The 144,179-nt window shown below is 37.4% G+C and overlaps 1 protein-coding gene across 1 annotated transcript; it reads right to left on the reverse strand.

The window, feature by feature from the left end:
• Positions 1-14,791: 14,791 nt before the first annotated feature.
• Positions 14,792-119,787, reverse strand: LOC140145021 (galactosylceramide sulfotransferase-like). The gene is made up of 2 exons (XM_072166811.1): positions 119,598-119,787; positions 14,792-16,142 (listed from the first exon to the last, which is right to left on the reverse strand). The coding sequence occupies exons 1-2, from the start codon at positions 119,729-119,731 to the stop codon at positions 15,068-15,070; spliced, it is 1,209 nt and encodes a 402-aa protein (XP_072022912.1). The 5' UTR covers positions 119,732-119,787; the 3' UTR covers positions 14,792-15,067.
• Between the last annotated feature and the right edge of the window lie 24,392 nt (positions 119,788-144,179).

Consider the following 144,179-nt stretch of genomic DNA (forward strand, 5'->3'; position numbering starts at 1 on the left):
ATCAACTAAGGGTGAGGACACCCCGTAGGAAATAACGCCGAGGCTGCGGAGGCGCCCGGGGTTATTTCTGAGTGGTATATCAACTGAGTCAGCTGAGGAACCTGAAAGGAAAGGGAGAGGCAATGGATCAAAAGGTACTAGCACGGATCCATAAGAGGAGAAAGTCCAAGGGGCCCATGCAGTAGCGTGGCGCAGCCCAGGGACACATCATCGGGTAATGGTAGCAGAGAGGAGGTCTGGGGGCCTAATTGCTGCGGAGAGTGATATTTGGCGAGTTAAGGGTAGTGGAGAGGAGGAACACGTCGGGTAGGACTGGTGTCCTGGTTCTACGTGGACTGGTGTCCTGGTTCTACGTGGACTGGTGTCCTGGTTCTACGTGGACTGGTGTACTGGTTCTACGTGGACTGGTGTCCTGGTTCTACGTGGACTGGTGTCCTGGTGCGACGTGGACTGGTGTCCTGGTGCAACGTGGGCTGGTGCCCTGGTACTGCGGGTATTTGGAGGAGAGTTGGGCCAGTCCGAGTTGGGTGGTGGAGGAGTTTGACTGGTCCGAGTTTGGGTGATGGAGCAGTTAGTCGGTCCGAGTTTTGAGTGATGGAGGGCTTGAGCTTTGAGTGATGGAAGTAGTTGACCAATCCAAATCCTGAGTGGTGGAGGTAGTGACAAGGCCTAATGGTATAGTAGGGCCTAATGGTTTGTATAGTGCTATTGTTTATAACACATAGTCTGTTGAAAGCTATATTGTTGTTTACCATGTCGTAATTTTAAGAGTGATGATGCATAGAGATATATACGTCATGTATCGTAAAGATACATACGTATGTCATCTTTTATGTATTGTTGAAAATCTGGTCTGCACCTAGAGGGGAGCCTCTATGTGCAAATTTTCAATTGCGTTCAAAAACTTATGTATTTGTCAAAATATTAATATGTGCCAATGCATACTAGTATGTCATTTGCATGTATTATACCTATTGGCATGCGCCGCGTGGGGCCATGCTGCCCAATTTTTCGTATGCCAATAGGTAGTTGTGTTTTATATCATATTTGTCAAACTTTGTGATGATACTTTGCCACTACATGCTTGCATGTCGTACGCAAGTGTCGTCGATATTAGCCTGGCGCTTCGCGGGGCCGCTATGCCCAAATTTTCATTTTGTACTAGATAACTTAGATTTTTGTAGGCCTAGCATGTATATAATTATATTAACACATTTTTCTTATTTGACTCCGGTGATGATCGTTCTAGATTCTGGTGTGGCGTATTCTAGCATGTTAATTTGGCCCGGGTTTACAAATCAGACTGTTGCCGTTGTGTAGCGTGTTATTGGTGGTACGGCAACTTGTGTTTACTGTTACCTGCTGTCCGGTTGTTGTGACGCGTGAGACAGCCTGCTGGCCAGATTAAAAGCTAGTGTTGATTGATATGTGAGATGGTATTACTTTGTGGAGATAAAGTATATTTTGGAAGCCGTAGTTAATACAGATAAGACAAGTGCCACGAATAAATCAGTATACATTGTTGAAGTAGAACAAGATATCACTGTAGTTTTCTTTGAGGTCCATCACAGTCTCCTCCAGTGCATAGCCGGATTCTAGCTCCGGCAAGCCCACTTATAAAACCACTTGCTAAGTACCTAGCCGCTCGGTCCCGTCACAAGTGGTGGCAGCGGTGGGATTTGTGTTGAGATTAGGAGGAGTTGTGAGTTTAGATGGACCCAGAAACTACGGTGGTGTGAGCGGAGGGTAACAAGTCGAAGGAGTTGAGCAAGTAGTAAACCAGAAGTCGTGGAAGACGAATTGAAAGAGGGTCGAAAGAGCAAGGTGAAGTAACAATAGAGGAACAGTGAGAGTATTGAGCAATGTCGGGGAGTGACATAGGAAAAGATGGAGGTAGCCCTGGATGGAAAGAGAAGTGGGAAGGGCCTCGGCCCGGTGATAGTAATGCATTGGAGTTAAAGTCAACAGAGGGAAATGTTGAACCAGAGCAACGGGAGGAGGCAGGCAGTAATGAAAGTGATATTGAGAGTGAGTCCGGAAGTGGTTCAAGCGATGTTAGTGACTCTGATATGTGGGATGAACCTGTTGATAGAGGGCGAAAGGCTGCACGATCTAAGAATATAACTCGGAAACGAAGGGATAGTACTTCTGAGGAAGAGAAACAGACTCAGAAGAAGAGAGAAGTAGAACGGTTGCAAAAGAGAGGCAAAAGGAGGACTCGGGTGTTGTCTGAGGAAGAAGCACCTGGTAGTAATGCAGAGATTGAGGTTGATGGTGCTAAACATGAGCGCAGAGGGAGACGGTACAACCTTAGATCTAGGGGATCTGAGAAGATGGCGTCAAGGTTGGAGGCAAGTGAAGATGGTGACTTTCAAGAGCGAAGTGCCCTGGTGAGAGGACCAGGTGCTACGATGATTGGAGTGAGTAGTAGAGATTTTGATCAAGAAGTTATGGAGAACCATCAACGCCATCAGTCGAGAATGGCAGAGCTGGATAGGGTCCAGCGTGAGCAGGAGAAGGAACTCGCGGGTAGACAGAGGGAGTTGAAAGTGAGTCAAAGGGCTAAAGAGGATGCAGAGTGGAATGCCCAACGCTTGGATAGGGAACGTAGGGAACAGTTAGAGGAAAATGCACGAGCAGAGCGGGTGGTGCAAGAATTAAAGGCTGAAGCCCGAAAGAAGGAACAGGAAGCACAGAAGTTGGAACAGGGAATGCAACAGAGAGTACAGGTATGTCAGATGAGAGATCAAGAAGTGCGGTTGATGGAACAAGAAGTGCAAGGGAGAGAAAACCGAGCCCAGGAGCGTCTTAGAGAGCAGGAAGAGTGTGAGAGGGTGGGACGAGAAATGGCGAGAAAACGTGAAGAAACTGCACGAGCACAACGTGACGAGCGGCAGTGGAAGACTTGCAAGAATGGGGAAGTAACACTAAAAGTCAGGCATTTCAACTGGAAAGATCGCAGAAGGAGAGCGAATTTGAAAGTGCTATGCGTGAAGCCGAACTGCGAGGGGTAGAGTTGCGAGCACTGCAGGACATGGAGCGTGAGCAAAAGTACGGGTCTGGGAATATGATATGGCCATCCAAAGAAGGAGTGGAAGTAGGCTGTCAGACCGATGATTCCAATTCAGGAGAGGAAGTGAGACGGCAGTCTAAGAAACAGGGTCACCGGAATAGAAGAAAAGGATTGCGCCGAGGGCACAAAGACAGTAACACTGCAGAGCAAAGCCAACCGCCCCCCTTAAGGCGTGATAAGAGGCTGAAGGGGAAAAGCCAATTTGAGGCCAAGTTTGGATCCCTTTCGGGAAAGACAAATGAAAAGGACACTCTGTATGGCCGAGAGACTAAGTCAGGTCAAGCGGTAGATAAACAGTCCAAGAAGCAGAAGAATAAGGTGCAAATATGTTCGAAGAAGTCACAATTGGCTAGCGAGACTGAGACTAGCAGCGAAAGTGAATCCGAGTCTGACTTTAAGCCTAAATCATCTTCCAAGAGAGCCTCGGTGTCCAGGAAGAAGAAAGCGATAAAAGTAGAGAGTGAAACAGAGAGTAGCAGTAGCAGTGGGAGTGACTCTGACACAGTGTCCGAAAGTGATGACAATCGTAATAGAGTCAGCAGAAGGGCTAAAAAGAGCACGCCAGCGGCAAAGCTATTGAGAGAGTCTAAGGGGTCCAGTGAAGATGAGACTAAAGCACCCTCAGGAGCAAAGTCGAATAAAAAGAAGCCTTCAAAGGGGAAGAAGTCGCGGGTAAGGAAGAAAAATAAACCTGCATTGACATCCACGGACGAGTCCACGAGTGCAGACGACACAGTTAAGAAACGAGGAAGTATGAAGCCCCCAAGGTTCAATGGGAAAGGCTCGTTTAAGGACTTTGCCGCCCAGTTTGACGCGTGTAGAGACTACAATGGCTGGTCAGATAGGGAAGCAGCATTCCAGATGTTTTCTTGTTGCCAAGATGAGGCACTGGCCACGCTGAATGTGAATGATATTAATCCACGGGAGGCTCGTTATGCCAAAGTAGTGAAGGTACTTAAACGAGAGTTTGGTCCACGTGAGTGTCCCGAGAATTACTTCCTGTCTCTGTCTCGGCGTGAGCAAAAGCAAGGAGAGAGCCTCCGTGAACTGGGGAAGCAAATAAAAAGACTTGTGGAGTTGGCACACCCGAAGTCTGAGAAAGCGGAGAAAGATTATATAGCTAGAGAGCATTTCAAGAGGGCGATAGCTGACACAGAGTTGCGCAAGGAACTCTTCCGGTCGACCCCTAAAACTCTGGTGGATGCTATAGGGCTTGCTGAGAATGTGGAGTCATTCTGCAAGACAGAACAGACCAGAGGACGTGGGAAGCATGTTGGCTATAGTAGAATAGCAACTGAAGAGAGAGACTACTCACCTAGAGATTTAGAAGTGAGTGAGTTGATTGCGCGTGTGAGCGAGATGGAGCGTGACTTGAGGTCAGTAAAGCAAGCCAGACCCGAAGTTGCCTCTGGTAGGGGAGAGAGAAGTGATAGTCTTGGATACCAGAGCCAGGATGAGATGGTGAGGGTCTTGCTAGAGAAGGTGGAAGGAATGGAGAAAACGCTGAGTGCTGGGGCCCAAGGTCCAGTTAATAAGAGTCCTTGGCCATCTCCTGCAGCAAAGTCACAGCAACCACCGCCGAATGGTAGAGCGAGTCCGCGTTCTCCAGCTCGTCAAGACTTCCCACGGAGATGTTTCAAATGTGGAGAGCCAGGACATATGCAGAGGTCCTGTCCACAGCTAGCTGGTGGAAGGGTAGACCAGTGGAGTGAGTGTCGCAATTGTGGAGGCCGTGATCATATTTGGTGGCAATGTGAACGCCCGTTGGCATGTTTCGAGTGTCATCAGGAAGGACACATGTATCGGAATTGTCCTGCAAGATGGCAGGGAAACGAAATGAGGCCAAACCAATGGTCCTGGGGGAGGCCACCTATGAGGAGGGACCAAGGCTGGAGACCGAACCAATTTGCGAGACAGGGGAACAACCAGAGTCAGGCATCTGGGAGACCGAACTTCTCACGGACATAGGAGAATTCGCCTTGGGGATAGGGGAGAATGAGCCCGGGGAAATAAAGGATCTATGGGTTTCAACTGTCATACAGGGAGAGAGAGTAATGCTTTGTGTTGATTCAGGGGCCTCCAAAGTGACATTGACACCAGAGCAGTACCGTCAGATCCCGCAGGCGAGACGACCACCATTGAAAGAAGAGAAGGTATACTTGAGACAGGCTGATGGGTCCAGAGTACAGATAATGGGATCAGCCTATATGGAAGTGCAAGTTGGTAGTCATGTTGAGAGTGTGCCAGTCTACGTTGCACAAGTCAGCGATAACTTGCTGGGAACGAATTTTCTGAGGAAGTGCGGAGCTAAAATAGATTTTGATAGTCTGCAGCTGATAATTCGTGGCGAGAGAGTGGATTGTCGCACAAAGGATGACAAACCATTGTATTCAAAGCTGGTTACGTCATCAGAGATTCGTATACCTGCAGAACATGAAATGGTGGTCCCTGCATGCTTGGCTGGTAACAGGAGAGGTAGCATGATGTGTTTGGTGGAACCCATAGATCAGGGGATAGAAGATGATGACTTGATGGTAGCCCGAGCCGTAGTAGACGCTAGCTCGGAGATCATACCCGTGAGAATCATGAATTTGGGCTCAGAAGAAAAGGTGCTTAAGGCGGGAAAGGTAGTTGCCCGTTTGCTCCAGATTGAGGAGGAAGATGTTGAAGTTGAATGCGAACAGTCGGTTCGCAGATGTGAGGAAGTGGGAGCGGACGTGGAACTTCCAGAGCACCTGAAAGAAGTGTATGAGCGATGTGCCACTGACTTAGAGCCTGATGGGAAGAGACAGATCTTCGAGTTGCTTGTCAAGTATCAGGACATATTCTCGAGGGGCGAGTATGACATAGGGCGTACCAAGCTGGTCCAGCATAGCATTGACACACAGGGTGCCCAGCCTATTAGACAGCCATTGAGATGCTCTTCACCTGAGCAGAGGACAGAAGTTGAGAGACAGGTGGCTGAGTTATTGGACAAGGGTCTGATACAACCTTCTGATAGTCCATGGGCAAGTCCAGTGGTTCTTGTAAAGAAGAAGGACGGGTCAAAGAGGCTGTGTTTGGATTACAGGAAATTGAACGAGGCTTCCGTCAAAAGCGCTTATCCGCTGCCGCGGATTGACGACTCGCTCGATGCGCTAGGAGAAGCGAAGTTCTTTTCTACTTTGGATCTTGCGTCAGGCTACTGGCAAGTAGAGCTGGACGAAGATGCCCGTGACAAGTCTGCATTCAGGACAACCAGTGGCCTGTATTCCTGGAATGTACTCCCCTTTGGGCTGTGTAACGCACCTGCCAGAAACAGAAAGCATGGATTCAAAAGTTTTAAGGACATGTACATGAAATGCTTTGTCTTATACTTTATCTGGAAATACTAGTAATTACAACATTAAAACATCCACTAAACGAATAACCCATTTTTGTAGTTAGTTGACAAAAATGAAAAAATAAAAAAAATAAGATAAAGATTAGGGAAAGCTATTCCAGAGAGAGTATGTAAATTAAATGGAACAGCCATTTCAGAGGAGTAAGTAAATTAAAGGGAACAGCTTTTTTGGGGGCATTTCAGAGGGGGTATGTTAATTAAATAAAACAGCCAATTGGTACGTAATTTCACTGGAACAGTCTAATAAATGTCGGTATCAATATTGACGTCACAGATTCGATTTGTCACATGATCGTCAAACTAGCTGTATTAGAAGGTGTCAGTTCTTCAAGAACTGACATAAAAATACCCAATTTGCCCAAGGGCCACAATGTTATTTTTTAATAAAATTGAATTAAATTGAATTGAATTGAGAACGTATTGTTCCTTTGATGCTGATTTGATTTACCCCCGGGCTTATGATTATTGCACAGCCCCCTCCCCATGTACAAACTTAACTATTTTTGAATTTATTACTTAATTTATGTATTTATTAATTACTTACTTAATTAATTAATTAATTAATTTTTTTATTAATCAATTAATTAATTAATTAATTAATTAATTAATCAATTAATTTATTTATGTATTTATTTATTTATTTATTTATTTATTTATTTATTTATTTATTTATTTATTTATTTATTTATTTATTTATTTATTTATTTATTTAGTATTGTCCAAAAGGCAGATTTGCAATTTACATTCTAGCAACTGACAGTTTCATGCCAGCAGTTTGCTACCAATCATCAGACTGATGTAAAAAAGTCCACACATAATAACAAGAGAGCAAATATTGATTACAAATATTGATTACAGACAATAAAACTACTTGAAGAAAAGTTGCATCAGTTCATGGATTGCCATCCGAAAGTTATGCAGGTGATGCTAAAGTTGGTGAGTTTATATTTGTTTCTGTGCCTACAGTTTGCGATGAGCTCAGAGCGTTTATTCAGAGATGAGTTATTTTGAGAAATCATGATGATGTATTTTTCGGTTAGGCATAAATTGCACCTTTTTGTTGCTGGATTATAAGGCGCTGCCTGCTGAATTATGGACCAATTTATGTTAAAGTCTGTGATGCCTGTATCTTTGAGATGCCAAATATGCTTAGATAGTTCGGTCGAATTTGCTTTAGATTTCATTTTGAAGGAGTGGGTGTGGTTTCCTAGTCTTTCTTTGAATGTAGTGGAGGTGAGGCCGATGTACTGTTTGGTAGGCTCGTTTCCAGCGCTTACAGTTGCCTTGTAGATAATGTTTCTGATAAGGCATCGGCCTTCAAGCGGGCAGTTCGGCTTTGCTTTCTTGGGACAGTTGCACAAATGTTCTATTTCTGTGCCTTTGTTTGGGGCATCGAGGATTTTATTGTTGTGGGAGTTGATTATGCTAGAGATGTTTTCGGTACACGAGTAGCTCAGTTTGACTGTGTTTCTGTTAAAGATTTTTCTCAGTGTGGAGTCCGCAGGAAAGTGAGTGTCTAAAAGTTTGAAAAATTCTTTGCCTACATCCGTGGTGACATTTTTTGAGTAGGGTGGGTTGAACCATAGAATTTTCCGTTTACGTTGGTTTCTTCTAGGTTGGTGGTTTTGGGGTTTCTCTTGGAAGGTGCATTTGTGTGAAAAGCCAGATTTCTTCAGTGCGTTTTGGTAGGGTGGGATGGCATTATTAAAAGACTCCTTGGAGTCAGAGAGGGAGGAAATCCGTTTAGATATGGATTTGGGGACTTCCTTCAGTATGGCTGGGGGGTGGTTGTCTGTAATCAATATTTGTAATCAATATTTGCTCTCTTGTTATTATGTGTGGACTTTTTTACATCAGTCTGATGATTGCTAGCAAACTGCTGGCATGAAACTGTCAGTAGCTAGAATGTAAATTGCAAATCTGCCTTTTGGACAATACTATATTTCGCTCTTCAAATGAATTGAGCACTTTTCCACCGGGCAGTTTGATACTTCTTGCATATTTATTTATTTATTTATTTATTTATTTATTTATTTATTTATTTATTTATTTATTTATTTATTTATTTATTTATTTAAATAATAATTTATTTATTTATTTATATTATAATATAATATATTTCGCTCCTATATTTTATAGTATCTAGTGATGGTTTCATTGTAATGTCTTACTATTTATTGATTTATTTATTGATTTATTTATATACTTATTATTTTATAAATATTATTTGTTCTCCCTTTCGGCAGGAAAAAATCCAACCTCCCCCCTTTTTTGATATTCATTTGTTTATTTTATTTTTGCACAGTACCCCTTCCGTGTAAAATTAAACTTAATAAGCCGTTTGAACCAAACTGACTCAAACTGACGTATGCAAATACAAATATACCATGGCAATACTGTGTATGACGATCTATTCTTGCCACAGTGGCCGAATAAACCATGCATCACAGACGTCAAATTGTCATATAGCGTGTGAGCGTGATGTATCGTATAGAATCTCTCTCAACACATTCTAGCCGGGATGATTAGATGATGTACAGTCATCCACGTGTTTATACTCTAAGTTGCTCGTCCAAGTGTGTACAGATTACCGATTTAGCTTGCGGCGACACAAAAAGGTGCTTAAAAACACATCATTACTTTTGTTTTTTGGCCATCCTATTACTTAATATTATTCTATATCACTCTTTATTCATTAAAAACACAAAGAATGGAAACGTGAAACCCAGGACAGGGTTTGGGAAGACCCAAACCCATGCAGGGTAGACATAAAAAACAGCACAAATAACAATTGAATATATAAAACACATTTCATCAAAAAGGAAAGGTTAATAGAAAACATGAAAGCCAGGGAAAGGGAAGGATGATGCAGAAGCAAGTGAAATTCTCCAGAGGATGAGCTCAGCATTGTATGTAGGAACAATTCTCCCAAACAGCATTATGCCGCGCATTCCAGATGGAGAGGAGGGCGAGCTGGCTGAGCTCCTTCTTCAAGAGGTTTGGCTTTCTTCGTGCTGGCCTGTAAAATTGATTCCAGACGATGTTCGTTTTTGTGAGTTATGATGCCACGACTGCCTACTTCGATGCAAAACAGTTGATATTTATAACCTTTATCATTCAGATCGTGGACGAGATGGGAATATTTGGTTTCTTTCCGGTCGTGGGCTTTTTCAATATTTGTTTCAAAGGGGACAGTGAGCACAATGACTTGTATGGAGATGCCGTCATCATGAAGGACTACAATGTCTGGTTTTAAATTGGTGATCATGATGTTAGGGAGAATATAACCCCACCAGTAGAGAACCCGGCGATATCAGCAAAAATTGTGGCCAAAGGAAACTTAGATTTAAGAATGTTAACAAAATGAAGTAAAATTTTATTGTGACGCCAAGTTAGGCGGCCCTGTTCAAGAGACACGGGGCAGAAATTTAACACATGAAGAAGAGTTTCTTTGTTCACACGGAGTTTGCAATTAGCATTAGTCCTTTAACGTTAACTCGTGGACTGTAAGCATGACTCTCAACGAGGGCGCCGCATATTCAATATATATACGCAGTTTGTATTCATTTCTAATTTAAGAGTTATCAATGTTTTGGATAATAGTAGTTAACTTTTCATTCACCTTATCGAGAGTTTCTTTGTTTTTACCTTTGAAAGTGACCATACTCCCCAGGAATTTTTCGGGAGCATCCTGCAAAGATATTAAAACAGTATTACCAATTTCAAAAGTACGATTGTCAGGGTATCCACTACGGATATACATTGTTTTACATTTAATTGGCTTAAGTGTCAAATTCATGGAACAAGTGATTTCAGAGATCTCCGACATCAGTTTTTGGTGTTTTCTCCTATCAGGTGTAAGAAGGCAGAAGTCATCAGCGAATGGTAATGTGATGTAACGCTTCCCTTGCATATTATACGCGTGAGTCTCTTCTTTCAATTTGAGATGTTGAATAATTGGATCAAACACGGCTAAAAATATCATGGGCGACAAAGCATCACCTTGGAATACACCGCGCCGAAAACTAAACGGGTCTGACCGCCAACCGGGCCTTTTATTTCACCCTGAAGTCTGGAATAGAGATTTCGGGCGTAAAGGCAAATGGGGTCAGGAATTTTGTTCCGTTTCAAAGTATGGTGAATTAAATTATGTCCAACAGATCCGAAGGCGTCATCCAAGTCGAAAAATGTAACGTGGAGTGTCCTTTTCTTGCTACGTGCATTAGTTAGGAGCTCGTTCATAACAAATGTGTGCTCCACACAGCCATTGATTCCTTTTAGGAATGCCTTTTGGGTCTCGGGATCCATTAATTTGTTGCGGAGCATATAGTCAGCAATGCGTTCAGACAAAATCTGATGGAATAATTTTCCAACACACGATGTGTTTGCTGGTCTCTCCCGATTTATGTATAAGAGTCACTACACTCTTCGACCAACTCAAAGGAGGATCTCCAGTGACCAACAGTTTAGTGAACAGCGTTGCAATCTAATGGTGCGTTGATGGTAATTTACGAAGAACACCGTATATTAAGCCCATCAGGACCGGGCGAAGAGGTAGCTTTCTTATTTTTGAGAATTAAGCGGATGTCCCTCGGAAGAACTGGGGTTAAATTAAATTCACGTGCTGAATCAGTGCGTTCTGGCAAATATGGAAACCAGGTGAGGTTGTCAATAATATCTGGGTTTGCAACACCGTATTTATCAGGAAAGTATTGGTTGGCAAAATTGACATCAAAAGACGGTGCGGGGCTCTTCTGGCCTATTGTTCCGTTTACGCATTGTTTAGAAAACTTCCAGAAGTTTTCGTGGTGACGAGATGTTTTGCTTTTACGCTTATTATCGTCCATTCGTTTTAAATAATTATGGGTTTCTGTCGTCATCCGTTATGTGCTTGCCAAAAGCCTGCTTACGGATAGCGTTCTTGATAGTCTTGGCTTTTTTCAAAGAATTGCTTGTATGTTCAATATACCCGGTGTGATTATTTTCTTCTTTTAAGAATTCTTGATTGGAACCCAGAAATTCTTGAACGAGTTCATTAAACTGTTCACCAGCCTGAGCTGGCGTTATACTATCAGTTGCTATATCGTAGTGCAGTGGACCAAGTAATGTGGCAAATATTTAGTAAAGTCTTTAGATATCAAGATACAGGGGAAAGAAAATCCACGCATCGCACACTAGCACATTTTAACATTATAATTATTACAATGAAAAATAATAACAATCATGTTTAGGCAGATAAGCCATTGAAAAAAAAAACACCTCGAGACATACTGCCTGTGCGGGGATATGAATATAATCCAAAACCTTCGGATAGCGAGTCCGACGCTCTAACCATCCCTGAAAATCAGGTCTCAAATTGTACTTAGGGAGTGTTCATAAATCTTTGGTGTGTGTGTTTTTGTGTGTGTGGGGGGGGGGGGGTGAAAATATGGGGGATCAAAAATATTTGATAAATCTTTGGTGGGGAGGGTAGAAAATATGGGGGATCAAAAATATTTGGGTCCTAAAAGGGGGAATCAAAACCATTTGAGGGTAAATGACTGGGATAAATTATACGAGAATGCATTAAGGGATCTAAAATGAGCGTTTATTGCGTTTCGACAGTATTTTTGTGGGACATGAGAGCACCTCAGACCTATCGAATTGCATTCTGAATACGAAGCATGTCTTTCTGATATCAAATAATTTTCATTTTTGAAAATCAAAATATAATACAAATTTTATGACAAATTAATGTGATATTTTTTTATATATAACAGTCCTCGAAGTAAATTATATAAATCTAATGATATATTCTTAAAGTGTATGTAGCAGGGAGGAAAAGCCGACGGTCAATTGAAAATTTTGACCTTTCATATTGAAGATATAGATTTTTTTCCCAAAAAGACCTAATTTTTTTTTTGGTGTTTTGGGAAAAAAATCCATATCTTCAATACGAAAGGTCAAAATTTTCAATTGATCGTCGGCATTTCATCCCACCTACATACACGTTAAGTATAAATTATCAGTATTATGATCCCTAAACATTATTTCAAAGAACTTGATAAGATGTTTTATAAATGTATTTGGAATGGTGGTAATGATAGAGTGAAAAGAGTTTATCTTTGTAATAATTTTGATTATTGTGGTCTTCGTATGATTGACCCATACAATTTCTGTTTGGCACAAAAAATGGCTTGGGTTAAATTACTTCTTGATAATGATTTTAATAATTTTTGGAAAAATATTGAGCTCACAAAAATGGATCAGCAGTATGGTGATATATTATGGAAATCATATGCTCCTGAGAGTCTCCTTAATAAACTTGATCGTACTCAATTAGCTGACTCTCTCAGGACTTGGTATGTTTATCGTGACAGGGCCTGTCAACAAACTTATAATAAGATTTTTTCTGACATGGGTTTTAATCAATGTCTTTGGTACAATAGAAATATTAGGTCCAAGACCAAGAAGTATTTTTGTTATGATGAGTGGTGTGACATGGGTATTGTGTATCTTAACGACTTTTAGATCCTCACTTACCAGGTAGTAAATTGTTTGAAGAATTGGTTTTGGACTTTGGTATTTCAAATCAAGACAGAAGGAAATATAATTTTCTCATGAAATGTATTCCCAGTTCGTGGTTTCGGGGTTCAAATGCTGATGATGTTAACATCTTTGATGATATCATTTCTGGTCTTCTTCAGGCTCAAAAGGTTCCAAGGTTTTATTATTCTATTTTGACAGGCACTATAATGCCACAGAGTCGTATTGATTATTGGGAAACTGTTGTTGAAAAAGATTCTGATGATAATGGCCAAGAAGAAACGGACTGGGAAGAAATTCATTTACGTAACTTTAAATGTTCTATCGATACAAGGCTCCGTTCCTTTTATTTCAAAGTTTTCCATAAGGCAATAATTGCTTTTAATGATTTTTTATTCAAAATTAAGCGGAAAGATTCCCCACTTTGTGATTTTTGTGATAAATTTCCTGAATCAATCATTCACATCTTTTGTGAATGTGAACATGTTAAACCTATTTGGGATAAATTTGTTCAAATTATTCAAGATAAACAAGATATTGATTTTTCCATTTCAAATTTTGATATGATCTTTGGGATTAGTAAAGATAATTTCATTACATACTTAATTTTATGTATAAAATACTATATTTATGTTTGCAAATTTCAAAAAAAGAAGCTGAATTTTTTGAGTTGTAAGGCTTTTATTAAAAACAACAGAGAAACCGAGTGTTTTATTGCCAAAAAAAGGGAAAACTTTCTGCCCATTTTAAAAAATGGAGGTTTGATTTTTAATTTTTCTTTTGGTACCATGCATGTGAGTACATGTGCTGTATCTTATTTGATTTTTAAAGATTGGTTTTCAGATAACATGATTCTTTGAGTATTCTTTTGTATTTTGTTTAAGTTTAAAATGTAGTAACATTTTTTAATTAATGCTGCGTTTGTAATTCTTTGTGATTTTTAATGATTTTTCTTAATTGTTCTTTTGTATATAAAAACAAAACAAAATAAAAGCACTGGCACCGAAGTATGTGCTCAGTGGAAAAGAGAGAGAAAAAAAGAAGTATAAATCATCAGATTTATAAAGTTTACTTCGAGTACTGTTAAATATCAAAAATATAAATTTTTAATGATTTGCCATAAAATGTGTATTAAATTGCGAATTTCAAAAAAACTAAATTATTTGATATCAGAATGACATTCTTCGTATTCAGAATGCAATTCGATATGTCTGATGTGCTCTAATGTCCCAAAATAAATACTGTCCAAACGTTCATACCCCAGCCCTTAATGTTCTTCAAATCAACAAAATGTGCACACTTTAACATTTGGGTGTAACACTATGACTCAATGAGTAATAACTCCAAACGGTAATTTTTAGCCAATGAGTTAATATCCATAGGCGTGGATCCCGGGGGATAGGGGGATGGTCCATACAATCATATCCCAAAGTTGACGCCTGTGTATGGGTTTCTGACCAATATTAACCCCATATTTTACCATTTTAAACTAATAATTGCATTTTTTTTCCGTTTCGTGCAAATTCATTTCAGTTTTGTAACATATTTCACCAGTTTAACTTCAACATGGCATCGGTTTTTATGGTACAAACGTACCATAAACTATTTTTTTCGGCAAAATCCCAAATGTCAAAAAGAAATCTATGCCACTGTTAATGACGTATATTTGTCATTTCTTTTTTAGGATTTGAATTGGATGTGGTCAAAGAAGGGAGATAAAAAAAGCCATCCTTTTAGGGGGGGGGGGGGGGTCAAAAAATGTTGATGTCCGAGTTTCCAATTCCCCCCCCCCCCCATTATTTGTAAACACTCCCTTATGGATGAGCGGTCAGGGTAAAGTCAATTGCAAACAACACACAAGATACCAGTGTACACACTATAAGATTTGCTAGTGTACACTATAAAATGTTTTAGTGTACGATGCGTGGTTCTTCGCCCCTCTCAAAACATTCATTATTAATCATGATAGGCATCGCGAATTCGATCTCAATCATCATCTCGTGCGCTGGTTTGTAATGTTTGAGAGCTTTTGAGTGTTTCTATGTTCCAGTGTCTACGATGCGTAAGCCTCTTCCCTTGTCTCATCGTTATCCAATTGATTTTGTTTGCCTCTCTCTAAACATACGTGTATATTCAACATCTCCTGAAAGAAGATCCTTACAAAATTCGGAAGCATTTTGCCTCAAAACATATCTCATTACCCCATGACCGTCACCTGGTTTCCTCTTTATATCATTTTCTGTACATTGCTTTCTCGTCTCAGTTAATAAGCTGCGAAAATGTTGCAAATCTTTGTCAAATTCTGCTCCGTAGTCCAAAATCTTCTGCCAGAAAGTGCGATTGAAGTGATTGTACAGCTCCATATCAGCCCAATTCCAAATTTCAATTTGTCTTCGAACTTCTTCTGCAATTGGTGTTTTCTTGTCACTTGCTCTGAAATTATCTTTTATATAAACTATATCATTCCAAGCCAAACAAAGATGTTTCCTCAACAGTATCAAAGATTCGTCAAAATAATCAGCAATCATTATTAAGTCGAATTCTTCGTCAAACTTTTGTATTGCCTCAAAAACAGTTGGTCCTGTTTGATCTTCATGATCGACTCCTAAATCGAACATCTGGCCATTCTTCATTTGAAACCAAAAATAGAATTTCTTATTCCAAAAGTATTCTGGATTCTTCATGAAAACAGTGATCGGGTCTTCACCCTTTGTCGAGTTCTTTGCAACTACTTTTTCAACATTAAAGTACGCAAAACCAGATTCGAAGTGCTTCACCGGATGGCGTATGATTGCCATGTAGGTAGCATTCGGTACTACAATGTCCATCTCTTCTCTGTTGTAACGGACGTGGTTTGTTATCATGTTAAATGTGCCATTAGAATCACGCAACATGTGTCGTTTAAATTTCGCACTACTTGATAGAATATGAGGTCCATATAGTCTATCTGGAGGCACGGCCAAAGTCAGGTTGTTCCTCCATCCATAGCGCTCTAAGATCGCGGCCATAGTCGTACTAGCTGCCTTGTGGACTTTGATACAGACCAGGTTTTGTTGTTGTGGATGATTACAATATGGTTGAAAGGGATGTTTTTCTTGTCCATTTTGCTGTTCTGATTGAGTCAAATTTCTTGTGTCTTGATTCAAATGTTGGTCAGAGCATCTGTGTATAAAAACAAACAAACACCATTTTTTATTTATTTATTTTTTATTTAACATCATGGCGGTATGTCGGCACTAAGAACTTTATTGATTTTGATTAGGTATAAAGAGAGCCAAAAGGTCCTAAGTGTATTTTTGGCCAAAATGAGATTTTTGATACCAAAATGAGATTTTTGGTACCAAAATGAGATGTTTGGTACCAAAATGAGATTGTGGGTACCAAATGATAACAACACTGTGCACCTTTATTTGATTGTATAGCCATAATGAGGCTATAGCTACAGAAACTGTTATCAGCGAAAATGTAACTTATACCTGCGTTAATGTGGGAGAGACAGAAGACCCTTAGTACAAAAGTACCTGTATCCTGTATCTCAACGTAGCATGTCTGCACATTGGGCAGGAGCAAAATAATCCTTACAACACTTGGCACCTTATGATTGTAAAGGGGTCTATTGCCATTTGGTCTAATACCATTTGGTCTAATTCCCGTTTAGTCTATATTCAATTTGCCTATTACCAGAAAGGCTAATTGCCACTTAGTCTAATAATCATATAGTCTAATGTCCATTTAGTCTAACATAGTTTGGTCTAATAACCAGTATGTCTACTAACCATATAGTCTAATAACCATTTGGTCTAATATTTCTTCAATAACCGTTTGGTCTAATAACCGTTTGGTCTAATAACCGTTAGGTCTAATACTTGTATGATCTAATAACCATTTAGTCTAATACAATTTCGTCTATTTATTAATAAACTAAATGCTTGTAAGACTAAAATGGTTTGTAGACCAAATGGGTATTAGACCAAATGGCAAATACCCTGATTGTAAACCGCGAACAAACCCTTCGGAATAACGACCCTTGTTTTAAATTCGGAATAACGACCCTTGTTTTAAATTCGGAATAACGAGCCTAGTTGTAAATTCGGAATAACGAGCCCTGTTTTAAATTCGGAGTAATGACCCTTCGGAATAACGACCCTTGTTTTAAATTCGGAATAACGAGCCTAGTTGTAAATTCGGAATAACGGGCCCTGTTTTAAATTCGGAGTAATGACCCTTCGGAATAACGACCCTTTGGAATAACGACCCTTCGGAATACCAAACCTTGTTGTAAATTCGGAGTAATGACCCTTCGGAATAACGGTCCTTCGGAATAACGAACCTTATCGTTAATTCGGAGTAATGAACCTTCGGAATAACGACCCTTCGGAATAACGAAGCGAAACCGGCCACAGAAACTGTTATCAGCCAAAATGCATGCACGTATTATTTTTTGGGGTGGGGGTGGAGCTCGGCTAATGAGTTATTAAAGAAAAAGGGCAGGGCAGAAGGGCGGCAAGAGGAATGAAATAATGAAAAGGTTCTAAAGTATTGGAAAGGTTTAAAATAATCAACACTCAAATAAAAATTGATAAACAGTGGGCAGAATGTTGTGCCCCCCCCCCCACCCCCACCCCTCCACACTACTTTTTGGCTGAGCAGTTTTACGGTTGCTGTCAGATGTGTGTGAAAAAATCTCCCAAGTTAGAATGTGAGTGTGTCAATCTCCCCCAGTTGGAATACACATGAAGACCTGAGCGCAAGAAGGTGTCACATATTGAGTGGAAAAACAAGGGTTTACCTTTTATGACAAATGATTCTTTTTGTCCTTACTCTTTTCGTGCATGATTTTGTATTAATGAAGTACATGATCAAATTTCTGACATGATGCCATGACATCGTCACTCTGCTTTTATCAGTTTATTTTATAATTTAGAGTCCACTCATTTTAAAAGTTCTTCTATATACAAAAACACACTGATGTTGCAAGCCCAATATCAAATAACCATGTGTCAACATTAAAATATACACATATACATGTATATATTTGATACTAGAGAGTTTGCGAAATGAAGTTTGAAAATAGACTGCAACTAGAACGGCAACTTCATCGATTGGATTTCTTGCTCAAACGCGAGCGTCATGGTTTCTGTGCAGCGTCTTGTCCTTTAATTAAACTAGGGACTCGTGTATCAATGGGCGATCATAAAAAAGGCATGTACAAGCGACTGCAACAAAAATCCTCCCTTTTGCTTGGTCAAAAGGTTTGTTGGGAACACTTCAATACAAAAAGCGCTTCATTTGAATAAACATGAATGGCCTCTTTTGGCGATGATCTACCGGTATGCAATGGAAATTATGGTTTGAGCCTATACGCTAATATTACTCTTAAACTTGTTTCAATCAAATATTCTTGTGACGGGCATATATTATTAATATAAAAAAGGGTCAGTTATTCCAGTAAACGTTAGCTTTGTGAAGTTCATATTTCCATTTTTTTGTATTTAGCGCGTTTTTACTTCTTTGCCTTTGAGAAGTCAAAAACAACCCTAGGATCTATGGGTAGGGCCTTTAGATTCCCTGTCTTCCAATATGAAAAGCCTAATAATAAAAAAGTAGTTTAATTCAGAACAAATCAAACGATTTTTAAGGGCTATGCAATAATTATGACCCTCCCCTCCCCGAACGCTTGCCCCCCCCCTCGGCCTGCCAAAATCGCTGCCCCCACCCTCTTTCGGCACCCCCCTTGCACATACCACATTTTTGGGATCCCAATTTGCATTTGCGCGAGCAGAAAAATGTGCATGTTAAAGCTTTTCCGTACTGTTTTCCTAAGCCGTTTTAAGGCGTTTTATATGGATGGCGGAAACCTTCAAAATACGCCTAAGAATACGCCTAACCTTAGACGTCTAAGATGCAATCTTAGGCGTCTAAGAAATTCGCGGTAGACATACATCAACGAATCACAGGACCAGAAATCCCAAACAACCAATCATCTAAGGCGTATTCAATTATTGACCAATGAAATCTTAGACGCCTAAGATTTTACACGCCTAAGAATAAGTCTTACACGTCTAAGCTTGACATTTTAGTGATGAACGGTATCACCAATGTGATAGCTCTTAAAAGCACCTTGGAAGACTACTAGCAGCTCGTATTACAGATACCATGCGCAGTGCGATGAAAGTACCACAGGATATTCAGTTCCGTCATCTCTGGTTCAGGTTATCTATAGGAATAAGTTTCGAATAGAAGTGCCATTATAATCCGGCAGAATGGCAAATCGCCGCCCCATTTTGTACCAGGTTATAGAGCAGGTTGCCAACATAGCCTTCAACATCATCTACAGGGTCTGTGGCGTGGTGGAGGGTTAAATTTGCGTCGGGGACATTTTTTTTATAAAATAGGGTTGGTGCAAACAATTTTGGCAGGTCCAAACGGGACACAAGCAATTTTTTTACACGGCACCTTTTAAATAGCCATAACATGCTCTAAATTCAGTGGCAATGCCGGGGGATCCGGGAGCGTCTTGGGGGTAAAATATAACCCTCCATTGCTATGGACATTGGCGCCAATCCAGCTTGAAATGCGTGGTAGAGAATCCGCAACAACATTTCTTTTCAAAATAGCTCAATTCGGTTAAATGCAGCAGTTGTCATGGTTGTGTTTAAATTACAATTAGATACGTTGAAAGAGTGAGAAGTGCACTATTTACTCTCTAGCAACCGTCAAAGGACGCAATTATTTGTTGTATAAAAGCATAGCAACGAATCCTCGTTTTCAAATCCTCGTTTTATAAACACTTATATATAAGATTATAAAACGAGGATCAAAAACCGAGGATCGGCTTAATATTCCATTTCCGGACGTCGTATGCCATTAAAACGCCCTGAGTAGCGTTCTAATACCGAAACAATTACTATTCCAAGTTTAAGGGGTCACTATGATACCTACTTCATCATTTTTAAGAAATTAATTTCGTGTGTGCATCTTTGACTCTCAATGACATATAGGTTATTCAGATATTGGTGGAGGGGTCCCCGGGGTGCTCCCATGGACGTAGTAGGGGCATGGGGATGTTATTAGAGTGAGAAGCGCACTATTTACACTCTATCAACCGTCAAAGGACGCAATTATTTGTTGTATAAAAGCATAGCAACGAATCCTCGTTTTCCAATCCTCGGTTTATAAACACCTAATATATAAGGTTATAAAACGAGGATCAAAAACCGAGAATCGGCTTAATATTCCATTTCCGGACGTCGTATGCCATTAAAACGCCCTGAGTAGCGTCCTAATACCGAAACGATTACTTTTCCAAGTTTAAGGGGTCACTATGATACCTACATCATCATTTGTAAGAAATTAATTTCGTGTGTGCATCTTTGACTCTCAATGACATATAGGTTATTCAGATATTGGTGGAGGGGTCCCCGGGGTGCTCCCATGGACGTAGTAGGGGCATGGGGATGTTACTAGAGTGAGAAGCGCACTATTTACTCTCTATCAACCGTCAAAGGACGCAACTATTTATTGTATAAAAGCATAGCAACGGATCCTCGTTTTATAAACACATATATATAAGATTATAAAACGAGGATCGAAAACCGAGGATCGGCTTAATATTTAATTTTCGGACGTCGTATGCCATTAAAACTCATTGAGTAGCGTCCTAATACCGAAACGATTACTATTTCAAGTTTAAAGGGTCACTATGATACCTACTTCATCATTTTTAAGAAATTAAATTTGTGTGTGTATCTTTGACTCTCAATGACATATAGGTTATTCAGATATCGGTAGAGGGGTCCCCAGGAATACTCCCATGGACGTATTAGGGGCATGGGGATGTTATTAGAGTAAGAAGCGCACTATTAACTCTCTATCAACCGTCAAAGGACGCAATTATTTGTTGTATAAAAGCATAGCAACGAATCCTCGTTTTCCAATCCTCGGTTTATAAACACCTATATATAGGGTTATAAAACGAGGATCGAAAACCGAGGATCGGCTTAATATTCCATTTCCGGACGTCGTATGCCATTAAAACGCCCTGAGTAGCGTCCTAATACCGAAACAATTACTTTTCCAAGTTTAAGGGGTCACTATGATACCTACATCATCATTTGTAAGAAATTAATTTCGTGTGTGCATCTTTGACTCTCAATGATATATAGGTTATTCAGATATTGGTGGAGGGGTCCCCAGGATGCTCCCATGGACGTAGTAGGGGCATGGGGATGTTATTAGAGTGAGAAGCGCACTATTTACTCTCTATCAACCGTCAAAGGACGCAACTATTTATTGTATAAAAGCATAGCAACGGATCCTCGTTTTATAAACACCTATATATAAGATTATAAAACGAGGATCGAAAACCGAGGATCGGCTTAATATTTAATTTTCGGACGTCGTATGCCATTAAAACTCATTGAGTAGCGTCCTAATACCGAAACGATTACTATTTCAAGTTTAAAGGGTCACTATGATACCTACTTCATCATTTTTAAGAAATTAAATTTGTGTGTGTATCTTTGACTCTCAATGACATATAGGTTATTCAGATATCGGTAGAGGGGTCCCCAGGGATACTCCCATGGACGTATTAGGGGCATGGGGATGTTATTAGAGTAAGAAGCGCACTATTTACTCTCTATCAACCGTCAAAGGACGCAATTATTTGTTGTATAAAAGCATAGCAACGAATCCTCGTTTTCCAATCCTCGGTTTATAAACACCTATATATAGGGTTATAAAACGAGGATCGAAAACCGAGGATCGGCTTAATATTCCATTTCCGGACGTCGTATGCCATTAAAACGCCCTGAGTAGCGTCCTAATACCGAAACAATTACTTTTCCAAGTTTAAGGGGTCACTATGATACCTACATCATCATTTGTAAGAAATTAATTTCGTGTGTGCATCTTTGACTCTCAATGATATATAGGTTATTCAGATATTGGTGGAGGGGTCCCCAGGATGCTCCCATGGACGTAGTAGGGGCATGGGGATGTTATTAGAGTGAGAAGCGCACTATTTACTCTCTATCAACCGTCAAAGGACGCAATTATTTATTGTATAAAAGCATAGCAACGGATCCTCGTTTTATAAACACCTATATATAAGATTATAAAACGACGATCGAAAACCGAGGATCGGCTTAATATTTCATTTTCGGACGTCGTATGCCATTAAAATTCTTTGAGTAGCGTCCTAATACCGAAACGATTACTATTTCAAGTTTAAAGGGTCACTATGATACCTACTTCATCATTTTTAAGAAATTAAATTTGTGTGTGTATCTTTGACTCTCAATGACATATAGGTTATTCAGATATCGGTAGAGGGGTCCCCAGGGATACTCCCATGGACGTATTAGGGGCATGGGGATGTTATTAGAGTAAGAAGCGCACTATTTACTCTCTATCAACCGTCAATGGACGCAATTATTTGTTGTATAAAAGCATAGCAACGAATCCTCGTTTTCAAATCCTCGGTTTATAAACACCTATATATAGGGTTATAAAACGAGGATCAAAAACCGAGGATCGGCTTAATATTCCATTTCCGGACGTCGTATGCCATTAAAACGCCCTGAGTAGCGTCCTAATACCGAAACGATTACTTTTCCAAGTTTAAGGGGTCACTATGATACCTACATCATCATTTGTAAGAAATTAATTTCGTGTGTGCATCTTTGACTCTTAATGATATATAGGTTATTCAGATATTGGTGGAGGGGTCCCCGGGATGCTCCCATGGACGTAGTAGGGGCATGGGGATGTTATTAGAGTGAGAAGCGCACTATTTACTCTCTATCAACCGTCAAAGGACGCAATTATTTATTGTATAAAAGCATAGCAACGGATCCTCGTTTTATAAACACCTATATATAAGATTATAAAACGAGGATCGAAAACCGAGGATCGGCTTAATATTTCATTTTCGGACGTCGTATGCCATTAAAACTCTTTGAGTAGCGTCCTAATACCGAAACGATTACTATTTCAAGTTTAAAGGGTCACTATGATACCTACTTCATCATTTTTAAGAAATTAAATTTGTGTGTGTATCTTTGACTCTCAATGACATATAGGTTATTCAGATATCGGTAGAGGGGTCCCCAGGGATACTCCCATGGACGTATTAGGGGCATGGGGATGTTATTAGAGTAAGAAGCGCACTATTTACTCTCTATCAATTGTCAAAGGACGCAATTATTTGTTGTATAAAAGCATAGCAACGAATCCTCGTTTTCCAATCCTCTGTTTATAAACACCTATATATAGGGTTATAAAACGAGGGTCGAAAACCGAGGATCGGCTTAATATTCCATTTCCGGACGTCGTATGCCATTAAAACTCACTGAGTAGCGTCCTAATACCGAAACGATTACTATTCCAAGTTTAAGGGGTCACTATGATACCTATTTCATCATTTGTAAGAAATTAATTTCGTGTGTGCATCTTTGATTCTCAATGACATATAGGTTATTCAGATATTGGTGGAGGGGTCCCCGGGGTGCTCCCATGGACGTAGTAGGGGCATGGGGATGTTATTAGAGTGAGAAGCGCACTATTTACTCTCTATCAACCGTCAAAGGACGCAATTATTTGTTGTATAAAAGATAGCAACGAATCCTCGTTTTCCAATCCTCGGTTTATAAACACCTATATATAAGGTTATAAAACGAGGATCGAAAACCGAGGATCGGCTTAATATTTCATTTCCAGACGTCGTATGCCATTAAACCTCCAGCTCCCCAACACAGAAGTTTAAGGGTCACTATGGTACCTACTTCATGTTAAAGAAATTAATTTCGTGTGTGCATCTTTGACTCTCAATCACATATATATATATGTTATTCGGATATTGGTGGAGGGGTCCCCGTGGGTGCTCCCATGAACCTAGTAGGGGCATGGGGATGTTATTAGACGTCGTATGTCATTGAAACTCTCTCAGTGAAACTCTCTCTTCCTAATACTGAAAGGATTACTATTCCAACTTTAAATGGTCACTGCGATACCTAGTTCATCATGTTGTTGAAATTAATTTCATGTGTACATCTTTGACTCTCAGTAACATATAGACTCCTCAACAAAAGTTTGGAAAGTTTTTTCAAGCATCTGTATCTCAAATTATTTGTGACATATTCATATCGTGTTGCATATCACTGGATAGCTACAATACTCCCCTTAACAATGACACCCTATTTGAAATAATAACATTTTTCGCGGCTGAGTACACGCCTTGTGAATATAGTGGGCCTCAGAATCTGGGACCTAATGCACAATCTGGGACCTAATGCAAACCTCCAAGATGACACCGCTCGCTCCACATAGCCACGGTAGTCAACGACTACCTACAGAATATGGGAGTAGAGTCAAAATGGCCTGCCATCAGGCCGGACCCGGTTGAACACTTGTGGGACCAGCTTGATCGTGCTGTGCGTGCCAGAGAAGCCCATATGCAACCACATTGAATGACCTGCGACGAATCCTTGTTGAAGAATGGAATTCCATCCCACAGTAACGTGTAACCAGGTCGGTGAGCAGCATGAAGAGAAGGTGCCTGACTATTGTGGCTGCCTGTGTTTTTTCCACCCGCTATTGAGGTTTGTGGCTAGCTTTGTTTGAGCACAGAATAATGGTTAATTTGGCAAATTCTGTTTGAGACCCCACTACATTCACAAGGCGTGTACTCAGCCGTGAAAAATGTTATTGTTTTACATGGGGTGTCATTGTAAAGGGGAGTAGTGTAGCTATCCAGTGATATGCAACACGATATGAATATGTCACAAATAATTGGAGACACATGTGCCTGACAAAACTTTCCAAACTTTTGTTGAGGAGTTTATGTTATTCAGATATTGGTGGAGGGATCCCAGAGGTGCTCCAATGGACGTAATATATTTGTAATAATATTTCAAATGTAGTAGAATTAAGATGGTCCCGTAGCCAGCCATCCGAGTTAGGGGAGGGGTTCGTTTTTGCAGATTTTAGGTAATTATTATTAAATGATGTAAGTAATGGCCTCATAGCGGCCATCGCGCCACGCAAGTGCGGCCCAGGGGGTGTCTGAAATGAAAGAATTTTGAAAAATGAAGTCCCTTGTACCATTTTACCATTATTTTCGGGAATATATGGGTTTAAATATTATAACAAAGAGGCAAATTATAGCGGTTATAACAAGAAAAAGGTGCAATTCTGGCGCAGGGGTTGGATTTCGGTAGGGGGGGGGGCATTTTTTTTACAGAATTTTGAACTATGAAATGTATTCCCAACTGAAGGCATTCGGTGCACCTATGTTTATGTTTTCAATATATTATAGCAAAGAGACCAATGAGCGCGATTAAAATAAGAAAAGGTTGCAAAAAAGGGAGTGTTCATAAATACCTTGGTGGTGGTGTTTGGGGAGGGGCAAATGTCAGTTTCAGCCCTGTGTTACTACAATGTAGAGTAGACCTACAATATGGGTAAGTCAAGGAAACACTGGTACTTTTACCATAGAATTTTATGTCTCTACCCCGAGATCTCTTCAAAGTAGGCTACAAACATGATTATGCACCAATCTAGTTAAAAACTGGGAAAACTGCAACTAAATCAAGAAAATATTGCAAATAAATTGGATTTCTTTGCGCATACATTATTTTGCGCACTTCAGTTTAGGCCTACTATGTCTTATGTTCACTATTATGCCAATGTGTAGAATTACCACAGGGCAGAGGGGCAAAGGCCCAGGTGCCATTGTCTTAGGGGGCCAAAACTCAGTGATGCGTGTTACATACATACATACATTTGAAGCATTTATATAGCGCTACATACATAAAGAGCGCAGCGCATATGACAAAAATTACAAAATAACATGGCAAAAGATGAAACCAGAGTAATCAAATACAAAAGAACATAAAAAGTGTTGTGTGCATGTGTGAGATTTTGACCAAATTAATAAAATATTTGACCATTTTAGCTTTTTGCACAAATTTGTTCCAAATTTTAACAATATTTGACCATTTAAGCTTTAATATGGCCATTTGTACTATCATAATAGCCACGGATCCAAATTATGCTTCTGTGCCTATGAACCTCCAAATCCTCTAGGCATTTATCCCTGTCAAATCGGTTAAGGGATCTAGAATGAGCGTTTTGAGCGTTTCGACAGGATTTTTTGTGGGATATGAGAGCACATCAGACATATCGAATTGCATTCTGAATACGAAGAATGTCTCTCTGATATCAAATAATTTTCATTTTTTGAAATTCACGATATAATACAAATTGTATGACAAATTATTAAAATTTGATATTTTTCACATTTTTGATATAGTCCTCAAAGTAAATTTTTTCTTGTTATAACCGCTATAAATTTTATAAATCTAATGATATATTCTTAAAGTGTATGCAGCTGGTAGGAAAAGCCGACGATCAATTGAAAGATTTGACCTTTCATTATATTGAAGATATGTATTTTTTTCCCAAAAGACCTAATTTTTTTGTGTGTTTTGGGAAAAAAAGTCCATATCTTCAATACGAAAGGTCAACATTTTCAATTGATCGTCGCCTTTTCACCCCACCTACATACACTTTAAAGTATAAATCATCAGATTTATAAAGTTTCCTTCGAGTACTCTCACTTCCGCGATACTCACGCACAATCGCACACGCTGGCGTATATCGCGCAATGTACGCAAAAAAATTGTCACGCTATTGAAAGTTGCGTTCATTCAATTGGAATTCCCTCAGCCGAATTCCTACTGAAGACATAAATCATATACACATGTCAGATGTATATTGTATTGGCAAATATCCACACAAGCGTGCATTATAAATTTATTTTGATATTGTCATATTTTATGCCATCCTTAAAACTAACCGGTGGATTTGCGAACAATTTGTCGACATAAATGACGTTATTTTTGGTAATATGCAGACGAATGGCCAAATTAATAGAAAAATACCTGTTGTGATAAATTTATCTGTACAAATTGTCACACTCCAAGTGACATATAGTAAATTTGCAACCCTGCTGTGGATTTGCGAACAATTTGTCGACCTAAATGACGCTTGCGGAGAAATTATTAGAAAAAAAGGTTTTTTTTGCCTAGGCCTATGCTAGGTATGATCATCAAATTTCCAAGTAGCCTTTATCTGTACAAATTGTCACACTCCGAGTGACATATGGTATATTTGCAACCCTACTGTGGATTTGCGAACAATTTGTCGACATAAATGACGCTTGCGGAGAAATTATTAGAAAAAAATAAGTTTTTTTTGCCTAGGCATGTCTAGGCCTAGGCTCATGATACGTGATTATAGCCTAGTTTCCTTGTGTGTAGCCTTCTTCACTCAGTACGAAGGCTACAGCATCAATGTATTGGAAATGCAGGGTCCATCGATCATGTCAGTAAATGAATATGGGCCTTATTTTGTTTTGGGACTGATTATTCGGACTACCACCCGGCATGCAGGTATTCCTGCATTAAATACAACAGAATTATTACCATTGCAAGACGGCTTAAAGCTAGCATTTCAAGTATCTCGTATAAGCTAATAACAAATGGTGCCCGCTGGAATCTCTTGAGGCATTGTCTTTTTTAAAGACATTTCTTGTTCTTACAGGTTCTTACACAGCCGTGACGTTAGTCACGGCTGTGTCTTTTTTCTTACAGGTTCTTACACAGCCGTGACGTTAGTCACGGCTGTGTCTTTTTTCTTATATGTTGTTTTTTTCTTCTTCTTTCTTTCTTCTTTCTTCTTTCTGTCAACCATTACATTTGCTCTAGCACTCACATGCTTACATCGATTTTGACCTAACTTGGTCACAATGATCATTGACCGTGCCCCTACATGTCACATGAAACTCGTGGGGTCAAAGGTCACACAGGGGTCACAGGGGTCAAAAACGTGATTTCAACTCAAAATGCATCTTCTCCTACAAATTACGTAGGACAGTGACGACGCCATTGCACACATGCATTGTAATTACCCAGTGTCTATGTGGTGTACACAGATTTGGGGTCAAAGGTCATTAAGGGGTCACTTCCGGTGTAAAACGAAAAAGCTTCAAAAATTTTTATTAGCTAAGTAAAACATAGCACAGTAACGGTATGTTCACATATGATCTGCAGTCACACAATGTATATGTGGTATTTTTTTTATTTGGGGTCAAAGTTCATTAAGGGGTCACTTCCGGTATAAAAAGAAATACCTTTAAAATGCATCTTCTTCCACAAATTATGTGGGACAGAGACGCCACTTGCACACATGCATTGTTATTACCCAGTGTATATGGGGTGTACACAGATTTGGGGTCAAATGTCATTAAGGTGTCACTTCCGGTATAAAACGAAATACTTTCAAAAAATTTTATTAGCTAAGTAAAACATGTGACAGTAACGGTATGTTCACACATGATCTGCAGCCACCCAATGTATATGTGGTATTTTTTTTATTTGGGGTCAAATCTCATTAAGGGGTCACTTCCGGTACAAAACGAAATACCTTTAAAATGCATCTTCTTCCACAGATTCTGTAGGACAGTGACGCCACTTGTACACATGCATTGTTATTACCCAGTGTCTATGGGGTGTACACAGATTTGGGGTCAAAGGTCATTAAGGGGTCACTTCCGGTATAAAACGAAAAACTTTCAAAAATTTTATTTGCTAAGAAAAACATAGGACAGTAACGGTATGTTTACACATTAATTGTGGTTACCCAATTCATATGTGTTATTTTTTATTTGGGGTCAAATGTCATTAAGGGGTCACTTCCGGTCTGAGACGAAAAACCTTCAAAATGCCCCCTTCTGCCACAAGTAACATGGCAAAGTGATGCCACGTGCACACATGCGTTGACATTAGCCAACGTCTATGGGCATTTTCATATATTTTGGGGTCAAAGGTCATTAAGGGGTAACAACACGGCTGTGTTCGTGGTCTTAGACCACAGCTAATTTCTTCTTCTTCTTCTTCTTCTTTCTGTCAACCATTACATTTACTCTAGCACTCACAAGCTTACATCGATTTTGACCTAACTTGGTCACAATGATCATTGACCATGCCCCTACATGTCACATGAAACTTGTAGGGTCAAAGGTCACGCAGGGGTCATAGGGGTCAAAAATGTGATTTCTATTAAAAATGCATCTTCTCCCACAACTTACGTAGGACAGCAACCCCACTTGCACACATGTATTGCTATTACCCAGTGTCTATGTGGTGTACACAGATTTGGGGTCAAAGGTCATTAAGGGGTCACTTCCGGTATAAAACGAAAAACCTTCAAAAATTTGTATTAGCTAAATAAAACATAGCACAGTAAAGGTATGTTCACATATGATCTGCAGTCACCCAATGTATATGTGGTATTTTTTTTATTTGGGGTCAAAGCTCATTAAGGGGTCACTTCCGGTATAAAAAGAAATACCTTTAAAATGCATCTTCTTCCACAAATTATGTGGGACAGAGACGCCACTTGCACACATGCATTGTTATTACCCAGTGTCTATGGGGTGTACACAGATTTGGGGTCAAAGGTCATTAAGGGGTCACATCCGGTATAAAACGAAATACCTTCAAAAATTTTTATTAGCTAAGTAAAACATGGGACAGTAACGGTATGTTCACACATGATCTGCAGTCACCCAATGTATATGTGGTATTTTTTTATTTGGGGTCAAATCTCATTAAGTGGTCACTTCCGGTATAAAACGAAATACCTTTAAAATGCATCTTCTTCCACAGATTCTGTAGGACAGAGACGCCACTTGCACACATGCATTGTTATTACCCAGTGTCTATGGGGTTTACACAGATTTGGGGTCAAAGGTCATTAAGGGGTCACTTCCGGTATAAAACGAAAAACCTTCAAAATTTTTTATTTGCTAAGAAAAACATAGGACAGTAACGGTATGTTCACACATGAATTGTGGTTACCCAGTTTATATGTGGTATTATTTTATTTGGGGTCAAAGGTCATTAAGGGGTCACTTCCGGTATAAAACGAAATACCTTTAAAATGCTTCTTCTTCCACAAATTACGTAGGACAGTGACGCCACTTGCACACATGCATTGTTATAACACAGTGTCTATATGGTGTACACACATTTGGGGTAAATGGTCAGTAAGGAGTCACTTCCGGTATAAAACGATATACCTTCAAAATGGCCCTTCTGCCACAAAAAGCATAGCAAAGTGATGCCACGTGGACACGTGCATTGACATTAGCCAATGTCTATGGGGTTTTCATATAATTTGGGGTCAAAGGTGATTAAGGGGTCACCACACGGCTGTGTTCGTGGTCTTAGACCACAGCTAAGTCTAGTTACACAGTGTTTTTTTTTTCTTACAGGATCTTCTTCTTTCTTCTTTCTTTCTTCTTTCTGTCAACCATTACACTTGCTCTAGCACTCACATGCTTATATCGATTTTGACTTAACTTGGTCACAATGATCATTGATCGTGCCCCTACATGTCACATGAAACTTGTGGGGTCAAAGGTCACGCAGGGGTCATAGGGGTCAAAAACGTGATTTCAACTAAAAAGGCATCTTCTCCTACAGATTACGTACGACAGTGACGCCACTTGCACACTTGCGTTGTTATTAACCAGTGTCTATATGGTGTACACAGATTTGGGGTCAAAGGTCATTAAGGGGTCACTTCCGGTATAAAACGAAATACTTTCAAATTTTTTTATTAGCTAAGGAAAACATAGGACAGTAACGGTATATTCACATATGAGTTGCAGTTACCCAATGTATATGTGGTATTTTTTTATTTGGGGTCAAAGGTCATTAAGGGGTCACTTCCGGAATAAAACGAAATACCTTTAAAATGCATCTTCTCCCACAAATTACGTAGGACAGTGACACCACTTGCACACATGCATTGCTATTACCCAGTGTCAATGTGGTGTACACAGATTTGGGGCCAAAGGTCATTAAGGGCCACTTCCGGTATAAATTGAAATATCTTCAAAAAATGTATTAGATAGGAAGAACATAGGAGAGTAATGGTATGTTCACACATGAATTGTGTTTAACCAATGTATATATGATATTTTTTTATTTGGGGTCAAAGGTCATTAAGTGGTCATTTCCGGTATAAAACGAAATACCTTTAAAATGCATCTTCTCCCACAAATTACTCAGGACAGTGATGCCACTTACACACATGCATTGTTATTACCCAGTGTTTATGGGGTGTAAACAGATTTGGGGTCAAAGGTCATTAAGGGGCCACTTCCGGTCTGAGACGAAAAACGTTCAAAATGCCCCTACTGCCACAAATAACATGGCAAAATAATGCCACGTGCACGCATACATTGACATTAGCCAATGCCTATGGGGTTTTCATACATTTTGGGGTCAAAGGTCATTAAGAGGTCACAACACGGCTGTGTTCGTGGTCTTAGACCACAGCTAAGTCTAGTTTCTTCTTCTTCTTCTTCTTCTTTCTGTCAACCATTACATTTGCTCTAGCACTCACATGCTTACATCGATTTTGACCTAACTTAGTCACAATGATCATTGACCATGCCCCTACATGTCACATGAAACTCGTGGGGACAAAGGTCACGCAGGGGTCACAGGGGTCAAAAACGTGATTTCAACTAAAAATGCATCTTCTCCTACAACTTACGTAGGACAGCGACCCCACTTGCACACATGCATTGTTATTACCCAGTGTCTATGGGGTGTACACAGATTTGGGGTCAAAGGTCATTAAGGGGTCACTTCCGGTATAAAACGAAAAACCTTCAAAAATTTTTATTAGCTAAGTAAAACATAGCACAGTAACGGTATGTTCACATATGATCTGCAGTCACCCAATGTATATGTGTTTTTTTTTTTTTTTACTTGGGGTCAAAGCTCATTAAGGGGTCACTTCCGGTATAAAAAGAAATACATTTAAAATGCATCTTCTTCCACAAATTATGTGGGACAGAGACGCCACTTGCACACATGCATTGTTATTACCCAGTGTCTATGGGGTGTACACAGATTCGGGGTCAAAGGTCATTAAGGGGTCACTTCCGGTATAAAACGAAAAACCTTCAAAAATTTTTATTTGCTAAGAAAAACATAGGACAGTAACGGTATGTTCACACATGAATTGTGGTTACCCAGTTTATATGTGGTATTATTTTATTTGGGGTCAAAGGTCATTAAGGGGTCACTTCCGCAATAAAACGAAATACCTTTAAAATGCTTCTTCTTCCACAAATTACGTAGGACAGTGACGCCACTTGCACGCATGCATTGTTATAACACAGTGTCTATATGGTGTACACACATTTCTGGTCAAAGGTCAGTAAGGGTCACTTCCAGTATAAAACGATATACCTTCAAAATACCCCTTCTGCCACAAAAAGCATAGCAAAGTGATGCCACGTGGACACGTGCATTGACATTAGCCAATGTCTATCGGGTTTTCATATATTTTGGGGTCAAAGGTGATTAAGGGGTCACAACACGGCTGTGTTCGTGGTCTTAGACCACAGCTAAGTCTAGTTATTTTCTTATTTTCTTATGTGCACTTCCTTCATCTCAGAACTAAGCTTTCTCGGTCATCGTTTAAAAAAACATTCATATCTAGATGAGACTGTTACTCTGCTATATTAATTTAGGCCGCGGATGGCAGTGGCGTTACTAGTGGGGGGGGGGGGGAGCATGGGGCGGGAGCCGCGTTGAAATCTTGCCCCCTGCTTGCCCCCCCGATGAAAAATGTAAAGTAGGTCTACCTCAGAGAGTTATTAATTAACCTCATAATTATTTTGTACTTTTAACCTTTTAAAAAAACCAATTCAAATTTTGTACCATAATGTTATCAGCTAAACTTCAATATACCAACATTTTTCGCGCAAATTTGTACCAGGAACTTTTTTGTCGGCAAAAGGTGCTAAATTAACTATACTTCAAGACAATTTTTCCAACCCCATCCCTCCCATCATGTCAAACAGAAATCTACGCCTCTGTTCCGGGATTCGGGGCATGCACCTTAGACACCCCCCCTGTGTCGCCCAGACGAGGGTGATAACGCGCTTACAAACCCAAACAGCATGAACGATGCCTGCCCCTTCATTCATTACACAGCCGTGATGTTAGTCACGGCTGTGTCTTTTTTCTTACAGGATCTTTGTCTTTTTTCTTACAGGTTCTTCTTTCTTCTTTCTTTCTGTCAACCATTACATTTGCTCTAGCACTCACATGTTTACATCGATTTTGACCTAACTTGGTCACAATGATCATTGACCATGCCCCTACATGTCACATGAAACTCGCGGGGTCAAATGTCACACAGGGGTCACAGGGGTCAAAAACGTGATTTCAACTAAAAATGCATATTCTCCTACAGCTTACGTAGGACAGCAACCCCACTTGCACACATGCATTGTTATTGCCCAGTGTCTATGTGGTGAACACAGATTTGTGGTCAAAGGTCATTACGGGGTCACTTCCGGTATAAAACGAAAAACCTTCAACAATTTTTATTAGCTAAGTAAAACATAGCACAGTAACGGTATGTTCACATATGATCTGTAGTTAACCGATGTATATGTGGTATTTTTTATTTGGGGTCAAAGCTCATTAAGGGGTCACTTCCGGTATAAAATGAAATACCTTTAAAATGCATCTTCTTCCACAAATTACGTGGGACAGAGACGACACTTGCACACATGCAAAAAATAGCAATGCATGTGTGCAAGTGTCGTCTCTGTCCCACGTAATTTGTGGAAGAAGATGCATTTTAAAGGTATTTCATTTTATACCGGAAGTGACCCCTTAATGAGCTTTGACCCCAAATAAAAAATACCACACAAATTTTTATTAGCTAAGAAAAACGTAGAACAGTAACGGTATATGCACACATAAATTGTGGTTACCCAGTGTATATGTGGTATTTTTTAATTTGGGGTCAAAGGTCATTAAGGGTCACTTCCGGTATAAATAGATATACTTATAAAATGCATCTTCTTCCACAAATTACGTATTACAGTGACGCCACTTGCACATATGCATTGGTGTTACCCAGTGTATATGGGGTGTACACAGATTTGGGGTCAAAGGTCCTTAAGGGGTCACTTCCGGTATAAAACGAAAAACCTTCACAAAAATTATTAGCTAAGAAAAACGATGGACAGTGACGGTATGTTCATATATGAATTGTGGTTACTCAGTGTATATGTGGTATTTTTTTATTTTGGGTCAAACGTCATTAAGGGGTCACTTCCGGTCTGAGACGAAAACCCTTCAAAATGTCCCTTCTGCCACAAATAACATGGCATAGTGATGCCACGTGCAAATGTGCTTTGACATTAGCCAATGTCTATGGGGTTTTCATATATTTTGGGGTCAAAGGTCATTAAGGGGTCACAACACGGCTGTATTCGTGGTCTTAGACCACAGATAAGTCTAGTTATGTTTGTCCCCGCTTAACCCCCCCCCCCTTAAATCTCTAGTTACGCCACTGACGGATAGCGACATTTTCACGTCTGAGAGCACATCAAACATATCATCGAATTGCATTTTGAATACGAGGAATGTCCTTCTGATATTAAATTATTTTGATATTTTGAAATTCGCGATACAAGTAACATTTTATGGCAAATGATAATTCTGAATACAGTCGGCGAAGTGAAATCTAATCTAATCTAATGTTATGTACATAAAGTGTATGTAGCTTGGATGAAAAGCCGTCTATCTTTTGTATTGAAGATATAGATTTTTTCCTCAAAACACCAACAAAAAATAGGTCTTTTGGGGAAAAATGCATATCTTGAATATGAAAGGTCAAATTTTTAATTGATAGCCTGCTTGTTACATTGACCCTACCCGGGGGGGGGGGACACTCACTAAAATGGGTGACGGGGATGTGCGGCCACATTGACCCCCATTTTTCAACTACCTCAAACGCAGTGACCCCCTTTTTTTTCTTTTACTGAACTCCGTCTCACCCAATGATCCCCTTTTTTTGTTTTCCTGTCACCAAACTGAATGACCCCGTTTTTTCCATTATTTTTTTTTAAATTTTTCAAAATTTTCAATTTTTTTTTCAAATTTTGATGAATTTTTGAAAATTTTGTATCAACTTTTATATTTTGAACCAAAATGTTTCCCAGTCTCACTGAATCACCCACCTTTTTTGGTAAGATTTTCCCAGTCTCACGGAAAGACCTCCTTTTGGGGGCCTTCTCACTGAAAGACCCCCTTTTTTCGATGTCTAGGCTCTCACCGAAAGCCCCTAGTTTCGAACTGCTGTCCGCACATCCCCGTCACTTCCAAAGTCGATTGCCCCCCCCACCAGTTCCGGAGCCACTGTTGAACTTTGTTTGTTTAGAATTATTTTTATTGTTTTAAATTAACTTTACCCTGGCCATGGTCTTCAGTGGTGCGTCTTTGGTAAGGCGGGATTTCCTTATACTGATATGAACAGCTATATGCACACTATCGCGTTTTGTGAATCATGTAATTTGTTAATGTATTAAACAATGATAATGATGCATTCTCACGGCTTTGAAACTCGCTAGGTCATCTCTATCTTTTTTTTTTTTTTTTTTTTTTTTTTTTCCAGTGTGTTTTATTCCCTGTACTTGGGACTGGTGGGGGAAAAAAGTACATCAAGATGAACCACCAGACCCCTGCTCTTAGATTGCAATTGGAGAATCACTTTATAACACTTCATACAGTAGAATAAGACTTTAAGGTTTTTTCACAATTAATTGACAACTTATTTTATAAACGTATATGATCATTGCATCTTTCAAATGATTTTAGCTAAGAAAAGTGCAGGGTCTTATGGTCTTTCACCTTCTTCCCTAAAATCAAAAAGGATACCTTGTTACACTGTCATTTTTATAGCGTATGATAATCTATATACATGTTTTACTTGATAGTTTGTATATCCATACAATATATTTTCAATGTTTCACTTTTAATTTATTTATTTTGTTGGTAGATAGATTTTCATTGTACATGTAGTATTTAAAGCTTTTAACATAGAATAGCATGATCATGATAACATTACCATTGTTTTTTTAAATTATTGATACACATCTGTTACCTCTGACTATCATGTCTACGAGTATGATTTTCTTTTTATTTTATTTCAGGGGTATCAGTAACCTTATGAACCTGATTTTTGTATTATATGCAGTTTATTAATTGTTTTAACATGTTTATGTAGCAACCTCTCCGACAGATCTCTACTTCAAGATGACGTTTTAGATCTGCCAGAAAGTACATACATATGTTAACGTTTTTGAACAGATTTTTATCTAATTTATTCTTACACCATGATTTAAATATTGTGTATTTTGCTATGGTCAAGACCATGTTAATAAACTTGAGTAGTGTATCATTATTCGTAATTAATTGGTTTCCAATTATTATAGTTTCAAAATGTATGTCCAAAATCAAATTGAATGTCTTTTGGACAAGGTTGGTTATTTTGGGCCAAAAGTTTTTAACATGCATGCATGTAATAAACATATGCTCATAGTCGTCTACTGATTCACATAGTATACAGAGATCTGAGTTAACTAGATGCCATCTTTTTAACAGCTTCCCGGAAGGTAGAAATTGGTGCAAAATTTTATAATTAAATTCAGCCATTTTGGAATTATCAGTAATATTTTTTGTTTGGCTTAGCCAAATTGTTGACCAATCTTTTTCTTGTTTAAACAATGAATTCCAAAATTGTTCACAATAGCATCTGGTTACTTTGTTTTTAACAAGAAAAGAATATACTATCTTAGAAGATATCTTACTAATGTTTTGACATGAATACCAGTTTGCATTCCAGAATAATGAATTGTTATCAATGACAACATTTCTATTTCCACCTGTCTTAAGAGTCGTCTTCCATCTTCTAGGAAGGCTTTGCAATATTAACTTATATTCACACAGAAAGTTGTTCTTTTTAGTCAACTTCTGCTTTATTGAATTGGGTGTTAAGAGACCTTTTGAATTACAAATATCATTAATGTACACAATTCCACTATCTATCCAATGTTTAATAAATAGACAGAACCTGTCACATATTATGTATTTATTGCCCCAAATAATTTCCTTTTTTTTTCTTCTACAGAAATTGGTTGAGTATATACAGTGTGTGATTTATGCCAACATTCAACTACGTTTTTATAAAATTCTGAGATATGTTTCGATTTCAATATAGGAAACAGACATGAGGTCTCAAAGTTCATTTTAAATATCAACAATTCATTTCCAAAATGATTAAGGTAATAGAGTGGAATAATTTTCCATTTCGCGTAGTCACTGTCGGTAAGTCGTTTAACCCAATTACAATATAATACTTCGTGTTGTGATCTTATATCGGGTATTCTCAAACCTCCTTCAGCATAGTCTCCAATCATACATGTTCTTTTTATCTTATCTTTCTTACCATTCCATAAAAAGTTAAATATTTCTAATTCAACTTTCTTTATTATATACTCAGGTGTTACAATCACATTCATGTTATAGTATAGTTTCGATAAGGCCAGTGATTTTAGTACAACTGATTTACCATATAATGTCAGGTCTCTTTTTCTCCATACTGAGAGCAACCTTCTTAATTTATCTAGCTTTGATTCCCAATTTAGTTTTTGAATTTCCAGTTTGTCATCTCTATCTTGATCTGAGGAATACAGTCTATAATTTATTATAATACTCACAAGTAAACACACCCTACCCTTGGTACAGATACCTTAATTTTATCTTAGTCTGAAATGACACCATGGAATAAATATTGTTTAAGTATCATTTTTTCATATACAATAAGGGGTAGGGGTTGGTTGGTGGAGGCCGTGGGATTTTTGTTATAAAACGAGGATCGTAAAACGAGGCTGTGGCAGGGCTACGACACTCAGCTTATTTGCATGGCAAAATTAACCGTCTCCTCCGCAGCCAATTTGGTTTCGCTCCATCGAAATCAAGCTGGCCACGGAGGAGACTACCCTCCTTTGTGTTTGTTCATTTGTGTATGGAGAGCCATTATTGGAGTCTATAATGACTTAGGCTACGCTCTCAGCTAGAGTCCGACGCTGCATTGTACTAGAAATACCTTTTCTGTGAAATCGCTATAGAGCCAACCGGGAACACGTATTCGTTTTGAAAATATAGCATTAAAATTAGTATCACCCTTGTGGCCCCCGTGCAGTGGAAAACCTTAAACCTTTTCTGTGAAATCGCTATAGAGCCAACCGGGAACACGTATTCGTTTTGAAAATATAGCATTAAAATTAGTATCACCCTTGTGGCCCCCGTGCAGTGGAAAACCTTAATTCTTTCATTAAAAAGAAATGAAAATTAAATACAACACGGATCTACCTGTGCACCTATAAAATGGGCACAGCAATTTATCTCAAATATGAGTGAATTTTATGAAACATACGGGATATGATGAACATTGACCTGACGCCATGATAGCAGGATCTATTAGTCGTTTTATATACAATGTATATACCGTATTGTCATAATACCAATATTTCATTGAATAAGTTCATCAGGTTTGTAGATTAAATAAACAAGACATTTTTGAGTGACAAAACCAAGTGAAAATACCAATATTTGTCATAATATAATGAGTAATATTTAGCAACGTAAACGTGCAGTTCATATGCACAAACGAATACTGATCTTTATGATATTCAGGTTTTTGTACATCACATATAACATGTCACATAGGAGGTCATACGTGTTGACCTCCATCTATTGTATTTGTTCAACTGTGTATGGAGAGGATTAACGCCATTAAAACTCTATCAGTATTAGCAGGCGGCTGACACTGAAAAATTTGCATGGAAAAATGACCCGTCTCCTCCGCAGCCAATTTGGTTCCGCTCCATCGAAATCAAGCCGGTCACGGAGGAGACTACCCTCCTTTGTGTTTGTTCATTTGTGTATGGAGAGCCCTTTTTGGAGTCCGGAATGACTTAGGCTACGCTCTCAGCTAGAGTCCGACGCTGCATTGCACTAGAAATACCTTTTCTGTGAAATCGCTATAGAGCCAACCGGGAGCACGTATTCGTTTTGAAAATATAGCATTAAAATTAGTATCACCCTTGTGGCCACCGTGCAGTGGAAAACCTTAATTCTTTCATTAAAAGGAAATGAAAATATAAAAAACACGGATCTACTTGTGCACCAATAAAATTGGCACAGCAATTTGTCTCAAATATGAATGAATTTTAAGAAACATACGGGGTATGATGAACATTGACCTGACGCCATGATAGTAGGATCTATTAGTCGTTTTATATACAATGTATATAACGTATTGTCATAATACCAATATTTGTCATTATATATAATGAGTAATATCTAGCAACGTAAATGTGCAGTTCATATGCACAAACGAATACTGATCTTTATGATATTCAGGTTTTTGTACATCACATATAACATGTCACATAGGAGGTCATACGTGTTGACCTTCATCTATTGTATTTGTTCATCTGTGTATGGAGAGGATTAGCGCCATTAAACGCCATTAAAACGCCATCAGTATTAGGGCGTAGTTCAGTGAACTCACCGGATTGCTATTCCAAGTACTTTGATAATACAGATAATATGTATTAATGGGTCGAGGCGATTGCATTGAAACACCTAATAAATTATTCATAACAGTTACGTAATCAATCAATAGTGCGGACACTTTTTATTTGCAAACCACCAAAATTCGTGATCTTTTAGCGTTGGAAAAGAAACCACGTGAATAGAGTGCCCTCTCAAGAATATCAACTCTCTGGTATTAGGGCGTAGTTCAGTGAACTCACCGGATTGCTATTCCAAGTTAATTCCAAGATAATACAGATAATATGCATTAATGGGTCGAGGCGATTGCATTGAAAGACCTAATAAATTATTCATAACAGTTACGTAATCAATCGATAGTGCGGACACTTTTCATTTGCAAATCACCAAAATTCGTGATCTATTAGCGTTGGAAAAGAAACCACGTGAGTATAGTGCCCTCTCAAGAATAGGTTCTCTGTGGCTGTGGTGAAATGCATAGAGAGGATTCTGGTCTCTATTAGAGACCAGAATCCTCGTTTTCTTGTCCTCCGTATATAAACACCTATATATATGGTTATAAAACGAGGATCGAAAACCGACGATCGGCTTAAAATACCATTTCCCGACATCGCATATCATGATATCTCTGAGCAGCTCAGTTCCTAACACTTAAGGGATTACTATCCAACGTCAGTGCTTAAAGGGGTCACTATGGTACCTAATTTATCCTGTTTAAGAATTAAAATTGGTGTATACATCTTTGACTCTCGATTTGTATTATGTTATTCAGATATTGACAGTGCTAGTGCCGCCGACAAGGGTGGTTAAGGGGGTGCGTTACCCCCGGGCCAGTGGCGTAACTCCTATGGGCTCGGGGGGGGGGGCGCCTCGGGCACCCGGGCTAAGGGGGCACCCATCGACAAGATAATACTTTGTTATAAGAAAGAAGTGGAAACCATTACCCACCATGCATAGAATTATACTCTTCATTTAGGTGCCCCCTTCAGCAAAAGATCGCTCAAGAAAGATTAACTGCAAAAATCCGAAAAAATTCGGACTTTCGCGATTCGTCTATTAATTTAGAAAATAGGTCATACACCAACGGTGTAGCGACGGCAGGGGGGGGGGGCAGATGGGGCACGTGCCCTGGGCGCCACCCTTAGGGGGGCCGAATTAACCAATTCAGCGTCGATTCTGCGCCCCCTCCAGCGAAGAAAGTCAACATTTTCAAATTAAGACTGATATTCAACTTCATTATGACCAAAATTAATGCGTGATTGGTCCTATTTGTGCAAATTTTCTCTTAGCCCAGGGCGCCACAACCCCTAGCTACGCCACTGTCCTACATGTCGGACTATGCACATCCTTGGTCAGGGGCACCCGATCTACTTTCGCCCCGGGCACCCTGACCCAAAGTTACGCCACTGCCCCGGGCCCGGGTCCTAGGGGCCCCGTAAAAAGTAAAGAAAAGATACTCTACTACGGGTCTGTAAAGCAAAAAAATGGACCTCCGGGGCCCGTAGATAAGTAAAGAAAAGATACTTTGACACATTTTCTTTGCTTTATTATACGGGCCAAATAAGGTATCTTTTCTTATCCATTAGCCCTAAGGTATCTATTCTTTGCTTTTTACGGGCCCTCCTTACATATTAAGCTTTTTTAAACATGCTCACTGAGGTCTCTTTTCTTCCTTTTAATACGGGTCCATGGCATATTTTCTTTGCCTTTTTACGGGCCCACTACGGCCTCTTTTCTTTGCCTTTACTGGTTCATTAGCTTTCATTACAGGATCTATTTTCTTTGCTCTTTTACGGCTCATAAAATGCAAACAAACGTAGCGGACCTGTAAAAACAAGTAAAAGAGACGTGAATTAACAATATAAGATAGCCTTTGACACACACTTTCTAAACATATTTCACTTGAATTATGTTACTGTCTCTGCTTTTGCCACAATGATCTTCCTCGATATAATGGAGACTTCGAGAAATCAGGGGAATGCAGCTTAATCGCAACAAATTGCATTTTGCCCTCCAATATTCATTATTATTTGATCATTCAGCTTAAAATTGGCATTTGTTCCAATAACTTCAATCTGCGAGCAAAAGCCGTTATTTTCGAATTGCAAATTTTCGCGCGCATCTCGCGCATTTGGTCCAATTCAACGGTTCATACTTGATCATTTCAGCTTCAAATTGGTGGAAGTCGTTTAGAGAAACTTAATCTGGGAGCAATATGTCATTTTCAAAGTGCAAATTTTTGCCCGCTGCGCGCGCATTTTAAACTTTTTAAAAACTTTTAAAATAAAATGTGCGCACAATCTTTAGTTATACAATGCAACATTTTTGCGCCTTCTTTACATACACTTACGATCAAAATTTTTAATGCGTTTCGCGCACTCCGCTCTAAAATTTTGGTAGCTCCGCGCCTTACTTCCGGCGATGAATAATTTGTCTTGAGTCTGTATAGGCGGAAGGGGGGGGGGTCATAAAAAATTTGACCCGCGATAGGGGGTGGTCGTAAAAAATTGACTCCGGTCACCGACATATTCATACCACCCACCGAAGAAAATGACATCATCCTTAGCTCTGGAGGTGGACAGGACAATACCAATTGCACCCAAAATTGTGAATTAAGTATGCTTGAGATTTCTTATGTTAAGGGGAGTAATTTGACACCAGTTTCGATAACATCTGACCATTTTTAAATTTTGACCTCCGTGTAGGGGCATATGAAAGTTTTGACATTTGACCTATTCGACCTTATAACTCTTGAACTAAGCACTGTAGAAAAATATGACAAGTTACTTTTTTATTCACTGTAATGTGAGGAACAATTTGAGATACATAACAACATGGTGGGGCTGTTTTTTAAGTTTTGGTCCTAACCTTTAACCCCTCATAGGAACCACAGGGGGCATAGAAAAAAATCAAATTGTTATCTTTTCAGATTTAAAGATGCAAAAAAACGTTGGTTCCACTGATGTAGCAAAAGAAAATCCCAAACCCATGGCGCCCTATACTATTCGTGACTATATATGAATTTCATTGTACATTTCGTTTGGCTTACTTATTGTCATGATTGTAGCGTCCGAAGTTTTCCGTTTTCCGTTAAAAAAATCACGGAATTGGACGTACAACACGGGAAATGACATTTTTATATGATGTGACAAAAATTGTTAAAAGATAGGAGAAATAGATGTTAAAAAACAATCATGAGTTGTGTGTGTCAACTTTTATGATAAAAATACTGTTTAATAATACTGATATATTACTATTCGTACCCAGGCATGAACCTCCCCCCATATCCCTCCAAACATCGTAACAGTCGTTCTATTATCGAGAGAATAGTCCAATCAGAGCATAATAGATCGCGATATTGAACAATTTATTGTGACATTAAACTCATTGTTTATACATTTTAAGCTTTATTCATTTAACACGGTTTTATAAATTTTACAGCACGGATTTTAACACAGAAAATGGATTTTAGAAAACGGTAAACTTCGGACTCTGACTTATTGTTTTGAGGTTAGCATTTGAAATATCAAAATAAAGTCGACGATAACCTTTAAACCAAATATGCGATTTGAATGGAATAAAATACCGATTATCCAAACACTTCAAAAGCAAATTAAGTACAATAAAAATCTCCATAATAACAGGGAATGTTAAAGGTCCGTAACCCGATCGACAGCATCATCCCCCGATTTTTTTCATTGTTGATGAGGTTTTGGTATCACATAATAGATACTATTTTTCTCATTACTATCCTGAAATTTGACGCTCCAAGTCGATGTATTTCCGGAGAAATCATGAATCACAGCGGTTTTTACAGGTTACCAGTTTGTAAACAATAAAAATTTCTTCGGATCATGGGAAGAGAAAAAAGCGAACTACGCTAAGTGTAGTCTCGCGGCCAGACTGTATGTGGCTATCACGATCACGAGGATCGACGAGTGTCAGACCGACGCAAACTGGCTGTGTAGGAGACTACGCTAAGTGCTGAGGAGACGGTCCGCCGTATATAATTAAAACAATTCCTTGATTATTTCAGTTGGTGAAATAGCTCAATTGGCTAGCGCGCCGTTCTTTTACCCTATGAGGTACCCGGTTCAAAACCCGGTATCGGAAGGTGTTTTTCCTCTCCATTTTTAACCCAAACTTTTTATATTCATTTGAAATGTACATATTGCAAGGGAAATATATTTTGTTTCCTTTTTTTCTGAAACGGTACGAAAAACAAAAAAACAAAAAAACCAAATATTTTCCGTTCAATACGGGCCGGGCATTGCAGCATGTCAGCATTCGTCATACGAACGGGAATTGTTGTTGTTGCATGCCTACCCAGAATGCAATTCACGTATACAAGGTATTGGATTGCAAATTTGGCTATTTATTCACATTTACGCTGAAAATGCTCTCGTTTTTTCACAAAGCAGCATAAAGGGGGAGATATTTGATATTATTATGTAATTTTAAAGACAATCCATATCCAAAACCAATAGGGTTACCCCCTTTAAAAGGTATTATAATGCAACAATTCATGTATTATAATTTCTTTAATATGTAGGCCCCCTATTGTGCATTTTCATGCAAAAGTTTTGTATTTCCCAAACGTGTTGTTAGGGGTCGATTATAGAGGGGTAAAAAAGGGTGCGATATTTCAGATTCCTTAGGGCTTCAGCTTTTTTGATGCAGTATGATCTCTTGAGTATTTTGACACCTGTTTTTATTGAAATCGGCCAAAAAATGAGGTGGTGCCGGCCAAAAACTTTATTCGGTCAGGGAGGAGGGTGTTCTGTAAATTGTCATTTTGCGTCAAAAATATTATATGATGCCTTATTCTATTGGTGGTGTTGTTTTATATGTTATTGGTGCCAAATAATCCATTTTAATGTTGCATAAGATTTGGAGCATCCATGTTCTTGGACACGGCCATTTTATGTCAAAATTAGGGTATGCGGGCGCTTTCCATTAAACACGAATTCGCTGTTGGCGTAACTATGAAGATAAGAACCTCCAGAAGAAATTTGTGCGTTTAACTTTTTTCGTTTGACCGTGGCCCTTTTTGTAATTTCAGGAATCCCTTTATTGAAATGTTTCCGGTATGACAGTGTATTTACCCCTGTACATTTCAATGACAGCGTATCATGAAATGTTCAAATGAGTGTTCAAACCGAACCGTATAGGTGCCACCTATGTTTATCTTCATAACACTAAATTTAACAGTTGAAAGAGCATGTGCGTGCTGAGAGCAAAGCGCCCTCATACCCTATAATTTTGACATAAAACGGCAGATTGCCCTATGATCTTATTCAACTTAAAAAAAAAAAGAGAAAAAAGGCCCAGTGATTTATAGTGCGCTAAGCACAGGCACAACGCCTAGACGTTGATCCACGAGTCTCAACACTTTGAGACCATATTTCAACAAAATCGGAGCATTTTTCATTTTCAATTTTGCTACATGTGGAGCCAAAATTAGACCTATGACGTCGCAATGTTACCTTTTTTGCGCATAACCCCATAAATGTAATCGTAAATAGGTCAAACTATACTTTTTCTGGATATACGCACATAAAAAATAATGTAAAATCTTATATTCTATTTCAATTGAGCAGCAGGCGATCAAAGGATGGGTCAAAAAGGATACAGGTGTGTCACACTAACAAATTTAAAAACAGCAAAAAAAGTAAATGGGAAAGCAAATAAATAATGAAATTTTATCTTTGCTCTTATATAACAAATATTAACGTTTTTTAGAGGTTGATAAAAGAGGAATATTACCCTACTCTCTAATAACTTCCACATGCCCCTACTACTTCAGGAGGAGGACCCATTTGACCTCTCCATCAATATCTGAATAACTTCTAGCTCACTCTTGGTGAGCTATTCGTGTAAGCGTCTTTAAAAAGACGCATACACGAATTTAATTTCTTTAAAAAGTTATATATATTGGGTACAATAGTAACCCCTTAAAGCATTAACATGGGATAGTAACTCCTTGTAAGTAACCCTAGCAGGGAGGGTAAATAACATCCCAGCAAACACAAAACGTTTTCGACATCATTCGCAAAAGGTTATAAAAGGTTGTCAGAAAACGTTTAAATGTCGGGTTATATAAAGGGTATATTAAGAGTATAAAACGTTTTCATAGCCTTAAAAAACATTTTTTGATAATCTACTGCTCAGCAAACAAAATTTTTTTTACAGAAAACGTTTAAATGTCGGGTTATATAAATGGTATTAAAACGTTTTAATAACATTCCAAAAACATTCTTGAAAACTTGATACAAAACATTCTAAACAGAATGTTATTTTGGGGTTGAAAAAATATTTTGCGAAAAATGTTTGCCCAACATATTTTCAATAACGTTTTAAAAACATTTTCATGACCTTTATATAACCCGACATTTAAATGTTATTAAAAGGTTTTGAAAAAAACATTTTAAGAACATTTCTGTGTTTGCTGGGTTCAAATATTTCAACATAATGTTATTTAAGTATTGACACAATATTTGGCAAAAATGTTAGCAAAAATAGTTTACAATAACATTTTTTGAAAACATTTCAAAATATTGTTGTAGTGTGTTTTCATACAAAACGTTTTAAGAGGGACCCCACCTAACTATCATACATGGTTGGCCAAGGTCAAAAAATTTTTATGGTGCTGGTCGAAAGGGCTTTGGGTGTAGATTGTAAAAATCCACTTTGCTCCCTCATATGTTACCCGTTGCCATGGTAACGACCCGAAATGTATTTTAGGTGATTTTAGCTCATTTCAGGCTGAAAATGCTGAAATTTGCCTAATAAAGAACGGGCCATAGCTCCATTATTCGAGAAGATAGAAAAAATTTGATTAGATCCTTACAATGGACCATCTTTCTACTTTCCAACAAAAAATAAAAATTATTCATGTGGTGTTCGGTTGTATCTTTTTTTGACCTGACAACACTTATAGTTTTGCCCTTTTGAAAAAGTGACAATTTTGACCTATTTTTGAGGTGCAAAAAACTATTGTCCATGACTCCCAGAATATTGCAATTGTGGTTGTGAACAAAGCAGACCATGCCCCATTCAAAATTGATATAAATTGCTTGGGGGATTATATCAGTAAAGCGGAGTGTTGCCAGAAAATAACACATTTGTTGAAAAGGGCTAAATTTGATTGGGAGTATTTTTCCCCTGTATTTAAGTAATACTGAACATATTTATTATGTTTGTGCATCATGTTATCTCGCAATTGAATGTTTTGGATTTAGATATTAAATATTAAACAAACTCAATTTCTATTTTGATATTTAAAGTGTTGCCAGTATTCAAAAACTGCATTTTAAGGTATTTTAGTCAAATGACTAGTAATTGGCACATATTTAAAAGTCTAAAACCAAATGATAAAAGTATAATCACTTGGATTATACTTCTGAATATTGATGTAGCAGGCCTTTCAACTCATTCAACAATAAGCTATGGCAACTGCAGTGTTGCCATAAAATAAGCAAATTTAGTACTTTCTTTCTACAGACTACATTGTTATACCCTGATTTTTGGGAATTTGAGAATTCAATTCTAAACAAAGTGTATGTTTTAATGTACTATATACACGACCTGTGTTAACAGAAAAAAGACACACTTCTGAGCTCTTCTGCATTGCAAACATTACAAATAATATGAATTTGTCTGCCCTATTTCTCCTAACAAGAGTTATTTAACATGCTCATGATCGGGGTGAATTTTGGTGGAAAACATGCTCCTTGCGCCGTTTCTTTCTTTCTTTTTTCTTTTCTTTCTTGCTCTCTCACTTCTCTTTAATTTTTTTTCTTTCATTTTTGTCAGGGGGCACTCTTCTCCCTGTCCCCACCCTTAGCTATGCTACTGCAAACAGAACAAAATGTTGACCCCGTTTGTTAGTCGGTGCATAACCACATAGTTTTATTTTTGATGCCTCTATTGAACAAAGAATTGTCCAAAGGTGAAAAGCATCAAAAGTTGCCCAATCGCGGATTTGCATCATTCGGCTTTACACTGTATTTTATTGGCTCTCTATATATTTATGTTTAAATAATGTGAGTATATTTGGTTGAAACACAGCACAGGCTATATAGACATTTCCCAATAAATTTTAAACACTTCTTTTCTCTTTAAATGAAAAAAAAACATATTAGGGACGGTAGAAACATTTCAACTTTGAAGAAAAACAAGTTCAAATGAACATTAGGAAACGTATATTAAAAGGAATAAACCAATAATCTGAACACATAAAAACACCGTTGGCATGCGTATATATTGAGAAAATATTGAAGATAAAATAAGCAAGAAACTGCAGCCTAAAATTAATGCTAAATCGAACCCTTGAAATATAGGCCTATTGAAAATCTAACTGGCAAAATCATGCAACAAAGAAGAAAACAATGGAATTAAATTGCGAATATCATGAACATAAAAGAAAATAAGAGTAACATGATTATCAATGTATCATTGCCCTCTATCCCACCTTTGTCCAGCTGATACAGTAGCGTAACCAGGATATGTTCAGAGGGAGGGGGGAGCATATTTGGGGGGGGGGAGCATATGGGGAAAATAATATTAACTTCTTCAAAAGAGTCACAACCGTTTCCATTAATCAGGGACTTAAATTAATTATAGCAGTCACTTAATACTCCTAATTAGTCGGAGCATGGAAGAAGCTATGCGGTTAATGCATTTCTTCAATGTAGCGTATGTTTGAAGTAATAAAAATGGAATAAAAATAGTGTAATTTTAAAATGAAAAAAGAATTCTCTGTAATTCTTACAATTATCCTAGAATATATAAAAGTGTACTTGACATGCTTTGTACCAGGGATGTAGCAAGCGGGGGGACATGGTGGACGAAGTCCATGGGCCCCGGGGCAAAAGAGAAGGGCCCCAAGCAAAAGAGAAAATGAAATAAGCACGGATTAAGTAGCTGCTAAAAGGCAGGGCCGAATTTACCTTGGTCTGACTAAAATTTGGAGTCCCCAAACTCACCGTGAGCAAGGCATGTGCTGCACGCAAGAGGTCAGTTTGGGTTACAAATTGGGTGCCTTCTATAACATCGACAGTGGTGGCAGAAGCATTGCAAATTAGAGGAAGATAAGCATATTTTGTTCCGATCCTACTAGAACATTTGCGCGCGAAATTAATTTTTAATTTCGGACCATTTTAGACCAAAATGAAGGTGAAATTTGCTATGTGAAGCTAGTATGATATGCGCGAAGTGCGCAAAATTTTGCCATATTTTGGTCCCAAACATGCTGTTGTGGGCTAAGGAGAAGATACACAGGGCAATTTTTGGGACCCCTCTGGCCCAATGATAAATACGGCCCTGCTAACATGTCGTCCCTAACATGCATGCTATATTGAGTTAGTAAAATAAATTTGACACACCCTATATGTTCTATTCATTTGTAATACACATGAAATCTATGGAATTGACTTGAATACAATAAACAATGCAATAACAAGATTTCAAGTGGTAGATTTAACTGTCACCATTTCTGCTGGGAATTTGGCCACTCAAGAATAGCATTTCACTCAGTCTACGGTAAAATTTGGCACACCCTGTAAAATAAGCAATCATTTTAGTAGTTTCATGTCATATGAAATCATTCTGTTTTCAGACTAGTATATGCAGCTTATGTTCGCTTTTTTGCACACCCTGTAATATAGTGATTGTACAGATAAGTAATTGACATAAATGTTGTAATTTTAGAAAGGGCAAACTGTGTACTTTCTTTTAAAAAAACAACAACGAATTATAGTTACTGGGAAATGATGAGATTGGCATAATACTATTCAACTTTTTGTGTGAAATTACTTTGTTACAACCTATATTACCTATCGATCACCCTGTATAATTATTCAAATGCTAACTAATGTAATGGCCATCTTTGAAGCATAAGATTTCCAGAAATGTATGGGTTTGCATACTTTTCTTGAACTACATTTGAGATATAACCAAAAAGGTGCAAAAGGAGGTGATTTCAACCAAATTTCCAAATGTGCACCAATGGGGTACCAACTTAAAAATGTGACCAAGTACTAAATTTGATTATTTTATGGCAACACTGCAGTTGCCATAGCTTATTGTTGAATGACGTAAGGCCTGCTACGTCAATATTCAGACGTATAGTCCAAGTGCTTATACTTTATCATTTGGTTTTAGACTTTTAAATATGTGCCAATTACTACATGTAGTTATTTGACTAAAATACCTTAAAACACAGTTTTTGAATACTGGCAACACTTTAAATATCAAAATAGAAATTGAATTTGTTTAATATTTAATATCTTGATCAAAAACATTCAATTGTGAGATAACATGATGCGAAAGAAAAAAAAATATGTTTAGTATTACTTAAATACAGGGAAAAACACTCCATGTCAAATTTAGCATTTTTCAATAAATGTGTTATTTTCTGGCAACACTCCGCTTTACTAATATAATCCCCCAAGCCATTTATATCAATTTTGAATGGGGCATGGTCTGCTTTGTTCACAACCACAATTACAATATTCTGGGAGTCATGGCCTATAGTTTTTTTGCACCTCAAAAATAGGTCAAAATTGCCACTTTTTCAAAATGGCAAAACTTTAAGTGTTGCCAGGTAAAAAAGAGATACAATTGAACAACTCATGAATAATTTTTATTTTTTGTTGGAAAGTAGAAAGATGGTCCATTGTAAGGATCTAATCAAATTTTTTCTATCTTCTCGAATAATGGAGCTATGGCCCATTCTTTATTAGGCAAATTTCAGCATTTTCAGCCTGAAATGAGCTAAAATCACCTAAAATACATTTCGGGTCGTTACCATGGCAACGGGTAACATATGAGCAAGCAAAGTGGATTTTTACAATCTACACCCAAAGCCCTTTCGACCAACACCATAACATTTTTTTGACCTTGGCCAACCATGTATGATAGTTAGGTGGGGTCCCTCTTAAAACGTTATCATGACCTTTATATAACCCGACATTTTAATGTTATTTAAACGTTTTTACCTAAACCAAAAGCCAAAATATAACTTATTTTAAACGTTTTAAAAACGTTTTTGTGTTTGCTTGGATGTTAACTGGGTGGGCAAATGCCCACCTAGTAAATTCAACTTGCCCATTGCCCAAAAGTGCCCACCCAGTAAATTATTTTGCCCACAAAAATTCACCCGGACGTAGCAGTTCTAATTATATTATTATTTAGTTCAGTGGAGACATAGCAAATTTTCGGACGTTGTGCAGTCCTTCTTCAGGCTGAACCTGGTAGAAACATTATAATACAAGAAAATAATAGTAGACCCTATGATACAAGTGATCTTACAAACTCATAGACATACAATAAGCTGATAGCACTTAAAGAGTACGAGTAGCCAAGAAAAAAGTACGAATATACATTCTGTGGTGTTAAAATAATTATAGGTTACAATGGTATGTTTTCATGCGCATGATGTAAATCAGAGGTTACAAATCTGAGACGAAAATACCTAATACCTTTAGGTATTTTTTACAAATTATGTTCTATTTTGCAACTATCATTGCCGTAAATTATGAATAATGAACCCAAATAAATCAAACATCAAATGAGAATAATCACGTGTCTCTTAAGGGATCTGGAATGAGCGTTTTGAGCGTTACGACATAACAGTATTTTTTGTGGGACATGAGAGCACATCAGACATATCGAATTGCATTCTGAATACGAACAAAATGTCTTTCTGATATTAAATAATTTTCATTTTTTGAAATTCACGAAATAATACAAATTTTATGACAAATTATTAAAATTTGATATTTTTCACATTTTTTATATATAACAGTCCTCGAAGTAAATTTTATAAATCTAATGATATATTCTTAAAGTGTATGTAGCTGGGAGGAAAAGCCGACGATCAATTGAAAATTTTGACCTTTCATATTGAAGATATGGACTTTTTCCCAAAAAGACCTAATTTTTGTGGTGTTTTGGAGAAAAAAATCCATATCTTGAATACGAAAGGTCAACATTGTCAATTGATCGTCGGCTTTTTATTCCACCTACACACACTTTAAGTATAAATCATCAGATTTATAAAGTTTACTTCGAGTACTGTTAAATATCAAAAATATCAATTTTTAATCATTTGCCATAAAATGTGTATTACATTGCGAATTTCAAAAAATCAAAATTATTTGATATCAGAAGGATATTCTTCGTATTTAGGATGCAATTCGATATGTCTGATGTGCTCTAATGTCCCACAATAAATACTGTCCAAACGTTCATACCCCGCCCCTTAATTAAAAAGGGCTAAAAAACAGGGGTGACACCATTACAAAATATTCAGCATTTTACAAATGAAATACAAAAATTAAAAATGAAATTAAAAAACTTCCTCCCACATGAGGCGTTATATACATTGTATTGTTCGTTGATATTACCGTATATCAACTATGGTATTTTAGCTTGGGGATGTGCATGTTCATCATACATAAATGATCTTTTAAAATTCAAAAGAGGGCTCTTCGTATTATAAGTGCAAGTGATTATAGAAGTAGCACTAATCCCTTACTGATTAGGTATAATACTTTAAGTGTCAGGGATATGTATACATTTGAACTTGGTTTATTTATGTACAAGCATGAAAATGGATTTTTACCAAGTGTTTTTGATGATTTGTTTGTAAAACAGTCTAAGATCCATGACTTAAACACCAGAAATAAAGATCGTCTGAGGCTTCCTTTTATCAAAAAAGCTTTCTGTGAAAAATCTATTAAATATGCAGCTACTAAGTTATGGACTAATGTTGATAACAGCATTAAAAGTTCATCATCGATTAATCAATTCCGCCATGTATTTAAGAAACATCTTATGCAAAGTTACTATTAACTCTTATTATATCTGGTTTATATAACCAAATTGGATATTATTTATATTTTATATTACTTATTTGTGTTGTGCATTTTCTTATTTACTATTGTTAACTGTTATTTTCATGTATTTAGGTTAATTCATATCAAGATATGACAGCTTACTGTTACTTCATTGAAGTGACAGTCTGCTGTCATGTCAAATGATGAATTAACCAATCAAGGGATCACAGATTTTCAGGCCTCTCCTTGGCCTTTCCTGTGATTCCTTCACTCTCACTTATATTATTATTTTGTATGTATTCTAACTTTTTGTAATTTGATGAGTGAAAATAATAAATGAATGAAATGAATGAATACATGTTGGCCTATATCTAGTGGGGCGTCAAAATCGATCGTTTCCAGGTTAACTGGTTCATGTTGTGTTCAGAACCACGAATATAATTGTCACAACATAAAGTCAATTGGTTGTAAACCATGCGTGAACAAGTTACTAAAGTATGACGATACCATTGATAGCTAACTTATACAGTGATTGATTTTCTCGCTACTGGTCAGTGGCTGACGGTGTTTTTAAAATTTATAAAATTTAAGATATTTTCCCTAATATTCAAACTAATATAATGAATGCAGCAATTAATATTGCCTATTGTTTTAATATTCTCAAAGTATATGACGCATAATGTACTCGAGCTAATGCATTCGTCAAGATAATCGCACTTGCCATGGAGTTATTGCATTTAGCTCTCGAGCCTATTCGGCTCTTGAGCTTAATGCAATAACTCCACGGCGCGTGCGATTATCTTGACGAATGCATTGCACTCAGTTCATTATCCTTATCTTATCATCTGCCAATTTATGTATTCACCATGTTTACGACTTAAGAGTAGGAATAATTTTCACACAGTACAAATGGTATAGGAAGCTAAAAACTAATATTATTATGAGCAATGTCCACACAAAACCTGAAAGAATTCTTTTGAGCCCATAAATTGGGATATTCTTGACTAAGATGTTTTTGATTGATAGACTTGAAACATTATTTGAATCTTAATCCCGATATACATTGCTCATTTCAAGTCTTTGAGCATGCACAAATAGGTAATTGTATTATGAAAATGATTTCCTGCAATCAATCTAAACTTGTAATAATGTTGAAAGAATAGGCCTACGTGTTATTTTACACTATCATTACTTTTTACACTTTTCGACTGTGATTCTACATGGGTCTTTATTATTTTGTGCAACATTGGGGCCTATGTTATTTAATTCAATATAAGAATTGACAAAATAATATTTTAATTATAGTTGCGAAATAGGTGAAATATAATTGCCATGCCATATTCTTTGTTATATGATTTGTTTGTTCATTACTTTTTACACATTCCGACTGTGATTCTACATCGGTCTTTATTATTTTGTGCAACATTCGGGCCTATGTTATAAGAATTGGCAAAATAAACATTTTAATTATAGTTGGAAAATATGTCAATATAATTCAGGGTTTTCCATATAATTTCCTGTAATAATGTGTACATTTGGATAAAAAGACCCAAAATTGGGCTGAAGATAGTTTCAAGTGCAGATTAAAATGAGAAGGAAAACTGGCATCTCTGATACCGAAAATTACTGGGAAATACTTGTAAACATTGAAATTAGTATTAATTACGTGGTCGAATACTGGTTTGGCAATATTCCTTTTATAAATTTTAGAAATATAGTTTTGTTCATGGTTTTTCCACATTTTTATAATTTCTTATCAAATAATTTCAATAAATTTTTGAATATGCCACTGGTCCAAAACAGACAAATTAAATTTATATTTCTTTAATCCTTGATGTGTGTCTGTGACAAGAATTTACAGAGCAAAAGTCAAACATTATTTCATTGTAATACCAAGTAAACCATTACCATTCATATATTTTTTCCGAAAATCCAAACGCCTGGATGCCATTAAGTATCACTGCCCACCCAGTAAATTATTTTTCCTAATATGAGGGCAAAAATTAATTAAATTGCCCACCCAGTAAATTATCCTTATGTACCTCCCTGGCCTATATGTCATTGAGAGTCAAAGATGCACACACGAAACTAATTTCTTAAAAAAGATGAAGTAGGTATCATAGTGACCCCTTAAACTTTAAATAGTAATAGTTTTGGTATTACGCCGCAACTCACTGCGTTTTAATGGCATACGACGTCTGGAAATGAAATATTAAGCCGATCCTCGGTTTTCGATCCTCGTTTTATAACCCTATATATAGGTGTTTATAAACCGAGGATTGAAAAACGAGGATTCGTTGCTATGCTTTTATACAACAAATAATTGCGTCCTTTGACGGTTGATAGAGATTAAACAGTGCGCTTCTCACTCTAATAACATCCCAATGCCCCTACTACGTCCATGGGAGCACACCGGTGACATCTCCACCAATATCTGAATAACCTATATGTCATTCAGAGTCAAAGATACACGCACGAAATTAATTTCTTAAAAATGATGAAGTAGGTATCATAGTGACCCCTTAAACTTGGAATAGTAATCGCTTCGGTATTAGGACGCCAATCAGTGAGTTTAAATGGCATACGACGTCCGGAAATGAAATATTAGGCCGATCCTCGAGTTTTCGATCCTCGTTTTATAACCTATTATATAGGTGTTTATAAACCGAGGATTGGAAAACGAGGATTCGTTGCTATGCTTTTATACAACAAATAATTGCGTCCTTTAACGGTTGATAGAGAGTAAATAGTACGCTTCTCACACTAATAACACCCCATGCCCCTACTACGTCCATGGGAGCACCCCCGGCTCCCCTCTACCAATATCTGAATAACCTATATGTCATTGAGAGTCAAAGATACACACACGAAATTAATTTCTTAAAAATGATGAAGTAGGTATCATATTGACCCCTTAAACTTGGAATATTATTCGTTTCGGTATTAGGACGCTACTCATTGAGTTTTAATGGCATACGACGTCCGGAAATGGAATATTAAGCCGATCCTCGGTTTTCGGTCCTCGTTTTATAACCTTATATATAGGTGTTTATAAACCGAGGATTGGATAACGAGAAATCGTTGCTATGCTTTTATACAACAAATAATTGCGTCCTTTGACGGTTGATAGAGAGTAAATAGTGCGCTTATAACTCTAATAACACCCCCATGTCCCTACTACGTCCATGGGAGCACCCCGGGGATATCTCCACCAATATCTGAATAACCTATATTATGTCATTGAGAGTCAAAGATGCACACACGAAATTAATTTCTTAAAAATGATGAAGTAGGTATCATAGTGACCCCTTAAACTTGGAATAGTAATCGTTTCGGTATTAGGACGCTACTCAGGGCGTTTTAATGGCATACGACGTCCGGAAATGGAATATTAAGCCGATTCTCGGTTTTCGATCCTCGTTTTACAACCCTATATATAGGTGTTTATAAACCGAGGATTGGAAAACGAGGATTCGTTGCTATGCTTTTATACAACAAATAATCGCGTCCTTTGACGGTTGATAGAGAGTAAATAGTGCGCTTCTCACTCTAATAACATCCCCATGCCCCTACTACGTCCATAGGAGCACCCCCGGGACCCCTCCACCAATATCTGAATAACCTATATGTCATTGAGAGGCAAAGATGCACACACGAAATTAATTTCTTAAAAATGATGAAGTAGGTATCATAGTGACCCCTTAAACTTGGAATAGTAATCGTTTCGGTATTAGGACGCTACTCAGTGAGTTTTAATGGCATACAACGTCCGGAAATGGAATATTAAGCCGATCCTCGGTTTTCGATCCTCGTTTTATATAGGTGTTTATAACCCGAGGATTGGAAAACGAGGTATCGTTGATATGCTTTTATACAACAAATAATTGTGTCCATTGACGGTTGATAGAGAGTAAATAGTGCGCTTCTCACTCTAATAACATCCCCATGCCCCTACTACGTCTATGGGAGCACACCGGGGACCCCTCCACCAATATCTGAATAACCTATATGTCATTGAGAGTCAAAGATGCACACACGAAATTAATTTCTTAAAAATGATGAAGTAGGTATCATAGTGACCCCTTAAACTTGGAATAGTAATCGTTTCGGTATTAGGACGCTACTCAGGGCGTTTTAATGGCATACAACGTCCGGAAATGGAATATTAAGCCGATCCTCGGTTTTCGATCCTCGTTTTACAACACTATATATAGGTGTTTATAAACCGAGGATTGGAAAACGAGGATTCGTTGCTATGCTTTTATACAACAAATAATTGCGTCCTTTGACGGTTGATAGAGAGTAAATAGTGCGCTTCTCACTCTAATAACATCCCCATGCCCCTACTACGTCCATGGGAGCACCCCGGGACCCCTCCACCAATATCTGAATAACCTATATGTCATTGAGAGTCAAAGATTCACACACGAAATTAAGTTCTTAAAAATGATGAAGTAGGTATCATATAGTGGAGAACTCAAAAATAGCATAACCATGATAACTGCGCTAATATTAACATTTAAAGCCATTTTAATGTCCCTAATGGTTTTTTCTAAGTCCTTAAAAAATAACACTGTCAATTGCACAAATAGCACACCAATGGAAATAGCGGTGCTATTTGTGCTAACATGTATATAAAGTGATGACAAAATTGCGCTAATAGCACGTGTAGGCCCGAGGAGATGGTGTATGTTATCTGCGCAACTCAGTTATAGCGCCTTTCTCGGTCCAGGGCAGGAACCATTATTGCCGACAGAAATGTGACATTGTTGACCCAATTTTTCCGACCGAAAAAGTTCGAAAATACGACAGGGTAGGGGTGGGGGAAGGGGTAGAGGAGGGGAGGAGCGGGCGGTCACAAGTAATTTCTCCTCGCTCATTTGTATTCGACAAATGGCTATAGGCCTAATTTAAGCCTGCAGAGCAAAATGCATCACTTCTCATGTGCTCATGCATGATCATTTGTAGGACACATGGCAACAACGATGTCAACATAGCTCATACTAGGGAACACTGACCGAGAATAAGAATGCCAACGGAATTCGTATGCCTATTCTCGGACACCCCTGTTTCTATGGGAATTTACATAAAAACAACACCAATCATTTGCTATGGTGTTATTTACGATGCAGATGGATCAACTTGTTAAAATTACAGCTTTAAAATGCATGTACAATTTCGCATCACTGATTATATTACAATATCACCTCTTAAATGACGTCATTATTTTTTTTAAATGCCGATATTTCAGGTCACCATACAATCTCAAAATCTATTATTTGAGGTGAACTGTGCTGCCGTTATATTAAAAAGTCACCAAAACCTGCAGCACCGGTACGGCTAAATGATTCGTTCGGAAGACACGGCTGAAATTAAAGCAACGATCGTCAGCGGTTGTTCAATACACTAACTGACCGAGAATAGGCGTGTGACCGAGAATAGGCGTATTGACCCTAATTAACATTTTGATAGAATATTTTGCCGAAAGTTTTCAACTGTTTTTGAATGTTTAAAAACGCGTATACACGTTTTGTAACCCTATATTTAAACGGTTTCTCAGTCAGTCAGTCAGTCAGTCAGTAGACTATGCCATAGTCGATTTTTGATAAATAAAAATGTTACTAATCATGATGAACGCATTCAGTTGAACTCGAAATTATACTGATATTTAGTAGGCCTACATCAAAATACTAGTATAAAATGGTTATGAAAAAGTTTAGGCTATATAATTATATTTGTGACAGTAAAAGTAAAGTATAGGCTATACGTAGGCTTATATTATTGAATGCAACATATCATAATTATGACACTTCAATACTGAACAATTCTAATTTTAGAATCTGCCAGTTTATTATCCGAAAAACCATAGTCGATTTTTGGACTTTCACGCATTCAGTTGAACTCGAAATTATACTGATATTTAGTAGGCCTACATCAAAATACTAGTATAAAATGGTTATGAAAAAGTTTAGGCTATATAATTATATTTGTGACAGTAAAAGTAAAGTATAGGCTATACGTAGGCTTATATTATTGAATGCAACATATCATAATTATGACACTTCAATACTGAACAATTCTAATTTTAGAATCTGCCACTTTATTATCCGAAAAACCGACTATGGACTTTCACTTTTAAGCAGAACTTTACCCCGGGACTCACACACTGTCAATCATACTTGTTTATCAATAAAATCTAACCACAAGACTAAGCATGGTGGTACAATACGCGCTAGATGCATACGTTCATCCACCAGCACAAAAGCGCCGCATTCCCTAGATAGTTGTGTACCATGTATAGTTATAATGGTACCAGTACGCGTCGGGAGGATTTAAACAATAACGAGATCTGGGCGACCAATCACAAGCCAGATTCATTTTTAAAGATGCATTACATCATCACCAATTTTAGTTAGGCCAGAAATTGGCCTAACTCTCAAGGCAAAGTCAGTAGTCCACTTGGGAAGCTAACAAACAGAGGGCGTACGGTGACTGAAAAGATCAGTTGTGAAAATCTATCAATTGTGCACTCATTAATTAAATCAGAGTTAAAAGCTTAAATGTAATAGCCAGAGTAGTGCACAATTGGCAAGTGGACTACGGAGAAGTCTAGTCAGTCAGTCACTTCATCACTCACTCACTCACTCACTCACTCACTCATTCATTCACTCACTCACTCACTCACTCACTCACTCACTCTCCCACCAACTCACGCATCCACTCACCCATCCACTCACTCTCCCACTCACTTACTTGCTCGCTAGCTTACTCACCCCTTCATACAATCACTAATACACTCGCTCACCCAATGGCTAATTCACCCCTCATGCACTCACTCACTCAACCAATCAATCAATGTCTCAATCAATGGGTCTTTGAAGTGACACAGTGGATTACTTGACCCATCAATCAGTCACTTGACTCAATACAATCAAACGATTAATCGATCAATTCATATGTTGATAAATAAATCGCTTATTTCATCAATCATTCATTCATTAAATCAATCAATTAATACTGATTAATCACTCAATCGTTGCTTCATTCAACCAACCATCCCGTCCAATAAGTATTCAACAAACAATCAACAAAGCAATCATAATCATTTAATGAATTGATTGATTAATCAATTAATTGGTATGGTCATTCAATCAATCATAATAACTTATTAGATTGATATATCGATGAATTAATAGTCAGTCAATCAATGAACTACTCATCAATCATCAATCAATAAATATTCGTTTGATCAATCGATCAATTATTAGCAAATTACATTGTAGTCTCGCAATTAATGTACCGTATCTTGGTGTGAAAATAGCAATCAATCAGGTAAACAAGTCTACGTTTATAAAACCATATATTTTGGGGTCAAATATCGGTAAAATCTGTCGGTCTGGAATTCACAACATTTCACATTTACGTACGGAGGGTCGTCGTCGTCCTATGAGTCATGACTGACCCATTGTGACCCTTTTGATGATGTCATTCAAGCTATTTCGGTCTTGTGCAAGACGATAGGCTGCAGTAAGAGATAGTCCTGTACACTCGTTGATTCCATCTGTCCAACGTGTCTTCTGAATACCTCTTCTGCGATGTCCTTCAACATGACCTTGAACAATCTTCTCCAAGCAATCTCCGTTTCTTCTAGAAACATGGCCAAAATATTGAAGTTTGTTCCGGTCAATCTGCTGGCATAATGAGGTGTGATCTTTTATCTGGCTTCTGACAAATTCATATGTTTTGTGTTCTTTCCAAGAAATTCTGAACATTTTCCTCCAGCACTACTGTTCCAATGCTTGGATTCTAGATTTATCTGCTCTTCCAATAATCTATGTTTCAGACCTATATGTGGCAATCGGGAAGACCAGGGTATCCATGATGTTCAACTTTGTTGTTCTAGATATTCCTCTATCTCCATAGCCAAGCGTGTTTTATTTTCCTGGGAGCTGGCTCCTTCCTCTACAATGAGAGATCCAAGGAAGTTGAAAGTATTAACAACCTCTATGTCCTCTCCACATGCCTTCACTTGTGTTGGTCTACGTTTCCACCACAAATCATGACCGTTGTCTTCTTGGGGTCAAATGTCATTAGGAGTCACAACACGGCTGTGTTCGTGTCTTTCTTTCTTCTTTCTTTACACAGCCGTTGACTACGGCTGTCTTTTTTCTTACAGGATCTTCTTCTTTCTTTACACATCCGTTGACTACGGCTGTGTCTTTTTTCTTACAGGATCTTCTTTCTTCTTCTGTCGACCTTTATATTTGCTCTAGCACTGACATGCTTACACCGATTTTGACCTAACTTGGTTACAACTATCATTGACCATGCCCCTACATGTCACATGAAACTTTGGAGGTCAAATGTCACATAGGGGTCATAGTGGCCAAAAAACATGGGGTCAATAGGGTCCTCACAAATGTTGGGTCAAAGGTCATTAAGGTATCATTTCCGGCATAAAACGAAAAACCTTCAAAAATTTCTATTTGCTAAGAAAAACATAGGACAGTAACGGTATGTTCATAAATGAATTGTGGTTATCCAATGTATATGTGGTATTTGTAAATTTGGGGTCAAAGGTCATTAAGGGGTCACTTCCGGAAAAAAAAAAAACTAAATACCTTTAAAATGCTTTTTCTTCCACAAATTACATAGGAGAGTGATGCTACTTGCACACATGCATTGTTAGTGCCTAATGTCTATGGGGTCCTCACATATTTTGGGTCAAACGTCATTAAGGGGTCACTTCCTGTATAAAACGAAATACCTTTAAAATGCTTCTGCTCCCACAAATTACGTAGGACAGTGACGCCACTTGCATTTGACGCACTTGCATTTACGCATTGTCTATGAGGTGCACACAGATTTGGGGTCAAAGGTCATTAAGGGGTCTCTTCCGGTATAAAACGAAATACCTTCAAACATTTTTATTAACCAAGAAAAACATAGCACAGTAAAGGTATGTTTATACATGAATTGATATTACCCAGTGTATGTGTGGTATTCTTTTTTTTGGGCTCAAAGGTTATTAAGAGGTTACTTCCGGTCTAAAACGAAATTCCTGCAAAATGCCTCTTCGGGCACAAATGACATATAGCAGAGTGATGCAACGTGCACACATGCATTGACATTAGCCAATGTCAATGGGATGTTCAGAAATTTTGGAGTCAAAGGTCATTAAGGGTCACACAACGGTTGTGTTCGTGGTCTTAGACCACAGTTATGTACATGTCTAGTTCTTTCTTTCTTCGTTCTTTCTTCTGTCGACCTTTATACTTGCTCTAGCACTGACATGCTAACAATGATGTGGACCTAACTTGGTCACAACTATCATCGACCATGCCCCTACATGTCACATGAAACTTGTGGGGTCAAAGGTCACGTAGGGGTCTCTCTCTCTAGGTGCCATATCCTAAGACGTTGGCGATCATGTCATGCCACAATTCTCTGTTATAAGCCATCTCCAGAAGTTCTGTCGCTTTATGTTCAGCTCCCCTTTCTTTTAGCCTGTCTTTCAGATTTGATAACCACATCACTCTCTTCCTGCCTCTCCTCCTTGTTCCTTCCTTCTTCCTGTCAATACTAGGTTCTCGAAACCATCCTTTCTGAGGATATGACCAAGGAATTTGAGCTGCTTAACTCTGATTTCACGTAACAGCTTCCTGTTCACATTTGCTCTACTTAGGACATCGTCATTAGACACTTTATCAGTCCACGGGATCTTCATCATTCTTCTAAGGAACCACATCTCGCAGCTCTCCAATCTTCTTTTAATGTCTGTTGTTATTGACCATGCTTCACTTCCATACATTAATACAGGGACGACATAGCAGTTGAGTACCCGAATTATGGTCTCTATACTGAGGGCACTGTTTTTTAGGATCTTGTCTAATTTTGAGAACGCAGACTTAGCCACTGCAATCCTTCTCATAACCTCCTTAATACATCTGGCATCTTCTGTGATTAGACTGCCAAGGTAGTTGAAGGAGGAAACTTGCTTAATTCTTTGATCTTTCACCTTCAATATGCATGTTGGGCTTTCAGTCTTTGATACCACCATATATTCTGTCTTCTTGCAATTTAACGACAAACCTTTCCTCTCACTTTCCTGAACCACCACATCAAGAAGCCTTTGCAGATCCTCCTCAGACTCAGCTAATAGGACAGTGTCATCTACATATCTTATCTACCAAAAAACGTTTCAAAACGTAAAAGGGGCCAAGTTTAAAAAATCTTTCCTGTGTGGCTTTTCACCCTTTTTAAAACTTGGTCCCATTCAGTAAAGTAGTACCGTAATAACATGAAGAATGAGCCCTAATTTCTATATGCAACAATTAGGTTTAAGACTGTTCGAAAGCGGTGCAATATGACGTAGGCTATGTATTATCAAAAACATTTGAAGGTTTATGTTTCATTATATTGCGTGTTCATAAAGAGTAGTAGAGTATTATAAATACTTAGCAAATTGACTGTCTGTCAACCTGTTACATATTATAGGCCCTGCATCTGTACATAAGGCACAGAATCGCACAAGACGATGAAGAATTTAACAAAGTGAGTATTTGCTACTTTTGCTTAAATCAAAATACATTATAACGTCTTTACGGAAAAACTTTAATCAAGCACGAACATTAATTAATTTACTCTACAAAATGAACACTGACAACTAAGAAAACAAACAAGTAGCCTAAAGATGACTTCGTATGGGTCTTTAGAAACTTTCATAAATGGGACCAAGTTTAAAAAAGGGTGAAAAGCCACACAGGAAAGATTTTTTTAAACTTGGCCCCTTTTTACGTTTTAAACGTTTTTTGGTAGATATTATATCTAAATACCTAAAATGCACATTTTAGGATTGGCAATTTATGTTTCACAAGTGTGCAACGTGCCTTTAGTGTGCCCTAATTTGCATAAATCTTATATTGATTTGGTCATCATTCCCAGTCTACACTACACAACGTTTACGTTTGTGGTAATTTAAATACCTAAAATGCACATTTTATGATAAGTAATTTTTATGTATGTTTCACAAGTGTGCAACGTGCCTTAATATGTATGCCCTAATTTGCATAAATCCATCATTTTTGGACTTATTTTTTTATAATTTTTATATTGCATAACTTTTGGAGTAATTTTTATGCCTAAAATGCATGTTTCAGGATGGGTAATCTCAAAATATGTATCCCAAATATGTCATATGCCATAATCTGTGTGCTTAGTTACAAATAGCTGCCAGTTACAGACTTCTCATACTGATTCATCATTATCATCATCATCCTTCAGCTGCGGAGAAGGCGACTACAAGTTTCCTCCAGCTATATCGGTCTTGAGCCATGCTGGTCATGCTGGATATCGGTCATGCTGTCCATATCCCTCAAAAGACACTGAATGTATCTCCAGAACAAGGTTCGTTGCCGTCCGGGTTTCCTCTTGCCATGAGTTGGGACACACAATGCATACTCCCCCACTGACTTACCATCAGGTAAGCGGAGCACATGCTCCACAAACAGCGGCGCCATTCCTGCCAGACTGCAGATGGCAGAATATGGCACTCCGCCCACTCTCCCGATGTCTAGCACAACACTGCAGCAGAATGTGCCAAATGAGTTGACCCCACCTTCCACATCTCCACATCTCCACACCTTCCACATCTCCCACGACACACAGTCGCACAGTAAAACTGTACGCAAGTTGTGTGAAACAGTTCAACCCCGGTGGATACCGGGATGGCAGGACCCCTCCACAGTTGCTCCAAGTTCCAGAAGGCTGTCCAAGCAAAAGCCCTCCGTCTCCCCTACATGCTTAATAGATTTTTCGTACACCTGGAGAGGAGGCCGGGCTGGCAGCCGATGGCCACATACTGATTATAAAAAGTATAGTACAAACTATTACACAGAACCATCGGCTTCCATCCAGATTGGGGTACAGTTTGGTTGTAATCCTCAATATTACAATCTTGTAATAATCACTTATGTGGCAATTTCAATGTCTGGTGGTGGCGAGCTGGTACAAAAAGGGCCAGGGCACTCAGGGCAGGCTGCTGAACAAGGGAGGCCATACTTTCGGCATGTTCAGTTTTTGTTTGCGCAGTCTTTCTTACATCCACATATGATGACCTCAGATTGTAGTGTTGGCGGTTATTCAGTATGTAATGGGAGCTGCCAATCTTCTGGAAGTAAATTGTTTGCCAAACCCATCCACTCTAGTATTTGATAGTAGACACACAGGCTTAGGACTCCTGGAACTTCTTGAAATCTTGAAATAGTGTAGCCTGGAACACTGTGGATCACATGATGAGCGGTAAATCAATCTCCAGAGTGGTGATGAATGCTGCATGCACTGAATACCATGCTGATAGCCGATTTGTTCAACGTTAATCTGCCAACCAATGAAAAACAGCCTCCTGAAGAACTCCAAACCTATGAAGAATAGCCTCCTGAAGAACTGTCAGCCAATGAAGAACAGCCGCCTGAAGAACAACAAACCTATGAAGAACAGTCTCCTGAAAAACTCACAACCAATAAAGAACAGCCTCCTGAAGAACTGCAAACCAATGAGCAACCATGTATAATAGGAACAGATCAATGATCTGAGATCAAGGAGAAGCAAAATAACTGATGTCTGGCACCGCATCGGTAGATGCGATGTGCTCATTAGATGTCATTGACCGGATTCTTAGTCACATGGAGGCCAAGAAACAGGCTATGACAACACATACTGCTGTTCTCTGGTTACAGTACAAGGACATGGTAGACATTTTACTCATCGAGCGGGGAACTGGAAACTGTATCTTCAGGCTACCCATGATATGCTGCCCTATTTTGCTGCGTCTGGACACATACTTTATGCCAAGTCTGCTTATATTATATTTGCAAATGATGCAAGATTTTGCAAGATGTCCACAGAAGATTTCAAGATGGGAACCATGTAGTGTGAAGAAGTGGTCGCTACTGGGCAGAGTTGTTCACAGATTTCATCATTGAGCAGGTCCTTATGAGGAGTGTAAAGACAAGTGGAGGGCTGAGCAGAGGAAGTGGAAAAGCAAGACAGAGTAGGGATGTAAACGACACATTAGAGTTATGGGCTACCACAAAGAGCGGTGTCCATTCAATCCAGACCCTAACCTGCACAACATTGCAAATGAAATGACATTCAGACAGAACTGTTAATGTGGGCCAATCGAGAGTGAGCAGGGAACATATTTTTGATCTATCATCAGTCTTCAGCTACTTTGATTCATCAAGCTTTCTCCTAGAAGCGACTAAAGCAGCCCAGCAGATGCACCTATTGAAGATGTCAAAGTGTAATCAGTCAGAGTCTGGTGAAAATGTGCACTACATTCCATGGCCCCGTAGAACGACTTACAGCAACATTTGTCAGCTCTATGTTGATTATATTATGTTACTGGAAATCCAACCATAATTTTTGATGGGTATCAAGTATGAAGATGGGTATGAAGTCCCACCACCAAGGATGTCACAAATCTTAGACGAACAGGACCTTGTCCCGGATTTACTTTACAGGTGACTTCATAGACATGGTTATCAATTCCAAGAAAGAGGAATTCCTTGCATCGAAGTTAACAAGCAATGTTTCATCAACCTCCTCAGTGACAAGCTGGAAATGACTGGTTGTATTACATTTTATGCACGACACAATGCGATGTCCTGAGTCACCACAGTAGTAGAGTCTGCAAGACCTATTGATACTGTTCTTGTTAGTAATGACACTGACCTCCTCGTCCTACTCATCTACTATGCTGAACTGAATGCACATAACATCAACTTTGCACCAGAGCCAAAGCAAAACTCTAAGAAGAATAGAAAGTGGAACGTCAAAAAATTGAAGGTGAATAGGTGAAATAGCTTGTGTGACCACATTCTTTTAATCCATGCTGTTCTTGGCTGTGACACCGCATTCCGTCTATTTTGAATTTTGGAGGGTATAGCCCTCGAGGATTAAAAGGAATAGCTTTTATGAACATGTCGATCAAACATCTTAAAGAGGACATTATCAGAGGTAGATAGAAGGCACTGTATTGGTCAGCCTGCACAATGGTGAATTAAGAGAGGAGCTAGATACCCTGAGATACAGGAACTTTTGTGTGAAAGTCTCAACTAGCACCTCGCTAAGTTATAGAAGCATTGACATTACCACCAACATCCGCCTGCCGCAAAGTACCACAGTCTGTATATTTACTATCAAATAATAGAGTGGAAGGGTTAGGCAAACACTTTGCTTTCAGAAGATTGGGGCTGGCAGATTGTTGATCGCCAATATCTTCCATTACATACGGAGTAAGCGCCAACACCACAATCATTGTTTGAGATCATCAGATGTGGATGTAAGAAAGACTGCAAAAACAAAACTGAACATGCCGAAAGTATGGTCTACCTTGTTCAACAGCATGCAGTGTGCCGTGGCACTTGCTGTACCAGCTCGCTGCCACCAGCTATTGAAATTGATGTTACTGAAGATGCCACATTAAGTGCTTATTCTAAGATTGTCATATTGAGGAATACAACAAAACTTTAAGCCAATCTGGATGATAGCCATGGTTTTGTGTGATATTTTGTATTAATAGATCAGGGTATTGTCAGTATGACAAGTCCGTAACTGACCGCCATTTGTAATAAAGGCACGCAGATTATGGCATATGAAACATTTGGGAGTATATATATTAAGATTACCCATCATGAAACATACATTTTAGGCTAAAGAATCACTCTAAAAAAAACCCGTTATATTAGTGATAGGCTGTGTAAGGGTGTAGTTGCAAACAGCTTAGGGTACCAACTTATTTGATGCAGATTGTTGTTCTGAGTAATTTGACACCAATTTCATTGAAATCGGCCAAAAATTGAGACAGTGCCAGCCAAATAACGACACACAAGGGGGGGGGGCAGCTTTGTCCCTTATTTTCTAGTTTTAAGGGAATTTTATCACATTAAGGATTATGTAATGCATTTTTGGTATCTACTTAAATAGTTTTAGGTCCAGGAAGGTCATTTATGCACTTTGTGTCAAATGAAATCTTTTAGTGTCCTTAAAATTAACGGTTTTGGGTAAAATTAGGCTGTGAGGGCGCTTTACCTTTTAGCGACCCATTTCACAACCATTTGTTACTTTTAAGGGTGGTCTTAACCCTGGAATTATGGAAACTTTCGGGCTTCATAACTGCTAAATTATTAGTCTAAAGAATATAAAAGTATACATTTTTAGACTGGAAATGACTTGCTACATTCATCTGTGAGGTCCAATTTGGGCCAAAATTCTCATTTTGGAGAAAATCCCAAAACGGGTTTTTTGGCCCAATTTTTTTCGTGCAACGTAACAAAAAAAATTGTTTGGCCAAAAAAAATTTTTATTAATTTTTAAAACTAGATAAAAATATCTAGGGAGCGTTTTTTATTTTTTGAATTTTGACCAACTTTGAGAAATTTGCACCAAAATGGTCAAAAATGCAAAATTTTCAAAAAAATCATAAAAAAGCCTGATTTTCGCCCAAATTTCAAATATTTTTGGTGAAGTTGGTCAAAATTCAAAAAAATGAAAAAACGCTCCCTAGATATTTTTATCTAGTTTTTAAAAATCAATAAAAATTTTTTTTGGCCAAACAATTTTTTTGTTACGTTGCACGAAAAATTTGGGCCAAAAACCGTTTTTAGGATTTTCTCCAAAATGAGCATTTTGGCCCAAATTGGGCCTCACAGATGAATTCATCAAGTCATTTCCATTCTAAAATGTATACTTTTATATTCTTTAGACTAATAATTTAGCAGTTATGAGGCCCGAAAGTTTTCATAATTCCAGGGTTCAGACCAACCTTAAGTTAATCGTACTAGAGAAGGGGAGGCAGTGTTAGCACTGCCGAGGAGCTTAAAGTTACCCTTACCAGTACCTTTTGGTGCTGGGTTTCCCATGGGTGTTTCTATCTATCCCAATGGGTGCTCCATTTAAGGGTGGAAGGCAATGGCAAACCACCACCTTTCACTTTTTCCATCTGTATTGCCATGTGGAGAGGGCTGGATCTTTACCAGAGTGAGGATGCGAGCTTCCTCTGCCTCCCTAGCTCATTCCTCTCTGTCACTCTTTCTGCAACTTTCTTCTGACTAATTTTATTTGTTCTTCTTTTTCGCAAGCCAGTTTGCCAGGATAGGTAAGCCAATTTAGCTGGCTTTGTTAGTTGTTCCATCATTCATTCCTTGGTTTGTCTGGGATACCAGGCTTTATCCTACTGCTAGGGTTAGAGGCGCCTGATCCTTGGGATAATCATGACTCAATTATTGATTTCATTCTGGGGTACAGGATACAGATCCCCAGTCTGAAGGTGACGGCGCATCCCCACATGGACGACACCCTACTTCTTTGTGTTGTCAGGTCAAAGCTAGTGTGGGCGCAAACTGGTATTGTGACTATCTCTCCTCTCGTTTTTGTATATATATTTATTTATCCTATTATACCACTTCTCCCCAGCTATGGGTTAAATAGACGTTGTTTAAAGCGTGTCAACGACATGGCAGATGAAACATGTGGATACAACACATGGTACAATGGCTTTCACGTTTTCGTGGACAGAGGCGCCTTGTAATATAGTGACAAGAAGCGGCTGCTGACCAAACTGCCTAACAAGCAGTACCGGAGTCCCAGCTATGGGTTAAATAGACGTTGGTTAAAGCGTGCCAACGACATGGCAGGTGAAACCTGTGGATACAACACATGGTACAATGGCTTTCACGCTTTCGTGGACAGAGGCGACTTGTAATATAGTGACAAGAAGTGGCTGCTGACCAAACTGCCTAACAAGCAGAAATAATATCGGAGTCCCGAGGACTGCGGTGAAGCTGCGACTGGCCCAGCAAGCCGGCAGTGGATTTAAATCTCGCTCAAAGTAACTCAAGGAAATGTAAACGGACAGATTCAAACGGACAACGACCTGGAAACGGAAAACGACCTCGGACTTGAACAATGGAAAGAATAGCCACTTGGAATGTCAGTGGCTTAGGTGACAAAGAACCAGAACTTGTTGAAACAATGGAAAGATACAGAATCAACATCATGGGAATATCAGACACCCGAAGAAAGGAATATGGGATGAAAAAAATCCACAACAATTATGTCCTCATATGGTCAGGAGTTGAAAAGAACAAAAGAGCCAAGCATGGAGTTGGTTTTGTTCTGCACCCAGAAGTTGCAAAGAACATCACAGAGACAGCATATATTTCAGAGAGAATCATCAAACTGCAGATAAGACAGGATGGTAAAAATACAACATATATCCAAATCTATGCACCCTGCAATGATTCATACACTGATGAGGAAAAGGATGACTTTTATGATCAGTTATCAGACATAATCCAAGGGGTAAATTTGGATGACAACCTATTGGTTATGGGATATTTCAACGGAAGAGTTGGAAACCAGAGGACACCATGGGAAGCACACCTCGGCCCACACAGTGACCACAATACCAACAGAAATTACAACGGTCAACTAACACTGGAGCTATGTGCTCAGCATGGACTGTTCATCACAAATACATTCTTCCAACACAGAAAAAGTCAAATTTACACCTGGTATAAGTGGAACGACCTAGAGCAGGCATCACAGATAGACTTTATTCTTGCTAGGAAATCACACCAAAGACATGTAATAGACTCCAAAGCCATGCCCAACATACAGGTGGACACTGACCATCGTCCAGTGATGTTGGAAACCAGTGCACCACACCAAATAAGAAACAGGAAGCTGAAACCAGTGACAACCACTATCAACTGGAAGAATCTCAGAGAGGAAGACACCTGTCAAGAAATAGAATTGGAGATGGCACAGAAAATGTGTGACAATCTTTCAGACCGGAAAGGTACAGCAGAGGAGGAGTGGAACTTGTTCAAAACCTCACTAACAGATACGTGTCTTTTTTCTTACAGGTTCTTTCTTTCTTCTTTCTTCTTCTTCTTCTTCTTCTTTCTGCCGACCACTTCATTTGCTCTAGCACTTACATGCTTACACCGATTTTACCCTAACATGGTCACAACCATCATTGACCATGCCCCTACATGTCATATGAAACTCGTAGGGTCAAAGGTCACGCAGGGGTCATAGTGGTCAAAAACGTAATATCAACTCAAAATGCTTCTTCTGTCACAGATTACGTAGGACAGTGACACCACTTGCACACATGCATTGTTATTATCTTGTGTCTATGGGGTCCTCACAGATTTGGGGTCAAATGTCATTAAGGGGTCACTTCCGGTATAAAACGAATTTGCTAAGAAAAACATAGGACAGTAACGGTACGTTCACACATAAATTGTAGTTATCCTGTGTATATGTGGTATTTCTTAATTTAGGGTCAAAGGTCATTAAGGGGCCACTTCCGGTATAAAACGAAATACTTTTAAAATGCTTCTTCTCCCACAAATTACGTAGGACAGTGACACCACTTGCACACATGAATTGTTATTACCCAGTGTCAATGGGGTCCTCGCAGATTTGGGGTCAAAGGTCATTAAGGGGTCACTTCCGGTATAAAACGAACAACTTTCAATTTTTTTTATTTGCTAAGAAAAACATAGGACAGTAACGGTATGTTCACACATGAATTGTGGTTACCCATTTCATATGTGGTATTTTTTATTTCGGGTCAAAGGTCATTAAGGGGTCACTTCCGGCCTGAAACAAAAAACCTTCAAAATGCCCCTTCTGCCACAAATAACATAGCAAAGTGGTGCCACATGCACCCATGCATTGACATTAGCCAATGTCTATGGCCGTTTTCATATATTGGGGTCAAAGGTCATTGGGGGTAACAACACGGCTGTGTTCGTGGGTTAGACCACAGCTTAGTCTAGTTATTTCATTCTTCTTCTGTCGACCTTTATATTTGCTGTAGCACTGACATGCTTACACCGATTTTGACCTAACTTGGTCACAACTATCATTGACCATGCCCCTATATGTCACATGAAACTTGTGGGGTCAAAGGTAACGTAGGGGTCATAGTGGGAAAAAACGTGATTTTATCTCAACATGCTTCATCTCCCACATATTACGTGGCACAGTGACGCCACTTGCACACATGCATTGCTATTAACCAGTGTCTATGGGGTCCTCACAGATTTGGGGTCAAAGGTCATTAAGGGGTCATTTCCGGTATAAACCGAAAAACCTTCAAACAATTTTATTTGCTAAGAAAAACATGGGCCAGTCCCAGACAGCATTACAATCTTGGGACGGGATTGGTCCAATATTAAAATTGTATTGGCCCTTTATTAGATACAACATTGTACCAAGATGTTTTGCCCATGGGCCCTGGGTTGGCCCAATATTGGCAAACCTACCCAAGTCCGTGGGGAGTGATTTTGATAGAAAAACACGTGTATCATTTTAATTCCTTCGGGTATATTTACCTGGTCAATATGGTAAGTTTTACGTGCAAATGAGTGGGTTAAACTGTATTAAGTATGACGATTAGCATTTCAGGGACTTCGTGGGGTTCATTTTAAATTTTGCACTTGGGTGGTTTTTGAATCATATACAATGACAACAATGTTTGAATGAGATTACCACTAGTAAGATAATACAAAATAAAGCACACATGTATGTAAAATCTTGATAAGCATTCTGCCATGTATATAAACCACACACTTTCCTTTATTAAACCCATTGTTTTTCAAAAGTCACTCTGAAGTAATGAAACGTGTTACAAGTAGACTTTTATACATACTGGATTTCAATCAATGTGTTACAAAACTCAAATCATGAACTTGGGTGGTTCTTTCATACATGCTATTTTTTACATGCTCAATAGACACAGTGGATGAATTTGAGTTGTTTTTTCATACATATGACAGGCCTATGCATAGCAACAAATTCCCATGCTTAAATCAATTTGGCCACAGTATGTACTTGGGTGGCTTTTGTATTCATATATTCAATTGTTTTCTGTTGGTAATTCATTGGCATCCATTTGTATGCCAATATTGTACCAAGATTATTTGCTCATGGGCCCTGGATTGGCCCAATATTGACATTTGCCAATATTGGACCACCCTTGGATATATCAAAATCAGTACTGGACCAATGTGCAGCCAATATTGCTTTCCGCCGGTAGCTTATTGGCATTGTCTGTTTACAATATAGTATATAATCATATTCAGCCAATAATGGGCCAATATATTAAATAAAATTATGCAGTCAAATTAATTGGTGTTAATGTTTCAAACATTTATTAATAATAACATATTCTAACAACGTATTCGTTGGTTTTGATACAGATTCACATGCTTTTCATCATTTCTTGCAGTTTAAATACAATTCTGTTTCAAACATTTATTATTAATAATAGATTCTAAAAATATATTCATTGGTTTTGATACAGATTCACATATGCTTTTCATCGAAAAATTATGCAGTCAAATTGCGCTGACATACACACACACAGAGAAAACTGAATCCCACACACCACTTTGTTGGCTAGGGATAAACAAAGCTATTCAGTAGCAATAATATAGTTAGGGGAAAAAGTTCAATTTGGTGACCACTCTCTGGCTAGTAAGGTTTGACGATTGATTCGACTTCTATGGACCATTTAGAAAAAAAATAGCCACCATGTCCCTCGCGAAAATCCCGGCATTTTTCGCTAGGGGCCAACATCCAAAATGGCCGCCGCCACCATTTTGAAAAGTTTTGAACCAGAGTATATCTGAGTTTACGGCTGTTATCTTGGGTTAAGGCGCCTTATCTTGGGTTTAGATGTCTTATCTGAGGTTTACGACCCTTATCTGGGGTTAACGACCCTTATCTAGAGTTAAGACACCTTATGTGTGGTTTAGATGCCTTATCTTAGGTTTATGCTGCTCAGTTAGGGTTAAAGCGCCTTATTTGGGGTTTGGACTGCTTTATCGCGGTCTACGTCCCTTATCTGGGGTTACGGCGCATTATCTGGGGTCTAGATGCCTTATCTGGGTTTAGACTGCGATATGCTAAGGTTAAGGCATCTTAGCCACAGGTAAGGAACGTAAACCAAGAATAAGGCCGTCTAAACCACAGGTAATGCGCCTTATCCCTCGATAAGGGATGTAAACCCAAGATAAGGCAGTTTAAACCCCATTATAAGGGACATGAACCCCAGATAAGGCGGAAATGACACACTTATGCGAGGGACATGGTGGCTATTTTTTTTCTAAATGGTCCATAGAATCAATCGTCAAACCTTACTAGCCAGAGAGTGGTCACCTAATTGAACTTTTTCACCTAACTAATATATATATTTGGTTTCACAAGACACGATTCATCTATTTGACAATACAGTTTCAGGGGCCCTTTGGGCCTCTGTCCCTTGCTTCAAGCAATTCACGTGTATGTGATTCTAACAGTGTTTCACAGACCAATGTAGCTATGACATGACAACCATGTGTTATTTTACACATACCTTTGGTCACCACAATACTCTTGTTTATAATACCTTACCATTAACATGCAAAAACGGTTTGGTATGTGGAGTACAAATTAACATAACAAATTTGACCAATATGTGGTGGACACAAAATTATACCAGATCATGACAAAACTCATACATGGATCACAATGAATCAAAAGGGAGGTGTAACATTGCTTGTGCTAATAATGCCACTGTTATCGTGGTTATGTGTTGACAACTGTAAATGTATACGGTATCATTGATATACATGTACCCAGATCCTTTATGGACCATTACTCATTACGCATTGCAAATGTGCTTTGCTAAAATCGCTGCATCTAATGATATAAAACATTGGACGGGCATATTTTTTCCGGGTCCCAATCGCTCACGACTCGACTAGTATATCGATGTGTGCGTATAAGTTGCATACGAAGGTGCCCAAAATGTCAAAATTGGGTGTATTTTAAACATCCAATTGAAGCAAAATTGGGTGCTTTTTAAAGAAAATCGTTATATTGATGGGTGGTAAAATAAGACCAAAATAGGTATAGTGAGGAGCCTTTACCTCGAAGTCCAGTAGGCACACACACGTTCGATTTTGGCGAGTGTAGCCTCCCCCCTCCGCGAGGCCTATTTGCCAATGGAAACCAATATCGATCCAATATATTTGCCAATGTAATGCCAATGCTATGATGGCAATGGAAAACCAATATTGACCCAGTATTTCTCGCCAAGATTACACCAATGCCAAGTTGCCAATGGAAAACCAACATTGATCCAATATAGATTTTCCCAATGTAATGCCAATGCTATGATGGCAATGGAAAACCAATATTGACCCAGTATTTCTCGCCAAGATTACACCAATGCCAAGTTGCCAATGGAAAACCAACATTGATCCAATTATAGCTTTTCCCAATGTAATGCCAATGCTATGATGGCAATGGAAAACCAATATTGACCCAGTATTTCTCGCCAATATTACGCCAATGCCAAGTTGCCAATGGAAAACGAACATTGATCCAATATAGCTTTTCCCAATGTAATGCCAATGCTATGATGGCAATGGAAAACCAATATTGACCCAGTATTTCTCGCCAATATTACGCCAATGCCAAGTTGCCAATGGAAAACCAACATTGATCCAATATAGCTTTTCCCAATGTAATGCCAATGCTATGATGGCAATGGAAAACCAATATTGACCCAGTATTTCTCGCCAATATTACGCCAATGCCAAGTTGCCAATGGAAAACCAACATTGATCCAATATAGCTTTTCCCAATGTAATGCCAATGCTATGATGGCAATGGAAAACCAATATTGACCCAGTATTTCTCGCCAATATTACGCCAATGCCAAGTTGCCAATGGAAAACCAACATTGATCCAATATAGCTTTTCCCAATGTAATGCCAATGCTATGATGGCAATGGAAAACCAATATTGACCCAGTATTTCTCGCCAATATTACACCAATGCCAAGTTGCCAATGGAAAACCAACATTGATCCAATATAGCTTTTCCCAATGTAATGCCAATGATATGATGCCAATGGAAAACCAATATTAACCCAATATTTCTCGCCAAGATTACACCAATGCCAAGTTGCCAATGGAAAACCAACATTGATCCAATATACCTTTTCCCAATGTAATGCCAATGATATTTTGCCAATGGAAAACCGATATTAACCAAATATTTCTCGCCAAGATTATACCAATGGGAAGTTGCCAACGGAAAACCAATATTGGTCCAATATATTTTGCCAATGCAAGGCCAATGCTAATAATGCCAATGGAAAACCAATATGTGATCTCTGATCCTCAAATAATTTCCGACGAATTTAATGACTTTTGTACAGGCATTGGGTCAAAATTAGCATCCACAATAGTTACAGATGGGAAGAACTATTATGATTGGAAACACCATCAAATAGTAGCATGTATATGAAACCAGTTGTAAAAGAGGAAATTGTAAAGATTATACATAAGTTCAACCAAAATAAAAGTGCCGGTCATGATGATATAGGCAATTTTGTTGTCAAAAGGATAGCAAACGAAATATCAATACCTCTCAATGTAATTGTTAATATTTCCATTACTACTGTAAAAGTTCCTGATGAATTGAAGATTGCAAAAGTAATCCCTATTTATAAGAAGGATAGTCATGACGTGTTTTCCAACTATCGATATAAAACGAATTTGCTAAGAAAAACATAGGACAGTAACGGTACGTTCACACATAAATTGTAGTTATCCTGTGTATATGTGGTATTTCTTAATTTAGGGTCAAAGGTCATTAAGGGGCCACTTCCGGTATAAAACGAAATACTTTTAAAATGCTTCTTCTCCCACAAATTACGTAGGACAGTGACACCACTTGCACACATGAATTGTTATTACCCAGTGTCAATGGGGTCCTCGCAGATTTGGGGTCAAAGGTCATTAAGGGGTCACTTCCGGTATAAAACGAACAACTTTCAATTTTTTTTATTTGCTAAGAAAAACATAGGACAGTAACGGTATGTTCACACATGAATTGTGGTTACCCATTTCATATGTGGTATTTTTTTATTTCGGGTCAAAGGTCATTAAGGGGTCACTTCCGGCCTGAAACAAAAAACCTTCAAAATGCCCCTTCTGCCACAAATAACATAGCAAAGTGGTGCCACATGCACCCATGCATTGACATTAGCCAATGTCTATGGCCGTTTTCATATATTGGGGTCAAAGGTCATTGGGGGTAACAACACGGCTGTGTTCGTGGGTTAGACCACAGCTTAGTCTAGTTATTTCATTCTTCTTCTGTCGACCTTTATATTTGCTGTAGCACTGACATGCTTACACCGATTTTGACCTAACTTGGTCACAACTATCATTGACCATGCCCCTATATGTCACATGAAACTTGTGGGGTCAAAGGTAACGTAGGGGTCATAGTGGGAAAAAACGTGATTTTATCTCAACATGCTTCATCTCCCACATATTACGTGGCACAGTGACGCCACTTGCACACATGCATTGCTATTAACCAGTGTCTATGGGGTCCTCACAGATTTGGGGTCAAAGGTCATTAAGGGGTCATTTCCGGTATAAACCGAAAAACCTTCAAACAATTTTATTTGCTAAGAAAAACATGGGCCAGTCCCAGACAGCATTACAATCTTGGGACGGGATCGGTCCAATATTAAAATTGTATTGGCCCTTTATTAGATACAACATTGTACCAAGATGTTTTGCCCATGGGCCCTGGGTTGGCCCAATATTGGCAAACCTACCCAAGTCCGTGGGGAGTGATTTTGATAGAAAAACACGTGTATCATTTTAATTCCTTCGGGTATATTTAACTGGTCAATATGGTAAGTTTTACGTGCAAATGAGTGGGTTAAACTGTATTAAGTATGACGATTAGCATTTCAGGGACTTCGTGGGGTTCATTTTAAATTTTGCACTTGGGTGGTTTTTTGAATCATATACAATGACAACAATGTTTGAATGAGATTACCACTAGTAAGATAATACAAAATAAAGCACACATGTATGTAAAATCTTGATAAGCATTCTGCCATGTATATAAACCACACACTTTCCTTTATTAAACCCATTGTTTTTCAAAAGTCACTCTGAAGTAATGAAACGTGTTACAAGTAGACTTTTATACATACTGGATTTCAATCAATGTGTTACAAAACTCAAATCATGAACTTGGGTGGTTCTTTCATACATGCTATTTTTTACATGCTCAATAGACACAGTGGATGAATTTGAGTTGTTTTTTCATACATATGACAGGCCTATGCATAGCAACAAATTCCCATGCTTAAATCAATTTGGCCACAGTATGTACTTGGGTGGCTTTTGTATTCATATATTCAATTGTTTTCTGTTGGTAATTCATTGGCATCCATTTGTATGCCAATATTGTACCAAGATTATTTGCTCATGGGCCCTGGATTGGCCCAATATTGACATTTGCCAATATTGGACCACCCTTGGATATATCAAAATCAGTACTGGACCAATGTGCAGCCAATATTGCTTTCCGCCGGTAGCTTATTGGCATTGTCTGTTTACAATATAGTATATAATCATATTCAGCCAATAATGGGCCAATATATTAAATAAAATTATGCAGTCAAATTAATTGGTGTTAATGTTTCAAACATTTATTAATAATAACATATTCTAACAACGTATTCGTTGGTTTTGATACAGATTCACATGCTTTTCATCATTTCTTGCAGTTTAAATACAATTCTGTTTCAAACATTTATTATTAATAATAGATTCTAAAAATATATTCATTGGTTTTGATACAGATTCACATATGCTTTTCATCGAAAAATTATGCAGTCAAATTGCGCTGACATACACACACACAGAGAAAACTGAATCACACACACCACTTTGTTGGCTAGGGATAAACAAAGCTATTCAGTAGCAATAATATAGTTAGGGGAAAAAGTTCAATTTGGTGACCACTCTCTGGCTAGTAAGGGTTGACGATTGATTCGACTTCTATGGACCATTTAGAAAAAAATAGCCACCATGTCCCTCGCGAAAATCCCGGCATTTTTCGCTAGGGGCCAACATCCAAAATGGCCGCCGCCACCATTTTGAAAAGTTTTGAACCAGAGTATATCTGAGTTTACGGCTGTTATCTTGGGTTAAGGCGCCTTATCTTGGGTTTAGATGTCTTATCTGAGGTTTACGACCCTTATCTGGGGTTAACGACCCTTATCTAGAGTTAAGACACCTTATGTGTGGTTTAGATGCCTTATCTTAGGTTTATGCTGCTCAGTTAGGGTTAAAGCGCCTTATTTGGGGTTTGGACTGCTTTATCGCGGTCTACGTCCCTTATCTGGGGTTACGGCGCATTATCTGGGGTCTAGATGCCTTATCTGGGTTTAGACTGCGATATGCTAAGGTTAAGGCATCTTAGCCACAGGTAAGGAACGTAAACCAAGAATAAGGCCGTCTAAACCACAGGTAATGCGCCTTATCCCTCGATAAGGGATGTAAACCCAAGATAAGGCAGTTTAAACCCCATTATAAGGGACATGAACCCCAGATAAGGCGGAAATGACACACTTATGCGAGGGACATGGTGGCTATTTTTTTTCTAAATGGTCCATAGAATCAATCGTCAAACCTTACTAGCCAGAGAGTGGTCACCTAATTGAACTTTTTCACCTAACTAATATATATATTTGGTTTCACAAGACACGATTCATCTATTTGACAATACAGTTTCAGGGGCCCTTTGGGCCTCTGTCCCTTGCTTCAAGCAATTCACGTGTATGTGATTCTAACAGTGTTTCACAGACCAATGTAGCTATGACATGACAACCATGTGTTATTTTACACATACCTTTGGTCACCACAATACTCTTGTTTATAATACCTTACCATTAACATGCAAAAACGGTTTGGTATGTGGAGTACAAATTAACATAACAAATTTGACCAATATGTGGTGGACACAAAATTATACCAGATCATGACAAAACTCATACATGGATCACAATGAATCAAAAGGAGGTGTAACATTGCTTGTGCTAATAATGCCACTGTTATCGTGGTTATGTGTTGACAACTGTAAATGTATACGGTATCATTGATATACATGTACCCAGATCCTTTATGGACCATTACTCATTACGCATTGCAAATGTGCTTTGCTAAAATCGCTGCATCTAATGATATAAAACATTGGACGGGCATATATTTTCCGGGTCCCAATCGCTCACGACTCGACTAGTATATCGATGTGTGCGTATAAGTTGCATACGAAGGTGCCCAAAATGTCAAAATTGGGTGTATTTTAAACATCCAATTGAAGCAAAATTGGGTGCTTTTTAAAGAAAATCGTTATATTGATGGGTGGTAAAATAAGACCAAAATAGGTATAGTGAGGAGCCTTTACCTCGAAGTCCAGTAGGCACACACACGTTCGATTTTGGCGAGTGTAGCCTACCCCCTCCGAGAGGCCTATTTGCCAATGGAAACCAATATCGATCCAATATATTTGCCAATGTAATGCCAATGCTATGATGGCAATGGAAAACCAATATTGACCCAGTATTTCTCGCCAAGATTACACCAATGCCAAGTTGCCAATGGAAAACCAACATTGATCCAATATAGATTTTCCCAATGTAATGCCAATGCTATGATGGCAATGGAAAACCAATATTGACCCAGTATTTCTCGCCAAGATTACACCAATGCCAAGTTGCCAATGGAAAACCAACATTGATCCAATTATAGCTTTTCCCAATGTAATGCCAATGCTATGATGGCAATGGAAAACCAATATTGACCCAGTATTTCTCGCCAATATTACGCCAATGCCAAGTTGCCAATGGAAAACGAACATTGATCCAATATAGCTTTTCCCAATGTAATGCCAATGCTATGATGGCAATGGAAAACCAATATTGACCCAGTATTTCTCGCCAATATTACGCCAATGCCAAGTTGCCAATGGAAAACCAACATTGATCCAATATAGCTTTTCCCAATGTAATGCCAATGCTATGATGGCAATGGAAAACCAATATTGACCCAGTATTTCTCGCCAATATTACGCCAATGCCAAGTTGCCAATGGAAAACCAACATTGATCCAATATAGCTTTTCCCAATGTAATGCCAATGCTATGATGGCAATGGAAAACCAATATTGACCCAGTATTTCTCGCCAATATTACGCCAATGCCAAGTTGCCAATGGAAAACCAACATTGATCCAATATAGCTTTTCCCAATGTAATGCCAATGCTATGATGGCAATGGAAAACCAATATTGACCCAGTATTTCTCGCCAATATTACACCAATGCCAAGTTGCCAATGGAAAACCAACATTGATCCAATATAGCTTTTCCCAATGTAATGCCAATGATATGATGCCAATGGAAAACCAATATTAACCCAATATTTCTCGCCAAGATTACACCAATGCCAAGTTGCCAATGGAAAACCAACATTGATCCAATATACCTTTTCCCAATGTAATGCCAATGATATTTTGCCAATGGAAAACCGATATTAACCAAATATTTCTCGCCAAGATTATACCAATGGGAAGTTGCCAACGGAAAACCAATATTGGTCCAATATATTTTGCCAATGCAAGGCCAATGCTAATAATGCCAATGGAAAACCAATATGTGATCTCTGATCCTCAAATAATTTCCGACGAATTTAATGACTTTTGTACAGGCATTGGGTCAAAATTAGCATCCACAATAGTTACAGATGGGAAGAACTATTATGATTGGAAACACCATCAAATAGTAGCATGTATATGAAACCAGTTGTAAAAGAGGAAATTGTAAAGATTATACATAAGTTCAACCAAAATAAAAGTGCCGGTCATGATGATATAGGCAATTTTGTTGTCAAAAGGATAGCAAACGAAATATCAATACCTCTCAATGTAATTGTTAATATTTCCATTACTACTGTAAAAGTTCCTGATGAATTGAAGATTGCAAAAGTAATCCCTATTTATAAGAAGGATAGTCATGACGTGTTTTCCAACTATCGACCTGTCTCTGTTCTTCCATGTTTTTCAAAGATTCTTGAAAGACTAGTGTTCAACAGATGCATGAATTACATTAATAAATACAATATTTTAAATGCAAAACAATTTGGTTTTAGGTCTAATCATTCTAGGTATATGGCAATTTTGGAATTAGTTGATAATATCAGTACTTCAGTTGAAAATAATAAAACTACAGCAGGAATATTTTAGATTTGTCTAAAGCCTTTAAAACACAATTGATCACCGCATTTTGTTATACAAGTTAGAGTATTACGGGTTCAGGGGAAACGTATTACATTGGTTTACAGATTATGTGTACAATAGGAAACAATATGTATATTACAATTCATGTAAATCCAGCTATATGAGCATTTCATGTGGTGTACCTCAGGGGTCGATTTTAGGCCCATTACTATTCATACTGTATGTTAATGATATTATAAATACTACCTCTGTTCTAGAATTTGTTTTGTTTACAGACGACACTACTATTACCTATTCACACCCAGATATTATATCTAAATTTGATATCATTAACAAGGAACTAGAAGAGGTCAATTGGTTTAAAGCAAATAAGCTGTCTGTAAATGCAAGCAAGACAAATTATATGCTACTTGGTACAAGTCGTAAAACATGTATTTGCAATGATAGTGTTAACATTGTATTGGATAATAGAAATTTGGAAAGAGTTAAAAATACATAATTTCAATTGACGAGAACCTGACATGGAAAAATCATATCGATAACATTGCAAAAAACGTGTCTAAGGGTATAGGAATCATTAACACAATTAAACATTTCGTACCTGAGCATATTCAATATTCATTATATTGTACACTGATACTTCCTTATGTTAATTACGGTATTATAGCATGGGGCAGCACTTGTAAAGATAAACTTTTTCAAGCTGCAAAAGAGGGCACTTCGAATTGTGTTAAATAGTCAGTACCTAAGTCATTCAGCTCCTCTCTTTCAGAACTATAAAGTACTTAATGTCTACGATACCTATGATCTTGAATTAAGTATTTTTATGTACAAACATTTTACCAATCAACTTACAGAAGCATTTCAAAAGTATTTTGTAAGGCAGAGTACTCTGCACAAGTACCACACGAGAAACAATGAAGATTACCAGGTGTCTAAATCTAAAACGAATTTCGCTCATAAAACCTTAAAAACAGCGGGCCCAATTAAGTGGAATTCACTAGAGAAAAATATAAAAACTATAAAGACGATCAAGCATTTCAAAACCAAAGTGAACGATAAATATTATTCTTAATTACATTTAGTATTTTATCTAATTTCTTTGTACGGCTTAAAGTAATTTAATTGTGTATCGTATTATCTGTAATATAGTTAATGTAGTATTGAATTTATCTCTGTAATTTCTTGCATATTCTTGATCACAAAACAGACTCTTTTGGTTTTTGTTAGGGTAAATGAGGGGGATGTGTGTTTTTGACATTTTGCGGTATTTTTTGTTGTTATTTTGAAACTTTTTTTGTTAGGACAGGGGGTCTTAATACAGGCCATCCGGCCTTCCGAGATCATCCTCATTCAATGTATGTGTTTAATTGTTGTGCTGTTATATTTTCTGTCTTTTGCCAATTACCTAGCCGGGACACCGGCTAGGTCTTGAAATGCTACCGGATCTTTCTTACACACCCGTTGACTACGGCTGTATCCTTTTTTCTTACAGGATCTTTCTTTCTTTCTTCTTTCTTCTTCTTCTGTCGACCTTTATATTTGCTCTTGCACTGACATGCTTACACCGATTTCATGTTAGAATCAGGTGTCATTTATAAATTCATCATAGCCATATTAAGAAAAGATTATACATGTGTAATTGTGTATGGATGCCGGTTTTATATGCAAGATTGTTATGTTTATGATTATCTGAGGATTTTTCTGATAACACATGATGGCATGTGTTTTACAATAGAAAACGCGAGCGGTCTCCACATTCAATATTGCATCTTCAATTTTAGGATTGTCACGTCAAGCTTTACTTTTAGCCATATCATTAAGAGACAATATCATCATTCAATTCAGAGATGCGTGTAGATCATTTTGATATTGTTGCTTATTTCGTACATGGTCGAGAATGTTGTGTTATGATGTGAACACGTCATGACTATTGCCGATGATTTTTGATTAATACGGGCATGTCAGTCGCCATCCTTGTTCCACCTTCCTGCGTGGAATTCAATGGGTGTGGGAGGTCAAAGGTTGGGCTGTCGTTTTCATAAAAGTTAAAGGTATGCCTATACGTTTCATTATGCAAGACATAATGAAGATGCGCAAACAAATTTGTGACAGGTCGTGATGTAACAACATAGGTGTTATGATGTTGCTGACAGCTGGCTGGGCTTTTCCCCATTGATTTCAACCATATATTCTTTCAACTCATGAAATAATTGACGATTTTATTTATGAACATTGATGACATGAGCATTTGGATTAGTTTACAAATAGTTTGGAAGTGCCATGTCACGATGATGTTTCGCGTAAGCGTTAACTCACGGCTCCGACCAAGTCCCCAACCGTTCGAAATGTGTAGTTACTACAACTAGTAAGCGTTGCTGAAATTATTTATCCCACTTATAAGGGCATTTCGTGATCCATAGCCTCACCCCCCCTACTTTTCTCAAAAAAAGTTCGGTTCGGTTTTTGCTAGTTTTTGCCTGGTTTAAACCGGCAAAAATGGCAAAAACTGGCAAAAACTCACATATAGTCACTCACATATTTAAAAAAAAATAACACAGAAAGCTCATAAACAGCAGCACGTAACTTTTAACGAATCATTCAACATAAATTTTGTCTCATCAAGTCCTTAAAATGAAAAAGTTTTGAATCGGATATATGCCACATTCCGGTTAAATGCACTTGAGCAATGAAAATGCATGTCTTTATTTTCGTAATATGTTACTTATAATTACAAAATCTGGCCTTGTTACACTCAGGAAATGATTTTTGTAACTTAATGATTTGTTTTGAGGTGAAAAAACTGAACTATAAATATCTTTTTTTAGTTATTGACATTTTTGCCGGTAAAAACTGGCAAAAATTGTTTTTGCCAAGCGGTTTAAACCGCGGTTAAAACCGCGTGTTTTTTTTTTTCACCTGAGGCAAAACATGCAAACCCTGCTCGCTACATAATGTTTATGTACAAAAAAAATCTTTCAGATTAACTCGCAAACGCAAAATCGGAATGAACTGAAATTTTGGGAGTAGGCCTAAGCTTTTTTCGTGGATATCTACTGTAAAATGTCATAAAAATGGATGCTAGGTCAAAGGATCACGAAATCCTACTTTAATACATTAATAGGATGTAATCATATGCATTTATAAATGTTCTTATGTTTTTCTTCTTGAAAACAATTGATCATATCACTTCACTGAATATTGATTTTTTTGATCAATCATCTTCAATTAAAATTTAAGCAAAATGACTTTTAAATGTAATCGTAATTAAACTTTAAATAATAATACTTATTGTCATGAATGTAGGCCTATTAAGCTATTAATACAAGCATGTACATGTCACACGACCCTATACCCACACACGCAAAGGCGATGCCAATGAAGGTTATTATTATTTAATCTCATTTTAAAGGTGCATGATGAACTTGAATTTTATTTGAATTTTTATTTTGTTCAGACAAATATTCACATTGTGGCAACTATTCGCCGTAGAAGTTTTAAATCGGATTAGCTACCATATAGCAATAGATGAATACAACTTGACCATTATGCCCTACACTACAAGTAGGTTACACGCTCATCACCTGTGTGTGTCTGTAATCATACATTGAATACATTATACCGCTCTTTTCAAAGATACCAATCTTACAGGTGTGAGTAGTCAGCATGAGTAGCCAGTTGCGCCTTGAGTTGCACTGCACATGGGCTCTGATTAAATGATCAATTTTCTCTTGCTATTGCTCTGGGATTGACAAGTATCTTACATCATTTTACTTGGATAAGCTCCAGGATCATTCTGAACCAGTTTTTGATAACTTATTTTTCTCATCTAATGAGGAATATTTGTGGACATTTTGATATAGTGAATATCATATTTCCATTGTGTTTCACACCTACCAAACTTGTTCTCTTAAGGTTAGCCGAGAGTTTTTCATGCGCTTTATTTCAGAGGGGCGTAAGTTCATAATAGAAACAGCCATGCAGAAAATGAACAAGCGTACCGGGACGTAGGCCTACTCAGTGCTACTTACAATAGAATATCGATCCACGGTCAAGAAAAAGGCTATGAAACTTGGCTTGGCTCGTGCTCGGAGCTCGTGAGTCGCGCGGGGGGGGGTGTCATGAGGGGCGGCATGCCGGGTCGGATGCCGGGGGGCACAAGCCGTTTTCGGCAATTTTCATAACGATTTTATAGATTTTAAAATTGATTGGGGGCACTTCGTCAAGCTACGCCCTGGAAAATGTGTTGATTTTGAATTTATAGCCTTGATATAAATGATGCTGCTATTCCCTAGATTACATTGTAATAGGGTACAACAATAACATCAACAACAATATCAAAAAGCAATTTATCAATCACGATTCACTGCAGTCAGCGAATCAATCAAATAAAACTAAAAAGAAAGGAGCAAATAAAGAAATAGTGAGAAAGAAAAAGAACGAAAAAGAAAGAAAGAAAGAAAGAAAGAAATGAAAAAAAATATGAAAAAAGAAAGGGAGAAAGAAAATTGAGGAAAGAAAGGAAGTAAAAATGAGAAAAGAGAAAAAAAACAAATTCAGCCACACGGGGACTCGAACCCACAAAAATTGTCATAACATGTTCCCAGTCCAACGCTCTATCCACTCGGCCATGCATCAGCTTACGCAATTGCCTGTTTTCGAAGCGGATATATAACTATAATTGGATGCAATTACGTGATTACAATCGCGTCCGCACAATGGCTCTTAGAATAAACACGCATGTCGGCGCTGAAATTTTGAACGAACTGATGGAGGAAAAACCTTGTTTTTGCAATACTAGCTTCAATTTGGAGTGAAAATCAAATGGGATAGCAATTGGCAGAATGTTGAGAAATAATGTAGGTATTCAGATGTCTAAATTAACGTCCCGTAATCAAGATATCGATAATTTCACAACACAGTTTTTTCTCGTGCAAGATTCTCGAAAATGTTCCCCAAAAACGGGCTTTTAAAATTTAATCGGTACTGTATTTGGTTCTTCCCCATGGCAACATTATTTCTTTAATCGATTTGTAGTACAATACAAAAAAGAAGAAAACAATCACTCGGCGTGGTTTTATACGGGGCATACGTCATGGAACGTGTTTTTGATCTTGTGAACATGGTGCGAAAAATGGCTTTAAACGAAGGTTTTTCAAATTTATTCTAAAAATTTGTCTAAACACACAAGAAAAATGTTAAGCTACATCCAATGCACCAACATTTCACTTGCTGCGATATTTGATTACTGAGAAAACTCTGTTTTAGAGAACAACTTTATACGTCTTTTATACGTTTTTTATACGTCTCTTTGTGTAACCTTAATGGCTGGTATATTATTGTCTATCATTGTTGTATCCTTATTGATTGAGACTATTACAATGTCTCCTCTTTCCTACACTAGAGAGGAGTTACTACAACTTAACTCTAATACATCTATCAACAGAGTTCCCCGATGACATAAAATTTAGAAATAAGTTGCTCATGTTTAATTGTAAGTTCAGGTAATTTTTCAGCATGGTTGGCAAAGGTCAAAAAATAGATTTTGCTTATACCTTTGGAGGTTGAAGTACTTTGGTAGTGTGTTACAGTGACGGGCATTGTTCGTCCATTTTTTGCTTGTTGCCATGGTAACAGCCAATTCTTAGTTTTATGCAGTTTTTAGTCAATTTCAGGGTAAAAAGTGACATTTAACCTATTTTGGCTGGCTAATTGCAGCAATACATGACACATTTTACAAAACCAAATATTACATGATATAGACCTACCTCCATACGTTACGAAGAAAGTTTGAAATCTTTTGAAAATATCATCTTTATGTGTTTTGGGGAACTGGCAACACTGCAAGTTTTCACATAGTGAAAAATGTGATATTTTACCCCATCTTTGCATCGAAAAAATCTATATGCCGGAGCACTCTGGATATTAATATTATAGCAGGTGGTGAAGGTGACCTGGCCCCACTCATATCTGATGAAAACAGCTTGGGCACTTGTATACATTGTAAGCAGTGTTGCCATAAAATGATGCATTTTGGCAAATTTAACAAAATGAGATTTTCACAAAATATGATATGAATTGTTACACAAAAGCAGGTTTCTTAAGATTGATTATATCTTTCCATATCCTTATGATGAAGGTGTCTTAGTTCGACTCATTTCTAATGAGAAAAGCTTGTTATATTGTATATCAAAAATCAGTGTTGCCAGAAAATGATGCATTTTGGTAAATTAAAATGAGATTTTTTTACAAACTATGGTATAAATTGTTACACTGGTGCAGGTTTCACATATCTCTCCTTACATATGATAAAGGGGTCTTAGGTTCACTCATTTGTAATAAAAAAAAGCTTGTTATATTGCAAATCAAAAAGCAGTGTTGCCAGAAAATGCTGCATTTTAGTAAAAAGTAGGGTGTTTTTTTACAAACTATGCTATAAATTGTTACATTGGTGCAGGTTTCGTAGGTCTGCTGGGTCATAATGATTAAGGTGTCTTAGGTTCACTCATTTCTAATGAGAAAAGCTTGTTATATTGCAAATCAAAAGCAGTGTTGCCAGAAAATGCCGCATTTTGGTAAAAAATGTTTTTTTAAACAAACTATGCTATAAATTGTTAAATTGGTGCAGGTTTCACATATCTTTCCTATAGTCATAATGATAAAGGGGTCTTAGATTCACTCATTTGTAATGAGAAAAACTGTTATATTGAAAATCAAAAAGCAGTGTTGCCAGAAAATGGTGCATTTTGGCAAATTCAACAAAATGAGATTTTCACAAAATATGATAAGAATTGTTTCACAAAACCAAGTTTCTTAAGATTTATATCTCTCTATATCCTTATGATAAAGGGGTCTTTGGTTGACTCATTTCTAATGAGAAAAGGTTGTTAAGTTGTCAATCAAAAAGCAGTGTTGCCAGAAAATGATGCATTTTGGTCAATTAAAAAATAGATTTTTACAAACTATGATATAAATTGCTACACTGATGCAGGTTTTTGTGTGTCTCCATATCCTTAATGATAAAGGGGTCTTAGGTTCACTCATTTCCGAATAGAGAATTTGTTATATTTTATATCAAAAATAGTATTGCCAGAATGATGCATTTTGGTAAAATTGGTTTTTTCTAATGACAAAAGCTTGTTATATTGTATATATCAAAAGCAGTGTTGCCAGAAAATGATACATTTTGGTAATTTAAAAAAATGAGATTTGTTTTTTCAAACTTTTTTCTTGTGTCTCTCCATATCCTGATGATAAAGGGTTCTTAGGCGCACACATTTCCGATGAGAAAAGTTTATTATATTGTATATCAAAAGCAGTGTTGCCAGAAAATGCATTTTGGCAAAATCAAATACTGAGTTTTTACTATGTGATTATTAAGGTTTGTACTATGACATTTGTTTATTGCATTATCTAATCTTGTTTGGTTCATGAATTTAAAAAAATTAATCAAAAACAATTCTGACTTTACAGGCCTTTCAGAGACACCCTGTATTGGAAGGTATTGTGCTTTGAATAAATTTATGACTGGAATTTATTCTGCAGCGTGTGCATGAACTTTTCATATTGTCATTTCATATTGTCAGAAGATGGGGCACTGAGTTTAGCCATAGCAGATCTATGTGTTTCCACCACACAGTAGGTCTATAATAAGGAATTTATTAATTTAGGTGTATTTTATCTTGGATCAAGTGTCTTCCATAGTAAATTTGCCCATATTGGTATAGCTTTCTACCTGTAAAGATTGTTTCTGCTAGAATTAGGTTTTTATGTCGCATATTTAAAAGGAACAATTTTTAACTACAATATTTCAAGACCAAGAACCAAACTGGGTGCTACTCTGTGACACAATTGGGCGAGTATATGGCATGATTCCAAGTTGGTAATAGGAATTTGCTTCGTTTGCATATTTATTATTTTCTTCTGATGGCCTTCAAGATGTGGATATTTTCAGAAAAGAGATGAAGTTGTTTATTCTACTAGAATAATTTAAATTTAGACAGATATGAAATGTGCTGGATATGTTTCTGCTGAGCCATGAAATGGTATAAGCCTATCATAGTGAATGTTACTTGCTTACTTACTAACTTACCGGGCTAACTTACCGACTAAACTTTTCGTGTGAAATGGACATATCTTGAAATTTCACAAAGGTATGACATCCAAGTGGTGTCAAAGGAAAGAGAAAAAAAGTAAAGTATATGATAAAATATTTCCCCACCCGGGGGTGACACTCATAAAAAGACCTGGGTCAATAATCATATGGGTCCTTTTCATGTCTCAAAGTGCCTAGAAGGTATGACCTCCCGAGTGGTGTCAAATGAAAGAGGTATAAGTACAGAATATAACAAAAATAATTTCCCCACCAGGGGTTGCACTCCTCATAAGACCTGGGTCAATATTCATATTTTGTATTAATTATTCCACATAAATTTAAATATTAATTATTCCACATAAAAAAGTTAATTATCAACATTCAGACACTTTGTACCAAAGCAAAATAATTTTATGAAACATAACCTTCATCCGTGGCGTTGACCTTTTAAAGACAGTTCTTGTTTGTGATTGCCACGGTCAAAAGGCCCTTATGGTAGGGATATCATGTGCATCCCTGGTAAGACCAAACACAAATTGATTAGGTGTGACCGTTGTGTATAAGGCTTTAATATACATTTGTGTTTCCTCAATTATCTAAATTAAAAATAAAACCTTTTTCAAAGAAATAGTATAGCCTAAATGTCATCAAAATCATTTAACTGTACTAATTTTCCAAAAAGTTGGAAACACAATGCCATTATACACACAAAATGTAGTGTTTGCCCGGGATTGTTTTCTGTCAAAACTGTCTTCTATAGGGCCTAACACAACTCTCCATGTAGTCACCATGTGACATAGATAGGCTATAGGCATATTCAAAAATACAATTATTTTAGCATAAAACATTGAAATCACCTTTTTTACAAACACCCAATGTAATTTTCCTGGCAACACTTCTTTTTGATATACAATTTACCAAACTTTTCTTTTTACACCCTATATTATTATCCTGGCAACACTTATTTTTGATATAGGCCTACAATTTTCCAAACTTTTCTTATTATAAGGATATGGAGAGACACAAGAAACCTGCATCGGGGTAACAATTTAACTTATATCACAGTTTGTAAAAATCTCATTTTTTAAATTGATCAAAATGCACCATTTTCTGGCAACAATGCTCTTTGATTTACAATGTAACAAGCTTTTTTCATGAGTGAACCCTTTATCATATGACTAAGGAGAGATATGTGAAACCTGCACCAGTGCTGTAACCATTTATATCATAGTTTGTAAAAAAAATTTTAATTTACCAAAATGCATCATTTTCTGGCAATTTACCAAAATGCATCATTTTCTGGCAACACTGCTTTTTGATATACAATATAACAAGCTTTTCTCATTAGAAATGAGTCAACCGAAGACCCCTTTATCATAAGGATATAGAGAGATAATGAATCTTAAGAAACTTGGTTTTGTGTAATTACAATTCATATCATATTTTGTGAAAATCTCAATTTTGCCAAAATGAACCATTTTCTGGCAACACTGCTTTTGATTTTCAATATAACAAGATTTTCTCATTACAAATGAGTGAACCTAAGACCCCTTTATCATATGACTAAGGAGAGATATGTGAAACCTGCACCAGTGTAACAATTTATAGCATAGTTTGTAAAAAAACCCCATTTTTTACCAAAATGCACCATTTTCTGGCAACACTGCTTTTTGATTTTCAATACAACAAGCTTTTTTTTTATTACGAATGAGTGAACCTAAGACCCTTTTATCATATGACTAAGGAGAGATGTGTGAAACCTGTACCAGTGTAACAATTTATAGCATAGTTTGTGAAAAATCTCATTTTTAATTTACCAAAATGCATCATTTTCTGGCAACACTGATTTTTGATATACAATATAACAAGCTTTTCTCTTTAGAAATGAGTCTAACTAAGACACCTTCATCATAAGGATGTGGAAAGATATAATCAGTCTTAAGAAACCTGCTTTTGTGTAACAATTCATATCATATTTTGTGAAAATCTCATTTTGTTAAATTTGCCAAAATGCATCATTTTATGGCAACACTGCTTCCAATGTATACAAGTGCCCAAGCTGTTTTCATCAGATATGAGTGGGGCCAGGTCACCTCACCACCTGCTATAATATCAATATCCAGAGTGCTCCGGCATATAGATTTTTTTCGATGCAAAGATGGGGTAAAATATCACATTTTTCACTATGTGAAAACTTGCAGTGTTGCCAGGTCCAAAAAAGACATAAAGATGATATTTTAACAAAATTGCAAACTTTCTTCGCAACATATGGAGATAGGTCTATATCAAGTAATATTTGGTTTTGCAAAAATGTGTCATGTATTGCTGCAATTAGCCAGCCAAAATAGGTTAAATTTCACTTTTTAACCCTGAAATTGACTAAAAACTGCATAAAACAAAGAATTGGCTGTTACCATGGCAACAAGCAAAAAATGGACGAACAATGCTCGTCACTGTAACAGGCTACCAAAGTACTTCAACCCCCCAAGGTATAAGCAAAATCTATTTTTTGACCTTTGCCAACCATGCTGAAAAATTACCTGAACTTACAATTAAGAAGTGGAAAGATGCTGGTATCATGTACTTAAGTGATATTGTAATCAATAATCGTTTTATAACTCTTTTTGAGCTAAGACAAATAGTTCGGTGTCCAAATGATGTTTTTAACTTACATACATTACTGAAAGCAATACCAAAAGAATGGAAAACGTTAATTTTAAATACTCATGTAGATTTTAACAAAACAAAGGGCAATGATCGATTATTTCAAGTTGGGAAAACCAAACTACACATTTCAAAGCTATCCACAAAACAAATATATAAACTTTTAATGCAATCAGAATGCAACCCAATTTGCGTTAAATATTGTCAAGATCAATTCTTCAATTGTAATACAAGTAAATCATCTTGGAGACAAATCTTCACTTTTAAAATAAAAAATAGAATTCGAAACAAATGTGGACACTTTCAATATAACCTTTTATATAACTTAATACCGTGTAAGAAAAACCTATTGAAATGGAAGATTAGTAACTAGGACGAATGCTGTTTCTGCAATTGTCGTGAGGACTATGAACACTTTTTCATATCATGCAGGAAAAATACATCATTTTCGATTTTCTTTAAAGAATGCGTGTTAATTACAACACACACACATTTGAACGTGTCTCTAGAACATATTATTTATGGTTGGAACAAAAAAGACTCACATTTTGATTTTGTAAACCTGCTCTTAATTATAGCATCGTTTTCAGTTTACAAGGCCAAAATAAGATAGTGAAACCAATACATTTACTCCTATACCACTGCTCTTTATTAATGAAGTAGAAAGACTGAATGAAATAACAACAATTGCAGAAAATGTGCCAACAATTATATAAAAAAATCAAAATGTCTGGGATGAACTTAAGGTTCATTTGAATATACTGTAATAAGTTATATATAATGTTTTGATAATGTTGATTTACATGTCGTGGCTTTTGAGCCGCAATATTGTGGAATAGCAAGTTTTTGAGCTTGATATATAAACTAAATAAAATAAAGGCGTTTCGCCAACCTCACTGAGGTATAAAGAAAAAAAAAAACAGAGTTCCCCAAGATACCTATTATGGTCCAAAACTTAGCATTTTTACCAACATTTTGCAAATTGACCAGACATAAAACTTATAATTTCCTGAAAAGCGTGGGTGCATTACTTAAAGATTCTTAGTCAAAAACTGACACATTATGATCACAAAAAGATGACCAAAAACAATGTGTGTGGGTAAAGTTGTTTTTGGGCAAGGACATTTTAAAGTGCAATGACCTTAAATTGACTATGTAAGAGGTTTTCTGCACATATAGACTGTGGGCTATGCTAACCCCACTCCCCCCTAGGGGGATTTATGGAGGCAGGTATTTTTGGGACCCTAATGCATTGAGGTTTTGAAATCCACTTGCGTGCACATTGGCCAGCGGTGGGTGAGGCGGTGAGGGCGCTTTTTTTCAAAATGGCCGCCAAAATCACAAAAATCAACATAACTAGGCCAGTGAAGCTCCTAGCAGCATAATTATAATGTCTACACCCATGTTTTAGGGTCAATGAATCCAATAGTATCACTTACATCAACAGGGGACCTAAATTTCCAAGATGGCTGCCAAAATTTCAAAATGGCCGACATTGAAAATGAAAATTATCTATATCTCAGTCCTTGAATCTCCTGCAAACATAATTTTGATGTCTATACCCATGTTTGCAGGATCAAGGAGTCCAATAAAATCACTAAGAACAGCCCAGGACACAAATCCAAGATGGCTGCCACTGAATTTTAAAATGGCTGCCATTTAAATCAATTTTGTCTATATCGCAGTCGTTGAAGCTCTAAGGAGCATATCTCTGATGCATTATGCAGTATTGTCGGAAGGATTCCAGCCAATACATTTAAGTTTTGAAATCCGCTTGCCTTCACATTGGCCAGAGGTGGGTGAGGCGGTGAGAGCGCTTTTTCAAAATGGCATCAATAATGACACCATAAATAATCAACGACATGTCTATTACCTAAACACAAGAAGTATCAAAGCCTTAGTAGTATAAGTGGGTAAGTGCAATAGCTGTCCTGTGAACATTTAGCAATATATTATATATTATATATTGTATTCATATACACATGTCGTTTATGAAGTCCCTATTGTTGACAGGTGTTGTGAATTGTAAAAATGCTAAATGTTGACGTTTTTGGCTCAAAATTAGGGTCGAAACATTTTCAAATCTCATTGATACTGGTTTTGTTTGATAGATAATTTTAATATCTTTTATTGGACACCAAAACTGTGAAAATCGAGGCTGTTGTTAATAAATGGCATGCATAATACGAATTATACAGGAAAACGGGGCAAGTTTGATGTCATTGACCTCTGATGACACGCTCCACCGCTCACGACACTCAAGACTTCACTTTTCAGATGTCCCATGGGATGTTCTATTCAACTATCATAACAAGACACCTGGTCATTTTTGTCAAAGGAATTCTTGCTATCTCTTGGACCATTACCAATTGTGACACGATCTGGTCCATGGGGCCAAAGGAGGCATTATTTTTTGAGAATTGAGTTACTTTAATTACTACATTACACGTACAATAGGATATCATTTGCTGAAAACACCAAAGGTCTAGTATACTTGGTTCTAAAGTTGTGAAGTTTTTGATGTCTATTTCCTTATGTATTTTATTGTTATTTACTCCATATTTTTACCTTTATCCCAGTTTCAAATTTGCCGCATTTGGCCCCCATGGACCAGATCGTGTCACAATTAAGGAACTTTGGTATATGCAGTGTTAAGCCTACAAAGCGTGGACATCGTGCCTTTGCCAAACAGCAAACCTCCATTCCTACGCTAATTACAGAAGGAAAGGCAAACCATCATCCTAATCGAGGTGTAAACTTGTCAAATTTGAAACAACTGCATAATTTGTACACGCCACCCCCACATGGTTCAATGTTTGTCTTTGGAACGTCCAATCTGCTGCAAATACCTGGCTTCATGATTATGATGCAGTCATCATTGGTGAACTCACCCCACCCAGCTATACTTATCTCAACTTACCCCGCCCCTCCGGTACCCGTGGTGGTGGAATCGGCGTTGTTTACAAAACACCTCTTAAACTGCGTCAGATTCCACAAGAAATTCACACTACATATTTTGAACATGTATGCATCACCGACTTTACCAAGCGTTTTACCCTGGTTGTAATATACAGACCTCCTCCTTCTAGTGACAATGGCTTTCGTACATCTGACTTTAAACTGAATTTGTTGATGATATACCGTAAACGTTCGCCTAATGGCGCTTTTGGATTCTTAGAAATGTGAGAGCGCCATCCTTGTAAAATCTCAACAGCATTAGGGATACGTGTATGTTAAATTGAGCAACCTGGACATAATGCCCATAATAATATCGTGACATGACCCAATACTTTAGGTCACTAGGTTAGTTGCTAGAGCAGCAAATGTTTTGGGGTTTCTTCAGGTATTCTTTCTCAAAGTGCCATTGGACTTAATTTGTAAATCGATTCATACGTTATACCTAACTCATTTTCGTAAATCTTTTTATAACATTGTAATTTCTTCATATTTTTGTTTATATTCTTCAGTTCAAAATTACACCCTTTTATTGTCTGACCCGTTAGCTCAGTCGGTAGAGGGTGCGTCTTGAATGGTGAATGATACTTGTTCGAATCTTGATTTCTGCCCCCACTTTTATGTGAAGAAGGGTCAACAAATGTTTTTGGATTTTGTCCCCATTTTACGAACAAATATTGTGAATTTTTTTAAATTTAATTTTAATTTTCTTATTTTTTTTAGATAAATAGGCACTGCGAACAAACGGCAACAAAAACCGCTGACAACATTTGCTCCACCTGCTACCTATCAATGCGTGATATATTCCACAACATTTAACAGTTAAATGACCTTTGAAAAATAGAACGGTCTCAATGTTTCAAATTGTGTAATACTTTATTCATTTATGCATTATAAATGATCAGCTATTTTTTCTTTTCTTAAAAGGATCGAACCCAAGTAGATCAGACCATTGATCATATAACTATCATACCACGCAGTAGTTACGTAACTCCGTGATGGTATCGGAACCAAGCACTGTTTGTATGGCGATCATTACGATCACGCTATTTTGGTATGCCTTTTTTGTGTACTGATTGTTTTGATCGTGGTTCATTACTTAAGCGCGTGATCCCGTTGACATAGTAACATTACGTAACTTCGATACCGTGCTTCGATACTGAATAGTTGTTGAGTGCACATGGAAAGCCATTGGGGTATTGTGTGCCTTCCAAAGCGCCTTATAACATGTTCTCATTGTGTTGTGGAATCCTAGCCAGTATTCAATGATAGCTATTCAGCATCGAAGTGGTTACGTAATTCTCTTGGTTACCGGATCACGCTATTTTTGTATCCTTCGAGTACCATATACTTTGTGTGGTGATTGTTTCGATCGTAGTTCATTACTCTGGCGCGTGATCCCGTTGGCATAGTAACATTACGTAACTTCGATACTGAATAGAGGCCTTGTGTTTATCGATTGGCTCCAAACAAAGGATTTGAACCAGTTTCTTCCCCGTAATCATGGCGCAGTACAGTCCATTCAATCAAATGTTGTCATCAACCTATTTGATCGTAGTGCATTTTGTTATGTGTGTGAGACGAACTGTCGCGGTAGATGCAATCATGCTTTTGTTGAATGCATTTGAGTAGTCCGCCATATTTACGGGATGATACGTCATATGCACAGCCTCTATTCAGTTGGTCGTTGTATGATTTTGTTCGTTCACTCATTCAAATTTTATTTATATCATTTGAAGACTAGGGATTATTGGGGCAGAGGTTATCTTTTGAATCCTCTTAGAGGGCTATCATTTTTTTTCGGAAGGGGGGTCCCAAATTTACAAAAAGTCTGCGTCAATAAAATTGCGCACCCCCTGTTTCCCTAGACTCGCTTGCCAGTCCTATATACGCCGTACCTATGTATATTGAGGACTGGCTTACGCCATTTTGGATGTCAATGGGAAATACACACTTAACGATTTGCGCCGGTTAGAAACTTGAAAAAAAATCTTTAAAATTTCATCAACGTATATAAAAGTGGTACCAACCGTATTGTGCTTGCTAATTTAAGACTCGGTTGAAACAAAATTAAGGATCGAAAGCATTTTAGTGTCCAAAAAGGCAAAATTATCGTCAAAGTTCTGCCGAAATCGGCACCCTTGCGAAGGGTTCAGAATTCGAATCGGGAACGAAAATATCCGATCTTTGCGATCAAAAACACAAAATTACAACTTTAAACATACTATTGGCAAAAGACATTATTACCAAACAATACAGAATAGAAAATTTGACATCATTTTCTCAAAATATTGAAAAAATTTGCTCACTAGACATCGAAAAAGTACGCAATCCAATTCCCGTTCAAACGCGTGGGAAACTGAAAGTGCGATAATCGTGACTATGTTTCCCCCAAATTTTATGATCCCAAACCCCAAAATTATATTGAAATCGAGTCTTTTTGAATAAAATAACACACTTTCTGTGGTCATCGTGTGACTCCCTACATTTTGGTCATAAAACATTTTATGACCCCCCTATTATTCTTTCCAAGACTTTATGACTCCCGTATATTTGGGACCCCCCCCTTTCGAATAAAATGATACACCTCTTATGACCACTGATGCATAGGCAAGGACACTCGCGCGAATTGAAAGACTTGTCGCACGCGACAGTTCGTCTCTCACACCATGGAAATAGTAGATGAGAAGGAATCACAACGAAATCGATCGCCTGTGACTAATCCCGCTTATCTATTCTTCATTACAAAGGAAGAGGGCTCAACAAATTCCCTTTTGAGGACACTCATATTGCCGCCATCAGCGTGATTTGGTAGCATAACTGGAAATTCATAGCGATAAATCTTTGCGCACAAACAAATTTTGAACCGGTTGTTGTGACCTTAGTTGATGAAGCGCACTTTTAACGTTCATTTAGACTGGATTTTATAAACATTTGCAACAGATTTCTGCATTTTCAGATGCAGAGAAGTCAAAACAATACAAATATTGGGACATTTAATCAAAATACGTTGTATTTTCGACTAAAGACACTTTAAAAAAGTTTTACATTTTGTAAGGATAATCGTATTTTCGCTGACCCCAAATTTAATTAAAATGTAAAGGTATAAAACAAGTTGTTCCGATTGTTTCCGAAAAATGGGAACAGATTCTATCATAAGACAAACGGAAAATCAATTCTATCAAATTGCCTTCACATGTGCCCCAGACCGCCCACATAGGTAAATTTGCCCCTAAATGTTTCAAATATATGACTTTCTACTTCCGATTTTGGTAGTACATCCTTCCCACAAGGCATTATTTTTGGCTATGTTATCCCATCTGTCCCACAATGCATTCATATTTCCCGCCCTTTCCTGCTCACAAGGCCGCATTTAGTCCAGAAGCATTGGTCGCTTGACTGCAGCTTTAGAATTGAAAATGTTATGTCATAGAAATGTTACGTCACCGATGACCATCGTGTTGGGATATAATCCCGAGGATTATGATATAACTATAGCGGTTGACGTGTATAGAAACGTCAATGTACATGTCGGCAATGTGATTGGAACTTTGATGATGGTTAGTTGTGATTCCTTCTCATCTACTATTTCCATGCTCACACATAACAAATGCCTATACAATCAAATAGGTTCATTAAAACATTTGATTGAATGGATTGAGTTACTCTAAATTGAAACGATAAAAACAAAGAATCATGAAAAAAGACACATACAAGATAAAATAATAAAATTATATAAACAATGTTAAAGATAAAATCAAGAAAATAGAGAATAAAATGTCCTCAAATCAGAAAAAAAAACATTGACAGACATCATAATCTGTCAGAAATTACAGCATGAGATTCGAACCATCAATCTTCTCCACAAGTTCTCTTTATCCTCGCACTATAGTCTAATGCTCTGCTCACTGGGCCACAACGTATCAGGTGAATGATTACCGCATTATCATGAACAAGTTTGTTCGATCTTGTTCATAATTGTATGTGTCGATAGGTTTCACCCTTTAACTACACGTACCCTTAATGATCAGTGATAATAGTCGGCTTTTACAGGGATGGCGCTCTCTCATTTCCATGAACTCCATAGCGCCATTAGGCGAACGTTTACGGTATATATGTGTCTCCCAGAAAATTACTGCTTGTTGGCGATGTCAACATACACTGGGATGAACGAAACAAATGGGATGTTAAAAAGTATGCCTCCATCATCTCCTCTGTTAACCTCCAACAGCATGTTGATAAACCAACTCACCGATCTGGACACATATTAGACCATGTTTTGTCATGTCCTGATGATGAATTAGTGAGTGATTTCCATGTCCATGAGATGCTTGTGACTGTTCACCACTGCATCCTTTTTAGAATCAATCTTCCGAAACCTTTGCGCAAAGAATTACCCAGACTGTTCGCAATTTCAAGAGTATTGATGCCGAACAATTCTCTCACACATTATCTAACAAACTGAAAACTGTTCCAGTAGTCGACAATTGTCATGATTGATTTGATTTGTTCAATTGGTACAATTCATGTACAGTTGACGTCGGAGACCAATTATTTGCCCCAGCTACTACTCGCACCCGCGCTATAAGAAATCGCATGCCATGGTATAATGATATTGTCCACGTTGCTCGCAGGGAAAGACGAAGAGCTGAAAGGAAGTGGCAAAAAACTCGCTCTGATGAAGATCGTGATCGGTTTTTGACCATAAACAGTTCAGTCAATGTGTGTATCTTAGAAGCAAAACGATCATATTTCACTGAAAAACTTGCAGATGCTGACAATAAGAACGTTTTCAGCACTGTGAATCATGTCCTTAACAAGCAGGTGCGTCGTCTTCCTACTCATGATGACCCCAAGGTGCTAAGCAATACATTTTCCAAATGTTTTGTCTCAAAGATTCGTAAGATTCGTGATGACTTGCATGCAGGTATTTGCGACCCAGCTAATGACGTTCCATGTGACAATTGTCACCAATTCCCTCAATTCCATCCTTTAACGGAGGATGAAGTGTTGCACGTGATCTCTAAGTCATCTAATGCCTCGTGTCTGCTTGACCCTGAACCAACATAGCTGCTTAATGACCATATACAATACAATCTCCCTGCACTCACAGCTATTGTTAATGCATCCTTAACAATAACATCCGGTGTGTTTCCTAAAGCTGCCCATGCTGCTGTTGTTTCACCACTAATTAAGAAACCTGCTCTTGATAAAGACAATCTCCAAAAGTACAGACCAGTCAGTAACCTATCACACTTAGCTAAAGTCATAGAGAACTGTGCTTCTGCTCATCTTGTTGAGCACTTTAATACCAATGAACTCGCTGATCCCCTCCAATCAGCTTATAAAGCTATGCATAGCACGGAGAGTGCACTGATCAAAGTCACCAAAGACATTACTTCTGAGATTGATTCTAAGAAGGTTGTTTTACGGGTACTGTTATACATGGGCGCGGCATTTGATACTGTCGATCACGCAATCTTGATAAACCGCCTCAATAATCGTTTTGGAGTGGTGTGGCATTAGAGTGGTGCCGTTCCTATTTGCAAGGATGGACAAGTCAAGCCAATATAGGTGGCCATCTATCTGATCCTGTTGTTGTTGAATTTGGAGTTCCTCAGAGATCGGTACTCGGTCCTTTGAAATTTACCATCAAATATGGTATTCACTACCACTTGTACGCTGATGACACCCAGTTATATACGTCTTTCGATCCTCGTATCCCTGGTGAACTCGATTTAACTCTTCCCAATCTAACAGCATGCATTGATGAAATTCGATCTTGGATGGTATCCAACTACCTCAAATTGAATGATTCCAAAACACATGATCATACCATCTCAAGGAATCCACAATATTGGCGTATTTTATAACCAGACAATGACATTCACTAATCCCATAAACCGCCTCCGCCAAACTATCAATTTTAAGATCAAGAATATGTGGCGCATCCGTAGTTTCATCGACTTTAACACCTGTCACCATGTTGCACGAGCCTTAATAACATCAAGGCTTGACTACTGTAATGTTCTCTTTACTCATCTATCTGCCACAGACATCTGTCGACTTCCGCGTCTCCAAAATGCCGCCGCGTGAGCAATCTTTGCTGTCGGTCGGAGAGTTGACGCTGCCTCACTGATGGTCAAATTACACTGGCTCCCCATCTCCAACCGCATTACTTTCAAGCTTCTGCTATATGTTTACAAATCTATGCATAAGCTCGCTCCAGTGTACTTATCTGACTGTTTCACTCAATATGTTCCTGGCCGACCTCTCAGATCATCGGGTGATACCACATACCAAAGCAAGTATCACTGCCTTTGGTGAAAAGCGATTTCACATCATTGCTGCCCAAGCCTGGAATGAACTCCCCGTTGCAATCAAAACGGCTCCATCCATTGATTATTTCAAGAGACTGTTGAAATCATATTTATTCTGATGTATTTTGTATTATGTATTATGTTTTTATGATATTTGTACACGCTATGGTACTTTTGTGTATAGCGTTTTAAATGCAGTGTATTATTATTATTATTATTATTATTATGATATGGTTCAATTCATAGGTACCGCGTGAACGTTGTAGTGCGGGGCGATATAGACAAACAAATTATTCATATATTGCTATGGTAGTTAATCCGATTATCATGTCACTTCTAAAGCGAATTATATGATTTAATGAAGTGTTAAAGTGTGTGTGGATCGCTATGACTTGTGGAATTATAGGATCCAAAAACACTTCTGTTTGGATAGAGTGGTCATCAGTGTCATGGTCTCATGGAAGATCATAATGTGCTTGGATCACAGTGACATAGGAAACGTTTAGTCGTCTAAAGATTACACTCCTTTTTCTGAAGACTCACTCAATACACTTCTTGCTAAGCACCAGCATTTGAAAGTCCTTATTTCAGATTCCAATGGTTAGTGCACCTCAATTATACACATTTATAACGGACGTTTGCATTGCATCTGACATTTATATCACACCACAGCATGTAACATATAATCATTCATTATTATTCATGTCACATTTTTATTCAAAATGATTGTAAACATACATTCCTATTTTCTTATTTTACAGATGGACATGACTGCTGAAGTGAAGAATCAATCAGTCCCAAGCAATATGATGACATAGAATAAATAAAGAAGACTGCAACTTCCACCAGCCCTTACGCAAAAGGACTTATAAAGTTATAATTGCCGAAGATAACAAAGTGCATATTGGCTTAGCTGATATTAAACGTATATCCAATGATCCAGAACAAATACTACATTTCAAAAAAGGTTCATCAGAGATCATAAGGAACTTGACAAAAGAATTTTACTTTACTAACAAGAATTTATCTGTATCACCAGCAAGACACCTTAATGTTGCTGAAATATTCATCACCGATGCAAAACATCTTATTAGCCCACCTGATGTACCCGAAGTGGCCCTCAACAAACCGAAACAAAGCCAAATGATTACAGATGGAGGAACTGTTTGTCCGGGTAAGATTGTATTGTTACGTAATAATTCTAAAATCATAGTGTGTTTTTTGTCAATCTTGGCATAGCTTTGAAAATCACTGATGTGCGTTGTGCGTTCATGATATTCCAAATTATGGAATTATGGATGTAACTTTTGATGACAAAAGTTTTGATGAATTGTTCATTAGGTCATTGAAGGTCATCAGGTAAAATTTATCTAATTTGATTTTATTATAATTGATGAATGGTGCCCGGGGAATGGTGCGGTACTTGGGTGCATTTGTATGGCAAACATTTTGAACGTCATTTCAAGTTCAAAGTCATGCATTCATTCATTCGTTTATTTTTTTACTCATAGCACCGTGACGTCACTTGCACACATGCATCATCCATGGCCAGTGTCGAAAAGTTCTTCACAGAATGGGGATCATTGGTTATTAAGAGATCATTTCCGGTCAAAAACCAAAAATGTTCAAGGGGTCACTTCCGGTATAAAACGGAACACCTTCAATTTTTAATTAGGTAAGAAAAACATAGGAGAGTGATGGTATGTTCACACATGAATTGTGTTTACCCAATGTTAATTTATGGTATTTTTTGGGGGGTCAAAGGTCATTAAGGGGTCATTTCCGGTATAAAACGAAATACCTTCAAAATGCATTTTCTCCCACAAATTACGTAGGACAGTGACGCCACTTTCACACATGCATTCTTATTACCCAGTATCTATGGGGTGTACACATGTTTGGGGTCAAATGTCATTAAGTGGTCACTTTCGGTATAAAACGAAATAACTTCAAAAAACTTTATCAGCCAAGAAAAATATAGCACAGAGACGGTACATTCACACATGAATTGATGTTACTCAGTGTATACGTGGTATTTTTTTATTTGAGGTTAAAGGTCATTAAGGGGTCACTTCCGGTCTGAGACAAAAAAAACTTCAAAATGCCCCTTCTGCCACAAATAACATGGCAAAGTGATGCCACCTGCACACATACATTGACATTAGCCAAAGCCTATGGGTTTTCATATAGTTTGGGGTCAAAGAACATTAAGGGGTCACAACATGGCTGTGTTCGTGGTCTTAGACCACAGCTAAGTCTAGTTAAGTTTATATATATAATATAGGGTGTCGACACTGTGCGACGTTAGTGTATCACTTGCATTTGCTACGATATCCAGCCAGCGATTTAGCGATAAAAAAACCTTTGACCACTGACCTGACCTACAGTTGTTTTCCTCGCGTGATAATAAATATCATTCAAGAAGTTTGTTTTTAAAAACAAGTAAATATTCATTACTCAACGTTCTATTTGATATTGTAGGTTTCCCAACACGTAATAAATTGAAACGCCACCACCGAATTGTAAAGCGGGCGCAATTTCAAGCTTCGAAGCTTGCTATTCACTACCGGTAGTAATATTGATTAAGTGATGTCACTGATGTGCAGCGTTTCTCATTACACCCGCATGCGAAGCATGGACGGGTATATTGTTATCCTGTGGTTTCTTATCCTCCTCCTCCTTCTCCTTCTCCTTCTCCATCAAACACATCATTCTGTCAAGGCTAGCGCTAAAACTACAAAGGCTCTGGGGCCCATATGTGGTACACTTATGGGTCCTATCCAGTAAAAGTGCCTTTTGCCCATCTTGGCCCCAGAGGTCAAAGGTCACAAGCCCCAGGGGCCCAAATGTAAAAATACAAAGCACGCCGTTTCTCATCAAATAAAGCAGCCTCAGGGCCCTGAGATTGTACACTGATAGCCCTAGGGATACTCTATATTTACAAATATACAAGAGCCCCATATGTTATATAATTTGGGCCCTCAAATGTTAAAATATGGTGCAACAGCTTGACAAGGCTAGCTCTAAAAGTACAAGAGAACTAGAGCTCATATGTGGCATATGTATGGGGCCTAAGTTGGAGATGTGCCTTTTGCCCAATTTGGCCCCATATGTACAAGGCTAGGGGCCTCAGGGACCCAAATGTTAAAACAAAGGGACAGCTGTTTCTCAGTAAACAAAGAGAGTCAGATTTGGTACACAGATAGGTCTTCAGTTTTATATTGTCATGTGTATATATAACCCCCATATGTCACATAATATGCGCCCAGGGCCCCAAACGCTAAAACATTGGACAGGCTGTTACTCATTAAATAAAGCAGCTACAATGCCCAGCTTGTGTCTACTGATAGCATTTGAAAATAATATTTCAACATATGTACATGAGCCCCATCAATCAAATATTATGGGCCCCAGGGCCCCACATGTTAAAACAAAGGGCCGGCCGTTTGTCATCAAATAAAGCAGCTTCAGGGCTCAGAGTTTGTACACAGATTGCATCTGAGAATTATATTGTTATATGTACATATGAGCCCCGTATGCCACTTAATATGGGCCCCAAGGCCCTAAACGCTAAAACATAGGGCCGGCCGTTACTCAGTAAATAAAGCAGCTACAGTGCCCAGCTTGAGTCTGCTGATAGCACTTGAGAATAATACTTCAACATTCCCAATCAAAAGGTTCTTATTTCTGATCCAATAAATTGCACTTATTGTGTACGTTTCGATAACCAACTCTGTTTTAGGGATTCAATCATGTTTCACCGTTGTTCATCACCGTTTAACAACGATGCGGCCGCGTCGTCTGCGTGGTTTACTTCGCTCGGGCAGCGAAAAGAAGCTAAATATCGTATAATTCACGATTATTTTACGAGGAATGTCAGTTCATCATTGCCACTCAGCCTTGCAAAAACTTCGATGATTTCTCTTTTGATATCAGTAATAAAACTACAGAATAAAACGGCAATGTTTAGCCGCTACCTGAAAAATACTAAATTCAACTTGTAAGCTGGCATACGCACAAAGGTTCCAGGCATGACGAATTTTACGCGCTCTCGCGTAACGCGTAGTCTCGCTCGCGTTCGCGTATACGCTACAGTAAAAGTGTGGGTTCATCACGGTTTAACAACGGTTGGCTCCTGTACAAAGGTATAGAAAGAGTTGTTGAAATCTTTATCAACACTGAATGAAAACTGCTACTGTGAACTGGTCATCCAATCACCTATTGATTTCTTGGTAATTGACTTGTTGACTGTGTTGCCAGTTGATTTTTTTTTCCTGTTGGATGTTTTGATGGATTTTTCACAGGATGTAGCAGTTCATGAAAAAAGTGTGAAAGCTGATATTGACCTTCATCTCTGTTCATGATATTGTGGATTATACGGCAACCATTGGGTACAGCATTTCTAGATGGCTGGCTGATATCTTGGGTGGTTTGTTTGGAAATACACAGCATCATGTGAAAAATTCAAAGCATCTAGCAGAAGAACTGGCTGAGTTGGTCATTGAAGAGGACGAAATACTCAATTCACATGATGTTGTCAGTATGTTTACAAACACTCCTATTGATCAGGTTCTGGACAATAGTGAAACACAGACTGGAAAAAGAAAGCGTGTTGAAAGTATACAACAAAGAAACAGGTTTCAACTTGACTAGTGAGGATGTGGTGAAACTTCTGGATTTTATTCTGACCACCACCTATTTCACCTTCAGAGTAAAGATTTACCGTCAGTTGTTTGGGACCGCGATGGGAGGAAGCCCAGTATCACCGATTGCGGCTAATATCTTTATGGAAGCTCTAGAACAGCAAGCTATTACTACAGCTCCCCTGGATTGCAAGCCAAAATTGTGGCTAAGATATGTAGATGACATCCTTGAGATGGTGAAGAGAAACACGGTACAACAGCTAACAGACCACATCAACAAAACTGATAAATCTGACTCCATAAAGTTCACCTATAAGGAAGAGTCGGAAGGAACCATCCCATTTCTGGATATCCTCATTGTCAGAAAGGAAGACGGTACGGTTAAGCTCCTCGTTTACCGCAAGCCAACCCATACTGACCAGTACCTGAGTTTCCAGTCCCGCCACCCACTGCACCAAAAATGGGTGTCATAAGAACTCTGTTTGACAGGAAAGATCGCATTATAACCGAAGAAGAAGATAAGATCGCAGAAGAAGAGAAGGTCCAGGAAGCGCTAAAAGTGTGTGGTTATCCTGATTGAACATTTAAACGGGTGAAAGACCAGATGCAGGCAGTCAAACCTAAGAAATCCACCAAGAGTACAGAAGAACAGACAAAGAGCAAAGGGATGGTTGTCCTGTCATATGTCAAAGGCGTCAGTGAAAGAGTGTCGAGAGTCATTAAGTCCTACAACATCTCCACTGCTATGCGGCCACACAGCACCCTTAGGAAACAGCTGGTGCACCCGAAGGAAAAACGCGATCCGCTTAATACAACTCAAGCCATATACAACATTCCTTGCTTGAACTGTGATCTCTCATACGTGGGAGAGACGGGAAGGAAATTTGGTACTCGACTAGATGAGCACCGCGTAGAAGCAGAAAAAGAACTTGAAAAAACATTCACCAGAGCAAGCAGGAAAGAATCGCTTACAACCACCCATAAATCGGCCATCACAGATCATGTTGCAGAGAGGAACCATGTCATCGGTTGGGGTCATAGGCACGGAGCAAGACAGATATAAACGTTGGGTCAAGGAGGCTATAGAGATCAGGAAGAGAAGGGGCGCCACCAATGTTTATTCTACCGATCCTGATGAATTTGTTCAACCATACTTCAACATTATGTACACAAGCCTCATAAAGTCAAAAATTATGGGCCCCAGGGCCACAAATGTTAAAAAAAGGCCCGCCGTTTCTCATCAAATAAAGCAGCTTCAGGGTTCAGAGTTTGTACACAGATTGCACCTAAGAATTATATTGTTACTAACACCCACCCCACACCACCCCACCACCCGTACACGTAGGACTAAACAGACAGATCCACAGAGCATAACGTAATTATAAGATAGATGACATAAACGTTAAGGCTGTTCTAGTTAAATTACATACCAATTGGCTGTTCCATTTAATTTACTTACTCCCTCTGAAATGGTCACAAAATAGGCTGTTCCATTTAATTACATACTCCCTCTGATATGACAGTTCCATTTAATTTACATACTCCCTCTGGAATAGTTTTTCCCTAATCATATTGCATAACCTCACTGTGAATAAGAGAGACTGACAACCGCAACCTGGGAGGGGACTTTTTACAATTTCTTTATTTTAAGTGCTACGACAGTGCAACATACATTCAATTAAAGCTTGTGACTTGCACTTTCACTTTTTACACATGTTCTGCCCAATTGGAAGACTTTTTACAATTTCTTTATTTTAAGTCCTCAGCCAATAAGGACTGTAAGTTTGGGTACAACGATAACATGCGGGTATAGCCGTATTTGTGTACAAATATATAGCCTTCTAGTTTATCGTTGTATCTCATTTATTTCTGTACTGTTGAAGTTCATATCTATGCAAAAATACCATGGCAAATGACGGAGTAAAACTGGGAAAATGCTCCATATTACTACCCCTACCCCGTAATTTAAGCAACTCTTAAGGGATCTGTAATGAGCGTGTTTTTGTGGGACCTGAGAGCACATCAGACATATCAAATTGCATTCTGAATACGAAGAATGTCTTTCTGATATCAACTAATTTTCATTTTGTTGAAATTCACGATATAATACAAATTTTATGACAAATTATTAAAATTTGATATTTTTCACATTTTTGATATACAGACTATTTAGTATGGATTATTTTTCAGCAAAATTCCAAGACTGGTCTGGAAGGGGTCTGTATAAACCGCACGGGCTAAATATTTATATTTATAAATATTTATATTTATAAATATTTATATTTATAGATATTTATATTTATAAATATTTATAATTTATATAAAGCTGTCTATCTACTGATTTTATATGTGCCGAACTATAGCGCAGCGAAGGCTAGCTGCACTCACTCGTGCAAGCAGTCTAAAATCATGACCACTGACCTCATCAATGGCGTATACATGCTCACTCGCACACAGAGAGGTCAATTACCAGGCTATTGTCAGTAGCCTTAGTCGGATGTCCCTCGGCTCATTATGCGTCTCAAAGGTCGTAACAAAATGGCCATGCGTGGCTGTGGATTCAACCTACCATGGCGATTTCTGCCATGAAGATATCGGGGCGATGACACCATGGAGATAAGAAGGAACCACAACGAACGCATTCACTTTGTCCACTCCGTTTACCGACATTTAATCCACATTGTTATTCATGAGTTCTCAAGTAGGATTTACTTTGATCAATACCGATTACTTTGGTATTGTACTTCATGCATTTTCATGTCTCCAGGAGCAACGCACTGAATTGTCTATTGTTCTATTGTGTCCGATTTGAGCGCTGACATATTGGAAAATGTTGCCAATCAATATTCATGAGAGTGTACATTCAACGTCCAATTTTCGAAATTGGGTGACTTGTGCTTGGCAGGTGTAAAATACATCTGACTGGGCGTTTTAAATACGTAACGCATAAAGGCATTGACATCATCGAATGGCTGCCTATAGTGCTGTTAGCGTTTGTAATTATTGTAGTTTCTACAATAATTATTATAATGCCTACATTTTGTCATTCCTTTTTCTTTTCTCTGTACTTATTCTTTCCTTGAAGTATCACTCCCTCTTCTTATCTCCCTTCCCTTCTCCATCCCCTCTTACTTTTTGTCCCCCTCATTCCTATCATTTTTCTTACCTTAACTTTCTATTTATTTACTTCTATTTATTTATTTCTCTTCATTTCTTCCTCTTTCTCCAACCCCCCTCTCGTTCTTCATATCCCCTCTTTCACCTCTTCCTCCCTCATCCCTTCCCAAGACCTCTCACAGAAGAGCTGCCCCCCTTCAGTACGCCACTGTTTATGACATTCTCCTTTTTAAAATAAAATAAAATGTCAATTTGTGAAACAACTTTTATATAGGCCTATACCGGTATACTTATTATTTGTTACATGTATACGTATAGCTATTACCATTATACAGTACTATAGACATAAATGGCAGCCTTGAATGCTTGATGTGTAATCATTCAGCAAGCGCATTCAATTTATTTAAATGAAGTACCTGAAGTCAGTGGGGTGATCACGAACTGTACTCAGCGGCTAATGTGTGCTTTTTGTGCTTACGGCTACTCAATCACATCCTTGTGTGTTATTATAACAAAAGGTACTTTTCGTTCCAGACGTCGCTTTCACGCGCCTTTCGTTTGATCACTTATTGACAGTAGCCTGCTAGGTAAAGCGTTAATACACTGTCGGGTCAGCTTACCGATTTAATGGCGGAAGCCCTTTGTCCCAAACAAAAGGTACCTTTCGATGAATAGCTTGTCAGATTTCAAATCGGCACACGGTTTCAATGCGTTACGTAATCTATTTCTTCTCCATCTATTTAATAGCTCCATGTCCAGGAGCGTGTCTATTGGATGATTTGAACTAATGACCTTCCGTGCAAGCACACTACAGGATTTGTCTGGTAATGTGATCATCGGTCATTGTCGGTCATTTCCGTGCGTGATCGAATCGATTCGACGACACCGTAATTTTCCAAAAAAACACTCCTGTTGCATGCTGGGAATGTTTGACTTGACAACAAGATGGCACCTTTCATCTCTATCTTCCATATCTTCCAATTTTCCCGAACTATGATGACTTTTTTCTAAGGGTTGGCAGTCTTTGGCACTGAAACGAGTTAGCTAGTTACGATTGTACATATGTAAGCTATTAAATTCATCAGGTTTCATGTACCGGACACAGCTTTTTCAATAGCTACGCATGGCGATTTTGTTCGAGATAGGCCGAAAGACTCAGGCTAAGCATAGTACGACTATCATATGAGATACCACCAAGTTCTATTCTACACATTATTACGATTTGCGCATGCTCTAGTATCCCATATGGTGTTGCAAGGAGATTCTATTTGTTTTCAGGTAAAACCCATGTTTTGTTTTTAATACACTAACTTAAAATTAAAATCACTAATTAGCGGCCATTGCAGTTTGCTCTGGATACATTTTACTGCATTTTCTGCGTAACGATTTTTAAATCGTAAGTTAAAATTGTGATATATTTAATTTTGAGAATTACAATTATATAAAGGAACACATTTAGCCCATTCACCTAAGATCTACGTGCTTGAATAGAATATTCGATCACACGTGTATATCACAATGCATATGTAAACTTTGTCTATCTATGGCAATAATCTATATAATAATACGCATCGTCTATCTGTCTATCTGTCTATCTGTCTATCCGTCTATCTGTCTATCTGTGTGTCTGTCCGCCTATTTTCTCGGAGACTAGGGGTCGCACGTTCCTCAAACTTGGTGGGTGGGTGCAGCTTGACCCCACACAGAACAAGTTTGTATTGGTTAGTGGGTCAAGGTCACCCAAGGTCATCCAGGGGTCAAATGATTAAAAACTGTTTTTCTCAGAGACTGGGGGTCGCACGTTCCTCAAACTTGACGGGTGGGTGCGTCTTGACCCGGGACAGAACAAGTTTGTATTGGTTAGTGGGTCAAGGTCACCAGAGGTCATCTAGGGGTCAAATTAGTAAAAACTGTCATATGGGTAAGCAACTTGGTGGGTAGGTGCATTTTGACTTAAGACGGAACAAAATTGTATTGGTTAGTGGGTCAAGGTCACCCAGGGGTCATATGAGGTCAAATTAGTAAAAACTGTTTTCCGCCTATTTTCTCGGAGACTAGGGGTCGCACGTTTCTTAAACTTGGTGGGTGGGTGCATCTGGACCTCAGACAGAACAAGTTTGTTTCGGTTAGTGAGCCAAGATCACCCGAGGTCATCCAGGGGTCATCTGAGGTCAAATTAGTAAAAACTGTCGTATGGGCATGAAACTTGGTGGGTACAGTCAACTTTTAGAGTCAAATTTTTGGGTGGCCATTTTGGGGTCATCCAAGGTCAAATTACTAAAAACTGTCGTATGGGCATGAAACGTGGTGGGTACAGTCAATATTTAGAACCAAATTTTGGAAGGTCATTTCGAGGTCACAATGGGTCATGTGAGGTCAAATTAGTAAAAACTGTCCTATGGGCATAACATGTGGTGAGTACAGTCACCATCAGCCAGGTAATCACGACAGCCGAGAACCGCCAAATACGGGTAACCGCCTAGTAGAATATTTATTTCACCAACGGAGTATGGAGCTGTATTAAAACACTGTGCCGGACTCAACCGGAACATTTTGAAAAGAACATTACATCTATTTTTCATCGAAAATTTACGCAATGAAGTCACCAAAATCTTACCTTATTTGATAAAGATGAAACTCAGCAAAAAAAAAAAAAAAAAAAAAAACGGCCGATTTTGATGAACTTTTCGATGTGTTAAAGTACATTTCTACACAAAACGATCGAGAAAACAGTTTTACTGTTAACCCCGAAACAAAGCTACTATGCATGCTCAAAGCATCAGGGAAATTCCATAATCTTACTTCCGGTAGCGTTTGTTGTTCTTGGATGGGTTTGTTATAGTATTTTTTCCAGTAATTATTTCGCCAAGCATCGGTCGCGGTAAATGTACTATAAACATGAAAGGAAGTACCATTGATATACTCTAGGCTCTATGGGGGAGTTTGTGGCCATCTCTGTTTTACTCGGTCAACCATGATTTTATTGTTGTACAAGTCAAACTTGGGTGATTGATCTGAATTTGTCTAACATTTTCAATAGAGGGCTTTTTTTTTCCAAATGGCCGCCAAAATTATTACTTTTGACAATATCTCAGTTTCTGGAGTGCGTAGAGACACGATTTTGGTGTCTATACCTATGTTTTTACTACCAAGAAATCCAATAAGACCAGTTGTTTAGTCACTGGCACCTCCTTTGAGGCGGCCATCTTGAATTTCAAAATGGCCACCAAAAATTAAAATTGTTATTTATAGCTTAGTTATTTATAAGCAAAGAGCCAACATTTTGGTGGCTATCTAATAGTGTCCAATGGGAGCATTAAGAATATCTTATTCATCAAGTTTAACATCTACATGATTTTGTCCATGCTTAAAATGCATTTTATATGGTATAATACTATTCAAATCAGACCTAAGCTCACATGACTATTAAGTTTCGTCTGGTAGATTTTCTGAGCCTCCAAAACTTTTATTATTAGGCATTAGGTTAAACTTAGGTTGTGATCGAAAGAAAACCGTACCCATTTACAATTTGATTTGTAAGGAACATGATTATCTTCAATAATACTAGCCCATAATAATAGTTCATATATATATATATATATATATATATATATATATATATATGTGTGTGACGTGTCTTGTCAAAAGGAGACACTTTTGGGCAGGTTATCAATTGTGTTACATGTCTTAAATATAGAGATAGTTTGCTCCACAATGCCATTTTCTCCAATGAAATCAGACATTCCTAAGCGAAAATATTGAGTTCATAACTTATGATATTATAAAATTAGAAATTGAGATATCGGCCTTTAAAAATATTATTGACAATGTTGAGAGTAGGAATTACCTTGAAAATCAGACAATATTTTTAACATTGATAACATCACAAATTCGCAACAAACCGAAATTGTGAAAAAATCACCCCGGCAGATTTTTGGCTATTTCTCCATTTACGATCCTGCCCAAAAGTGTCTTCTTTTGACATGACACGTCACCTATTGTCTATCAGGTCAGTTGTGGAGATTTCTACAGCTATCTGTCTTCTGACACTTGCAGAATACACTGCATTTTACCATTGCCGCACGGCAAGGACAGGTTACACAAGCACATTTGCCGCAATGACACACCACACATTTTCATGCACCTATCACGCAATAATGCATACAATGTACACTAGTGTTTCCAGCAGCAGTTTATTTTGGCTTGACGGCCAGAACGTTGACATGTCCTTTGGACTTGTTGTAGATAGCTCAATTGAGCTCAGTACCACTGGAGTTGTGCTGCATCACCTCAACCTCTCTGTATCTTTCACCGATTGGTCGTCATGGTAAATGTCAAAGATATAATCACATCTGCCATGGTGATGATACAGAGAGGTTGTTTCTGCAAATTTTGAGAGCAGATTAGAGAAGCTTGTAAGTCATGATAGAGGCACTCTTTGGATTCCTGCCATGACATGCATCAGGAAGGTTGAATCATCTTTATGCCGGTAGTAATAGTCACCAGGCTTTAGGGTTTCCTCTAATTCCCTAACAAGTTGGCTCTTTTCTGGTTTGGTCATTAAACCGTCATCACCAAACAACAATAGGGAAGGTACGACATCATATGTCAGAAGATCATCAGTGCCAAGTCCTCTATCTCTAGCCACTTCGATGGATTTGTCAGTCATATTCAAGGCTGCGATGACTTTCTGGTCTGTTCTCTTGGGTTTGTCTTTGATTGAGGCCGTTGTTTTGAGATTCCCTCTGTGAATAGTGTCTTTCAGTTTTACAGATGTCTTGATTATTCTTTCACTGTGGAAAGCCTGATATTTGTTCTTCCTTTTTCAGATGCATTTAGTACACCTTTTCTGATTTCTGATGTCATCACCAACGGTGACTCTCTCTTTTCAGTGAACTTCATCATCTATTGAACGTGCCCTTCTTGTTTGTTAGTGACTGAAGATGATGACTCATGATTGTGCCGTGCCTCTGAGCTACTTCTGTCGACACCAGTAAAGTCTCTGTGCAGGTTAAGATCCCATTGAGCCATGATGCAGTCATGTCTACAGTAGGATTCACCACGACCTTTGCAGGACTTAAACCCCATTAAAAGCTATTAAACCAAGATAAAACTAATTGAAAACAGCTCAACTGATTAAATCATATCTTCTCTGGTTAAATCCACACAATATATGTTTCTGCTTTACTGTGCAATGGAGCAATGAGCTGATATTATAGTTTCAGTTGGGTGAACGATTATAAAGTGAATGCTAGAGAACAAGTCTGTGTGGGCTTTTGTTTACGAAATGAGACAATACTCTGCTTATTGTTAACCAGCGTTCTTGAAAATGAGAAGCACGGTGGTTTGCAGACTTAATACGGTTTGGAAATAATTTCTTCAAATTTGTTGGTGTTATCTGTCGTTTACATATCCTTCCTAAAACACAAAAGTACGACTATAGCCAAACCCATAAGTTTGCTAAAAATTCAGGACATGTTACAAAACTATATATTCTAGAATTTCAGAAGAGTACTTTTAATATTGGTTGGTTATTTTTCACACAGCGACGTTAACTAGGCAATGTACTATTACCTATAACATACACTAAAACACCAAAGTACGAGTATTTCCAAACATCTAAATTAGCTAAAAATGTAGGACATGTTACAAAACTATATTTTCTAGTACTTTAGAAGAGTACTTTTAATATTGGCGGGTTATTTTTTCCACACAGCGACGTTAACTAGGCAATTACCCATACTTCTAACATACGCTATTTGTAGAGGTTACGCGTCAATGGTAAGAGCATTGTATATTGTGTATAGGAAAATAGACAGTAACTGCTGAGAATCGCCGGGGTCACATAAACATATGTTTAGACACCAACGTCAGGTTTATGAACCTCTAACCTCTAAGATAAAGTCAAAAGTAGTCAATTTGGCAGTCATTTTGAAAAGTGCCTTCAATAGAAAAGTTAATCATATTCTATTAATCTATACTAATAGTTTTTTTTGGGGTTCCTTGACCCTGCAAACTTATGTTTAGACACCAGCGTCCGATCTCTATGAACCTCTAGAGCTGAGATAAAGTCAGAAGTAGTCAATTTGGCGGCCATTTTGAAAAAAAACACCCACAATAAAAAAAGTTATTCATATTCTAAGTCTATACTATTATTTTTTTCGGGTTCCTTGACCCTGGAAACATATGTATAGACACCAAAATCATATCTCTATGAGCCTCTGTTTCACTTCTATTTCCTTATAGGCCAGCATTTTTGTTTTGTTTGAACCTGGTCCCATCAGGACCCAATTATTGCTTTACACGGAAAACAAGCAGGCAACCTGTATCAGGGGGTAGTAGGGTGGAAAATGACGGCGAATGCCGACGAATGGAAAGTTTCTGGATTAACTTCGTAGAACATGTCGATCTAGGCCTGTCCACGGGCGTCAATCCCGGGGGACAGGGGACGTGTCCCACACCTTTCTTCAAGATTATCATTTTGTTGTTCTTTTCGGCCACTTTTTGACAATTCAGGCCGACCCCCCCCCCCCAGATGGTGGTGACGAGGGGCGAGTGACTGCGGTGTGTTGGCCAATATGATTGATATTGATCAAATTACTGAATATGAAATATTTGTAATTAATTGTTTCACAAAGCGTCACATCGGCGCGAAATTATTTCATCACTGTAACAATTTTGCATAATTGTTTAGTCAGCTGCGTTAGTTTGCACTAAATGAGCGTACACATGTATATAATGAACTTCATTTGCAATAATATACATGCGATATATGCATACTTATAAACTAAAACAAATGCAACAAGAAAAATACAACCAATAATGTCTGCAACTTATAACATAAGGGCTAAGGGGTATGGGGAAATTGAAATACTGGTAACTGGAGAGGGGAATCGACGAGGTACCACAAATCAAAGCGACATATAGTGTCTGGGCCACCGAGTGCGAATATGTATTTATTTTGGAAAGTTTTTGTTCGTTTTTAATTTTGGGACGTTTTGATGATATTTAAAAAAAGCGACAAAAATCAGTGGGCACATACTTTCTTATTGTTAATACAGTTCTTTTCCACATACCTACGTTACCATTTGATATTTAAAAAAAGCGACAAAAATCAGTGGGCACATACTTTCTTATTGTTAATACAGTTCTTTTCCACATACCTACGTTACCATTTGCTTTTGTGATTTACTGATATTATATGTTTTGTGACTGGAATTTGGCGTTTTCAATGCGTTTGAAGCTTACCATGAAATTAAGGCTGATATCTGGTCATACTCCTTTTAGATTTCTGTCTAATCGTCGGCTTTTGCAGGAAACATAATGCGGATTGGCTCACGATAGATGTCCTATTCTTCTATGTCGGTCTCTTTATGATACAATTACTTTTTATTCATTGTAAAAACATCCAAACTTTCGTCTGGAAACAGGGTTCCAGACTGCTTTCGGAACAGCTGTAGTCTTCGGCGCCGTATCAAATCTCATAAAAAGGGCACGACTGGCGAGTATGTTTTCATGTTTCCCGCACGAAAGCTTGCGTCTACATCAATGTAATACTGCTTTGGAAACGTTGACCTTTGCCTATTATTTTGATTTATACCTGTTATCAAACCTGTGTTGTGATTGGCACCAACATGAGGTATCTCTTTGTATATTCAGTAAGCCGGCCGACGACTGACCTTGATAAATACGCTTGATTGGGTACTGTTATAGCATCCAATTTACGACTTTGTTTGTTTAGCACCTGGTCAGTAGATAATCCTACAGGGAACGCAGTAGTTTGATTATGGTGTGAACATGGTGAAAGACCCATTTTTGATTAGGTCCTTTGCGTGTATAGAAGAAAATTATAAATAATCGGAATGTTTGGAAATTTGAAACTAAAATACTAACTGCATCCTGTAATATGTATTTATTTATTTATCAGTTTATTTATGCATTATTTATTTATTTGTTTATTTACTGACTTATTTATTTATTTGGTAGATTGGTAAGTAATCAGTGATATTCCATGATTCAATGGTTTATTATTGATTGTTGATAACTGGTAAACTGAAAACGTGATTGATCGATCGATTGATAGCCATATCACATCGTCGGTCGCAACACATAGTGGCGTACGTGAAGGACAAAATACGTTTCTGATCAAAACGATTTTGAAGGATATGCTACTAGTAATGGAGTCGATACTCCTCCAATGTTATCTCTCAGTGACCCGATTTCATTTGTAATTGAAGTTTAAGGTTCGAACTATTAAACTATATCTTTAATAGTTAACAAGGAATACATATTATAGGATAATAGCTAGCTCTAAACCTATACGCCACTATGTGAAACGGAAAATGTTGAACATCACTCCACTATGTGTTGCGACCGACGACATGTTTTTATAGTTTTAGTGGAACGTCTTTTTGAATAACATCGTACATTAGATAAATATCAGTATTGATTTATAATATACAGCAATATCAAGGACCTATCAAACTCCTCACAGCAAACAGACAGTTGGCTTGGTGGTAAAACATTGAGTTTCATAACCGAGAGGTCCGAGTTCGATTCCCAGCTCTGCCTACTTTTTGTTTTCAAGGCTGGGAAAAATTGCAATTTCTGAACTGATAACTTATTTCTGTGTCCCTTACTCTCTAAATGTGAAAGAGTGAAAAATCACTCAAAAAGAGTGAAATCTCACTCTTTCAAAGAGCCATCTGAGTGACAACTCATTTAGAGTGAAGCTCACTCTCAAGAAAGAGTGAAAAAAATCACTCCGGAAAAGAGTGAATCAGAAAAGAGCATTTATTTATTTATTTATTCATTTAGGCCTATTTTATATACAAGACTATCACATCAGTTCATAACAGCTAACTATGTGCTTAGAATTGTTGTGAGGCTAGGCCCCGGGGGGGTAGGATAGGGCCCGGTCTAGGAATTTTGAGCTGGTCTAAAGCTTAAGCACATACACAATGTGTCGAACTTCAGTGTGGGATGAATGATGAAAAACTATGGATTTAGTGAAGCTAATAGTCAAAATGTTCAATGGTGAGTACACTTAGGTGTAGGACATAACACTTAGCAAATACCATGTTTACGGTCACAGTCTGGAGAAGCGTGATGCGACGGTAACCTATATAAGCTTATACATATGCGTACATGTAAACGGCACTGGGCAGGTAACAAACTGCTCACATATGACTTAAGCTTACTGCCGCCGTTGTCTCCAGACCAAGTGTTACTTGCTACAAGTTATGACCTACACATAAATGTAATCACTATTGAGTATGCCGTTTATTTCTTCATCAAATCCGCTTTCTTTTCGCCATTCATTCACACACTGTTCGCCATTTTGTTACACAAGTTCAACAAACATCGGCCGATTTTTGGCGCTTCTGATTGGCTGACAGTTCACTCCAAGAAAGAGTGAGAATTTGCGCCACTTTTGAGCGAGTGAGGCTCACTCGAAATCGCGAGTGAAATTATGTGTACTGTTTTCACTCTTTTAGAGCTAAAACCTACTCTTTTAGAGCTAACTTACATTCACTCTGAAATTCAGAGTGGTTTTTCACTCTTTTACATTTAGAGAGTACACCTTACAGGTACACTTCCTCTGCAATCCAAACCAACTTCCCGCCATTTACACATCCCTTAATGTTAACATATAATAAGAAGAATTCTTCTACATGGGACTTCCCATCGGTATTTAGCAATAAAAATTCCAAAAAATGTATCATGTTCATTTCAAATGACTAAGAGAAGACATAGAATTTCACAAAAATCTTTTTTTCTGAGAAATCTCAAATTTGCAATTGGGTTCCTTTAATGAAATCCTGGTCTGGAAATTCCTGCGTTTTTCAAGTAAGTTTGTTTTATGGGGGTGCAATAGATGTCTGGAAGAGCCATTGCATCACTAATCTTTAAAAAAGTTATTTGGCTGAATCGCAGGTCCTGAAGAGAATTATAACCAGGAGTTTATTTCTTTGACTTGCAGGGAGCTAACATCCAAAAGATGAGATCAATTATCTCAACTATAATAGCCGAATAATACCCCCAAATACTTCGGCGTATATTCATTCAACAAGTAATTGTTTTCCAATCTGTTTCAATTCATTTTCATGAAAAGTCAATAATTTGACGTGGACTATCTAGTGAAAATATAATAATCATTTATGATTTAATAATGGAGTGTGTACGAATCGATGTCTCGCTGCAATTATGTCTCAGATATTCTTCAATTGCGTCGTTGGTTTTACCCCTAGCTACTAATATAATTCTTACCTTACTCCTTCCATTCCTGATGGTGTAACGACCGAGTAGGCACAATAGCTGCACACTTTGTATACGGCAAAATGGATGCACACCACAACCCGAAGACCCAAAGTGTTCTTCTCATAACTCTCATTTTTAATCATCAATTGTTTTTTATGCAAAATGATCTTTTCCGTAATAATGAAACTCGTCAGTTATACATAATAGATTTTGATGGTTTGTTTCCAGAAATATTTCTTTCGAAGTTGGAAAAACTAGCTGGAAACAATATTCGTTTAGTAACCAGCCTATTATGAATGCATCACAATCTGCCACATGCAACGGTCTACTACGTATATGGTTATGGCGCAATTATGGTGATTACCATGAATACGTTTTAAAACTCTACAAATACGGCAATTACCCGTTCATGTCTGAGTCTGATTAAAGTTTGTTGTTTATCTTCTATAACTCCAAATTCCGCCAGTTTTGTTTTGTTTTTAAATAAAAAATATTGAAAAATTCATCATATCTATGATCACAATGCCGTACCTAACAACCTAATAATTGAAGTCTAATTTTGTGCGTTTTCATATGCCTATTACTAACATTTGTAATGTGAACTTAAAAGTCTGCAAAATTAAGAGAAAAGGTCACATCAGTGTGAAAATACATAAAAGGAATATAATTATAAAGAATTACAAAGAATATAATTATACAATTTACAACTCAAGCCATTATTAAAAGATACATTAAAAGAATATAAATCTCAAGAAAATACATTTGTACAGTTTGCAATAATTATTAAAACTCACATGCCATTATTAAATGAACATTGATCCATAAAAACATCATATAAAACACATAATAACTCAGTAACATATATATTTCAAGATGTTATTTACATTATACACTATTTAATTAAAACTGGTGAAAATATACATTTTTGTAATACCGTTTAAAAGTTTGCACATTGATTAATATAGGACTTTTAAGTAAATCAGGGAAATTACCAGATTCAAGAGACATATTTACAATGCGAGTTATTGTAGGCACAACAACAGGCAGATTTTGTTTCAGTAGTCATGTTGGTATCTGATCAAGAGCACACGTTTTATTTGTGAGGCGTTTAATCACCATTTCGATCTCATCCATAGTGTGATGTGCCCTGAGTAATTTAATTTGATGATTTATCTTTGTTTACAAAGTTACATGAGTGATGACATTTTAGGGGAATTCCCCTCTCAAATTGAGCAAAACAAGTTGAATCATATCTAATTTGGAATATTTGGAAACCCCCTTCAGATTGTAAAGAGATGACATCATATATGGGATTCCCCCAGGAAGTGATGTAATGGGATTTCCCTCAGGAAGTGATGTCATGTGAAAGGTTAATGTTATAATTAAGACTTTGGAATTTCCCAGATTGAGCATAATGTGAAGGTAGTAAATGGCCCATAATAGAATGGGGTTTTTCCCATGCTTGATATATAAGAAATGTAAACACAATTATTGACACAGTTGATAGTGTTGATCTGGGCTATGCTTACAGTCCAATTCCTTGAAAGAAAGGAAATTACAAACCAGAAATATTTCATGTAGTCAAAGTACTACTATTTACCAGTGTTGTCGGAGAAGATCTAGAATACGTCAAAGAACGTTATTCTTCCAAGAAAGGAAATATGTTCTTCTGTCGACTTGCTGAAGTCTGGTATTTTGATTCAACGCAACTGTCAAAATAAGTGGGGACAACTGCATCGCAGTCCTGCTTCCTGAAGATATTGTGTGAAAGGTGGAAATAGCACCAAGTTTGGAGAAAGCAGCGCAAGGAGTTAAATTTGGAGAACTGCGCAAGGAGTTTAGCATAGGAGAACGGCGCAAGGAGTTTAGTATAGGAGAATTGCCCAAGGAGTTGTAAACGTGTTTGGAGAACACCATTTTCGTGTAAGGATTTTATACGCAAGGAGTTATCAATGCAAGTGTACAAAGGACAAGTGAATAGGGATATATTACATCAGTCGTCCAGAACATTACAAGAACTTTATGATCACCAAGAAGAAGAATGCTGGCTAAGTACAAAATAGATAAAGATTGATTATATTTGATTAATGTATATGTGCATTTGTAGTCATTATATTGTACCAAACTTGCTTTCAATTAAAGACTTAGATTTTGTTAGCTTAAACGAACAGTGTATTTGTGTAGTGCATTCGTGTGAGTTCGGGTAAAAGGTGATTTTGGCCTTGAGTCAAGTACGACTCGTAAATAAATAGGCTCAAAAACGTGCAATCCATGAGTTGTTGTGTCTAAAAAGCTAATATCTAACTCAGTGGGAGCACCAACTTCCTCCAACTCATCCTGGATTTTGTCAATTTTTTTCATTGAAGAAAAATGCAAACTTGTTACAGAATGCTTCGGTAGAATCATGAACAGGAAGGGGTTTGGTTGATCCATTGAGAAGATTGCTAATGGTACGAAAAAGATCTTTGGCATTTGCGTCCACCACCTTGGTCTTGATGTTGTTGCTTGAGCAATCATGGTGTTAACAATATGCAGCTGGTTACGGTAGTTAGCACGATCTTCCTCGTGCATTGATTTTCTCCATTTCCTTTCAAGCTGTCTTCGCAGACGCCTTTCACTAAAAATGTCTTCATCAGTGGATCTACTTTTAGTTGTAAATGGAGCATGTTGATCAAGAGTCACTGCACACGATTTAGAGAAATAACAAACCAAGTCATTAACATGATCAATAGAATCAGGAATATCATTTAAAGCTTTGTCAAGATCTTGTCTAAAAGCATGATCATCAAGTGTGCGGAAATCTCTTCGAGTACTGGTCACCTATTTGGGAGATGTTTTTTTTTTTAATATCTCAGGGTACATTTAACAAAATGATGTTTAGATAGAAGAGATTCTTTAACACTATAGTTTACAACAATATTATCATCAGCCCTTGATATTAGGAGATCAAGAGTATTACCTGACTCATGGGTAGGACAAGATATATGTTGCTGAAACCCAGCAGTAGACAGAGAATTTTTGGAAATTTCGAACTTCAGACTTAGTAGGAATATTAACATGAATGTTAAAATCACCCAAAATCAGCTACTTGTTTGGCATAGTGGTGACATCATTAATAAAGTTGTCAAATTCATTGATGAAATCAGATGTACGATATTTATTTACAACTGAAGGGGTGGTCTATAAAATACATATAAACCGAAGTCCAGACTGTAAGTCTGTTACACAACAATGTTCAAATAATTTAGTATCCCACTCAGTTACTGTAATAGTAAGATTGAGAGTCGATTTATACAAAATGCCTATTCCTCCACCCCTTGTCTTACTTCCTCTTGAAAAGTTCAGAAATGAGTATCCCATTGGTTTAAGTTCTTGAATTATAGCGTATTCTTCACTGAAAAGCCAGGTTTCTACCAGAAAGAGAATGTCAACATCCCCTTTCAGTACATAGTCACAAATATAGTTAGTCGCCAATGTCAATGGGATGTTCAGATATTTTGGGGTCAAAGGTCATTAAGGGTCACACAACGGATGTGTTCGTGGTCTTAGATCACATTTATGTACATGTCTAGTATGTATTTGCAACTGCAATTTTTTTTTTTTGCCCCCTAAGAAAACTGACATTTTCACACGCTTCGCTGCAGAAAAAAATGTCCCAGTAAAACCAGAACAAAATATTCTCGTCCCCTGACCCCCGTAAATTTTAATGCTTCCATTGCCTCTGATTAAAATAGATGGTTTATTACACAGCCGTGGCATACGGCCGTGTCTTTTTTCTTACAAGATCTTCTTACAGAGCCGTGACATACGGCTGTGTCTTTTTTCTTACAGGATCTTCTTTCTTCTTTCTTTTTCCTTCTTTCTTTTTTCTTCTTTCTTTTTTCTTCTTTCTTCTTTCTTCTTTCTTCTTTCTTCATTCTTCTTTCTTCTTCTGCCGACCATTACATTTGCTCTAGCATTTACATGCATGCATCGATTTTGATTTGCTCCCGGTCACTTCCGGTATAAAAAACAAATATCTTAAAACATAAGAGAGTGACGGTATGTGCACACATGAATTATGTTTACCTAATGTATATGTGGTATTTTTTTTTATTTGGGGTCAAAGGTCATTCCGGTCCAAGACGAAAAACATTCAAAATGTCCCTTCTGTCACAAATAACATGGCTGAGTGATACTATGTGCACACATGCATTGACATAAGCCAATGCCTATGGGGTTTTCGTAGATTTTGGGGACAAAGGTCATTAAGGGGTCACAACACGGCTATGTTCGTTGTCTTAGACCACCGCTAAGTCTAGTTTTTATTTCAAATATGTTATTTAACTTTACTCGCTACTTGCTTGTTATCTAAAACCGTGCTAGTTTCTTTCTGATATATAAAACCAATATTTTACAAATATACTAATATGATGATAATCGCATGCACCTGCCATGCTGTAATAATCAGTTTTAATCTCGTCTGATTGAAAAAATATTTGTTTTCCATCCGTGGTACATATGTTTAATCACATCAAACTTAATTAAGTTTCATAATTACCATCGCACATGGTGTGATTACAATTCAGGTATTGCTTTTCTATTTTGTTTATTTGTTTCATTTCACATTTTGTTCATTCGTTTTGTTTATTTTATCCTTCCATTCGTTCACCAAATATCTTAAAACAATTTTATAAGCTAAGAAAAACATAGGAGAGTGACGGTATGTGTACACATTTGGGGTCAAAGGTCATTAAGGGGTCACTTCCGGTCCAAGACGAAAAACATTCAAAATGTCCCTTCTGTCACAAATAACATGGCTGAGTATATGATATGCCTATGGGGTTTTCGTAGATTTTGGGGTCAAAGGTCATTAAGGGGTCACAACACGTGTGATTTCAATTCAGGTATTGCTTTTCTATTTTGTTTGTTTGTTTCATTTCAAATTGTGTTCATTCGTTTTGTTCCTTCCATTCGTTCACCAAATATCTGAGCCCTTTTACTGAAATGTATAGGGAATTTGTGTTGTCGGACTAGCGGCGTGTCGGACTAGCGGCGTGTCGAACTAGCGGCGTGTCGAACTAGCGGCGTGTCGAACTAGCGGCGTGTATGAAATTGTAAACTCTTAAATTGTTTTTTCATGTATGCGTGTATACAATTCATGTATGTCCTCAATATACAGATTTTATGAATCTTGTAAGTTTATTCTATAAATTGGGCATGTTCAAAGTCTAATACTGCATCATTCAACATCGATATGATGTGTCTTAATTCGCAAATTGTTTTGGATAAATATGTTCTTTGTAAATATGTTCTTTAAATTATTTCTAATGACAAGAGAGGCGGTGGTGTTTCTATGTATGTTGATGAGAATATTGCTTCTAATGTTAGACATGATATTAATGATCTAAATCAGCTGAAGTATACTCAATCGATGTTTATAGAAATTGAAAAAAGGTAATTCGCAAAACATTGTAGTTGGTGTAGTGTAATGACCACCTGACCAAACTATTGATGAATTTAATAAATATATTGATGCTGTATTATGTAAAATAACAGGTCAGGAAAATAAGCTCCTATATATAATGGGTGATTTTAATATAAACCTACTCAATGATGATGTTCATAAACCAACTGGTGAATTTGTAGATGTTATACCATCATATTCCTTATACCCTAGTATAACTAAACCGACTCGGATAACTAGAAAATCAGCAACTCTGATTGATAACTTTTTTACCAACAATTATGCAAATCAAACATCTGGCATTATTCTAACTGATATATGTGACCATCTTCCTATATTTGTGTCTACAAACTTAAGTGTTTATGGTAAAAATACCAAAGATTTTGTCATCGAAATTAGGGATATGAGTGTATAAAACATTGATACACTTAAATATAAACTTAGCAAGGTTGACCGGGACAATATGTGTGAAAATCATGATGCCAATGTATCATACAACAAGTTTATTAAAGCGGTTTTTGATGAATGTATTCCAAAAAAGTAGTTAAGAAATCTCATACAAAAAATAGGATGCCTAGGGCACCTTGGATAACATATTCTCTACTAAAATGTATTCGTAGAAAGAACAAGTTGTTCAAAAAACATATCCAAAAACCTACTGATGCGAATGTACATAAATATAAGTATAAATGTATCGTAACAAGTTAAACTCCTTATTGAGGAGGGCAAAACAAAATTATTTCAGTTCACAACTGGACAAAGAAAGGTATAATATGAGAAATACATGGAAAATTCTGAATTCTGTACTCAGATGTCCAGAACAGACATCTTCTCAAACGTTTGTTCAGTTCAGTTCAGTTCAGTTCAGTTTATTTCATCCATTCAAAATACATGTTAACATAATACAGATAATATTTTCTTGTATAAAACAGTGTGGAACATTTTAAATTATATGACAAAAGTATATGAGAAACAGAGGATGAGGATGCCACCAAACGCACAGCGTGATGTTGTGGCACCCTATACATAATGTTTCAATTTTACAATAAGCAAAACAAAATTTAATGCATTAGGAAAAAAAAAACGAACAAAGACAAACAAGCCTTGTAAGTAGAGAAAATACAAGATTTACCATTGCAAAATTCAAAGTATACAATGCATATTAAATATGAAATAATTTTATAACCAGTAGGCATATCTAGAATATTAAGTAATTTTAGGCAATTTCCAAAATATTACATGAAAAAGATATATTGTAAATGTAACAAGTATTGGATATAGGCCTACAACCTTGAAAACAAAACATGCATGCATGAGCAAATCAGAGGCATAAATCCAACATTTACATGTGAAATTGTACATACAAAAAATAGTTGGAAAATAATTTATTGGGGACAAACTCCAACCAAGATCTACCCGCAAGGCAGAGGGAACAATATAACACAAAACACACGAAAACAAGTCCAATCTGAGATATATTTTAATATAATAATAATAAGTAAGTGACAATGAAACTTATAATGATCCATCAAACAAAGTCAATGAATTATTTGCCAGCATTGGACCTAGCTGCCTCTATAGGTTAAATACCACAAATAGGCCTGGGCGATACATTGAAATACGACGAGTAACTATTTGTTTTCATGGCATTCGAAAAGACTGCATTAAAATCGCTGAAATTGATTAAGTTATATAGCCAAAGAGTTTTTTTTAGAGTTTGGTGCTTCAAAATGCTACATTTTCTCTCATTATATGGCATTTTTGTTGCAATAGTACCAAAATTCATACGCACGGCTTCGGTTTTTAGTAATATTCGCCCTATCATATTGTAACTTCCAGCTTCGAGGGCGCACTGTCATTTTAAGGTGTTTACGGTTCAGTGCGTTAAAACGAGAAAAGTCTCACCTAAAGGTCAACCTATGTTAAATTGTTGATCATTTGGCATCTAAATCATATAGTTTCACCTGATATTAGTGGCATTGAACTGTGAGAGCTCTGAATATGAGAAAATTCCACCCGGAATTAAGCATTTTCCCATTGGAATCCGTGTAATACATAATTAGTGGTATTTAACATATAGAACAATGAATTCTATGGATCTAATATTCGTCATGGAGACTTTTTTAGCTAGTTTTTGCTTACATTTCTCAGCATTTAACTGTATTTGCCCTGGCAAGAAAACGTGCATCTTCTTCGACTACTAAGGTATGTTTTTAGAACCCGTTGAGGTAGTAACGGGTTGAGGGGGGGGGGGGGGCTTGTGGCATTATTATTGGGTTTACGGCTGGTTTCTGTGATTTCAGGGCTTCTAAATTCAACAACCTTCGCTTGCCTGCGTATACATATAGAAAGCTTAATGATGATGAAAAGTCAATGTTGATGATCATATAGACATGGCACTTTGTTAATAAGACCCACATGCACATTTTGTTGGTGATTTCCTTGCCTTAAATATCGTACATAGGCCTGTACGTGTAAATACAGTATAGGCCTAGGCTAGGCATTTTGCTTATTTAGCTTTAAGGCGCATGTAAGGCCTATAGTCACGTGTAAAATAAAACCTAGTCTTTGTGTACACGTTGTCTATGGGCCTCTACAGCATCCTGTATGGCCTCACTCTATCCTAACTCAAGCCGGAACCCTAACTTGATCTATAACTCTATTTTAAACCCATATCTAATCCTCGGACCTAGTCGTATCTCTATCCCTATCCACGAGCCTAGCCCTATAATGGGAATCAGACCCTAATCAACAATTCTAACACTAATCAGCAAGCCTAAATCGGAACACTAACCCTAAATCAATCTTAATCTGATCTGATCGTGCTAGGACAGGCTACAGATACGAATCTCCAGATATAGTCCTACAATGCTGGCCGTAAGTGTTGGGACGGTTTGATAGGGTAATGTAAATAAGCCCCCCACTCCCCCCGATCAATGTTGAATCCGACTTTTTTGGTCACACGAGCCTTGTGGCACCCAACATTGATTGGTGGGGAAGGGAGGGTTGGTGTGTTAGGAAAGTGTTTAGGCTTGACACCAAAGAAACCTCCACTTTATCACGTTAATAATAACGGAAATAAGGTCATACTATAGTGTACGTTTTCCATAAGTGTCCCAACACATTTTGGATGGCTATATTTGAAATTTACGGACTGGTCACTTAAAATGTCTTAAAGCGATATTTTGGCCTTGTCTAAGTTCACTATTCGTCACTTTAACTGTCAAAAACTTGGGTTTTAACATGGAAAATTATTGTTTCCACCAATTAAAATGTTACATTACAGCTATAGAAGAAAATAAAAGTTATCACAACATCTCGTGATCAAAAAACAAATAAAGGAATCGAACCCATGCACACTTGTTTTCCCAATTTACTGCAGTCTACCACAAATGAAGCAACGGATTAAATCAACTTGTTAGCATTAATTTCGATTACATACAATAATGGATGATTAAGTACTGTGTGTTAGCTCAGTTGACACTCTGCTTTTATTTGTGATGTTATTTATGAAAATAAGAATCCTACATATTTTCATTTCAACAGAAAAGTGAGAAATTGGTAATTTTAATAAGATTTAACATTTAAATCGTTAGGAATCGAACTCAGACTTTTTGAGCATACGACAGACGCCTTATCAAGTGAGCTAATAGGTTCAAGTAAGATTACGAAGTATTTTGGGGCATAAAAGCTATTGCGAAGTTAATAAAAGTGTTTAAACTAACCCGCTGCTTTTAGGACATGAACATTGTCTTATTGGCTATAGAAGAACGGTATTCCAGGCCTTTTTGAAGAAAATATATTCTAAAAGTGCAAGAAAGTCTGAAACCCACGGTATGCACTCGTAATCTAAATAAAGAGATAGTAGTGATTCTCTTTTATTATAGCCGGCATACCGTACCCCGAAATCACCTTCCGTGTACAAATGTCAATGATGAATCGAATTATTGAACGGTTCACTGAGGCATTGTATTATCTAAATGACCTATGCCGTGCATTACGGTTTCAGCTTTGCGCATAATGGTATACGCGAGTTATAAATATGTTTAATAAGGAAATAAATATAATTATTAGGTCTTGATGATGCTGCTGCTGCTGCTGATGATGATGATGATGATGACGATGACGATGACGATGACGATGACGATGACGATGACGATGATGATGATGATGATGATGGTGATCATCATCATCATCATCATAATCATCTTCATCATCATCATCATCATCATCATCATCATCATCATCATCATCATCATCACCATCATCATCATCATCATCATTGGATCCAAAAGGTGTGCCTATGCCTGTAATAGACTAGTCGAATTTCTTTGAAAGGGGCATAAGCCATCAAGGTGCATTTTTTTTGTTTAAAGTGGTATCTATGAAAAGTCAGTTTGGGTATGCTGAGTTCATGAATCACGGATACCAAAAATAATTTATATGCTTTGACCTGCTAATTTGCATCAAACAAAATGACTACCAAAGTTATCAGAGTTTTAAATATTAATTTGAAGATTTTAGCGGTTATTTTGTTTTTATGCAAATTATAATGTCAAAACATTACAATTGTTGATGGTAGCCACGTTTGTTGGAATCAGCCTACCCCAATTGACTTTTAAAAAACATAGATACCGTTTTTAACTTTAAAACAACGCACCTAAGACTTCTATTACTCAGCAGAAAGTCGACTAGTCTAATAGGATATGAAGGTGAATAGTCAATGATGTTTGCTATCTTCTGAAGATGATGAAATTCTGATTTAGAAATTATGTGTAATATTATGATAATTACTTTTTATGTGCTATGTTATTTTTTATACGTAAGTTTCTTTGAAAGCGCTTCAATAAATTTCAGTCATAAAATGTAATTTAAGCCTACTCCTGCCGAGTATGATTATATTTACACCCTATACTCGTTGCAAATACCACATACGTTTTTGATGCAAACGATGAAAATGATTAAAGTTTTTTTTTAATTTTAAGTATTTTTTTCCCAAAATCACTCTTTTAAAAGACTTCAATCAATTCCTGTCAACAAATATCATGTATTTCTGGCGATTAAATCACTACTCTTTCAAAATAAAACGTCATTTTAAGCAAAATACGTAGTTGGCATAGGCTAATAATGTTCAGAACGCACTGTAAAATACATGATATTGCGTATAAAACGTGACCGTATCCCTAACTCACATGAGGAAAATGCAATAATTGTTATATAAGTGAAAAGATATAGTTTCTCCGTTTTCATGTAAAATTTGATGAAAATCCAAGCTATGGTTGAGGAGATATGGGCCAAAACACACATTTTAAAATTTGATTTTTTGTACCTTAGAGACATGTTTTTGAAAAGTTGAAAAAAAAATCATATGATATTGACACCAAATTTGGAGCAGTTAGAGATCTTATCACGTGGCTTTACCCAAAAAAAAATTGAATGGCTATATTTGAAATTTGGGGACTGGTCAATTAAAATGTCTTAAAGCGATATTTTGGCCTTGTCTAAGTTCACTATTCGTCCCTTAGACTGTCAAAAACTTGGGTTTTAAAATGGAAAATGATTGTTTCCACCAATTAAAATGTTACATTACAGCTATAGAAGAAAATAAAAGTTATCACAACATCTCGTGATCAAAAAACAAATAAAGGAATCGAACCCATGCACACTTGTTTTCCCAATTTACCGCAGTCTACCACAAATGAAGCAACAAATGAAGCAACGGAGTAAATCAACTTGTTATCATTAATTTCGATTACATACAATAATGGTTGAAAAAGTACTGTGTGTTAGATCAGTTGACACTCTGCTTTTATTTGTGATGTTATTTATGAAAATAAGAATCCTACATATTTTCATTTCAACAGAAAAGTGAGAAATTTTTTAATTTTAATAAGAAAGCAACCCCCCCCCAAAAAAATTAAATCGTTAGGAATCGAACTCAGACTTTTTGAGCATAAGACAGACGCCTTATCAAGTGAGCAAATAGGTTCAAGTAAAGTAAAGTATTTTGGGGCATAAAAGCTATTGAGAAGTTAATAAAAGTGTTTTTAGGACATGAAATAAATAAGGAAATAAATATAATTATTAGGTCTTGATGCTGCTGCTGCTGATGATGATGATGATGACGATGACGATGACGATGACGATGACGATGATGATGATGATAGGCCTAGTGTATTTTCCAGCAAGATTGTTTTTAACTATAATGGAATTTGAGGAGTCCACGGATTGGTCAGTTTCAAACGGTTTCATAAATATAATATGTTTGTCGACATGGCGACTTTGAGATTAGTATGTGCTTAAAAATAGGCATATTTTTGAATAACAGTGTGATGTACGGTGTACCATCTCCGCCAAGTTCCCTTTTTAACTGTCATTATAATCCTTTCTTTTGAGGTCAATATTTATTTATTTATTACATTTGGCAAAAAGCACAGGCAATACCCAATAGTGCTCAAAGAGCACTAAATTAAAGGGAAGCCCTTTAATAGTTAAAGGAATAGATAAAAGATAGGTCTTGAACACAGGTGCGGGGTTGTAGAAAATATTTAATCATCAAAGCTGCTGGCATAAGAAATTTCGAGGAGGCAGCGCTTATTATTTCTTGTAAACTCAATCTAATGTGGTACTCACTACATGTAGAAGGCCGATCGGGTCTGCAAATTAGTGCATGAAGCTAGTAAAGATATACAATGCTGGCCATAAGTGTTGGGACGGTTTGATAGGGTAATGTAAATAAGCCCCCCCCCCCACTCCCCCGTTCATTTTTTAATTCGACTTTTTTGGTCACACGAGCCTTGTGGCACCCAACATTGATTGGTGGGGAAGGGGAGGGTTGGGGTGTTAGGAAAGTGTTTAGGCTTGACACCAAAGAAACCTCCACTTTATCACGTTAATAATAACGGAAATAAGGTCATACTATAGTGTACGTTTTCCATAAGTGTCCCAACACATTTTGGCCATGGTTGTATTTGAAAAGTTGAAAGAAAATGATCTCGTGTCAGTTTTCTGTTATTAACTAAAAAAGTAAATATGATATTGACACCAAATTTGGAGCAGTTAGAGATCTTATCATGTGGCTTTACCAAAAAAATTTTGGATGGCTACATTTGAAATTTAGGGACTGGTCACTTAAAATGTCTTAAAACGATATTTTGGCCCTGTCTAAGTTCACTATTCGTCACTTTAACTGTCAAAAACTTGGGTTTTAAAATGGAAAATTATTGTTTCCACCAATTAAAATGTTACATTACAGCTATAGAAGAAAATAAAAGTTATCACAACATCTCGTGATCAAAAAACAAATAAAGGAATCGAACCCATGCACACTTGTTTTCCCAATTTACCGCAGTCTACCACAAATGAAGCAACAAAATACAGAAAAAAAAAAGGACGGACATTGGCAAAATTAATAGAACGACGAATATGATATGATGAAGGATATTGTAAAATAATAACAAAAAAAGAAAAGAAAAAGATATATAAATAAATTCAGGGGCTCGAACCCGTGTCCACTGTGCCTGTGGCAGATGCCGTATCCATTGCACCACAGAGCTGTATTACTTTAACAGGCTTAAACTGTAATATAATGCTATTCAAGATGCATGTATATAAATATACGCTCTACGGACGATAAACAGTCAAACAAATCACACTTTTACGGCATTTGTTTCATTAACTGAATATTTATCATATAGCAGGTGTTGGCTGACATTTGTGCTCCACATATATTTCAGGTTTGGGCCGGGGTAAAATCATTTTGGGACAAAAACGAACGATATACATGTTTGTAAAAAGAAAAAGAAAGTAATATTATATTAAAATTCTTTACTCTTTAAAGACGTGTATACCGTCCGATTTTGTCCCGTAGTCATTTATCCCGGACAAAAACTGAACTAAATGTGGAGCACAATGTCAGCCAACACCTGCTATATGATAAATATTCAGTTAATGAAACAAATGCCGTAAAATGTATTTTTTGGACTGTATATCGTGTAGAGCGTATATTTATATACATGCATGTTGAATAGCATTATATTATAGTTTAAGCCTGTTGAAGTTACACAGCTCTGTGGCGCAATGGATACGGCATCTGCCACAGGCGCAGTGGACACGGGTTCGAGCCCCTGAATTTATTTAGATTTCTTTTTCTTTTCTTTTTGTTATTATTTTACAATATCCTTCATCATATTATATTCGTCGTTCTATTAATTTTTGCCAATGTCCGTCCTTCTTTTTTTTCTGTATGTCTACCTATATTTTACTTTCTATACTTACTATAAGTTTCTTTGAAAGCGCTTTAATAAATTTCAGTCATAAAATGTAATTTAAGCCTACTCCTGCCGACTATGATTATATTTACACGATATACTCGTTGCAAATACCACATACGTTTTTGATGCAAACGATGAAAATGATTAAAGTTTTGTTTTTTTCTTCTAAAAATTAGCTTTTTTTAAATTTTAAGTATTTTTTTTCCCAAAATCACTCTTTTAAAAGACTTCAATCAATTCCTGTCAACAAATATCATGTATTTCTGGCGATTAAATCACTACTCTTTCAAAATAAAACGTCATTTTACGCAAAATACGTAGTTGGCATAGGCTAATAATGTTCAGAACGCACTGTAAAATACATGATATTGCGTATAAAACGTGACCGTATCCCTAAATCACATGAGGAAAATGCAATAATTTTTATATAAGTGAAAAGATAAATAGTTTCTCCGTTTTCATGTAAAATTTGATGAAAATCCAAGCTATGGTTGAGGAGATATGGGCCAAAACACACATTTTAAAATTAGATTTTTTGTACCTTAGAGACAATGCTGGCCATAAGTGTTGGGACGGTTTGATAGGGTAATGTAAATAAGCCCCCCGCTCCCCGATCAATGTTGAATTCGACTTTTTGGTCACACGAGCCTTGTGGCACCCAACATTGATTGGTAGGGAAGGGGGAGTGTTGGGGTGTTAGGAAAGTGTTTAGGCTTGACACCAAAGAAACCTCCACTTTATCACGTTAATAATAACGGAAATAAGGTCATACTATAGTGTACGTTTTCCATAAGTGTCCCAACACATTTTGGCCATGGTTGTAGCTTTATGTTCAGTTTAATCAATTAAAATAATATGGCTGGATATCAAAAAAATCGCGAGGCATTATTTCTTGTTATGGACGACAAGTATTAATTTTTATATTATTATGACAAAATCCAGTCCCGTCTCAATTGAATAGGCTCCGAGATTAGACTTTCCTTTCAAAAAATAAATTATATGGCCCATAGGACATGATATAGGCCTAATCTAAACCCATATTCGGTACCCAGAAACCTTCACAGTCCGAGCGGCGCTTGCACTCGCATCGCATTAAACTAGACTGAGGCCTGCTTCAATTGCCAACCTTTATCGAGAGGCGAGTTTGAGGTTTCATAGTCATCTATTACCTATACCATTTTCACCCCGATGTGGCAGTGATGTCAACGCGTTGTGAACAGCTGTTTCGCTGCGGCAAGCGGCAGAGCGTTTCAACCAATGACAAGCCTTGATTGTGTCCGTTTGTGCAATGCGCGTGCGCCACGCCGCTCATTGCAAGCGGCAGGGTAGTATGAAACCAGCTTTATACTGACGTGACCCCGGATGTGACGTCACTGTCACATCAGGGTGAAATGGTATTGGACAACGCAAACCAGCCAAATTTGTCAAGTTTGACTAGCCATTAGAAAAACAGTGAATATAGTGTCAGAAAGTCTTACACATCTTAGTATAACCTTGTCGTTAGTGTGATACTGAATGCAGCGCCATTTATGGAATAAATTCGTACACGGTGTGGGCAAATAGTTGGTCAAATATAGGCTAAGTAGGCCTAAATCATGAAAATCGCTTAATCTGAATAATACCAACCAGTAACGGACACTGAGACAACACTACGTGTGAAGTTTGAGGTAACTAAAGCTTTTCCTTGTTATAAAAAAAAAACAAGGAAAAGGCAGTCATTTTCATCACAACGCGATATTTAAAAAAAAAAACATTTTGAGAGGGCCTACGCTGGTTCTTTTGATTCTAGTTTAAAATCTGTTCATCACATGCAGTCCAATTTGGTATATATGGTTTCATTAAAGTCTTGAGAAGTAATGTGGATGGTATGTTGGTTAACAAAAACGATACTGTTAGAAATAGCGGTATTTATGCAAGCGACGTATCTATTGTGTAAAATGCATTGAAAATTCTCGGTTAAAGAGGGCATAAATTAAAATCGCGAAGAGTAATAGCAACAATAACTATCTACATTCCAAGTGGAAACTCTTTTCAAAAACATACCACCTTTTTCGGGCAATCGCTGAAACCGAAATATGAAATTCCAGGCCATCTGTAAAAAAAGTGCGTGAGCAGAAATGACCATGAACTTGGGTCACCGAAACAAGTGTTTATATTGGTGCCAGGCCTTTCATAGTGATACAACAATTAGCCCCTAATAATGGCTTTCATTTGAATTGTCATTTGTTAAACTGCGATTTTTACTTTTTGAGAAATCAATGAATGTATCAAAAAACCTTTCGAAAGTCGATTTAAAATGGCCTAACCCGTTAACTGGATATATATCGAGAAGTGCAATGTGGATATACTAATATACCTTGGGATGTAAATGGTGAGTACAATTTAGAATGCCTAGTTGAGACGGATTTCACAAATAAATATAAAATAGTTACCAAAATCACAAAAGTTAAGCTTACGGAAAACTACCCAATATTATGGTGGTATAGGTGACAAGAAATACAATTTTTTTCAACATTGCTGTATTATGGTTGTGGTAACCTGTTACCTATGGCTTAATTAAGTTTCAGTGAAATAATGTCGCAAGTTAAAAATACAAAATATAGCTCGACATTGAAAATAGAAGCATTTTAACCAGTTCCTTTTTTGATAGTTGTGGAGCACCAAGTTCATGAAGTCATAAAAGAAATCAGGAACCATAATAGTAAAATTTCACTTACGGGTGGAATTTTCGTGCCTCACCCGAGGTCACTTCTTCAGCACTGAGTTGGCGTAGTACTGGAAGACGTACCGCTACTCGGGACACGTGATCTGGGCAATGAACCCAAACCACTTGACCCGAGTAGCCTCTTGTAGGCGGCTGGTAGGGGTGGCGTCCCTGATCTTTATTGAGGTCCGGATCGGAAGCTGCAATGTACACTGCTTCCTTAACCCTTCCTAAACAATTGGCCAATTGTTTTATTTTATATGCGGAATTTCTTTTTGTATACATTACAATACAACAGTCTTTGGGTATGTGTTGTTCATATTTACAATTTCTTAGTTGCCTTGAATAATCAACGTAAATTCAAATGTGTATTGATCATATGTATCCCTATTGACATTATATTATAGTCTCGCGGTAGCTATGAAAAGTAAGATTTAAAAATAAACGACTGATCAAGTTTAATTAGATTATTTGTTGTCATAAATCTAGGATAACAACATTTCAAACATCTTTTTTCGTTTTCTTCGTTTTATGGAGTACTTCAAAACCTGATGACTTTCCCAAGTTGAATCTGCTTGGCTATTATATATTCATACAAAGAAAGGAAGTATTCCAAAAAAACGTTGACAACGTAAAGAAAGCAGCAAGTTTAAAAAGCCCCCACCCCGGCTGACTTTTTGAAACTTGGTCCCATTTTGAACATCAACAGCGAATCGGTGTTTTTATTTTATTTTCAACAAAATACCAACAATCCAACAATATATAACGTTTTAACAATAGCATCACTGCCATTGCATGGCTGCTTGTTATTCGTTTAATATTATATAGGATACTGGCTTACCATCCAAGAACAAGATAACAGAATGCTTATAAATTAATTCGTCACATTAAAGATAAATAACACTTCTGGAATGTTTTAAGTTGATAATATGATCAATTTTAATTGGTACATTTTAAGAAGGGACTGCCAAGTTTCAAAAAGTGAGCCAAGGTGGGGGGGATGGGCTTTTAAAACTTGCTGGTTTCTTTACGTTGTCAACGTTTTTTGGTAGATATATACTCTTTGTCACAATTATTCTGCCGACCATTGTCAAGTCTTTTTTTTCCACGCTTCAATAATACTTTGAATCTTCGTTACCTTTCCCTCCCAGTTCTCAGGTAGCTACTAAATTAATGTACACTGAGTGAGTTAACAGTATTATGTGGGTACAACTCTCAACTTAAATCATATACAGACTTGACATTTAACATGGAATACTTTTTCGCTAAATTCCAATACTGGTCTGGTAGGGTCTGCATAAAAGACACGGGATAAATATTAATTGGGTGCGTCGGGAGATGGTATTAAATAATTGTTTGACAGAAAATGCGATTTCCATTAGTTTACAGTATGGCGCTCATAATGTCGTAAATTAGTCTAAAATATTAATGGCGGAATCAAGAAGACCGAATTTAAATTGTGTGGGGGTAAAATTTTTGAATTTGAGCAACATTATTCTGATATTATCAAATTTATTGAGGGTTGATTCAGTAAACCTAAATACCAATAAGTGTTCGTCAGAACTGAAATGCACCTGTGATCTACCATTTTTGAAAGTAGGAGGAGCTTTAAAAATATGGCTCTATAAAGTGCTATGCACTCAGAAAGTATGAATGCTCCCCTGGGGCCAAATGTTATAAACTTACTGTACACAAAGAAACAGTGTGAGTTCATTGGACAACAAGGAATCCCCACAGTTGCTTTTTTTATCGTATGTTTATAACATTTGAACCAAGGGGGCCATTTAAAATGTCTGAGTACGTACAGCTTTTAAGAGCCTTATTTTTAAGATTCTCCCATGTTCAAAAACTTGGTATATTGTAAGTGTATCTCAGCTGTGATAAATGCGAGTTGCTGACGAAGTTTAAGAAATATCACCTCAAACCCCTATAAATTTCATAATAATAGAACCACGTTGCAGAAATTCCGAAATTGTGTCCCCACAAAGCTCAAATCCAACCTCCCTAAATCCGCCATTGTAGGCAAATTCGCTACAATATGAGCACCATAATGTAACATATCGAAAGCACATTTTCTATCAAGCAATTATTTTACACCATCTCCCGACATGCGGTCAATGCAGGCTCCGTCCATACCAGTCTTGGATTTTTTTCCGAAAAATATTCCATATTAAATGTCAAGTCTGTATCTTTCTTTGACTTGTTGCACAAGATATAATCCACGTGGCTTCTGTGTTTGTTGAATTTAGCTTCGGACCAGAAACAAATGAAAACTAGAGTCAACAGACGCTGAATACAAGCCGCAATTTGACCCCTATAACTTGACCCCTGGGTTACGGATGGGGTCAACTGCTCTTGCATTGTGCTTAGGATGTCATAAGAAATATTCCTGGTGAATTTCAGCTTAATCGGAACTTATACATGGATTTTGATTTTTTTAAATTTTTGATTGACCTTTTGACCCCCTTAATGACCTTTGACCTCAATGAAAAAAAAACCTTACGTACACCGACAAAATGAATTGTTCTAATTTTAATTAACAAATTCTAACATGTTTAGTTCTTGAGATAAAAATTCTTAAAGTTATTCAGCTAAAAACAGGAAGTGACCCCTTAATGACCTTTGACACCCAAAACTGAAGGCATCAGGGAACACTGATTCATGTATGATGGTTATATTATTCTGGTCTGTTTACATTTTGAGATAAAAATTTTTTGAACATTTTTGATAATTTTGGTTTTTGACCGGAAGTAACTCCTTAATGACCTTTGACCCCAAAACTGTAGGCATCCTAAATATCCTGGCTAGTAGCAATGTATGTGTGCTAATGGCGACTCTCTGCTATGTAATTTGTAAAGACAGTGATTTTTTGAATATTTGTTATACTTTGACCGGAAATGACCCCTTAATGACCTTTGACCCCTTATCTGAGCACACCCTATAGACACCGACTAAAGTCGAGTCACATGATATAACCATGTTCTCATCGCATGAAATTTGTGGAAGGAGTAGCATTTTTTGTGAAATCACATTTTTGACCATTATAGCTAGGTCAAAGGTCACAGCAAGGTCAAAGTCAAAGGGAAGGTTTGGCCTAATCCAGTGGTCATTTGGCTCAAGTATGGTTGAAATATGTCGAAGCATAAGAGAGCTAGGGCGAAACGTGGAAAGTCACGCAAAATGTCACGAGGTTGCCAGAGGAAAGAAAGAACAAGAGCTATATAGAAATTGTCATGCGAGACATGACACACAAGCCGACCTGTTGATGGGTCAAGTTTGAGCAATTTAGAAATTTGACCTTTGATCCCTAAACTTTGACTTTTGGGGTCATAAATATTTTTAACATGTTTAGAATGTCGTAAGAATAATTCCTGTTGAATTTGAGCTCGATTGGACCAATTTCGAAATTTGACCTTTGACCCATATAACTTGACCCTTGGGTCACGGATGGGGTCAACTGCTCTTGCATTGTGCTTAGGATGTCATAAGAAAGATTCCTGGTGAATTTCAGCTTAATCGGAACTTAAACATGGATTTTGATTTTTTTAAATTTTTGATTGACCTTTTGACCCCTTTAATGACCTTTGACCTCAATGAAAAAAAAAAACATATGTACATCAACAAAATGCATTGTTTATAATTTTAATTAAAAAATTCTAACATGTTTAGTTCTTGAGATAAAAAATCTTGAAGTTATTCAGCTAAAAACAGGAAGTGACCCCTTAATGACCTTTGACCCCCAAAATAAAAATACCATGCATACATCAGGAAACACTGATTCATGTATGATGGTTATATTATTCTGGTCTGTTTATCTTTTGAGATAAAAAATTTTTGAACATTTTTGATAATTTTGGTTTTTGACCGGAAGTAACCCCTTAATGACCTTTGACCCCAAAACTGTAAACATCCTAAAGACCCTTGCTATTAGCGATGCATGTGTGCTAATGGCGACTCTCTGTAAAGACAGTGATTTTTTGAATATTTTTTACAATTTTTTCAGACTTTTACCGGAAATGACCCCTTAATGACCTTTGACCTCAAATCTGTTTACAAGTATTGAGCACTGGTTAACGTTGATTCATATGCATGAGTCATGTGATCATTGCATGTAATTTGTGGAAGGAGTAGCATTTTTTGTGAAATCAACATTTTTGACCATAAGGTCAAGGTCAAAGGTCACAGCCAGGTCAAAGTCATTTGGAAGATTTTGCCTAATTCAGTGGTCATTTTGGTCAAATATGGTTGAAATCTGTCGATGCCTGGCGGAGCTAGAGCATTTTGATTTGTTGCCAGAAGAAAGAGGAAGAAGAAAGAAGAAGAAAGAAAGAATTGGAAGAAGACAGAACAAGCCGACGTTCGTCGTCGGCTTGTAAGAATTGAGAAGAGACAGCACAAGCCGACGTTTGACATCTCACACCATTAATGGTGCAGCACTGTAGCATGTAGGGGCTTTATCTGTCTTCCATAGGCTGAGATACAGCTACTTTTCCGTAATTTTAAACATTTTTTGGCAAATTTGACGTTTTGACCCCCTTAATGACCTTTGACCCCAATATAAAAAAAAACCTTATATACACCACGAAAATGTATTGTTACAGTTTAAATAAAAAAAAAATCTACTATGCTTAGTTATGGAGATAAAAATTCTTAAAAGTATGTAGCTTAAAACCGGAAATGACGTCTAAATGACCTTTGACCAAAAAAAAATACCGTGCATACATCGGGTAACACTAATGTATATATGAAGTTTATGTTACTCTGGTCTGGTTACGTTTTGAGATAAAAAAAAATTAACATGTTTGATAATTTTTGGTTTTTGACCGGAAGCAACCCTTTAATGACCTTTGACCCCGAAACTGTAGACACACCAAAGACCCTGGTTGGTAGCAATGCATGTGTGCTAATGACAACACTCTGCTATGTAATTTTTAAAAACAGTGATTTTTTGAATATTTTTAGCTTTTAGACCGGAAATGACCCCCTTAATGACCTTTGACCCAAATTCTGTGAATAATTTATAGGCACTGGATATAGCCGATGCATTATGTGTAAGTGACATCATCGTACTATGTAATTTGTGGCAGAAGAAGCATTTTGAAGATATTTGGTTTTATACCGGAAATGACCCCTTAATGACCTTTGACCCCAAATGTGTGAATATCCTATAGACACTGGATATAGCCGATGCATATGTGCAAGTGACGTCATTGTAGGATGTAACATGTAGGAGAAGAAGCATTTTGAAATATGTTGCCAGAAGAAGAAAGAAGCAGAAGAAAGATCAGATAGCATCACAAGACCTAGCCGGTGTCCCGGCTAGGTAAAGAAAGAATTGAGAAGAGACAGCACAAGCCGACGTTTGACGTCGGCTTGTAATTCACGTATTTTTTTAAAACTTGGCCTACATGCGTTTGATCTGATAGAAATACTGTAATATTGTATGCATACATTGTATGTCAATTTATTTGTTTAAATAATTCTGAAGGGGACGTTTTGAACCATTTATGTTCTTATCTTGTCTTATTTTACAAGCCAAAAGTTTAATAGACCTTATAAACATTAGTGCAGAAAGGGGACAATATTGACGTACACCCTTTTCCAAGTTGTATGCTGTTATTGAGTGACCTTTTATGCAGTTTCACTGCTTTTAAGCAGTGAAATGGTCCACAGCTTCATCCCTCAACTCTAAAAAGTTAAGATTCTTATCATCAAAAACCTAAGACTATTATACATAATCTTTGTGTGAAAAACCATCCAGTTAGATTCAGTCGTTTGTCAAAGATATGTCCGATTTGATTTGTTTTTGTCTGTCGACAGACAGAAATTACAGCCTAGTTGCCTGTGAGGCACTTCAATAAATGTATTTGTGCGTACCTCGCAATTTCAGTGTTTGCACCAACTGACATTTTAATAATAAGCTTTTTTGTGGATATCTAGGCCCTATTGAACCATTCCTTTAAAGTCTGAAATCATGAAATACTCCTTTAAAAAGAAGTTATGGAATTGAATAAACACTTTGTTCTATAATTTTCAATGTTTGTTTACATCTAAGTATCCTTTTAGAACTTCAGCTGCAATAGGTCTGAGTTTTGGATCTTTACTGCGACACCTTTGGTGAAGTTTGGACAATATGAGACTGGTGAGATTTCCATAGATATCTGTTCCTGCAAATAATCCACTACCGGTGGAATCTTCCAGATGTCTGACTTCTCGTCATAACCTTTGGAAGGTGTTAATAATTGTTCGGGAGCCAGAAATTCTTCAGGGACATTGGGATAATGTGCTCCCTTGGACGAATTGACCAGAGGAAGTCGGTCTAAATCGTTAACAACAATATGAAGATCAGAAGTCACTAAAAACTGTGTAAGTAATTTAAGTAACATATCACCATCACACATGACATGCGCACCAGTTGGACGTGAATGAAGAAAATTAATTACTTTAACATAATCAATATAAAGTATAAATCTCGTCGCCCCATTGTCTTGATGTGTGTCCTTTAAGATCTTGTTGATGCTTAATAACGACCCATATCTGTGATACTCTGTGACAATGGCAGGAATTGATGAGCAAAAGCCAAGCAGTTGAGTTACAAACGGACTTGGGTGAAACATTTGGAAATTTCTTTGCCGCAGATAAGAATTCATCGGTGTGTTCGGGTTTAGTCAAATTCACAAGGCTTACGTTGTATTTCTCCCATCTGGCAAGATAAACCTGGTTACAAAATAAAGAACAATAATTATGTTTCAATAAACGTGGTCAAATAATTATGCTCATTTAATACTTTTTAGTAAGTATAGTAAATGAAAGTGGATTTGTGAGATTGTTTACCACATCTTCGAATAATCTTTGTAATCTACAAACTTATAGATTTGGACCCCCTACGCCAAAACATACACAAGATACACTAAAAGATCTTAGCGGTGTTTTGGGTCAATTGGGGAGTATATGTAGCCTATGTAAAAAAAGTTGGTAAAGCGGTCAAATTCTCGGTTTACTGGGATACCATTGGATACAAGGGTGAAATTTCAAAATTGCTGAAATCTGGTTGAAAACCACCCCAATGTATTCCTCTGGCCGGTAAGGATTTGGAAAAGGTATAGTTTGACCTATCTGCACAATTTCCAGCAAAATGGTCAAATGTCATTTATTTTGGGCTCTTACATAAGAAAGGGTCATTAACTCTTCCAATTGTTGTTCTCATGGTCACAATTTGTTCCTAGCACCATCTAGGCTGCTTCGTTACATAGGTAACGTCGCAAAACTGGTCAATTAGAGCTCAATGAGAATTGAGCTCTTTCAACCTGTTTACATATCAAGAAAACACAAACTGATTTAAAAACGTTATAAACATGATAAAGACGTGTTTTGGTTCTGATCAAAACGTTTCAGTAATTTTTAAATAATATAATAATAATATAATTGTCATGAAAACGTTTTTAAAACTTTTTTTTGAAAAAACTTCAACTACATTTACAAACTATTGTCAAAATGTTTGTGTGAAAAAAATGGCAAAATCTTTGGTCAACACTTAAATGTTTTGCAGCAAGCTCACAAAGGCTGATGAATTTTGTTAAAAACATTATACCCTTTATATAACCCGATATTTACATCTCTTCTGAACTTATTTGTATGGTGTTGATCCCTGAAGCAGACGGAACATCAACACCAAGTACTTTTTGCGCTTTATATGGTCCTGATAGGCTCTATAATAGCTCTTAAAACACGAAGATTTTGATCCAATGACATTTTTTCCGACAGCCATTACTTAATATTTTGTTTTTGCTAAACATCTAAAAAAAAAAGTAACTAACCCCCTTAAATAATGGCCATTATTCAAAAACGGGCTATTGTATTACAAATCTGTAAAATGCGCTGGAAGCAGAATTTATTTCTGCGCATTTTGATACCTCATTTGATACGATAGCCCAGAAAACAATAAAACACCGGTTAATTTAATGTAGTGAGGTCCAGATTTGAAAGTTGCACTTACTTACAATTTTTTTACAATACAAAAACACTCAGATATTTATTTATTTATTTATTTATTTACATAACTGGCTAAAATACATCAAAAATACACATACAAAGCATGTCATAAAATAAAAATTATACACGATTGTCCCGGTAGGCTAGCCAGGAAGAGCCAGGGCGTGAACACTATC

This window comes from Amphiura filiformis, unplaced genomic scaffold (assembly GCF_039555335.1).
Source record: "Amphiura filiformis unplaced genomic scaffold, Afil_fr2py scaffold_117, whole genome shotgun sequence".
In the NCBI taxonomy this organism is placed as follows: domain Eukaryota; kingdom Metazoa; phylum Echinodermata; class Ophiuroidea; order Amphilepidida; family Amphiuridae; genus Amphiura; species Amphiura filiformis.

Excerpts from the sequence above, each read along its gene's own strand:
- LOC140145021 (XM_072166811.1), bottom strand. The coding sequence starts at position 119,731 with ATGATTAAAAATGAGAGTTATGAGAAGAACACTTTGGGTCTTCGGGTT. Across the intron at positions 16,143-119,597 it reads TCAGGAATGGAAGGAGTAAG|ATGCTCTGACCAACATTTGA; the intron begins GTAAGAATTATA and ends TTTTATACACAG.